The 142,710-nt window shown below is 47.0% G+C and overlaps 5 protein-coding genes across 9 annotated transcripts; 2 read left to right on the top strand and 3 right to left on the bottom strand.

The window, feature by feature from the left end:
• Positions 1-22,747: 22,747 nt before the first annotated feature.
• On the top strand, positions 22,748-43,107 carry TNMD (tenomodulin). Of its 2 annotated transcripts, XM_063141736.1 has the most exons (7): positions 22,749-22,912; positions 23,084-23,218; positions 31,797-31,937; positions 33,104-33,205; positions 36,318-36,471; positions 39,533-39,711; positions 42,739-43,107. In XM_063141736.1, exons 1-7 carry the CDS (start codon positions 22,865-22,867, stop codon positions 42,946-42,948), a joined length of 969 nt encoding a protein of 322 aa, XP_062997806.1. In that variant the 5' UTR covers positions 22,749-22,864; the 3' UTR covers positions 42,949-43,107. The 2 variants fall into 2 exon arrangements, with proteins under 2 accessions (XP_062997807.1, XP_062997806.1); XM_063141737.1 differs by lacking the exon at positions 31,797-31,937 and having other exon boundaries at positions 22,748-22,912.
• Positions 43,108-47,151: 4,044 nt separating this feature from the next.
• TSPAN6 (tetraspanin 6) lies at positions 47,152-68,632 on the bottom strand. 2 transcript variants are annotated; one of them, XM_063141728.1, is made up of 8 exons: positions 68,486-68,632; positions 66,323-66,511; positions 61,255-61,329; positions 59,123-59,221; positions 57,190-57,345; positions 55,681-55,764; positions 52,085-52,187; positions 47,152-48,984 (listed from the first exon to the last, which is right to left on the bottom strand). In XM_063141728.1, exons 1-7 carry the CDS (start codon positions 68,585-68,587, stop codon positions 52,119-52,121), a joined length of 774 nt encoding a protein of 257 aa, XP_062997798.1. In that variant the 5' UTR covers positions 68,588-68,632; the 3' UTR covers positions 47,152-48,984; positions 52,085-52,118. The 2 variants fall into 2 exon arrangements, with proteins under 2 accessions (XP_062997798.1, XP_062997797.1); XM_063141727.1 differs by lacking the exon at positions 47,152-48,984 and adding an exon at positions 49,497-49,535.
• Positions 68,633-74,197: 5,565 nt separating this feature from the next.
• On the top strand, positions 74,198-105,288 carry SRPX2 (sushi repeat containing protein X-linked 2). The gene is made up of 11 exons (XM_063142021.1): positions 74,198-74,277; positions 78,774-78,909; positions 94,583-94,666; positions 95,531-95,722; positions 98,503-98,679; positions 100,738-100,864; positions 101,037-101,158; positions 102,573-102,752; positions 104,499-104,632; positions 104,723-104,844; positions 105,069-105,288. The coding sequence occupies exons 2-11, from the start codon at positions 78,840-78,842 to the stop codon at positions 105,247-105,249; spliced, it is 1,389 nt and encodes a 462-aa protein (XP_062998091.1). The 5' UTR covers positions 74,198-74,277; positions 78,774-78,839; the 3' UTR covers positions 105,250-105,288.
• A 2,245-nt stretch (positions 105,289-107,533) lies between these two features.
• SYTL4 (synaptotagmin like 4) lies at positions 107,534-141,898 on the bottom strand. 3 transcript variants are annotated; one of them, XM_063142017.1, is made up of 17 exons: positions 141,816-141,898; positions 127,647-127,797; positions 126,489-126,704; positions 125,175-125,284; positions 123,216-123,330; positions 122,484-122,606; positions 120,172-120,277; positions 119,171-119,261; positions 118,018-118,121; positions 116,516-116,605; positions 115,508-115,686; positions 113,321-113,423; positions 112,741-112,902; positions 110,112-110,217; positions 109,748-109,847; positions 108,973-109,181; positions 107,534-108,131 (listed from the first exon to the last, which is right to left on the bottom strand). In XM_063142017.1, the coding sequence occupies exons 1-17, from the start codon at positions 141,820-141,822 to the stop codon at positions 107,989-107,991; spliced, it is 2,115 nt and encodes a 704-aa protein (XP_062998087.1). In that variant the 5' UTR covers positions 141,823-141,898; the 3' UTR covers positions 107,534-107,988. The 3 variants fall into 3 exon arrangements, with proteins under 3 accessions (XP_062998087.1, XP_062998088.1, XP_062998089.1); XM_063142018.1 differs by lacking the exon at positions 141,816-141,898 and adding an exon at positions 141,227-141,248; XM_063142019.1 differs by lacking the exon at positions 141,816-141,898 and adding an exon at positions 134,389-134,502.
• LOC134409318 (small integral membrane protein 7-A-like) lies at positions 121,094-121,492 on the bottom strand. Its single transcript, XM_063142020.1, has one exon. It carries the CDS (start codon positions 121,451-121,453, stop codon positions 121,226-121,228), a length of 228 nt encoding a protein of 75 aa, XP_062998090.1. The 5' UTR covers positions 121,454-121,492; the 3' UTR covers positions 121,094-121,225.
• Positions 141,899-142,710: the final 812 nt, after the last annotated feature.

Here is a 142,710-nt window from a genome sequence, read left to right as displayed (position 1 = left end):
GACACCCCTCCAGCTACTACAGGTCCCTTCCAGCAGCAAACCTTCTCTGAGAATTAGCCTTGCTTGTACACAGCACTTTCTCAGTCTGTGTCGAGACTCTTGGAAATATTGCAACCTTGTCTACAAGTTACAGGAAGGGGGCAGTTTGGCAGTTAGCTAGTTAATGCCTGGGAATTTGGGGCATAGCTACCCTTAGGATCTCTATGGCCTGCTGTGGCTTCCTGCTCCTCCCCCTTCCTCTCCTCTTCCCCACCCCCACCCCCACCCCTCTCTCTCTCTCTCTCTCTCTCTCTCTCTCTCTCTCTCTGCTTTCCTCCATTGCTGGGAGCACATGCTTGTGCTCTCTCCTGCCAGTGTTATAGAACACAAAGAAATGGTCTGAACAAACTCTGTTTTGAAACCCTACACAGGTTGCCCGCATGTTACGTGCAAGAATACTTGTGAGCAAAGTGGCTTTCTTTCTTCACTAAAAGAAAAATGCAGTCTCTTCTTTAGCCTTTTGTTTGCCTGTGGGACTGATAAACACTCAATCTGCTTTGCCTTTTGCTTTAACTCTGCTAACTGCCTTTTTAACAAGAGGCAGCAATACCATATAAAGCCATCAGAGACTCTGAATTGGGAGGGTTCCAGGAAATCAATACAATGTCCCCTTTCTGTGCCAGGGCTTGATCCACATGGTGGTTGGCACCCCCGGGCCATATGGGCCATTTTAGAACGCATACACCCCGATGTAGTGGGAAAAACATTTGATTCATCTCTTCCTCACCAAAAGCAACTCCAGGACAAGCAACTCCACCCAACTAAACCAAAAAGGTGTTCAAACCTTTTAAAAGGCCATTTTATTTTAAAACGAGAGTACCCCAGAGGAAGGAGGAAGAGGAGGAACATATGAAACGTGTTCAAGGTTCAGTAAGGGCCATTTGCCTCACAGTAAGAGAATTCAACACCAGTGGAATAAAACAGTGGCAAATATTGTGAACAAATGACTTGAAGGAAAGCAAACCTGCCTCACCCCGTAGATCCAATCATGTCCAGCAATATGTGAGTTTGCGTGTGTGTTTAGCAGCCAGTGAAAATGAATAGTCCTTCAAACCACACTTGCATCCTACTATGAAGATGCAATCGTGTTTAGACACTGCTGGCTGGGGAATGCTAGGAGTTGTAGGGCAGGATTGCCCCCTTAATCATTTATTTATTTATTTATTACATTTCTATACTGCCCAATAGCCGAAGCTCTCTGGGCGGTTCACAAAAATTAAAACCATAGTAAGACAACCAACAGGTTAAAAGCACAAATACAAAATACAATATAAAAAGCACAACCAGAATAAAAACCACGCAGCAAAATTGATATAAAATTAAAATACAGAGTTAAAACAGTAAAATTTAAATTTAAGTTAAAATTAAGTGTTAAAATACTGAGAGAATAAAAAGGTCTTCAACTGGCGACGAAAGGAGTACAGTGTAGGCACCAGGCGGACTTCTCTGGGGAGCTCATTCCACAACCGGGGTGCCGCAGTGGAGAAAGCCCTCCTCCTAGTAGCCACCTGCCTCACTTCCTTTGGCAGGGGCTCACGGAGAAGGGTCCCTTTAGATGAACTTAAGGTCCAGGCAAGTACATATGGGAGGAGGCGTTCCTTCAAATAACCTGGCCCCAAACGTTTCGGGGCTTTAAATGTCAATACCAGCATTTTGAATCGGGCCCGGACCTGGACTGGCAGCCAATGAAGTTGTGAAAGGACTGGCGTAATGTGATCTCGCCGGCCAGTCCCTGTTAGTAAACGGGCTGCCCTGTTTTGTACCAGCTGAAGCTTCCGGACCGTTTTCAAAGGCAGCCCCATGTATAACGCATTGCAGTAATCCAAACGAGAGGTTATCAGAGCATGGATAACTGTAGCTAGGCTATCTCTGTCCAGATAAGGGCGTAGTTGGTATATTGTTTATTTTAATCCCTTAATCGTTTATTTTAATCCCTCCCTCTCTCAGTGATTCAACCCTCTCACTAACTGCTATTGTTCCGCATCCTTTTTCTCATCATTGCTACCACTTTCTCTTTCCTCCCAGCCTTCTCCCTCAACAGCCCACGAATGCTCTTTGAAGACTAACCACCTGGAACGGCTTTAAGCCAGCAGACCGTTGGTCCACCTCCAGTGTCAGCTTCAAGTTTTGGAGCATCCTTGGGCAAGACATGCTCCAATGGGAACCCTCCATCAGCAAGTCCACCTTCTCACTGTCATTGTCACCTGCTATGGCTTCTCCTCCTGTTCCTCATCACTCCTACTACTGGCGTGGTTGGCAGGCAAAGAGCCACAGGGCAGGAAATCAGTTGCATCTACTTCTCCTCCTCACCACCATCATGGCCTAGGTCAGAGGAAGAAGCAGGTGAAGAAGCCGGTTGCAATGGTGAAGAGGAGGAGTGCGACGGCACGGACCTCACACAGAGGGCCTTGCCTAGGGCACCTTTCTCAAGCCAAGCGCCACCTCTTGAAAAGCCTGAGGAAAGGGTAAAAACAACACAACTTTTCCCCTATATGTGAGGGAACAAGATAAAGGGTTTTGGAAAATAGGTTCTCTTGTTGAGGTACTGAGCTGCTGGTGTATTGTTAGATGTTTTTACAATGTGTAATATAGCAGGTAATAAATCCCAGCTGACACGTGGTTTGTGGTAACAGAACACAAAGCAAAGTTTATTGAAATTTAATAGATCTTTTGTGCTTCAACTTGGATCAAACCTGCTTATTTTTATACTTAAAACAACAATCCCAAGTCCCTTAAAATCCTATCTCTTCTCACTCCTCACACCAAACACTCTCACAAAGCACAAGCCAGACTAAAACTCCCAGACTAAAACCAAAACCAAACTAACAATCCCCTCAGCCAACCCCTCAGCCAACCTATAAAGGACTTGCTATCCTTTCGGCGCCAGGTTAAGACTTTCCTCTTTGCCCAAGCATATGGCGGCACATCCTAATTACCCACATGTTTAGTTTTTAATCGGTTTTTAATGCTTTATGTGTGTATGTTCTGTGTTTTAGAGTTTTAAATTTTGTATACTTGTTTTTACCTCAATTTTAGAATTTCTGTAAACCACCCAGAGAGCCCTGGCTATGGGAGCGGTATATAAGTTTAATAAATAAATAAATAAATAAATAAATATTTATACTCCTCCCTCCCCCTCTCTCACCACATCACTAGCCACTCCCACTCAGTCAAACATTCCACACTCGCTAGACATACAAACGCAGACATACCTAAGGGACAGAAAGGTGGGTATCACCACAAGGAGCAACTCCAGGGGGTTCTTGTCAGTAGGCCTTTTGCTGGGATGTGGGCCTACAGTAGCTGCCCAACCATGGATGGATGAACAGACATTGACTTGTTTTAAAACTAGTGCTATCTGCCCCACGTCTTTGGGTTGACAGTGGTAATAAATCTCAGTAGAATGTCCCATTGCTTGCTAGTTTGAGACCTAAAGAATTGTCAACAGTAGGGTTGCCAGGCTATGGAGTGAGCCCAGCACTACATTTTAGGCCTGCCATTTCCAGGAGATATTTATTGCTCTTTCCAAATAGCGAGGCACTTAAAATTCAACTGTTCTCGACCGGAATTAGAGAGCAAAGATTTACCTCTGGCCATACATTAAGCCTCAAAAGAAAAGTATCATAGGGACACGGGAACAACTTCACATAACTCCTGTTAGTATCTCCCCACCCTACTCCTCGTAATGAGCCTTCGCACATCACACAGCCAAACCAAAAAAAAAAAAAAAACAGGGGAAAGGGGGAATTCTCCTCTTGCTAGCAAAAAGAGCATGCACTTATGCACAACTATGCCAGAGGGAGAAAACCGTGCAATCTGCAACCTTCAAATTATTCTAGTTAGGCTGGAGAGACTCAGATGGTAGAAAGTGTTTGAGCGAGGAGGGAGGAGGAAAAGAGCTCCCAGCTTTCTGAAGAGTGGCACGGCGTCCAAATGATCCGGCGTCCACAAAGAGAATCAAGAATGACGCTGTGTTTCGCTCCCTCGACAACTCCGTAGCCGTCGGCCAACACAATGCGACAGTCCGGCGTCTGATGTAAGGAACGCGAACGTCTGCAAAGGAACGTACCTCCTTCATCAACATCTCACTAAACTTCCCAGGGATTTTGTGAAAGGTTTGACAGCAATAGCAACTGGTTGTAGCAGTGTTATGGGGGGTGGGTGCGAAAGGGTGGTGTAATGCCAGGACTGCTTTTCATGCATTCCCGACAGAAGCATGAGGATGAATCAAGCAGTTCATCCAGTCGTTTGGGCAGCTTTGGGGACCTCGGGCTGACAGCAATGAGGTTGAATGTGGAGGTGCTCAATCACATCCTTGGATTCATCTCCTGAAAATATATCTCTTTAATACTGCAGAAGTAACAAAGGAGCAGGTATTTAACACAAGGCTAATGGAGTCATGCTGACTCCGGCAACAGAACTCACCAAGGACACAGGGAGTTGCCTTGCACCAGCTCAGGGTATTTGCCCATCTAGCTCACTGTTGTCAACTCCAGGGATGAGCAGAAAGTAGATCCCCAGATGTTTTGGACATCAACGCCCAGAAGACCCTGCCAGCATGGCCTATGGTGAGGAATCCTGGGAGTTGAACTCCCAAATGTCTGAAGATCTACTTCCTGACCAACCCTGCAGTAGAACATTTATTTGTTTATTTATTTATTTATTATTTATTTATTACAATTTTATACTGCCCATCAGCTGAAGCTCTCTGGGCAGTGCACAATTAAAGACCATAAAATATAACAAGTATAGATAAATTTCAAACATTAAACTTTTTTTAAAAAAAGACCCAGCTACGTTAAAATCCAGGGAAAGCCTGTGTGAAAAAGTGTGTTTTCAGGAGGTGATTAAAAGATGTTGTTTTCTGCCTCCTGAACTGCAGAAGGGGGGTTTTCCAGAGTGTGGGTGCCGCTACGGAGAAGGCCCTGCCTCCAAGGTTCTTCATGGCAGCATTCCATTAGGACCATAATGAAGTATTGGGCAATATGTTTCTGTTTGCCAGCGGCCAGGTCCCTGTCATGTTCTCTGGCTTTGATCTCCTCACCACCATCATCACCACCATCCAGAAGAGGATGCAGAGGCTTCATACAATAGCACATCATTTACCACTCTGGGACCTTCCAGGCAAGAGGACACAGCTTTACGAGAGTCCTCAGACTCACAGGGCTCCCTTTCAATGTAATCCTCACTGCGTCCACACCATAGTAGTCAGTGGCCCCTTAAGAAGTAAACAGGGGTAACAGTAGGTCCATATCTGCCTGCCTTCAGAAGGCTTCTGTATATTGCTCAGACAACTGCTCTTTGTGGATGTGTTTCTGCCAGTGATCTGTCCAGGGTCCTGACAGGCCTGGTGGGAACCTACATTGTGTTATCCCTAGCCTGTGGGCTGCTGTCTTTTAACTCCAGTAACCCCTATCTGAACAAAAGCTAGATCAATAATATTAGAACAAATAGTAGATCAATCATTGATCTACATTATTGGGGGAGCAGGGATGATAAGGAACAGCAGGAGAACGTGATCTGAGCTCACAAAAGGCAATGTATATGCTGCCCATTTAATTGGCATGTTCCTGACAAAAAAAATCTGATTCTGGCCAACCTTCAAGCCAGCATCTATCAAATTACCCCCCAAAAAAGTGTGTGAAAGAGAAAAAGGCCTGGAGGATGAAAAGAGAACAAATGTACAGTTGTATAAGTTAGGGAAACACTGGGGGAGGTTCCTGTGTGGGAAGTATTTAACCCCCCACCTTATATTACTGGCTGCCAGTTGTGTGAATATATCCCATCCGTGTGTCTCTGAACAAGCAGTGGGCTTTGTTTGCCCTCTCTGTTGTAAAGGTGCTCACAGTACTATAGCAACTGAGCGTTTCACACACACACACTTCACTGCCCACCTTCCCAACCAGATGGAATGTTCAGATGGGAACTTGTGTGTGTGTATCTATTTGTGCAATGTTCTGGTCACCCCCGCTATGTTTGACCCCATGGAGCATGTGTGATTCAGTAAGTTTCAATGCAGCATTTCTTCAAAGTGAGAGGAGAAAGCAAACAAGGACAGTGTTACATCAAAAAAAGCTCAATGGGGGGAGAGAGAGAGAGAGAGAGAGAGAGAGGGAGAGATCCACCTGACAAGAGTGTCCTTCAGCTGCAACTGTTGAGTAGAGACGGGTGAAAAATTCATCAGGTTCATATTTTAATTCACATCTCCCAGAACCAAACACGGATCTGAACGCAATTTGCAGTTGGAAAGCTGGGCGTTCCCAACGAAGCGATGCATTTAACAAAACAAAAATGTACGCATCCGACAAGACGTGTACATTTGAAAAATGAACAAGGGGAAATCCCTCCGTTGCTACAACGTGCATGCACCCATTTCATTCAACGGGGTGCTCACGTGCTAAAATGTGCACATTTGGGGGGAAATGTGCAGAAAAATACTTAGGAATTTCTGTACCTTGGGGTGAGGTGGGAGAAATCTGCACAGAACTGGGAGGAAAGAAGCCTAGTGGCGGAAAACTTAGAATCGGAATGAGATCACGCTTGACAGACGCATCCATCCTGAGCTGTCAGGAACTCTACCTCAGTGGTAAGAACATAGAAAAAGCCCTGCTGGATCAGGCTAAATGCTCCATCTCGATTGGCATCCTCTTGGCCGCACAAGAGGAGACTGAGGGGAGACATGATAACACTCTTCAAGTACTTGAAAGGCTGTCACACAGAGGAGGGCCAGGATCTTCACAACAACCCTGTGAGGTGTAGCACATGGAACAAGGGGCTCAAGTTACAGGAAGCCAGACTCCGGCTGGACATCAAGAAAAATGTCCTGACTGTTAGAGCAGTACAACAATGGAACCAATGACCTAGGTAGGTTGTGGTCTCTCCCACACTAGAGGCATTTGAGATGCAGCTGGACAGCCATCTGTCAGGGATACTTTAAGGTGGATTCCTGCATTGAGCAGGGGGTTGGACTAGATGGCCTTCTTGGCCCCTTCCAACTCTACTATTCTCCTCTGCCAACACACACACACTCTGCCCCCATCCAGCAACTGGTATTCAGAGATAAACTGCTCCTGAACATGGAGGTTTCATGTAGCAAACAGCCATTGATAGACTTATCTTCCATTAATTTTTGTAACCCCTCTTACAAAGTCATCTAAGGCAACTCGCTCTGGCCTCATCTTATGGCAGCAAATTCCATCAATTGCCTACATGGACCCTTCCAATTGCTATGATTCTATCTCACACAGAGAAGGCTCGTGATTAACCAGAAGTATTTCTTGCCTTGGAGAGTTGCAGTTAGCTGGAGTAAATAGACCAACCCCCCTGTTTAGGATGAAGCCGCTACCTGCATTCAGATTCCAACACTTCTCAGAACCTAGTCGGAGACATATCCCTTTGGCCCAGAAGCATCATTTCAGCAGGTCTTGTGCATGATGCAATCCCTGTGGACTCTCCCCCACCCCCTAAAAGAGCATCCTAGCAGCTCTCTCGGGAGCCCTACAGGGAGCTGGGATGCTTCGCCATGTGGTAAACATGATGTTTGAAAACACCTTCAGATCCACTGGGCCTAATTACTCTGTTTATTGTGTTCCGTTTGTCTTTCCACTCCATCCTTGCAAATCCAAGGAAACTATCTTCGTTTAGATGAGCTCAACACAATAACATAATAATAATTATAATAATAATAATAATAATAATAATAATAATAATAATAATAATAATTTTAAAAAAATATTTATTACCCGCCTCTCTCTCTGGATCGAGGTGGGGAACAAGCCTAAATAAAATATAATACATAAAATTAGTTAAAAGAGAATATAAAATCAATATAATATTAAAATAACAATCACAGCATCTTAAAATTCTTAGGTTTAAAATTCATCTAGGTAGGCCTGCCGGAAGAGACTAGTCTTTATGGCTGTCTTAAACTCAGAGAGAGGATTAAGCCAATCAATCGCCTCCGGCAGGCCATTCCACAGTCTGGAGGCGGCAGAAGAAAAGGTCCTCTGGGTAATAGTTGTCAGCCTTGTTTTTGTTGGCTGGAGTAAATTCTTCCCAGAGGACCTGAGTGTGTGGGGCGGATTGTATGGGAGAAGGCGATCCCACTGGTAACCTGGACCCAAACCATGTAGGGCTTTAAAGGCAATAACCAACACTTTATACTTTGCTCAGAAACTAATTGGCAGCCAGTGAAGAGATTTTAAAACTGGTGTAATGTGGTCACCCCTAGGTGTACCGATGACCAACCCAGCTGCCATATTTTGAACTAGTTGAAGGACCATGGCCCTGATCCTAAGCCCATCTACTGCCAAATCTTAAGCATGTTTCCTCATAGATCCCTGTACTATGAATGTTTACTCAGCCCGGTTTTTCAATAGGGCTCACACACATGGCAGTGGAGTCTGGTGGTTGCTAATCACATCTCTTGCAGGGTTTTAAAAATGCATACGTAGAATCAAGGTAGAACCAAAACAATTGGAGATAGGAAACCAGTGGCCATCCAGATGTTGTTGGACTCCAGTTCCCATCAGCCACTTATCATAGCCAGTGCTCAGGGATCATGCAGTCCCACGACACCTGGTGGGACCGCCAGTTCCCCTCCCCACTTAAAACAATCCCTGTGTGGCTAGCTTTCTCTTCTCATCCTTTCCATCCCTGCGACATCAGGAAACGGCGATGTGTCCAGCCACCTGTGGCTCCTATGTCAGTGGGGTAGATACCCAGAGACACCAGCCTCCACTTATACACAACCCATTGTGTGTGCCTAGATTACAGCTTTCAACAGATGTCCCATTGAATTCAGTGAAACCTACTTCCTGGTCAGCGAACACAGAACTGCATCTTTGTGCTGCACCCCTAACCAGCATGGGTGGGCAACACATGGCCCACATGTGCCCCCATAGGTATTTTTGTGACACCCACACAGTATCCCACCACCCAATTTGCAGCTGTAGTTTCGCAAGGAAACAAGGCGCACGGGAGAGTGTGCTTTGCTGGGAAGCAAAATTCTGCTCCTGAAAGCGCCGTTGTGCTTGTAAACAAGATGTGTGCACCCTTTCCCCTTCCAAAATCGCTGGAAGTTAGCACAACACCAAATTCAGCAGCAATTTTGCCACCAGTAGGGGAGCGGTATGACACACACACCCCATGGATTCAAGGGGGCAATGTGACCCTCTGACCCCGAGAAATTTGTCCACCCCTGCGATATAGAGTTATCCAAGCATCCCTTTGAACGTAATGGGATTCGCTTCCAAGTAAACATGCATGCGACCGGGCTGTAGGATGGTACAGATATGAAGGTACAGATAGGACAGCAGAGTTGGGAAGGACTATGGAGACAAAGAGTGTTGAGAAATATGTCAGTGAGAATAAAAGAGAATTATTATAAAATTATATGGAGGTGGTACCTAACCCCGGTTAGATTAAATAAGATAAATAACCAGCATTCAGCAAATTGTTGGAGAGGTTGTGGGGGAACAGGAACGTATTTACATATGTGGTGGGAATGTAAATATGTGCAAAAGTTGTGGAAGATGGTGTTTTCTGAGAGTGAAGAAATTGTTGGAATGAAGATAGAAGAAACACCAAGAGTTGCATTACTCTCACTACATGAAGATTTAAAATGCAGTAAAGAAATTAAGGAATTGATAACGAATTTGCTGACTGCAGCAAGGTTGATTGTAGCCAGGAACTGGAAGATTCAAGGTGATTATTGTATTGAAGAGTGGTATAAAGAAGTATGGGAGATTGCTATTAATGATAAATTAACATGTAACATAAAAGTGAGAAGAGGTATAGCAAAAACGAACGATTTCGAGGGAATTTGGAAGCAGTTCCTAATATTTGTGTTTTCTAAGGGAAGTGGGAAACCACCAGCAGAAGAGATGTTAAGATTTTGGAAACAGGAATGTTGCTATTGCTGTCAAACAGGGAAGGGGGAGCACTTGTTATTATGTTGAATTATGTTGGATTATGTTATGATAAAACATTATATGTTAACAATTATATATTCAAGCAATTTGTTAGGTATTAGTATATTAATTGTTATGTTGGTTTGTATTTTATGTATTAAAATAAAATAAAAAATTTAAAAAAATTGATGGCAATCTGAGTTGCTGCCGGCCAGAGTAGTCAACACTGGCTTACATGAACAAATAGCCTGGACTTGACTGCTGATGGAGACAGAATGAACCCGACTGCGGTAATGTAAAAAAATATCTAGAAGGTTTTAAATTTGTAATTACTTCAAAAAGTAATTTATTTCATTGTACAGCCCCTGACGAAGGATCTCCGGATCCGAAACATTGAGCGTTGTACAACTTGGGTTGAAAGTTTTTTTGAACGTTTTTTAATTTTTATATTTCGGATAAAAATAAAGAAATCTCTTTTGACATTTCTTAGCACCAGAGCTTGTAGCCTCTTTTTCTTATTACATGAACAAATGGCCTGGACTTGTATAAGGCAATTTCCTGTGTTTCTAGAACCTGTTTTTTGTTTGTTTGTTTTAAGAAAAACAAATAAACCCCTCCAATTTCTCTTTCTTTGTTTCTTGCCCCCTTTTCTTCCTCTTTCCTTCCTCCTCTTCTTTCTACAGCCTCCATATAAGCAATTGAAGACCTATCAAAGCGGCCCCCATTCATGGCCACGGAATTTATTTGCCAGCTTCAAAACAAAAGAGACAGCTATGGTGCTCTGTCCTCCCTACAAAAGTGGCTTTTGCTTTATCGCCGTGAGTTCGACCATCATTTGAGATTCTTTTCCTTTCCTTTCTTCTTCTTTTTTTTTAAACAAAGCCTCCTGTGCTTTCGTCAGGCACTAAAGAGAAGCAGGCGGTGCCAGTGATGGACCATCAGCATCCGGAATCACTTTCAATAATTACAGCTCCACTCCCTTGCAAAGTAAATACGTTGCTAATACCACCAAATAAATCACCCCCGCCCCCAGCCCTTCCTAACAGAAATGCACAGTCTTGGCTCCAAATCCTTTCAAGAACAGCATCCATTTGCCAGCAAGCAATCTCTCACCTTAAAAGGTTCACTTCATAAAAAATCATGCAGCAGCTACTACTAGATAGGCGTCCAAGAGCTGTTGAGAGCCAGCGTCTTGCAGCGACTTCAGGATACGCAGGGGGGCTGATTCACGCTTTCAACGCCAGCTTGCGCTTTCCGAAAGGTAGGCCGGAAGACGAAAGGGATGAAAGAAGAACGAGGCACAGGTTTTGCCCAACGATCGTTTTGCGGAATTGAATTTTTGTCAGTGCAACGAGACGTGTTGGGAGCAGTGCCGGGCAAAGGTGGTAACAGGCCCGGGCCAGATGGGAAATGTGGGCCCCATTTCAAACTGCTCATTAAGTATTTTTTAATCAGTTCTAAATACATATGAACTAGAATGATTTATATTAAAAAAAGGTAATGGCAAGCACTTCTATCCAAGATGTATATAAGACATCACTTCTTCACATTCAGAAATGCTTTACGTGCTCTTCTTTGGGCAAATTCATCAACAACAACCGAAAAACCAAGCAACTTTGCCCAGGGGGACTCGGAGTAGGCCCCCTCAAAATCATAGGCCCATGCCAACTGGCCCCACTGCCCCCCACCCCGCCAGCCCTGGTTGGGAGGAGAAGGTGTAATGGGGGGTGGTTCTGGTAGGGCGTCTGTATTTGTCACAGCTGCCCGACATGCAGGATTGTAGCAGTGTAAGCTTCCCCCATCCCTCCGTTTCTATACTAGGGAAAAGGTAGGGTGACCATATGAAAAGGAGGACAGGGCTCCTGTATCTTTAACAGTTGTACTGAAAAAGGAATTTCAGCAGGCATCATTTGTATATATGGGGAATCTGGGGAGATTTCCTCTTCATCGCAACAGTTAAAGCTGCAGGAGCCCTGCCCTCTTTTAAATCTGGTCACTCTAGTATAGCTCCTGCAGCTTTCACTTTTGTGATGAAGGGGGAATTTCACCAGGTTCTCCATATATGCAAATGACACCTGCTGAAATTCCTTTTTCAACACAGCTGTTAAAGATACAGGAGCCCTGTCCTCCTTTTCATATGGTCACCCTAGAAAAGGTGTCACCTACTCAACGTACACAGGTCAGGGTGCCCTAACTACAGGGTGAGCAAGCTGCGGCCCTCAGCCTAAGGGAGGTAAGTCGGTGGCAGAAAAGGAGTGGGGGAGAAAAGTGGGGCTGGCAGAAAGGGGGAGCAGGGGAGAAAGGGGGTTAGCAGAGAGAGAGAGAGAGAGAGAAGGGTTGATCCTCCCCAGTTTGGGTTCTGGCCCCAAACGCCACCAGCATGTAGCCCCTGACAGATTACCCCCAAGGGGACGCAGCCCTCGACAGGAAAAGGGTTCCCCACCCAGGCTTATAGGAACAGGAGCAGGAATTAAAGATGGCAGGCTTAGCTAGGCTAACAAGCAGGAATTCTCCCCGTAGAAGGATGGCATCTTTAAAAACCAAATAGCTCCCACATACGAATGCATACACTGGCACCGATCTGACCCTGCAGCTTTGACCTTGGCAATTCCACTTTGAAGCTAAACAGCTAGGCACACAGGTGTCCCAGCCACAGTCTTCCACACTTTGGTGATATATATAACCATTAATGTGTGATAATTATGTCTAAATTTGCATCTGTCCATATGAATTAGCATGTGCTGGTGTTATGTCAATCACCGTCTTCTTTTGGGGGGATGCAATTCCTCTGTTTCAGCAGTCCATGCAGCCACCGTAGCACTGCTGGGGGCCAGTGCCTGCACTGCCAAGTGGCCCAAGTGGTGGTGGACAACAGCAGCAGCAAGAGGTCAGTGCTAGCGAGCCCTTTCTGGGCTGCAGGGGCCCCAGCAACTGCCCAAGTATGCCAAATACAAACCCTGGGCCTTCATGAGCCTTAACCAGCCCATTCCTACCAATTCTTCTGAGTATTCCATTGTTGATGGGTGTCTCTCTTCTAGTGTGACCATATGAAAAGGAGGACAGGGTTCCTGTATCTTTAAGAGTTGTATAGAAAAGGGAATTTCAGCAGGTGTCATTTGTATGCCTGCAGCACCTGGTGAAATTCCGTCTTCACCAGAACAGTTTGTTTGTTTGTTTGTTTGTTTGTTTATTTATTTATTACATTTCTATACCGCCCAATAGCCGAAGCTCTCCCCTGCCCTCTTTTGTATCTGGTCACTCTAGTATAGCTCCTGCAGCTTTAACTGTGGTGATGAAGAGAGAATTTCACCAGGTGCTGCACACATACAAATGACACCTGCTGAAATACCCTTTTCCATGTAACTCTTAAAGATACAGGAGCCCTGTCCTCCTTTCCATATGGTCACCCTACTCTCTTCCCTGTCCGAAATGCCATTAAACCCTCTTGGGATCAATTTTATTATTTTAAACAAAGCCCTGGGGGTTAACTCACCTCTCAAGGTTTTTTCTTCTTCTGACCTAACAAAGAATCTCTTGCTATAATCCTATCATAACTTTTACACTAATTGATTCCCAACTTTTCAAAAGACGTCCTCCTTTCCTGGTGGACTGTTTTCCACTATGACATCCTTTAAGCCAATTTACAGTGCAGTCCTAGCCGTGCCTACTCAGAAGTAAGCTCCATTGAATACAATGGGACTTACTCCTGAGTGTGCATAGGATTGCAACCGTAGCCTCCTAATCTTTAGCTGCTTTTTTTTCCCCCTTTGGTTTTTTTTAGTACTTGCCTTGTCTTTCCCCATCATTTCAAACACTATTTTTCTGAAAGAAGCTGATATTAATTGCCGGATTTGAGGAAGTCACTCTGCATTTTTTTCTTCTTCAAGAAGATGTCTTTGACATCCACTCTGCTTCCTGCTCAGGGTTGACCTGGTTCTCAGCTTTTAATGATGGGACCCACAGAAGTCTTTGACCACGGCCAACCTTCACAGCATTTCTCTGTAATAGTATTTTTGTCATTATCTTTGCTGATGTTAACAAGCTTATCTATTCAGTTACGCTAGCTTACATCAGCTTTATGTCATTTGGATCACCGGTTTTTATTACTATTACTATTACACTCAGCTTCCAAAGATGAGTTTGGAAACTGCTCATATAAGCACTGAGATTCCAGTTCAGATTTCGTCAATATTTTTCTTTGGAGGCTTCTTCTTTTTTTCACGATGCACTATAGAGCATTGTGTACATTGGTGGAATTTATTTATTTTATTTATTACATTTTTATACCGCCCAATAGCCAAAGATCTCTGGGCGGTTCACAAAAATTAAAACCATAATAAAACAACCAACAGGTTAAGAGCACAAATACAAAATACAGTATAAAAAGCACAACCAGGATAAAACCACGCAGCAAAATTGATATAAGATTAAAATACAGAGTTAGAACAGTAACATTTAAATTTAAGTTAAAATTAAGTGTTAAAATACTGAGAGAATAAAAAGGTCTTCAGCTGGCGACGAAAAGAGTACAGTGTAGGCGCCAGGCGGACCTCTCTGGGGAGCTCATTCCACAGCCAGGGTGCCACAGCAGAGAAAGCCCTCCTCCTAGTAGCCACCTGCCTCACTTCCTTTGTCAGGCATTCACGGAGAAGGGCACTTTATATACAGCTAGTGCCAACCTTAGCGGGGTGATTTGGGGGGTTGATTCTGCTGCATTATGCAGCATTTTCTAGAGTACCACGGCACTGAACAAAAGGCAGCAAATTGAAAGTGACATGAAGTCCAAGCCCATGCATGTTCATATGTGTGCACAAGGGGTGTCCCAGGTGCGCCCAGGCACACCCTAATGTCTCAAGCAATAAGCGCCAAACAGAGGGGGGCACTGAGTCGAGATCCAGAGGGGGGTCCAGATGTAGCAGGAATGGCCTTGCGGCTGTTCTGCTGCCATGCCAAATAACCACTGCTTCTGAGAGAGCACCATTGCTGCTGGCAGTGGGAATTAAAAGGAATTGCTCTGCTGGGAGCCACTCAGTCCAGAGCAGGGAATCAGTGCCTACAGTGTTTAATAAATAAATGAATAAAAATCATTGTCATGTCTAACCCTACTGCCCCTGTTTTGGGAGAAGATGTTTTAGGTAATCAATCAGAATCAGATTCAGAACTAGAAGACGCAGCACCAGACACCAGCCAGCCTGGACCAGTGGGGAAAGAAGCTCTCACAGGCAATTCCCCAGCTGGGAGTCAGCCCTCTCCAGAGCTTATCTCCTCAAGGCCAAATCCTACACACTCAGTGGGAAGTGAGGTTTCCTTCAGAGGTGAGCATCCCGACAAGCTAGCTGATCCTAGGGTTTGCCGGAAGCTCAAACACACGGGACGGAAGGAAGGTGTGAGAAAGTCAGTTAGATTACGCCAGAACCTGCCTCCGCACCAGGCTTTCTGAAGTTACTGGCGTTTGAGAAGTGGCTTCCTATTCTTCTTGAGCAGACAATTGTCTTGCTTAGTTTGCATAGTTTTGCCTAGGGGAACGTTTCCAAGAGGTTAGCCTCTATTCAGGTGGAAGAGATGTTTGTTGCTTAATAAAAGCTTTGTGGATACTTAGCAAGCCTCATCATTTGCCTCCCATTGAAAGCAGGAGTTTTCTGAGAAACACGACAATCATGTCCTTTATGACTGAGTATTCAATAAATGTTTGCCTTTAAAAATAATAATCCCTGGGTACACACCGTAATGAAATGTGCTGTGCACACCTCTGTGCATGTTTACTCAGAAGTAAATCCCGCTCTGTTCAATTGCGCTTGCTCCCTATTCGTGTATGAGCAACAAAGCATATTCCCTTCCTTCCTTTGCATACCAGCACTCATGTTTCCTCTCTTTAGTTCTGCGCTGACCTGTTGTTGTTGATGCTGGCTGGTAGCAATTGGTCCCTGCGGACCATTTAACTGCAAACGCTGATGGGGCAGAAAACAGCTTCTTGACACCATTACAAGAGGCGTTAATGATCTCCGCACTGAAAAATCTCCTGCAGTTCTTTAAGCGGAAAAGTTAACGCAGGACTCCTCTGCCCTGTGCCTTCAGCCACAGAATATCGGCCCGAAAGCATCTGGACCCAATTACACACCATATCCATTGCGCGAAGCACAATCACAGGGAAGACGTCTGAGAACCAGGTGAATAATAGACTCACTAAAGAGCTGTTCTCCACTTTCAACTCCTTCTACATGGAAGACATGATGATATACATCTGTTTCCACTACATTTTAGGGTGAAATGTATGCTCCTCAGGCAGGGACCTGTCTTCTTGCTCATCCATAAAGAAGCATGGAGATGGGAGGAGAGGATAGTTTAGTTTAGTTTAACGGGTTGGATCATGGCTAACTTGAGTCCCATTAATTTCAATGGATCTACCTGAAGAAAAAGGCAAATGCAATTTTGGGCTGCATTAATAGAAGTATAGCTTCCAAATCACGTGAGGTACTGGTTCCTCTCTATTCGGCCCTGGTTAGGCCTCATCTTGAGTATTGCGTCCAGTTCTGGGCACCACACTTCAAGAAGGATGCAGACAAGCTGGAGTGTGTTCAGAGGAGGGCAACCAGGATGATCAGGGGTCTGGAAACAAAGCCCTATGAAGAGAGACTGAAAGAACTGGGCATGTTTAGCCTGGAGAAGAGAAGATTGAGGGGAGACATGATAGCATTCTTCAAATACTTGAAAGGTTGTCACACAGAGGAGGGCCAGGATCTCTTCTCGATCCTCCCAGAGTGCAGGACACGGAATAACGGGCTCAAGTTAAAGGAAGCCAGATTCCGGCTGGACATCAGGAAAAACTTCCTGACTGTTAGAGCAGTGCGACGGTGGAATCAGTTGCCTGGTGAGGTTGTGGGCTCTCCCACACTAGAGGCCTTCAAGAGGCAGCTGGACAGCCATCTGTCAGGGATGCTTTAAGGTGGATTCCTGCATTGATCAGGGGTGCACTCAATGGCCTCATAGGCCCCTTCCAACACTACTGTTCTATGATTCAATGGAAGAACACCCGTTCAATCCTTGGCAGCTGCCATTCAGAAAGGATCGGGTAGCAGGAATGACCTTTCGCTGCCCGTGACTCTGAAACATCACTGCCAGTCAGACAGACCAGTGATGGGAAAAGTATGGCCCTCCAGACGTTCTTGGACTGCAACTCCCATCAGCCATAGCATTTATTAAAGAAGACTGGTGGTACATATTCTTGCACTGAGCGCATCTCAACACAGCAGTGTGGGGTTAAAGATATACTAGCGCTCACAGTGTATAGACACAGTCAAAGGCAGATTTAACAGTCTTGCGCATTGCAGGGTAACACCACAGCTCCCCACTGGATGCGTGTCGCAAACCTGCTAACATGGGAAGCAGACATGACTGAGGGGACGAGAGAACAGGGCAGTGCTAGTGCTAGTCTTACTGAGGGCGGCGGCCAGTTCATGAGACAGATGTGCGGCACCAGCAGCGGGTATCAGATTGTCAGTTAATTCATTTCTATTTATTTAGGAAGCGATCGAATTTTCCACTTCGGGCAACAAAACGAATCGGACAACCCCTGAAGTCTGAAGTGCGTAGCAAAAATCGCTGGAGCCGTTCCTGTTTCACAGGGATACAAAAGAGCCAATTTCTCTCTTTCTTCCCCTTTTTTTGGCCATTACGCGGGCGTAATGTCCTCCCCGCTGCCAGCTCTGAGCTCAGCAGGCTCGCTGCAAAATTCATTATCCGATATTGCAATCACAGCCACCTTTACTGTGTGCTGCATTTACAATAATTAGACCTATAAACACTGATTTATAAAAATGACAAAACAAGAGCTCCCGGTAAGGAAGAAAAATGGGTTCTTTTTATTGCGCCGCTCTTCACAGAGGCAAACACACAAAACAACCACACACACCCGAATAGGCAGAGAGCAGTCATTTTATTTTACGGCAAAATTAAAGAATCCCTCCTCCTGGGAACTTTCATTCGGCTTCCATCAACCACTCAGAAAAAGAGACCAGGCATCCTGGAAAGTAGGAAGTTTTAATTCAGTTTTGCAGCTTAATTATTCCCTCCACCCCCCACCTCCCTCTCTCTCTCTCTCTCTCTCTCTCTCTCTCTCTCAATCTCTCTCTCTCTCTCTCTCTCTCTCTCTCATATAAACAGGAGTAGATGGCAAAAGATTAAGAGAAACCTAGCATTTTATCAGTACTCAAAACAGATTCCGGTAATCTACCAAGACTTTGCAACTGGTAGCCTTTGGCCTGATGTCAAAAGCCCTCTGTGAGCGATCAGTTCAGACCTCTGGGCAAGTGTGACATGTCCCTTCCCCAATAGCCCACTGGAAGGGCAGTGGAGGCTGGTAGCTCCGAGGTCAGTGGGGTGGTGAATCCGCTCCGGGTTTCAATCCAAACTTGAAAAGAGCTCTCCAAGGTGCTACCAGCCTCCATTGTGCAAGGGGGAGGAACAGGGGAGGGGGGGAGGGAGAGACAGAAAAGGGCTGATCCCACCCACTTCAAGCTCTATCCCCACCCACCTCTGCCTGCAGCTCCGCCCACAATTGCCACGGAGCTCCTGACATATTATCTCCCAGCAGGGCAGTGGGTGCTCATTGGGACTGTTGGGGCGGAGGGCAGATGCTCCATATTCTACTAAGATTGTCAGAAGAGGGCAGGAGAACAACATTTGTGGCAGTCGGCAGCTGCATGCCGTACACTGGAGCAAATGTACCTCATGGGGGCGGGATTTCTCAGCCATAAGTGGGTGGGAGAGAGGGAGAGGCTCCCCGCCCTATTCGCTCCATATATAGAGCTGCCTCTGCCCCCAAGGGAATGCACCCTTTGACAGAAAACAGGCTCCCTAGCCCATCTTGCACAGCCTGGGTCTCAACTCACTCCAGGAGCCCATTCTCCTGTACAGCCACGTTGGCTCGGAAGGATTGGAGGTGCAGCCCAAACCATCAGGAGGGTACCAGGTTGGGGACGACTGTTCAAGGGTTAATCCCACCTTGGAACCCATACAGCATCTTCCCACATTCTGCTTCTCAGCATGAATCACCAACAGATCCAGCCAATGTCAACCCTGAACATTCCTAAAGAAACAGTAAAACTGGGCAAGCATTTTCATCTGCACACACCATTTCATTCGCCGTTTCATTCACCCACATTTCATTTTATTCACACACACATTTCATTCGTGCACACATTTCATTTGCAGACAGCATGTCATTCGCACACATTTCATTTCATCTGCACACGCCATTTCATTCACACACATTTCATTTCATCTGCACACACCATTTCATTCACACACACATTTCATTTGCACACAGCATGTCATTCGCACACATTTCATTTCATCTGCACACACCATTTCATTCGCCATTTCATTCACACACATTTCATTTTATTCAGATACATATTTCATTCGTGCACACATTTCATTTGCACACGGCATGTCATTCGCACACCTTTCATTTCATTTGCACACAGCATGTCATTCGCACACATTTCATTTCATTTCATCTGCACACACCATTTAATTCGCCATTTCATTCACACACATTTCATTTTATTCACACACATTTCATTTGTGCACACATTTCATTTGCACACGGCATGTCATTCACACACCATTTCATTCACACACATTTCATTTTATTCACACACACATTTCATTTCATTCGCACACATTTCATTTCATCTGCACACACCATTTCATTCACCATTTCATTCACACTCATTTCATTTTATTCACACACACATTTCATTTGTGCACACATTTCATTTGCACACGGTATGTCGTTCACACACATTTCATTTCATTTCCACACACCATTTCATTTGCACACATTTCATTCACACACATTTCATTTTATTCACACACACATTTCATTTGTGCACACATTTCATTTGCACACATTTCATTCACACACATTTCATTTGTGCACACATTTCATTTGCACATGCCATTTCATTTGCACACATTTCATTTCATCTGCACACACCATTTCATTCACCATTTCATTCACACTCATTTCATTTTATTCACACACGCATTTCATTTGTACACACATTTCATTTGCACACAGCATGTCATTTGCACACACTTTATTTCATTTGCACACATTGCATTTCCTTTGCACACATTGCATTTATCGTGCGCACATTTCGTTCACACACGCCATTTCATTCATTCCATTTCATTTGCACACCTTTGTGCCATTTCATTCTCATATCAACCTCCCATTCACTGGAAGGGCAACCCCTTGCTTGTTGTTCCACTGGAGAACACAAGATGTCAGTAGCATTGCACCTGTCTGAGTTCTTGCTTTGTTCCAACATTTTTCAAGTTTCAAAAGAAACAACAACAACAACTCCCCTTTTTCCCCCTTTACTTTTTTGTTAAGTCTCAGCCTTGGCTAGCCTCTAAACGCCTGAAGGGATGCCAAGAACACACCATTTATTAATCTTCCTTGCAATGTTAAAGGAAAAGTAAGGTAATTTAATACACAGACTTCTTCTCACTCGTTATTAAGACGAAAGGCAATTTTGAATATTTGTGCCTGTTGCCTTAGAGCAAGACTTCAGTCTTGCCAAGTCTACTTTTTTCATTTTTTACGTGAAGCTCAAAATCTACCTGCCGGAGCCAGGTGCAAAAAATATACACTTAGAACAGAGTGACCTCCAAGCACATTCCGAGCCAAGGACTTGACTTCAGTACTAGAACTGAACTGAGCTCGCCGTCCTTTGGTACAAAAGTCCAAACTTGGTTATCCCCAAACGTTCTTCATTCCAGCGATACCATTTAGGTTGGGAGGGGGGTGACTTTGTTGCCCCTGTTGTTCAACAAGCTGGAGTCAGGCACCCTTGGAAATCGACTGCAAATCACCCGGCGGTCGACCCATAGATCCTGATTTACTTTCTGTCCGACCGTGTCGTAGAGTAGTACACCAAAACTGAACAAGTCACAAAAATAAACAAAGGAGGCCCGCTCTGATTAATCTACTAAAGTTTCATGTGATTACTCTGTGCTGATCAAGCTAATTAGAGCAACCGCTCTAGTGGAATTCCTGAAGATGTAATTGGAGACATCACATTCGGAGTTTGCACATACATGCCTGCCTGCTGCCTTCAGCAGTTAATTTTATGCAATTTTACATTTTGGACTTACTGCTGATAAGGGGATGGGTGCTCTGCCAGCATCAAAGGTAAGCGTGATGGGGCACATCCTCATGGCCCATAGCCCAGCGGGGAGCCACTGACAGCTCCCTGGAGTTGCTCCTTCTATTGGTCCACTAGCCATCAAGGAAGCAAGCGATCGCCATGATGAGAGAAAGGAGGAGCAATAGGAGCTTGTGACAATGAGCTTCTCTACATTCAGCAAAAATCCATAGCTTTTTCCTCCGGAGTCTTCACGGGTTTAATGGTCGGCAAAATACACGTGCTTCCTCCTACCTTGTTTTTGCAAGTCCCTTCCCATCTGTTTCAATTCTACCGCCAGCAGATGGCAGAGTTTTATAGCGCGTTTTCCATTTAGCATTGCATTTTCACTATTTTATAAAATAATGAATTCCTGATTGAAAATGGTGGAAGAGGCATTGGAGGTTGACGACGTCATGAAAAGGACCTGAAAACTTCCATGACTGACTAATCATGGGGGTGCAATAAATGGTGTGTGTGGAGAAGCTCAATGACAGTGAGAAGGTAGATTCACTGAGGGAGGAGCCCATTGAGGGTGTCTTGCCCAAGGCCCTGCAACATTTAGAATTGGCACTGCTGTGCATTACTTCACTTACCTGAAGTCAGCCATGCAGTGTTTTGGGGCCCTCCAGTTTGTTCTGTTCAGCAGAGCCCTGGACATCTACCCCAGAATCTTTTCCTGACAGCAGCAGTACCCTTTAGTCATAACTAATTAGGGTCCAGCTATAGAATCTGCCTTCAGAGCAACATCTCCAACTTAGTGCATAATGTTGGATAGTCTGGTGTGATTTACAGCAGAGTTGCTTTATACAGAGGAAGCGTGGCAACACTGCATTTAGAAAGAGGAGGGAGCAGGAAAAAGGAACTGATCAGATAACAAAGTGGGGAGAAGAAGACAAGCAGCTGTTGATGCACGATATTCTCTTTCGCCCCCTAGTGTCTCGAAACATGCAGAGTTGTTCCTATTAACCAACGCATATGAAGCAATAAGGTGCATTTGAGGATGGACAGCATGCCTTTTCAACATCACTAAATAACGACTACCAGGCCCCACCCCCCAACACACCTAGGATAAGGGAAGAAAGGACTTGTGACTCAAAAGGCGCGGCTTTCAGGAAGGCTTAGTTGAGCCCCCATCACCCTTTTAAAGAAATCTCAGTCAATTCATCTGAGTTTTTGTTAAATAAACCCATCACGTCTGCGTACATTTGAACTGATCATTCAAACCGATCAATTAATGTCACAGCCTTTCCTTTTGTTCAATGCCAATTGCTGCTTGTGTAAATCAGAGCATTCATTTTTCCCCCACCCTGCCCCGCCCCTAGCAGCAGCAGCCGAGTCAGCATTCGAAAGAAACTGGCGGACCCCAAGGGAGGAGCAAAATGTTCTCAGTTTTCTGCAGGTGTCTGAAAGCGTGGCCAGTCCAGAGCAAACGCTCACACGTGGCCCCGTGGCCTCCGTTCTGCCAGACACGCAACACAGCCCAGGATCCACACAGAGACAACCTGATTTCATGGATTCGCCCCGTGGAATCCCACACGACTCGATAGCAAAGCAGCGTTTTGCACGGCCCTCCTGAGCCAGGGAAAGAGGGAGTTTTCCCTCACTTATTCTCTCCCAAGCCAAAACTTTGTGACTCCACCTCAGCCCCAGTGGTCCCGCCATCCCTCTCTGCACACAGAAGGAAATTCTGGACGCGCAGAAGGAGGAAAGAACATCATGGCCAGGGATCCCCAGGAGAGCAACCAGGAATTCAACCTGCAAGATGTAAGTGGCTTCACTTTCTTCTTCTTTGCAGGGTGAGTTTGTTTGGGTGCGTGCCCCCAGATGGCCTGCAGATCAGTCGTTCCATATTGCAATATTTCAGCATGCATCTGCCCTGCACACAGCAGCCTTTTCTGACCATAGATCCCCCCTTTGCCCTTTTCTAACTATTAGGCACACGCGTCTAAAGCCAGGAAGGACCGCCACAAAAGATACAAGATCTGTGGGGTGCTGCTTAGTACCCTGTTGCTCTCCCTCATCCTGACCATTTTGGGCGCCTACTATTTTTGGAAGCCGTACCCCAAAAAAGTAAGTTATATTCATTGCATAGAATTTAAGTGAAACTTTTTTTAAAAAAAATAAACTGGCTAATGTTTTCAAACATCATCCCCCCTTTTTTCATTTTTAAGGCACAGAGCATTCAAGGTGGTTTTATGGGAAAGTTTAGAGCCTGCTGTATTGTATTTTATTCTTTAATGATGGGATCTTTGCCACGAAAGCGCTCTGTCTCCTTCATAGCGCTGGCCGCACAATTAATTGTGAGAAAGCGCTTTCCATTTTGTTTCAATTAGCTTGCCAGAAACTGGTGGGAAAGCCATTATGCCCCCACATTAAGGGAGAAGGAACCAGTTCTTGAGAATGATTGATCGTCACTGGCTGCATTTTGGACTTTAATATGCCTGCAGCATAAAGGGGGTGAGATGCAGGCTTGCTCTTAAAGGGAGAAACTCCAGCATTGCAGTCACTTATTTGATTAGCCAAATTGGGGGGTCGCTTCGTGCAATTACGTTTCTAAAAATGCATACAGTTTTTAAAACACGCACGGAGTGTGTTCGCTGCACAATGTTTGCTGCTGTACTTTTCAAAGCCCAATTCTCAAGATTTTTGCATGGGATTGTGGGTTTAAATCTTGCCCCCCTCAGTGTCCTCATTTGACTTCCTTCTGCAGCCCCAGATGCTGTGATTTAAGACCTGGAATCGTTTTATAAGGTTTGTGACTTTGGGGGAGGGGGTTGTGGGTTCAAATCCTGACGTCCTCTTGGCTGAAGAAAGCAGGGGCTTATATGTTGGGGGGATGGGGAATTGTAAAAGGAAACGATAAATCCATAAAAGAGCAATAGATTTTAGCCATAATAGCTAGACGGTATCTCCATGGGCAAAAGAAATAATCTCTGAATAGCAAATACTTCAAGTAAACAACAGCCCATACGCTTTCCAAATATATAGATGCAGGACTCCCCTCCCACGCAACACACACACACACACACACACACACACACACACACACCCTCCTGCAGTGCCCCAATTTCAAGCTAAATCTGGCCTTTCTAAGGCACTGCAGCAGTGTGACACCAAATTTCAGCAATGAACCCCTGGGAGGTTTTTTTGCTGCTGCTGTCCAGTTCACTAGCACAACAGCAGCACCAGAAGAGCAGCCTGTGGGGTGGGGAAGGGATGGAAAGTGGGACTCAGACACCCCAGAAGCTGCCCACTTCTCTGTGCCAGGGGTTGTCAACATATGGGGGTCAGAGGCAGCATTGCCCCCACCCCCGTTGGCAACCACACTTCTACCTGATGCCACACCTCTAAATTGGCTGCCCAGGTGCCATGGCTATCACAGCAGCAAAAAAGCAACATTATTGTTAGATGGGCATTTGGGGGCATTTTTGCCCATCTAGCTAGGGCTCTGTGGAGGGGAAGGGAAGGAGGCTGGGGGGGTTGGGGACAGTTTGAAACCCTGCTTCTTCAGTCCCCTCCCCAAACACAGTACCACCCCCTTTCCCTCCTCTCTGAGGTTGCCTTTGTGGCCCCCGGAGAGGCATGCCAGCTTCAAGGGGGGAAGGGCTCAGACTTCTGGATCCAAGGTCAGAGCACTGCCTCCAACCTCGGATCCAGGAATCCAAATTATTCTATGCCCCCCCTACAGACGCTTTCAAGGGTCGTAGGATGTCTCTCTTAAGAAGACAGTGAGAGGAGATTCTTTGAGATCCAACATCTCCCAGGCAGCCCAACCATGAGGCTGTCGGCGGAGGCAGCAAGAAACCTTTGCCAGCCAGGAGCTGTCTGGATATAAATCCCGCTTTTGCTGTCTTCATTGTTTGATCTGACGGCAACATCTGTTTGCAATAAACCGCCCACTATTCAGAAGCTAGGTCTGCAGAAGACATTTTCATTCCAGACACATCAAAAAAAACACCGTCCCCAAAAAAGCCTTTTGCCACGCAGCGAATATGTAGGAGAACTTAGGCTAAGAGTCCCATTATTAGGTTATACTGCAGCTTCCCCAGCCTTGACACCCTCCTGAAGTGTTGGAATACAGCTCCCATTATCCCCAGCCAGCACGGCCAAGGATGTCACATTTTAATTAGTCCTTGGCTGCAACTAGTCAAATAGATGGTCCTCAACTGAGGGGTCCAATCCCCAATGACCATCATGGAATTGATGGGAGTTGTAGTCCAACACTTCCAGAAGACGCCACGTTGGGTCATGGCTGGTGTACTGCAAGTTGATCGTGGAGCTGCATTGCTTAAGACCTGTTCTGCTTAGGAACGGCGCCAGAAAATCTCAAACACATCTTCCATGACCTGGATATCGGGAAATTAGTTTGCATACAAATCCTGACGCATGAGCTACAAATGAGCCTCATTTCCCCTCTCAAGATATAGAACTGATTTGTATCCTGCCTTTCTACCCCAAAAACGGTGGCTTACAGGCACAACTGGAATTGATTAAAACAATAAAATACTTTGAAATACAAATAAAAACATAGCAATTACAGAATGAAAAGAGAAAATAAAAACGCCCATCCCAAGAGACCCACTTCCTGGCAAATGGCCTTCTTGAATAAAGCAGCCTTTGCTTGTTGGCCAGGCTGAGGCCACCTGGATCTCCAGCCCCAGATAAAGCATCTCCTGCAATTACACAGACCAGGCTACAAGACTTCCACCCAATGGTCCACCCAGCATCACCTCCCGTCCACGCGCACTCACTAGACGATGCCATCTTGGAAAGAAGGCAGCAGTGGCACTTAGCAGACTGAACCCCATATGGAATTGCATCCGTGCCAGACTGCTTTCAGTCCTAGGCCATATTCCATTTCAGAGCAGCTCTTGGAGGAGCTGCATTCTGGTGGTGGGCGGGGCCAAAGGGGGTGGGGCCACAAGACTCTCCAAAACCAGCATTTTCTTGAGACAAAGGCTCTCACTGCTAGTAACTAAGCCTTAGGAGAGGCAAGTCAATCTTTTAGAATAGGGAGGGGGAAAGCCAAGAAGCAACCAAACTATTGGTGGTTGAGGCAAAGGGGGCGGGGGCTGGGCGGGGGCAAGGGAAGGGGGTGTGGTCATCCAAGGAACTCCAGGGGCCTGGAGTGCGACCCCTGGTGGATTGAATCTGGCCCGTGTACTGGAGGTTCAGCTTACCTGGTATAGAGGCACGATTCTGACTTTGGGTAAGAGGGACCCCAGATTCAATTCCTAGACAAGCTTATGTCTCAGCAGAAAGACGGGCTGGCATCTTTAGAAATTCTGGAGGATGGTACTTTGCTCAATTGTAGAGCGTGTGCTTTGTACGCAGGAGGATCCAGGTTCAATCCTTGATACTTCCAGTAAAAACAAACAAATCCAAGGGAGCTACACCTGAGAAACATCTCTGCAAACGCCCCAGATATGGCTACAGTAAAAGAGGTGATCCAGGACTAGGTGGGCCAGTTGTATAAAGCACTGTGTGTGTGTGTGTGTGTGTGTGTGTGTGTGTGTGTGTGTGTACACATGGCAACATGCATACAATGTCACCCGCAATCACATCTCTTGCAGGGTTTTGAAAATGCATACGTAGAATCAAGGTTGAACCAAAACAACTGGAGATAGGGAACCAGTGGCCATCCAGATGTTGTTGGACTCCAGTTCCCATCAGCCAGTTAGCATAGACAGTGCTCAGGGATCATGCAGTCCCACGACACCTGGAGGGGCCGCCAGTTCCCCTCCCCACTTAAAACAATCCCTATGCGGCTAGCTCTCTCTTCTCGGCCCTTCCATCCCTGCAACATCAGGAAACGGCGGTTTGTCCAGCCACCCGTGGCACCTTCCAGGAAAAACAAACGGCAGCGGGTGTTTGATTTCGAAGGGAACGCCAATTTGAGCAAACCCAAATAAAAAAAGAGGAGCAAAGCATCTCGAAAAGAAAACAGCTTTCATCCTCGTTTCAATAAATAAGAAGGCCCCATGCTTTCTCCTGGAGCCAGGCCCTCCGTATTTCTCATCGGCCAGTTGGCCAAAGTCCCAGCATGACTCGAGAGGTGGAACCCACAGAACTTCAGCCTAGAGGACTCCTGTTTACTTTCAAGTTCATTCCATGGAGCTTAGTTCCTCTTCTGCCGGGCCGGCCTAACCATGAGGCAGAGTGAAGCAACTGCCCCCAGGCTGCAGATGCTGGGAGAGGCAGTTCCTCGGACGTTCCTCCTTAGCCGTCTGGGCTTCCCCCCTCTTTTGAAGGACAGAATTGTGTGTGCCACACTGCTTGTCTTACACCCCCTGAACCAGGTGTAAGCAACGGTGGGAATTCTCGGGGACATTCCACCACCACCACCCCAAAACCCAACCCTTTGCAGGCTGCAATCCTGAAAAAGAACAATTTAAAATTAAAAATTAAAAAGAACAATTAAAAATACTGGTGGTTGCAGCTGCTATTTGTCAAACTGCTCCATAGCGTTCCAGTAGCAAACAAGCTAAATTTGATCTTCATAGCATTCTATACAGGCACCAATTCCTTTTGTTACACTTTTTTCCCCACCACCACCGAATTTGGCATTGCAGCTGGGGCCGTGTGTTGCCCACCCCTGCCCTAAACGAAGCTTCTGCCCTCACCTGCACTGGAGGATGCAGCTGCATTGTCAGTCCTGAAATACGATCCAACCTCCAATCCAGGCAAGCTTCTGTATGTGTGTTTTGGACCAGTCCTGCTCCTCTGTAATGTTTGCAGTGGGAGGAGGGGGGAATCAAACGCAGCCGTTCGCAGGTGAAAAATACTGTCCTGAACTGCCCTGTTCGGAAATGCGCAGCGGCTTTCCCTGGAGGCTTGGAGGAGTTCGGACAGTGGGGCTTGGCCCTTCTGAGTCCCAGGAATAAGTGTCACAATGCCCATGTGCCAGACTAAGAATTGGAACCAGGTTTCCTCAGAGACTGTGTGCAGGGGAAGCCAGTAATCAACAGTTTGAGGGGGTTGGGGAGACAGGGGAAGACTAAGGGGCCAGGCTGCACTGCACACGGGCTTTTCCAGTTAGCGAAATCCTGCACACAGTGAAGCCAAGTCATCTGAATCTCCTTTGCGCCTCTGATGGAAACACAAAGGGGACCTGGCTGATTCTGCTTTGCCAAGCCCACCTCGTTCCCCAACATTTCAGGAAAGAAGCAGGGCAGACGAAGCAGAGCCGGCTGAATCGCCTTCATGCTTCCATCAGAGGAGCAAAAGGAGCTCGGCCCCAGCTTTGCGGCACATGGGCTTTCCCATTCAGGGAAGCCCTGTGCACAGCAGCGCAAGGGAATCCTCAAGTTTATCTCCAACCCGTGATTGGAGATAACGGTGGGGATTCTTCTCCCTGCATCCTCCAGAGGGCTTGTGGAGCGGGCAGGGCTCAGTGAGGGAGGCCTGCGGAGGGGGCACAAGCCTCCGGAGGCCAAATGGGTCCGCTTAGGCCCACAGGCTGGCGGTTCTGCCTCCGTGTTAGGACAATAACATTTCATGACCAGCCAATATCTGAAGAGATGCCTCTTCCTCCACCTTCTCTGCCCACCCCATCCTTCAAGGAATGTGCTACCTGCAAAAATGTAGGCAATTTTGGAGAGTTGCAGCAAGGGGCAGGCTCAGGCTGTCGTGATTCCGAGCCCTCCTGCCAAGACGCGAGGCAATAAAGAGGTCTGCTGTGCAATCCACAAAAGCTTTATTCAGTAAATGGGCATCTCTTCACCCCCAAAGAAAGTGAGAAAACTAGGAGCTACCCTCTAAGCTTAATTCGCCTAACAAAGCAAGGGAATTGCCTATCAGCTATGGCTTCCTGCTTTTACTGGAGCCCTCCTTCAGGGAGGGTCTTCAAGCTGTAACCTCTGCTGTGTGGCTAGTCTGGCATCTCCCATCACCTCTCAACTCCGCCCGCTTGACCCTGCAGCAGTCTCAGGGATCCGTCAATTCCGATGCTCACACACACACCGACAAAGACTGAGTTCCCAAGGAGTGGGAGGCAGGGATGATCTCCCAGCCTGGGCCTCCTGTTTGATAAGCTCCTGGGAAGATTCCTCCTTGACTCCTGGAGAGTCTCGGAGAATTTCCTCCCCCGCTTCCTATCTCGGCTCGTCTTCTTCTTCAGCCTCCGAGTCCGATTCAGAATCCACATCAGGGAGGCTGGGCCTCGTCCTGACACAGACAATACCAGGCTGAGAGAGCTTAGCTGAAGCTCTGGAGGTATCTTTATAGTGCCAGCCTCCACCCCAGAAGCCTAAAGGGGGAGTGGTACCTATTGGAATATTAATCCTTTGTATCCCTATCTAAACTCAACCTGTAGATATAATAAACTATACATCAACAAAACATCATACACCTCCATTGCCTTATTTAAAATAAACTGAGCCTTGGATAAACACTCAAATCCCAGGAGTTCTTGCCACTTATAGAAGTGAAGTCTGAGCATGCAACAATATAACTATCTCAGTCTTTCTGCACCTGGATAAAAATGAGATTCTTATTAAACACCGAGGAAAAGATATTCTGAGCAATTTTGCAGTGTCTGTTCGCCATTTCTCAAAGATAGCTGATACTCCACTTTAACATTGCACAAACTCTTAAAAAAAACAAAAAACAAGAATGCTTAAAATGCGACACTCAGCCAAAGTCATAAGAAAAAAATCATTCCTCGAATAAAGACTGGAATTTCAAGATCCTTTTTCCAATACGTCTTCAGATGCCACTACAGGCCAAAACAGACATGACTTTAAATGTGCGTCTAGCAGCTACGTCTTAAGAAAATAAACACGCTAGAGTAGGCACAGAGCCCTGATTCAGATTGATATCCAAGCGTGGGATGGGGAGGGCAGCTTTTAAGTTCTGGATCAGGGCCCTTTTTACTCCAGATTAAAAAGAAAGAAAGTCTGTAGCTACTGGACACAGGTTTAAAGTCTGATCCTTGGCCCTAGGACTGCTCAGAAGCACAGCTTGTTCTTGGAGAAAGTCTGGTGAGGCCGTGCGCCCTTCCTTTCCAAGACTTCACCTTAAATTTTCCATACTGTAAAATCCATTGGTGTGCATTTTCCAGAGTTAGCTCTCGGATCACCATGAATGGGCCTATTGCTACGGTTTTGCCTAGAACGACTCCGATTTGTCACAAGAGAAACCTAAGCCCTATAATAGCTCTGGATGCTTCCTCTGAATGGGCAACTTCCTCACCCGAAGGGGTGATGTCCCAGGAAATCCCAGGAAATAGCAGCGGCCAGCTTTGAAGGCACACAGGTCAAACATGATGGTTTAAGCTAGGGCATTGAACCTTTCTCAGTCTGAGGGCATTTTTTTGCATTTTTGGTCCCCCCGATTTTGTCTTTGTCTCTGCCCTCCACTCCCAACCCTACCCTAGAGCTTCTTTGGATCTGAATTTGGCTCTTGGGCTGAAAAGGGTTCCACCACCCCTGCAGTAAAGACACAACACAGATCCTACAAACCTGAAGTCTGTTCATCTCCGTTCCAAATGACATCATTATGTTTAGCCTTAAGAAGAGAAGACTGAGGGGAGACATGATAGCACTCTTTAAGTACATGAAAGGTCATCACATCGAGGAGGACCAGGATCTCTTCTCAATCATCCCAGAGGGCAGAACACGTAATAATGGGCTCAAGTGACAGGAAGCCAGATTCTGGCTGGACATTTTTTATTAATGAACTTGGACAAGGAGGTACATGGAATGCTTATCAAATTTGCAGATAACACAAATTGGGTGGGATAGAAAATACTCTGGAAGACAGAAAGAAGGTTCAAAATGATCTTGATAGGCTGGAGTGCTGGGCTGAAAACAACAGAATGAAATTCAATAGGGGTAAATGCCAAGTTCTACACCTAGGAAAAAGAAATCAAATGCACAGTTACAAGATGGGGAATATTTGGCTCAGCAATACTGCAAATGAAAAGGAGCTTGGAATTGCTGCTGTTCACAAGCTGAATATGAGCCAACAGTGTGATGTGGCTGCAAAAAAAAAAAAAGGAAAAAGCAATTTGGGTCTGCATTAATAGAAGTATAGCTTCCAAATATCACGAGGTACTGGTTCCCATCTATTCGGCCCTGGTTAGGCCTCATCTTGAGTGCTGCATCAAGTTCTGGGCTCCACACTTCAAGAAGGATGCAGACAAGCTGGAGGGAGTTCAGAGGAAGCAATGAGGATGATCAGGGGTCTGGAAATAAAGTCCTGTGATGAGAGACTAAAAGAACTGGGCATGTTTAGCCCGGATAAGAGAAGATTGAGGGGAGACATGATAGCATTCTTCAAATACTTGAAAGGTTGTCACACAGAGGAGGGTCAGGATCTCTTCTCAATCATCCCAGAGGGCAGAACACATAATAATGGGCTCAAGTTACAGGAAGCCAGATTCTGGCTGGACATCAGGAAAAACTTCCTAATAGAGCAGTATGACAATGGAACCAATGACCTAGGAAGGTTGTGGGCTCTCCCACACTAGAGGCCTTCAAGAGGCAGCTGGACAGCCATCTGTCAGGGATGCTTTAAGGTGGAGTCTTGAATTGAACAGGGGGTTGGACTCGATGGCCTTATGGAACCCTTCCAACTCTACTATTCTATGATACGTTCAGCCATTGCCACCATGCATTCCTCCCTCTCAACCAATCTATCATTACAGATCTATGACATGGAGCACACATTTTTCAGCAACGGCGAGAAGCAGAAGATCTTAATGAAGATCGACTCACTCACCAGGACAGAGATCTTCCAAACTGGAAAGGGCAGCGAGGAAGTCCTGGAAATACATGATTTTAAGAACGTATGTACAGCCATTTCATCTGGGGTCACTCTTTAGGAGATGGGAAGGCGGGTAACCCTCGTTCAGTCCACATGCCATTATTCCCAATGAGCAAGACCTGTATTTCCCTGGCAAACACAACTGGTTGTTCTACAGACTGAAGGACAATTGTTATGAACAGTCCAGTCAAACTTCACAATTATGGTTTTTACTGAGAGCCAACTCAGTTGGTTGAGTGCCAACAAGTTTGGAAGTGAAATGGGTCCACTCAAAAAAAAAGTAGAGGTGTCTAACAAGCTCAGGGAATCCCGAGATAGGCGAAGGGATTACTAGGGTGCAAAGTAAAACAGGGAGAATTTAAATAACAACCAGAAAAGGGCCTGTGAGCTTCCAGCACTTATAGGATGTTCAAGTGTCAAGATAGAGGAGAGAGTGAAGAAAATTGGAGAGATGTGGGGGAGAGAAAATGGATCAGGCCTGTTCAAGGCCATAACAGCTTATAGAAAGCAATTAACCATGATGTTTAAAATAAACATGAGGACACACGGTTGCCTACCCCTGATAGTACAATATGTGGTCTGGGAAAGATTTATTTATTTATTGCATTTCTATACCACCCAATACAAAAGTACAACCAGAATAAAACCAAGCAATGCAGAGATTTAAAATACAAATTTAAAATGCAGATTTAAAACAGCAAAGTTAAAAGATTAACCTGATAAAATGTTACAATACTGGGAAAATAAAAAGGTCTTCACCTGGCGTTGAAAAGAGTTTAATGTAGGTGCCAGGCGAACCTCTCTAAGGAGCTCATTCCACAGCAGAGAATCATGGGAATTGTTCTCCAATTCCCTTATGAATGGGAATCTGAATGGTACCCTGTTGGGGAAGGTGGCCTTTAAATACTTCTGAGCATTTTGTCCCCACTGGTAAAATCCTCCTCACTTTAGTGAAATCTAAAATTAGGGGTGAAATCCAACCTAAGGCCTACGTAAAGTAAACCCATTGAAATGAACGGGACTTAAATTAGTCATTACTAACTTAAATCCTGTTCATTTCGATGGTTCTACTTGAATTAGGACTTTGCATTTCATCTGGAACTAGGCTATATAATAACTGTACGATTGTGGAGCTGTGCTCATTTCATTCCTCTGCCTCTTTCACGTGGCTGTTGTCTCTTCCATCAGGGAATAACCGGCATCTTTTTTGTGGGGGATCCAAAGTGCTTCATCAGAAACCAGATTCAAGGGATACCTGAAATATCTGAAGTGGAAATGGAAGAGCCTGAGGTATGCAGAAATAAGTGCCTTGCTGGATTAAATAAGATCCAGGACTGCCAGAGATTTATAACTGTATGGAAAGTACAGAGCGAGAATAATCCTATTAGCTTTCAAATTGCTCACAGGCCAGGCAGATCCACTCAGCGTAAGTTCAATGCCAAACCAAGACCTGACTCTTGTAGTCCAGATGGAATCAGTTTAAAGCCTGAAACTGACCCAGCTAAGCCAGTGACAGAAGCAAGAGTAAGTGACATTCCACACTGTTTCCATTCATGATTTCTCAATGTACGCACACACAGAGAGGAATGCTCTAATTCTTCTGCCAGTGGACACTGGTGGCTCCAATGTCAGTGGGGCAGTGAATCCGCCCCGGGTTTCAATCAGACGTCTAAAGGAGCTAGCCAAGGTGCAAAAGCGCCTTGGGGAGCTCCTTTAGAGTTCTGGCTGGTTCTGACCCAAACCCAGAGCGGATTCATTGCCCCACTGACATTGCTATGGAATGAGAGCCAGTGTGGTGTAGTGGCTAGAGTGTCAGACTGGGAGTTGGGAGATCCGGGTTCTAGTCCCCACTTGGCCATGGAAACCCACTGGGTGACTTTGGGCCAGGCACAAGACTCTCAGCCCAGCCTACCTCACAGGGTTGTTGTTGTGAGGATAAAATGGAGAGGAGGAGGATTATGTATGCCACCTTGGTTTCCTTGGAGGAAAAAAGGCGGTGTATAAACACCATAAAAGCAATCCTATCGCCTCTCAATCATCTCTTCTCCAGGCTAAACATACCCAACTCCTTCAACTTTCCTCATAGGGCTTGGACATGCATTGCCAAATTAAGCCTCTGCATGGTAGGCAGGCACTGCTCGGGCGCTCTGTGCAGTGTTGATCATTCGCCCTCTCTATTATTATTTATTTATTTATTTATTTATTTATTTATTTATTTATTTATATAGCACCAACAATGTACTAGGTGCTGTACAAAATATACAAGTAAAACAGCAATACCCTGCCTAGAGGCTTACAGTCTAAAGTACATTGATGGTGCTATATAAATAAATAATAATAAAAATAATAATAATAATAACATATGAAGGGGGGAAGGGGTTACACAAAACAGAAATAAGGGAACAATCATAGCAATAAGAACAGTAAATCAAGCTAAAATACCAAAAGCTATGGAAAACAAATGAGTTTACAAACGCGTTTTAAAATCTAAGATGGAACTCGTAGTTCGTAGATGCTCTGGGAGAGCATTCCAAGCAAATGGGGCAGCCAAAGAGAACGGGCGAAGCCGGGCAAGAGAGATAGAAACTCTTGGGGGAGGGGGGAGAGCAACATAACATTTGAAGAACGGAGGGTACGAGGGGGATGGTAGAGTGAAATGAGAGAGGAGAGATAAGAAGGTGCAAGACCATGGCATGCTTTAAATGTCAGCAAAAGAAGTTTATATTGAATTCTATAAGGAATTGGAATTGCCACTATAACACAGAGATTGTCCCAGATTCAGGACCCTGGAGGGCAAAGTTAATTGGGGGGGGTCTTCACGGAGCCGGGTTGGCACAGCATCTCTTGAACCCCCGCAGTTTCCCACCTCTGGGGTGATGGCAGGTAATCCAAACGCTAAGTAGAGAGAGCGGGGTTTCTGGGTGGCCATCAAGGGACCGGAGGTGCCCCACCCCCACCCTCTCCCTGGTGGAAGGCGACCAATTTACAGGTCACCTTCCACCAAGCACTGCCCGGCCCGGCCACACTTCCACTGCGACTCTGGAGCGAGTCTTTGGGGCTGTCTTGACATCATCTTGCACGTCCTTGCCTCCCTCCAGAGAAAAAAGCCGGGGTAAGTCTCCGACTTTGTTTTCTCCGCAGCTGTGGGTGTGCAATTGCAGCTGTGTCGCATAGAATAGTAGAGTTGGAAGGAGCCTATGAGGCCATCGAGTCCAACCCCTGGCCCAATGCAGGAATCCACCCTAAAGCATACCTAACAGATGGTTGTCCAGTTGCCTCTTGAAGGCTTCTAGTGTGGGAGAGCCCACAACCTCCCTTGGTAACTGGTTGTACTGCTCTAACAGTCAGGAAGTTTTTCCTGAAGTCCATCTGGAATCTGGCTTCCTGTAACTTGAGCCCATTACTCCGTGTCCTGCACCCTAGGGTGATTGAGAAGAGATCCTGCCCATCCTCTGTGTGACAACCATTCAAATATTTGAAGAGTGCTATCATGTCTCCCCTCAATCTTCTCTTCTCCAGGCTAAACATGCCCAGTTCTTTCAGTCTCTCTTCATAGGGCTTTGTTTCCAGACCCCTGATCATCCTGGTTGCCCTCCTCTGAACTCCCTCCAGCTTGTCTGCGTCCCTCTTGAAGTGTGGAGCCCAGAACTGGATGCAATACTCTAGATGAGGCCTAACCAAGTCCAAATAGAGAGGAACCAGTACCTCATGCGATTTGGAAGCTACACTTCTATTAACGCAGCCCAAAATAGCATTTGCCTTTCTTGCAGCCATATCGCATAATCAGCGCCGTGCCGCCGCCGCACACCCACCCAGGGGCTTACCGAGTGTTTAGGCAGTCCCTTGGTTTACCCTGCAGCTGCTGGGAAGATTCCTGCCCATTTTTTAAATGGAGATTCCCCCCTTAAAGGCACCATTGTTGCCAGAAACTCATTTGTCCAGCACGCATGAAAAGGCTTTCCATAATGTCGGTCCCAGACTGTCGAATGTGCTCCCCCAAGAACTATGATTGCTTCCCACTCTCTTGGTTTTTAAAAAGAGTGCAAAGACACATCTTTTTTAATTTACCCTTTTAAATTATGTAGTTTTAATACTTCCACGCTTTCCTGTTTTTAATGCTCTTAGTGTGTTTTTTAATGGTTTTAAGGTCTGATTGTTTTAAATTGTTGTACACTACCTTGATAGCTTTTTAGCAAATAAGGCAGTCTATAAATGTTAATAAAAATAAAAACAATAAAAATATACATGAACATCTTTTTGCCTAGAGCAAGGGGACCCTGCAGTTTTAATCTATATATAAAAGAACTTGCTTCAAAAACAAGAACTTGGGGAAATACTCTTCTGTGAAACTGCTTCTCTGGGTTAAACAAATGAAAAAGCAGGGCTAATTCATTTCTTGCAGGGTGAGGAAATTACAGCCACCTATTTCGAACAATCCGTGATCTGGGTTCCAGGGGAGAAGCCAATTGAAAATAAAGATTTCCTGAAGAACTCCAAAATCTTCGACCTCTGCAAAAATGTGACTGTTTACTGGATCCATCCAACTTTGCTAAGAGGTAAAACAGCTTCTTCTCTCTGCTTCCACGACCATCACGTTGCTTGTCTGTTGCAGCCCAGTCTTACATCACCAGAGGGTGTTTTACAACCTGTGAAATTATCACGCAATCCGGATGTAGATAAAACTAGATTCAAGCACAAGCTACCTAATCTGGTCAGTCGGGCCTTCACCCCGGTATTCTCGATTTCCTTATCAGCTTTCATGCAATAAAGGGTTGTGTTAAGGTAGGGTGACCCTATGAAAAGGACAGGGCTCCTGTATCTTTAACAGTTGCATAGAAAAGGGAATTTCAGCAGGTTTTATTTGTATATGTGAAGAACCTGGTGAAATTCCCTCTTCATCACAACAATTAAAGGTTCAGGAGCTATACTAGAGTGACCAGATTTAAAAGAGGGCAGGGCACCTGCAGCTTTAACTGGTGTGATGAAGAGGGAATTCCACTAGGTTCCCCATATATACAAATGACACCTGCTGAAATTTCCTTTTCAATTCAACTGTTAAAGATACAGGAGCCCTGTCCTCCTTTTCATAGGGTCACCCTAGTTAAGGGGTGAAAACAAGGAATCTTTTGCAATGTGAAAAAGGTGTGTCTGGATTCACGAAAGCAGTTTGCCTTTCGCGGCTTCCACACTAGAGCCCTTTAGCAGTGCTGAAGCAGTGCTTCTCCATAGTCCACTGGAACTGGCATTGAAACGGTGCTTCCAGGTGGCACAATGTAGTGCTGTGACATCTGTCACCCCATTGATCCACCAACGTCCAGCCCCATAGCCAAGATTCTCCTATAATGTTTGCCCCCAAATCAATCCATTTCAGTAAAGCTCCTTGGCAGCATTACTTAGTAGCTTCCTTCTTGTAGGAAACAATAGAATGGGCAAAAGCTGAAAGGAGGAAGCTTCTAATTAATGGCACAGTGGCCCCAAAAGCCTCCAAGAGTGCTTTGACTTTCAACTATGCCAGACAGCCTGATGCTGCAATGGCATTTTCTAAAAACAAATTAAAGCATCACAAGTCAGGTCTCAAGAAAGACAGAAGGATAACACAGACAATAATAGAATGTTAAGATCATCTGGATTACTTCAAAAGAGTAAGTGAGCAAAGGGTGGCCATTCCAGAAGATAGGTCTGTTAGTTGTGATAGCTAAAAGGACCTTCTCTGTACAGTGGTACTATGTTTCTGAATGCCGGATACTGAGAACAGGAGATTGTCATCATCTTTGTAGCCCTTCTGTTTCCCAGAAGTGTGATTGTCTGCAGGTGGAATCAGAAAACTTGGCTAAGTGGATGATGCCTGTTCTAGCAAGGCAATTCTCACATTCCCCCCCACCCCATTCTCTCTAAACTTCACGCATGTGAGCTTCCCCAAGCAGCGGTGTATTGAAAGGGGAACGCAGCTCCTGGGCTTTATTTTTCAGAGCAGAAGGGATGACATCATTGGCAGCATACCAGGATAATTGATGCCCCCCCCCCCTCTCCTTGCTCTGGCAAGTGAAGGAAGTAATAATGAGGCTTTCAAGTTTTGCTGCTGTCATTGATAGATTAGCATATAGACCTTGGTTTACTTTCCACTTCCTCCTTCCTGTGCGTAGTCTTTCTAACACAGTGCTCTATACCAGTGGTTCCCAATTGGTGGTCCTGGGACCCCAGGGGGTCCGTGTAACCCATCCAGGGGGTCGTGGCACCATTCACATATTAGCTCTGCAAGGTCCGCATTTTAATAAAAGAAAATACGCCATCTCCCCACTCCGTTTGCTTCGACGGTGACCTCATGCACGAAAGCACCTGCGTGATATAGGCTAGCTTCAGAGCTAACTTCCCTGCACCTAATCCTGAAAACTCATGGAGAAGGAATCCTTTTGAATGTGGTGATGTACAACTAACAACTCTATCTGTGGAAGAGCGAGATGCACTTGCTGACGTGACTTGTGGTGGCTCATTGAAATCATTTTTCAAAGAATATAGACTGGACCAATTCTGGGTGAAGGTTTTTCCTGATTATAAGAAGTAAGGTGAAAAAGCTTTGAAACATCTAGTGCCCTTTTGTTCCATATATCTTTGTGAACAAACATTTTTGACATTTTGTTATATGAAGAACAAGCACAGAAATCGTCTCGATGTTGATTCAGATTTGAGATTAAAAGTAGGAAATACTGAACCGGATGTGGAAGGGATTGTTCGGGACAAAAAGAGGCATGATTTCTCCCAATCACATTTAGGTTTAGTAGCTGCTAGACAAGTCATAATTTGTTCAATTGTAAACTAGATGTTAGTAAAATTAAATTCGTCTTTATATTCCTAACTAAATCATTGTCATTTTTGTGGGGTAATATCACAAATTTTATGGTCTGTTTTTTTTTAGTATACCTAAAATCCTTTGCTTATTAGGGGCTACCCCTTATTTTCTCCAAAAAAAATTGCTTCGCACAGGTAACTACCATAGAGATAACAAAATTTTCAAAAGTAGGGGGTCCATGGCTTGGCATTTGAAAAACAAGGGGTCCACAGTACATAGCTAATTGGGAACCACTGCTCTATACCCTAAATGACAACAGGCTTTTTAGGATCTCAAATGAAAGAGGCCAGGTTTGCACCAACAGAATGAATAAGTCACTGGGGTTTGCAGGCACTCGTGGGTGCCCATTTGATAAACCAGCTCATGGGCTGCTTTAGGGATCTGGGTGTCTTATTAACCATGCCAACAAGCCACCTTCACCTGACTCAGATGATACAATAAGCCATGCGACTGCCCACCATGGCTCAAATATTCAAAATGGCCACCACCACACAACACAACCCACCGTGGCTTAAATAAGCTGCTGTGATCATGCGAACAGGGTCACAGAAGAGAGATTTCCCATCACCACTCACCCTTTAAATGACTGTGCCAGGAACAGGACCTGGAACCGCATGCGTGGAAACTGAAAACCTACTCCTTTCCTGTTTCCCGAACTCCGCTTGTTTATTGCATTGAAAGCCATGCCCAGCGTTGCCTTCCGTATGGAAATTAGCCCATTACTCAGCTGGAAAAGTTGTTCATGACGGCCATTTGCCTCTCACTCTTAGAGCCGGAACTCCTCGACTTTGGAAATGGAGGGAAGGAGGAGGATCGGGTCCCTACAAGCAAGCAAGAATGGGCCGAAGAGCAGGAGGGAAAGGGAGAGCACTCGGCCAAGGAAAAGGTGCCAGGCACCAGGCGACAGGCGCGGCAGCTCACGGAAGAAGACCTCCCGGTAAACGACTACGTAAGTCTTTGCGATCAAATCCTGCATCAGCTATTGGCCCTGAGCTCTGGGATGAGCTTCAAAACGGGGCATTGTCGACAAAGCTTTTCCATACAGCCTTCTCCCCGCCATGCTCTATAGCCCTGCCTGCCTAATCCACCCAGCCACCCATAGAAAGTATTCTGAAAATCCAAGCATTGCAAAATTAGAACAGGCCGCAGGGCATGGGGACAAAAAATGGTGACCAAGGAGAAAAAGGTGGTAGTGGAGGAGAGGATGGGAATGGAGAGCAAAGCCGAAGCGTAGTGAGGGAGGAGGAAAGGCATGGAGGGCCTCTGCCCACCCTTCAAGTACTATTACAGGCCCTTCTCTGGGTTATCTATTTCCATCCAAGGAACAGTTCAGTCGCCAGGCATTTTACTTGCGGAGATCGAAGGTGGAAGCGTAGTTTCCTACCCAACTGATCGCTAAGAAACAGTACAATTAAGGTTTATTTATTTATTTATTTATTTATTTAGAGTATTTTTATCCCGCACCTCAGCCAAAAGGCTCTAGGAGCGGCTTACAATGTATCAATAAAGAAGACAGGCCCTACCCTCAGGCTTACATTCTAAAAAAAGACATGACACACAAGGAAAAGTGGATGGGGAGGGAAGAGGGAGAAGGCTGGTGGGAAGGCCCTGCTCCGTCCTCTCATCTCCCAGTGGAGGGGCAGAGCAACAGCTCCTTCTTCCCCACAAGGTGAAGATAGCAGTTAGCCCTGGGGGGGGGGGGTTTCCAACTGAAGCAGGCTCTGATGGTGCCTACCTGCTCCAGTCTCCAAGTTTGCAATCCTGAACCCACTTTCCTGGGAGTAAGTCCCATTGAGATCAGTGGGGCTTACATCTGAGTATACTCTTCAGTTCCCATGGACCTCTTCTGCCCCCGATACATATATAGGATTGTGTGTCTTTAAGCACATTAGATGCTTGTATTTACATTCCGGCTGTCCTGCAATAATTCCATGTCTCTTTAAACCAGGGATGGGGAAGGTTGTTGGACTGCAGTTCCCATCATCTCTCACTATTGACTATGATGGCTAGGGCTGCTGGGAGTTGGAGTCCAACAACATAGGGGGGGCACATGTTCCCTCTCCCTGCCATAAGGCCTCTCGCCCCAATGTTTCTGGCTATGGAGCGGAAGGAAGACAACCTTCCATTCAAGCAGTAAGAAGCTGATGGTAAGCGAGGAACTGGCATGGAGCCATCACAGAGAGGTCACAGCAACGGAAGACAGGATCAGAGCAAGGAAAGAACAAACTGAGAACCTACCTTCTAGGCAGGCTATGTAAAGGGATGTGGGCTTTTCACGGAGGTAGTATTGTAGAACAGTCAGTCTCCCCTGTGCAAGTGCAGATTTATTTATTCTTTGTATCTAGACACAGGCTCCGATCAAATGCGTTTTGTTGATTCTTTTATATTAACACTCCCAGGAAAATCCAAACTAGCTCCCCCAAAACTGCTGTTGCAATAGACAGGGGCTTTTCCTTCTGTGGTGACACTGACTAGCATAGAACCTGCTGGCCATCCAATCAAGCCAATTTTACCTTTCCAGCGATTTCTATAGGATGGTGGTGCAGAGCTTTGGGCTCAGGGTGCAAATCCACCGAACCTGCCTGGGGTTCCCAAGATGGCCTTTCCCCTGGCCCTCACACACTTCCCACCTGCCCCAGCCTCTAGTGTCCGGGCTTTTGTGGAGTTTTCTTCCCCGTTCTAAAAGGCTGAAAGGCCTCTCTTACAGTTTCGTTACCAGCAGCAAGAGCTTTCACCTAAAATATGCTAGGGTTTTTGGCCCCACACACCACTGGAATGGTGCAATTTGGAAGGAGTTTCAACACCCCTGCAATAAGATAAAGGGAAGTAGCTGCAATGAAGACAGAGAAAACAAATCCCTCTTCCTCTTCCTCCTGAGCCATACTGGAGATTTCCCTCTCTATTACACTTACAGTGGAAGTCTTTCACTTGCTCAGCCTCCCCCTTGCACAATGATTAAGCAGTCTGTACAGGGGTTAGGTCTAAGAGCAGTAAAAGGAAAGTTTTCAAGGAACAGTAACCTTGACTGAAGCCCACCTGCCTTGTTTCCTGCCTGACTTCTCTTTCTATCCCACGCTGCTCACCAATTTTGCCTCACGTCTGACCCAGCCATGGGCTCTGCTTTCCCAGAACACAACAGCTTTTTCTTTATGATTGAACCGTCAGGCTTCTCCATCTGGAGCATTTATCCTGCAACTGAGATTGCTTACTTGCAGAAGTTTGCGGGTCCTTTACACGACATCATCAACCTCCAGTGCTTCTCCTGTGTTTTCCGAGCATTTCCGTGGCTTAATTTGAATGCAGAAATAAGGAGCTAACAAAAATTTCTGCTGTCGATTACTCTACTTGTTAATGAAACCTATAGATCTTACAGATGAATGGGAGGAAAGATGGGGCGTGAAGGAAAGCTAGTAAAGGGCTGGTCAGACCTTGCAAAGAATCCGGAAGAAGCTCTGCTAATATTGTAGGACAAAAAGCCTCAGTGTGGAGCAGCTCTTGGCCCTCTGCCAGATATAACTATCTGACACCCAGTGCAGTAGTGGAACCAGGGCTCACAGGAACACAACACCAGCACTTTTTTTTTAATGACTCAGGGATGCTGATGTCATCTGCCACCCCACTCAGACTTCTCTGTCCTTTCTGAGCTTCGCTGCAGCGCTCACCATCACTGGCTGGAAATGAATAATCCCAGCAATGATGTGTGTTTTTTCCTTGTTGTAACGCAAACATTTTCTGGTTGCTTGGTCTGGAATGGGCAAAGTAGACCCATTGGCTTCATCAAATACCTGCTCCTGGCAGAGGTGACAACTGCTAGAACTGGTTTGTTGCTGTGGATCAAGACCCCGACCTGCATTTTTGGACTCTCTCTGGACGGTCATGATGACTGCCTGAGCTTCAAAGTTTACCACTACCAACACCCGTAAGCTAAATCAGGAACTTCTGCCTCATTTCTCCTCTTCATTCCTCCCCCCTCTAGACGGAGAACGGACTCGAGTTTCACCCCCTCTGGGACGAGAGAGGATACTGCTGCGCCCGCTGCCGTCGCGCCCATCGATACTGCCGGCGAGTGTGCGAGCCTCTCCTGGGATATTACCCCTACCCTTACTGTTACCAAGGCGGGCGGGTGATCTGCCGCGTGATCATGCCATGCAACTGGTGGATAGCACGGATGTTGGGGCGGGTGTAAGCACGCCCGGCCCCCCAAAAAGAAAGTCCAATATAACGCAGCAGGTAAAACCCACTCAGGCCGTCCCCTACGGGCACCCTTGTGCTCCCAATACCCTCCTTGCCATTACCACAATCCAATGGGAACATGTGGAAGACCCACCCTTAAACCCATGGACATGGCCCAGGTGGCCACCACCCAAAAGTCCCTACCTTCTTTATCCATCCTCAAAGAGCAGCCTGGATAACTAGCCAGCAGGCAGGTTGGGAAACCTATTTATTGAAGCGCTTTTGAAAGCTATTTCTGCCCAATACCTCGCAAGCTGTAGTACAGTGGGGCTATAGTACAGAGGTAGAGTGCTTGCTTTGCATGCAGAAGGCCCCTGGTTCAATCCCTGCCAGATCCATTTTTGTATTTTTTTTTCCTTTTAAGGATCAGGTAGTAGGTTATGAGGAAGGCCCCTTGCCTGAGACTCTACAGCAGGAGTGGGAAATTTGTGGCCTTCCAGATGTTTCGGCCTACAACTCACATCAGCCCTACCCATCATAGCCAATGGTGAAGGATAAGAGGAGCCAGTGGAGGCTGGTGGCTCTGATTTCAGTGAGGCTGCGAATACATACTGGGTTTTACTCAGAACCAGCCAGAACTCTTAAGGAACTGTTCAAGGTGCTGAACCTATTTTCGGAATATGGATCAGCATCATGGCTAGCTTCTTTAAAGTTCTGGCTGGTCCTGTATAAAACCCAGAATGGATTTATAGCCCCACCAAATTCGGAGCCACCAGCCTCCACTGGTGGAAGCTGCAGGTCAAAACACCTGGATGGCCATGGGGTGTCAAGCCCTGCTTTACGGAGCCGCTGCCGGTTAGAATAAGCTGGACGGGCCAATAATTGGGACTTGGTTTAAGCAGGTTTCTCTTTTCAGACGAAACAGTTGTTTCATATCCCTTGCAGGGAGAAAGCATCTCATGCAAGAGACATTAAGGGCTGTATGCAATGTTAGTTCCAGAGCAGACTCATTGAAATGAATGGAACTGAGGTTAGATTTAACATTGGACACAACCCTAAATTATTATCGCCTCTGTTGAAGAGGGGTGAAATACACATTTTCTTGAGTGCTTCAATACAAAGGGTTCTTGCTCTCCTTTGCCTAAAAAACTGCTGGGTTAGGGAGCTGCTCTCCTTGATTTAGTAGCTGTGTGCCAGGCAATTGTCCTCTTTCTACCACCACTATGCCCTCCCCTACAAAAAAACCTATACCAATAACTCCATCATGATGTCCAAAGGCTGCGTGTGCGTTCATATGCCTGCATGCAGGTTGTGCAATACGGTCTCCACAATTTCCCTGCGCAGGTTCGCGGTCAGATGCCATCTGCTCGACAACGCGACTGCGCACCTGGCTAACGCCCAGTCGAATTCACCTTAAGGTACCACGGATTTGTGCGTTACCTGCTTGCTGCCCCCAAGCCCTAAAGGACTCGTTGGGTCCAGCCACGAGACTGAAAAGAAAAAGATGAGTACCAAAAAAAAAAAATACTCTGCAAAGTCACGGAAATCTCCCAACCCCTCACTGAAGTTAGGATCAAATGCTGTACCTCCACAGCTAAGGGGAAAAACCCATTTCCAATTCTAGCAGCATTCTACTCAACAGCCACACGAGGGCAATCCTTACCAAGGAATTCCCTGTCCGTGGCTAAATTGCAGGAGACGGACGGGGTGGGGGGGTCTATATGATGCTGTGTTGGAAGTCCTTTAGCTCAAAAGCCTGCAGCATCGCTGCTGCGAAGCAAAATCGAAAAAGCTAGACGGGGAAGGAACCGGCGCAATTCTCTTAGCCAAGCCTTCCCCCTGCCCTGCGTTTCCACACTTACAGAGCTACGCTTGCCGGATAACCCAAACCGAAGCCGCAGGGGGGCAGCGACGTTGACGCGCTCTGAAACAATGTGGTGACCTCAGAGCAAAGGTAAAAGTCGAGGTCAACTGGCACTGTGAAAACATGCAGTTTTGGGGTGGGGGGAGCTCGAAGTGGCTGCAACTGGTATCATATAAACAATACAGCACCGCTGTGCGGCCACTACGGGTTCGAGAGCATAAAGGCAGCCCCAGGGGTCTGCCCCGACCATCCACATTACATCCTTTACACGACCCTCTTGCAAGTGTCTCATACGTTTGGGACATCGTCGGGTAGGGATGCCTTACGGCACGCTAGTTTTGACACTGTGCATCCCTCTAGAAAAGGGTGGGAGTGACAGGTAGGCCATCCAGCAGTGGAGAGGGATGGGTGCACGCACTTTTTCCTTTTCCTAACCCAGCCTTTCCAAAAGCTGGTGCCTTCCGGATGTTTTAAGACTACGATTTCCTATCATCTCCAGCTAGCTTGGCCAATGGCAGCTGTAGCGCAGCACATCTGGAGGGTGCCATTTTGGGAGAGGGTGCAGTTTAGGACAAAGGTGCAGAACACCAGATCTGGGGAAGAGACGTGGTCCTCCGGCATTCCCCAGAGGGCTCACCGCCCCACTCACTTGGTGGTTTATTGGCTTTTGGGCATCCCCCCCTTCTAAAAGGTTGAAACACCCTTCCTAAGCCTTAACTAACTGGCAGTAAGAGCCGCAAGCTAAAATATGCTGGTATTTCGGGCCCACCCACCAACGGAATGCGGTCCCCCGAGAGTTTCTCTGAAATTGACTTGGGCCCTGAGATACAACACCCCTGCTCTAGTGTGCTTTGTCAATTTCACCATTGTTTGAAAAGGCTGGGGTAAGGAGACAGTGAAACCGAGACCGGGCTGTCTATCTCGACTTCAACAAGCCCAGCTGAACATTAGACGTTCTTTTGATGGCATCCTTCTGGAGGTGGCCCTCGAGTTGGATTCAACAAGGGCTTCTCCGGACTTGGCTCAGAAACTTTACCATCCAGAGTTTAGCTGGATTCCCTGCAGAGACCAAGGCCAAGAAGGGACGTGGTTGATTTCCCTCTGCGGGGGCAAGAGTCTCTGTACAAAGTCTTGACAGCACCTCATCAGCTTCACTTTGAGTTCAGTGAAGAAGCCCTTCCAAATCACTTAATTTTTTGTCTATTCTTTTAAACAAAGGGGTCATAAGGTGTAGAGAGATAGAGAGGGAGCTGCATTCCTAGACCTCCTTCACCTCAGAGGTGCGCTCAGGACAGCTGTACAGCTACATTCCATAGACTGCATTACCACTGGTTTTGGTAATCATTTTCCCGACGGCAACACATCGGTATTTTGAATGTTTAGGGGGGAAATGCAGCATCCCCCGTAACAGAAACACGAGTTTTAAGGGCTCCCTTACAAGGAGTGTGTGACAATCAAATATCTGGGTTTTTTTGGGGGGGGGGGCAGGGAAAAGTCTGGAGAGGTCCCGGAGAGTGTTGCTGTAGCACCCCATAAAGTCTACTTTATTCCACAATGAAATAAGCCTTCAAGGGGCTACAAACCAGTAGATTTTTGGAGCTATACAAGCTGCTCAGGTTTAGCAAAGCTGCATCGCTCACACTTACAGAGTTCCACAGCTCCCAAATTAAGCCTCGCTTTGATATTCTCCTCCGTGCTGGCTCTCATCTACTGTTTAGCCTTAAAGCTTGTCTGTACGAAGCATCTTATGTTTTTGCTTGCTTTTATCCGACATTTAAGAACACGACCTGTGTGAACGCAAATATTAAAATATCTACCCTGGCTTCGTCTCTTTCGTTCTTTCTTTCTTTAAAGTATTTAAATGCCTTTTAGGTCATAAGCCTCCAAGGTAGTGTACGAGAGATCGAATTGGGATGTGTCTGACCGGTCAAACAACATAGGAATGCAGTATCAGAAGGAAGCAACCAGCCTCAGAATTTGCAGCATAGAAAACATCGTTCGGGAAAGGCCGACTGGCACAAAGGAGTCTTCAAGGCACGCACTGGAGGGTCCTTCCATAGTTCCGTAGGAAAGGAGCTGCACAATGGCGGGGCCAACACTGAGAAGGCTCTATCTCAATCCTTATGGGAGGACGTCTTCCAAAATCAGTGGCAGGAACCTCTCCGTTCCGGAATCTCCGAAGTCTGCATGCATGCATTTCACCACCACCCGACCCTTTCTGTTTCCCCTGATGAACAAAACAGATCCCCCAAAAACACAATACACGGGCAGCAGTTCAACACCAGAGAAGCAAAGCACTTCCTGAGCGGAACCTGTTTTCAGGAAGTCACCAGAAGCCAAGCTGTGAACTGAAAGAGTAAAAAGTAGGCAAGTGTTTATTTTGTTTTCAAGACAAGGAGAGGATACTCTATGCAATACCCACCCACCCACCCCAAAATGTATTAAAGCATCCTGTAATACTGATTATCAAAGTCAGGCCCAACCCAGCGGGGCAATGACTGTTAAGGTTAAATGCCCTCCCACAGAGCCTCAGAATACATACATACACGCAAAAGTTCACCGCAGCCCGATCGAAGAGGCTTTATCGAAATAGGACATTTCCCCCCAAAGTTGTATAAAAGCAGCAGTCAGGAAAGGAGAGATGACGGGGGAAAGCCAACGCTCTGAAGAGGGCCGGCTTCCTTCAACAGGCACAAAAGGAACAATCCCGTGTTTTTCTCCCTCCCAATTTCAGGGAGGGGGGCTGCTATGGAAAATGACAGGGAGGTGCTACCTTTCCAAGGCCTATCAGGCTAGGAAGTTGGTTTCGGGGGAAAAGAAAGAAATTTTGAGCTCCCCCTATGTAAAACCACACCAAGTAGAATCAGTTACTGGGAGGGCCAATAAAACTCTAAGAAGAGCCCTGATGCTGGATCAGACCAAAAGTCCATCTAGTCCAGCACTCTGTTCACACAGTGGCCCACCAGCCATCGGCCAGGGATGAACAAGCAGGACATGGTGCAACAGCACCCTCCCACCCATGTTCCCCAGCAACTGCGGCACACAGGCTTACTGCCTCGAATACTGGAGATAGCACCCAACCATCAGGGCTAGTAGCCGTTGACAGCCTTCGCCTCCAGGAATTTATCCAACCCCCTTTTAAAGCTGGGTTATTCAGCAGGGGAGCGGTTGGCAAGGCAGCTTGGAAAAGAAGCAGGGCAACGCCTTCTCTGGCAACGTGCAGACAGCTCCAGGGTAAAGCTGCGTCCTTCTTTTCCAAGATGCACTTCTCGCTTTCACACCTGGAGAGCATAGCAAGGCAGGGTTTAAACGCACATTTAGGCCGCAATCCTAGGCACATTTACTCAAAACCCGAGTCCCGCCGAGTTCAGTGGGACTCCCTCTCCAGCAAGGGAGCTTAAGACTGCAGCCTTAAGAGTTCACGATGCTGAAACAGCCTGTGCACCTGCAGCCTTAGTGTTAATGTCAGCTGCCATCCTTCAACATGGCCTACGAAACCCAGCAGGTGGGGGAATGCTGGCTTATTGCTGTGAGTCAACACGCAGATTTTAATTCACGTGTTCATTATTTACTAGATGTAAAGCTCAACATATCAGATTAGTTAAGAGTGATCCTGCCCTGACTCTGCCCATCAAAAGTCAGGGGTAGTGAAAGGGTGGTTTTAGGTGGGAGGGGGAGAAATCTCAAATCCTTATTGGAAGTCACACAGGCTCTGGCTTTGGCAAGTCCCCAGAGGAAGAGCATTCAAATGTTGACAGCTACCACGGATGCCTCGCCGTGCTCACCGGCGCCAATGTGATTTGGTGCATAATGAACCTGAGAGCATTCCCATCTGTTCTCAAAAGTCACGGCAAAACACAGGGATAGGTGACAGGATTTGGTGCAAACTAGGGTCAAAGTATTACATACGTTCATCAGTGCTCTGTACTAAGCTCAGAAGGCAACAGAGCAACACCGAAGCGTGGGTTAATAATCCGCCCCTGATGGCAAACCTCCTTCAAATAGCAGGCCTCGGTATTTTGCGCCAGCAGAAGCCTCGGAACAGCCATCAAGGACAAGCCTACCTAAACACACATTGCAGTAGTCTAGCCTGAGAGTTCAAATGGCTTAATTGGTGGGGATGGGGGCGAAGGGAACGCTTTTATTTTTTTGCGTTGCTGAGGCTACTTTGGTTCTGGTATGCTTCTGTAACGGAAAAAGAAATATGTGAAAGGAAAGGGTGGCAGCGGTTTATTGCATTCTAGGCTACCATACTCACATCTATAGCTCAAAGAGGCTATTTAAGGTTTTAAATAATATGTGGTTTTAAATAAATTGCAGATAAAGAACCAAGCGACTAAACAGCCATGCTAGAAGTTCTTCCATTTTCCCCTTTTTTATAGTTGTAAAGTTAGTGTTCAAGAATTTGCTAGCTGCAGAGGAAGCTACATTCCACAATCCACAGCAAAGCTGGCGGCCGCACAACAAAACGCTATGCCTGCCTGGAGGAGCTGTGCTAACTATCTGCCCTGCACTAACCGTCCCATTCAGCCTTCCTTCGGAACAGGCATCACGACGACGTCCCAAAGTAGAATACATCTGCTGTTGAGCACTTTCCGAAGAAAAAAGCAGGTCCGGAAGAGAGCAGACTAATCAAACTGGACTCCAGCGGCTTGGATCTGCTAGGGAAGTGGTTCCCAAAAGAGGGATTTTTGGAGGGGGGGGGGGTTAATATATAAAGGAAGTGTCCCAAAATTCTGAAAGCAAAAGAATGGAGAACAACGAATTAGAGATGGCAGGGAAATTCCAAAGGGTGAACTGCATTCGTCTGTTGCAAGGGAAACACAGAACAGTCCTGATCAAATTGAATCCATCACGCAGTGGGGAACATATGAAGAGCCTTGTTGGAGCAGAGCAGAAGCCTTTTGAGCCCAGTTTCCAATTTCCTGCAGTAGCCAGCCAGGATTCCCAGAAGCAAGGCAGGAAGGCAAGAAGCATCTCCAACAGTGCCTCCCCATTATCTGTGGCACAATACCTCCAAAGACTAGACCGATTTTTATTTATTTATTACATTTCTATACCACCCTAAAGCCAAAGCTCTCAGAGCGGTTCCCAAAACAAAGCTTAAAACCATGAAATACAACCTTGAACTGAACACAGAATAAGCCCAGAGTAAATGCCGGCTGCTGCGCAAAGCTCCAAGAATGCACCAAAGGTGCAATCCAATGCCTGTTTAGACAGAAATTAAAAAAGGCCTACAACTCCCAGCATGCCTCAGTTCTAGCTGGGGCATGCTGGGAGTTGTAGGCCTTTTTCCCTGTCTAATCAGGCAAAGGATTAGTGGTGCAATTATAGCGAGCAGGTGTAATAATAATAATAATAACAATAATTTATTTCTTACCCGCCTCTCCAACTGGATCGAGGCGGGGAACAACAGCAATCATAAAATACATAAAATACTGATTAAAACATAGCATACACTGTTAAAAATATCCTAAAAACATTCTAAAAATATCCTAAAATTCTACTGGATAGGCCTGCTGGAAGAGAACAGTCTTGATAGCTTTCTTGAATGCTAAAAGACTGTTAAGTTGACGAGTCTCCTCTGGCAGGCCATTCCACAGTCTGGGAGCAGCAGAAGAGAAGGTCCTCTGGGTAATGGTTGTCAGCCTAGTCTTTGCTGACTGAAGTAGATTCTTCCCAGAGGACCTGAGTGTGTGTGGCGGTTTGTACGGGAGAAGGCGATCCCGCAGGTAGCCTGGACCCAACCATGTAGGGCTTTAAAGGTGATAACCAACACTTTATACTTCGCCCGGAAACTAATTGGCAGCCAGTGAAGAGATTTTAAAACTGCTGTAATGTGGTCACCCCTAGATGTACCATTGACCAACCTGGCTGCCATATTTTGAACTAGTTGAAGTTTCCAGACTAGGCACAAAGGCAGCCCTATGCAGGAGTCCTGTAAAGTCTTATCTCGCTCAGCAATTCATTGCCAAATACATGAACCTGGTTTTGTAACTTTGCTATGCATATCTGCACACTGATGCTAGTTATATGATAGGTCTTAATCTTGTTAGAATTCCTTTCGTACTTACGTATTGTATCAGTCCTTTTACCCCATTGTCTTGGCTGTTATTTTGTGAAGTTTTGTGTGGTGTAGAAGTTCCACACTGCCCATCACGGCGAAGAGCCGGCCTGTCTCAAAGCTTCACAATACTGCTAACTGGGGACATGAGCCGGAGGGTGTTGTTGCCCACTCATGTGCTGCTCATGGGTTTCCCACTGGCAGCTGGTTGACCACTGTGGGAACAGAACTGTGGACCAGATACGCCTTCGGTCTGAACCAACAGGGCTCTTCTTATTTTCTCATCCTCCTTACATTTGTCTTAGCCACTTTTTAAAGCCATCAAAACCAACTGCCCTCTTTTCTCAGGGCAGCAAATCCCACAAAGCCAATTACGGGGCAGGTGACAGAGGACTAAGTTTTGGCTGGTCCTGAGTCACCTGCTCATCAGTGTCATCGATTGCCCCCAGTTCTAGTATTATGAGAGAGGGAGATCAAACCATGCATCATTTTATAAACCTGAATCACATTCTCCCACAGTCACCTTTTTTTTCTAAAGTTAAAAGCCACTCAAAATGTAACTGCCCTGGCAGAGAAGGAACTCCAACCTGTTGGACATTTAGGGAGCCCTTTGCTGCATTTCCACCACACCCACCCCCAGATTTATATTCTTTCTGAGATGAAGTGGCCAGAAATATACTCCAAATATGGCTGCACCATGGATTTGTAGAAGAGCAGTATAAATGTGCAGCTTCAGCTTCCCGGAAAAGACAGAATGACGAATCCAAAATGGATCTCTGTTGCGATTCGAAGCGAACGAAACTCTGGGCAAAACTGAGCCTGGCCAGCTTGCTTAATCTGATACTTCTGATTTGGGGGAGCAGAAAGGTGCTCTATAAGGCACCAAAACCATGCTCCTCCCAGAATGGAAACCTTATTAAGCCTACTCACCCCAGGGCCAGATTCAATTTCCCTAGGCATGCACCTGCACGCCACCTCCTTAAGGACTAGAAACTTGCTTTATTAAAAGAAAGAAAGAAATGAAGACTAAAGTTCTTGAGATCCTCAATTCCGGGTTCAGCACCCAAAAAAATATACACTGAAATCATGGCATGCACATAGTGCTGCATGTACCATAAGGCCTTCAGGGGAGCTTCTCCTCAAAAGGCAGGCAGACATTCAATTCAGTGTGCAATGCTACAATATGTGCATAGTTAGGTGTCATAGCAAAGAAACCCATACCTTCTAGTAAGTTGCAAACTTGTAGAACTTCACATTACACCATTTCATACTGGTTATTTGTGATGGATCTCGCGAGGCAACAGGCAAGGAAGATCCCAACCAACTGAAAACCAGAGGGAAGAAGGAGCGTTAACTGGACAGTTACAAAGTAAACGCTGGATATTTCAGAGGTGAGCAATTCTGCCCCCCAAAACACACCGGGGGGGGGGCTTAAAAGCATGAGGGATGTATCACAGTGCTCAGAGGAGCATCAAGGTTTGCAGATCTACAGACAGAAACAAAAAATTCAGGGGGGAAATCCCTAAAGGGGGGGGGAAATCAAAGCTTCTCACATCTGAAAATATTTGGGTGTCACGGAGGTATCGTCTGCAGAGCGATGTAGTTATCATTTTGCACTCAGTTTGCATCAAAGGGGCAAAAATCCCCCACAAACTACTTCCAACCTCTGGAAAGCAAAGATGAGAAACGCAGGACTGGGTTGATGTGATGGCATGATCGGAGCTCAGGCTTCCCCAAGCTGGTATCCTCCAGATGCATTGGACCAAATCTCCCAGCATGGCTGGCTGGGGGATGCTGGGAGGTGGAGTCCAACACATCTGGAATGCAACAGGTTGGGGAAAACAGTCACAGATTAATACCCATACATTCCCCCCATGGATTCTGTGATCACATTTCCTAATACTCTCCCTTGTTGTGCCAGCATAGTTAGTACCTAGCAAAGGGAATCACATTCAGACAGGGACGGGAAGAGTATCCAGTCCTGAAGCTAAGCAGGTGTGGAATGGGTCACTGTTTGAATAGGAGGCCACTGGGAGCCCTGTCTAGACTAGCCCAAGCTTTCCAAAAGAAGAGCGGGACAGATGGAACATAATAAAATCCATGAAAGATGCACCACAAGAGCAGATGAGACACTGCCTCGCACCATCAAGCGAGAGCTGTATTTTCTAGTAAATTGAGTGTTAGACAGCGATTAATGGCTAGAGATCGCCAGGAACTACAAGAAGCTGCCTGTGGCTCATGCTCTCCCTACTCACTAGGCTTAACTAGTCACCTTGATAAAAGCGGCCCTCTATACTTACATTGGTTGACTGTCCCCAAGTATAGGAGGGCATTTACCCTGACTAGATTTAATGCTCTCCCCTCCAAGTTGATGGAAGGTAGATATAAAAAAAATCCCTTTATGTCTATTATTATTATTATTATTATTATTATTATTATTATTATTATTATTATTTATATAGCACCATCAATGTACATGGTGCTGTACAGAGTAAAACAGTAAATAGCAAGACTCTGCCGCATAGGCTTACAATCTAATAAAATCATAGTAAAACAATAAGGAGGGGAAGAGAATGCCAACAGGTACAGGGAAGGGTAAGCAGGCACAGGGTAGGGAAAAACTAACAGTAGAAAGTAACAGTAGAAGTCTGCACAACATCAAGTTTTAAAAGCTTTAGGAAAAAGAAAAGTTTTTAGTTGAGCTTTAAAAGCTGCGGTTGAACTTGTAGTTCTCAAATGTTCTGGAAGAGCGTTCCAGGCATAAGGGGCAGCAGACGAAAATGGACGAAGCCGAGCAAGGGAAGTAGAGGCCCTTGGGCAGGCGAGAAGCATGGCATCAGAGGAGCGAAGAGCACGAGCGGGGCAATAGTGTGAGATGAGAGAGGAAACATAGGAAGGAGCTAGACCGTGAAAAGCTTTGAAGGTTAACAGGAGAAGTTTATATTGGATTCTGAAGTGAATTGGAAGCCAATGAAGAGATTTCAGAAGCGGAGTAACATGGTCAGAGCGGCGAGCCAAGAAGATGATCTTTGCGGCAGAGTGGTGAACAGAAACCAACGGACAGATGTGAGAAGAAGGAAGGCCAGAGAGAAGAAGGTTGCAGTAGTCCAACCGTGAAATAACCAGTGCATGAACAAGCGTCTTGGCAGAAGAGACAGACAAAAATGATCGAATCCTGGCAATATTATACAGGAAAAATCGACAAGATTTAGCTACTGCCTCAATATGAGGAATAAAGGAGAGCGAGGAGTCGAATATAAAGCCAAGGCTACGAGCTTCCTTGACCGGAGTAAGCGTAACATCATTGACAGTAAGAGAGAATGAGAGATGAGGAGAAGGTTTAGGAGGAAAAACAAGCAATTCAGTCTTTGCCATGTTAAGTTTCAAGCGACGATGAAGCAGCCAAGCTGAGATATCTGAAAGACATGCCGAGATACGATCGTGAACATCAGGAGAAAGTTCCGGAGATGACAGAGATGTCCTGCTCTTTTGCAATTTTTATGATGACATTAGAAAGGAGTTGATACGTCCTATCACACAGTCTCTGCCCGGCTGATCCCCGGAGACCCTGACGATTAGTCTCCTCCAGGGTCAAAATAAAACAATTACCATACAGGTCGCCAAGTTTTTGAACCTGGCCATCCTTACCAGACCACGCATGGTTGTATAACTGTTTGAATATATTCAGCTCAAGGCCTAATGCTAATTTATGTATCCTTCTCCTGATACTGCTCCCTTCCACTCTTGATCCCTATGCACTATTTCCATATATGTTTGAATGATATGTTTTCTGCGATTAATTCAATGTATTGATTTCCCTGTTGAAACGATTCGTATTCTTCTCTTTCTGGTCATTTGACTGCAAATAAAGATGATGATGATGATGATGATGATGATGGTGATGAGAGCTGTATTTATTTCCTGTCCCTTAAACCCTGGCTCAGAGGGGCTAGAAACAGTTGCGTGAGCTCTGAAATGTGAGCTCCCAGAACGGCTCCCTTTAGCATTGCTGTTCTGCTACTGCCAAAATAGCAGACAGGCACACGCCACCTACGGCTTCACACGGAGGGCGGCAAGCTGGCCGCACGCAACGTGTCATGGGCTGGGAGTCAGGCGCCCGCGTTGCGAGCCTCAGGGGAAACAGAAGCTGTGATCAGCAGAGCAGCCGGCCACCGCCAGATCCACAGAATGCCTCCACATATCCGAAGTGCGCCGTGCCCTTTCAAATGGGGGCGTTGGACCTTTCAGCCCGAGGGCCGAATTTACTTTTGCAGAAGCTGGTGGGGGGCCGCATTCCAGTGGCCAAAGGGGAAAGGCTGAAGGCAAAAAGGTGGGGCCAAGATAAGAAATCTACCAGCGAATTTCAGCTCAAAGCTAAGCCTTCGGAGAGCCATTCCAACTTTGCAGAATGGGGGGGGGGGATGGGACGGCAAAAGCCAGGACACCACCAAATGAATGGTGGTCAAGGGGACGGTAGGGGAGCCATTTGGGTAACCACAGAGAGCCAGTTTGGGCCTGTTCAGGCAACACGCTTAGCCATGGTTAGGCCACTAACCCTTTTGCAGGAAGCGGTTCGTGAGCATGTTTACACCATGGTTATGTAGCCGCCATGGTTAGCAATGGTTCGCACGATACACAAAATCACGTTTAGCTCAAAATGCTTAACCACCCTGGCTCAGTGTGTGGTCTGAACAGGGTCATTGGGACCTCACGCAGGCCGGCTTTGGCCCTCGAGCCTGAAGTTCAGCACCCCTGCTTTAGACAGTTATAAGGATCAAACCCATCAGCACAAAAGACTAGACAGAAGCGCCCTTTACCTGGAAGCACGCTGTGCCGAAAGAGATCCCGGCTACAATGCTCATTTTGGAGTCCATCGTTTCTATCACCAGATTGTAACAACCCTATTGGGGGTGGGGGATGGGGAAGAAAACAACATCCTCATGTGAGCTTCTAGGTAACGTCCACCCATGAGAAGCAACAGGCCTCCACAGCCCGTAAACCTGCACGAGCGATCCAGGCGTCTTTCGCCAGCTACGGGTTTCACAGCAGATACCCTTTACTCTGACCCAGAATTTGCAGCTGAGCTCCAGAGCAGCCAACGTCAGTAATAAGTCTTGGATCTCAAGTTCGCTGCTTTATTAAAGGGTACGGTGAAACCGACTGGTTCCAGTGCACCGCAAAGGAGCTCCCTCCTTTTCAGCTCCACCAAAATGGTGGAGCTTCATCGGAGCAGAGATCCGAAACAAGAGTCTCAGCAGTCTTAAAATTGGGCTGGGCACCTTCGATGAGAAGGAGCGCCGCTACGGCTCTCCCAGAACCCACCTCGGGCCGCTACACCCCTCCCCTCTGCTGCAGGTAGCCGCGAAGCCAAATTCCCAGCAATTCTGCCGGGGATCTAGCCTTATGGCTGCAGCAGACGGGGATTCAGTGGGAGCCCCCACCTGCACATTGCCCCCCGCTGTCTTAAAACAATCTCAGCCACTGCTCCCTACTGACCTGCTTCTTGTCAGCCCATTGGCACTCCATAGAGCACTGATATTAGTCCCCAATTTCCACTTAAGGGATGAGGCAAGTGCAACGTTAAATACAAGAATTGGCAAGTATCTTGTTTCTCCCAACACAGAGAAATTGGAGCTGCAGGCCATCGGTTCCTTGTTCTTTGCCCCCCACCCCACCCTCCATGCTGTCTTGAGATGAGTCTCGCCTTCCCCTGGGGACTAAAGTCATAGAATAGTAGAGCTGGAAGGGGCCTACAAGGCCATCAAGTCCAACCCCCTGCTCAATGCAGGAATCCACCTTAAAGCCCATCTGGCAGATGGCTGTCCAGCTGCCTCTTGAAGGCCTCTAGTGTGGGAGAGCCCACAACCTCCTCCCTTGGTCATGGGTTCCATTGTCATACCGCTCTAACAGGACGTTTTTCCTGATGTCCAGCCAGAATCGGGCTTCCTGTTAACTTGAGCCCATTATTCCACGTCCTGCACTCTGGGAGGATCGAGAAGAGATCCTGGCCTTCCTCTGTGTGACAACCTTTCAAGTATTTGAAGAGTACTATCATAGAATAGTAGAGTTGGAAGGGGCCTACAAGGCCATCGAGTCCAACCCCCTGCTCAATGCTGCAATCCACCCTAAAGCATCCCTGACAGTTCAGCTGCCTCTTGGAGGCCTCTAGTGTGGGAGAGCCCACCACTTCCCTGGGTAATTGGTTCCATTGTCATACCGCTCTAACAGTCAGGAAGACTACATCTCGTTCTTACAGTGGAAGCCGTTCACTTGCTCAGCCTCCCCCTAGAAGCCCCATGGAAGGATGCGGCTTCGAGATGGTTTACCGTGTCATACACCTTCCCCTTGGCCTTCGACAGATCCTTCAGATCATCCGTCTTACAGTCATCCTGGGACTTGCAGCAGCTCGGGGGAATTCCGTTCAGGTTGAAGTAGCGGCTCGTCTCCCAGTCGGTGAAGTTGGCGACACCACAGCAATGCAACTGCACAGGACAAAGAAGGGTGGGTGGGAGATGAACACAGCTTGGCTAGCCCATCCCAACCCTGCATTCCTGCTTAAAATAAACCCCAAAACCTTTTAATATCCTTTAACCCCAATCCGCAGGGCTGCACGCACATGGCTTCTCCCAATGCTAATCCATACCAGGAGCAGCGTTGACCATTCTGAAGAACTCTGATCCCAATGAGATTGTGCCTCTTTCAGTAGCCTACGTTTCCCTCCCTCTCATTACTAGCCCTCCTCTCTCACACTGGCCCCACACCACACACCTGGTTCATTCTCCTGGCAGAGATAAACCATAGAAGCCTTCTTCCTCTGTTGAACTGTCAGCATCCAGCTTATACAAAGGTGCACTCAAGGTACAAAACAGTACTGAGCAAAACGGGCAGGGTGGGCGAGAGAATTAATAATCGCAAAGTAACATAGGGTGGAACATAAGCAGCGCCATGCTGGATCAGACCAAGGGTACATCTAGTCCAGCACTCTGCTCACACAGCGGCCAAGCAGCCATCGGCCAGGGATGAACAAGCAGGACATGGTGCAACAGCACCCTCCCACCCATGTTCCCCAGCAACTGGTGCACACAGGCTTATTGCCTCGAATACTGGAGATAGCACACAACCATCGGGGCTAGTAGCCACTGATAGCCTTTGCCTCCAGGAATTTATCCAACCCCCTTTTGAAGCCATCCAGATTGATGGCCATCGCCACATCCTGTGGTAGTGAGTTCCATCATTTAACTATGCGCTGAAGTCCTTCCTTTTATTCATCCTGGATCTCCCACCAATCAGTTTCATGGGATGACCCCCTTGGGTTCTAGTATTTTGAGAGAGGGAGCAAAATGTCTCCCTATCCACATTTTCCATACCATTCATCATTTTGTACAGCTCTGTCATGTCTCCCCTTAGCCTCCTTTGTCTAAGCTAAACAATCCCAGTTGATGTAACCTTCCCTCATAGAGGAGATGCTCCAGCCCCTTAATCGTTTCAGTTGCCCTTTTCTGCACTTTTTCCAGCTCTATAACATCCTCTTTAGGTGTGGTGACCAGAACTGTACACAGTCTTCTAAGTGTGGTCGCACCATAGATTTGTATAAGGGCAGTACGATACTGGCCGTTTTATTCTCAGTTCCTTTCCTTATAATGCCTAACATGGAGTTTGCCTTCCTTACAGCGGCCGCACACTGGGTGGACATTTCCATCGAGCTGTCCACCACAATCCCAAGATCTCTTTCTTGTTCAGTCACCGCCAGCTCAGATCCCATTAGGTTATACTTGAAGTTGTTTTTTTTTGCCCCAACGTGCATCATCTTACACTTGCTTACATTGAACCGCATCTGCCGTTTGGACGCCCACTCTCCCAACGTGGGATGAAAGAGGAGGACAACAAAAACCCAGCAGGTTTTTCAGCTAAAATATACTGGCACTTTTGACCCCGCCCCTTTTCCCTTCGGTCCCGCCCACCACTGGAACGTGGGTCGCTAGAGTTTCCCCAAGATGGAATTTGACCCTCGGGCTGAATGAGGTTCAAGACTCCTGACCTATACAAAATAAGACACACACCCAAAATCTTTCCTGCAATGCAGTGTCCATCTTGTAGCAGGCTGAAATGCAGGAATTTTTGTTTAGTGCCCCCCCTCCCACAAAGACCAGCCCCCACCCCGTCTTTAATTGCTGGCACCTCCACAAACTGAAGAGCATACACAAGACATTGAAAGAGAGGTGCAGACCAACTAGCCCTGCCATACGTGGGGGCGCTCACCGCCACTTGGATGTCGTCGACTGCCTTACTGCGCTCATCTGTGGTCCTGTTGTACTTCTCCACAGCCACTTTGTAGTTTTTCTTAAAGCTGTCCTTAATCTGCAGCGAAAGACGAGAAGGTTCATCATTTGCACACAGGGCTCTGCCGTCTGTTTAAAAGAAAACGGAGCCCACGGCATGGGAATAGAACAGTCAGGCTGCGAACTTGGAAAGCCCACCTTTTGCCCACGAATGTGTATCAGCAGGTAAGAAGGGAGGAAGAAGGCCTGTAAGATGGTACATGTCCTAATGAGATGGATGCGCCTGTTTATTTCCAGTCTGTGTCAATTTCACATGTCTTCATTCAGAAGTCCGTTCTGTGCAGCTTTCACATTAATCAGCGTTTTTTAAAAACAAGACTACATGAAATTCCATATGCCTTTCAGACCCATTTCACAGTATAATGTGCATTTTTTATATATACACAGTGCATGGCAAAAGGTGTGTCTTTATATGCAATTTAAGTGCATTTGTTAAGCCAAATGCGGAATATCAACATTTGGGAAAGCACAGAATCAGAAGTATAAATGTGTTCCAATCCACAGCCTAGTTCGGGAGGTGCAAATCAGATCAATTCATTTCCAAATGCAGACTGAATAAAATCCTAGAACACCCCCAATCCCAAAACGTGTGCTCTGGCGTTTAGGGAATAACCTCTAAGTGCTCAGACCCAAGCACGTTCTGAAAGATTATTTTTACTATTATTACTATTATTATTGTTGTTGTATTTCTATATCCGTCTGCTATCAAAGTGTTTAATGCCAAGTCTGCAGCCCAGCTTTTATATGCCTCCAACATCTGGATAGGGGGGTTAACATCTGAGATAGATAGGCTACAGACAAGGTTTTTGAGGACCCTTCTTCAACTTCCAAAGTGTGTCCCTAATTCCGTACTTTTGTTGGAAACCGGGGAAAGCTCTCTTTCGCTTAGGGCTTGGTGGTCTGCCTTAAAATTTTGGATGGAAGTTAGTCTTTTTGGGAGGGGCTCAGGTCTGCTTTCATGTTTGGCTCAGGACAACTATGTGAACAGTTGGTCCAAGCTTCTTGCCAGGAAGGCAGCTTCAATCGGTCTCTCCTCTTCCCTCCTCCTTAATCTGGGCTTGAATTTTGCTTTTAAATCTGTCAAAGAAAGATTGTGGGATATAGCCTTCTGTGACTTATGCACTCGCTCTTATCGTTCTTGCTCTCCCAGTGCACTGCATGTTCATTACGTTGGGCCTCTTCAGCTGGCTGACTATCTAAAGAACCTGTCGGTGGCTAAATATTGTATTGTCTTCTCCAAGGCCAGATGCAATGGTTATTCTATTGAATTACTTCAGGGCAGATATGCTGGTGTCCCCTATCAGGAACGACGGTGCCCCTGTAGGAATATGGAAGTGGAGACGATGGAGCATATCCTTCTGTCCTGTAGCTTTTATAATCAGGCCCGCCATCTTATGATCACCCCATTGTTGAGTAAACCATCCAGAAGTCCAGACAAATTTTATGTTAAGTTTCTGTTGGAAGACAAGTCCTCAAGAGTAACTTTGGCTGTTGCTAAATTTCTTACAGTGGCGGCCAGGATTAGAGCTCTCTGTGTATTAGATGAAAGTTGATAATGGCTCTAACTGTATGATTTCATGTTTGATTCTTGTTTTCTCATGGATCTATAGATCGCAATAAAGTGGTATGGTATGATATTTCTATACCATCCGACAGCTGAAGCTCTCTATCCAGTTCACATAAGTTGACCCTTGCTTAGCCAGGTTTTTTTTTAAGTTCTTCTGCTATATTAATACTTTCAAAGTAGGTCTCGTGTTCTATGCCTGAATGTTTTTCATACTTTCCATGTCAAATGTCAATCCTTAAGCCTACAACAGCGTTCCCCAACCAGGCGCTCTCTAGGTGTGTGAGACTACAACTCACAATATCCAGCGAGGTCACTGGTCTAGAATGGTGGTACATTGACCTTAATGGTAAAGGCCCTATTTTCAGAGAAAGCAGGATGTGGCCTTGGTGCATGCACCCAGAAGGAAGAAAAGCAGCTCGGAACGATCAAAGCACAGGAGACAAAATTCCCAACTCAGTTAAAACCCGCACAGAGACAAAACTCACCTCGTGCCTGAAGATGAAGCCAATGATGGCTGCAACCAGCACAATAAGGAAGACAAGGGTTAAGAGCATCGCATACTGTGGACGGAAAGGAGGAATCAGAGCCACTATTACCATACAATATTATTATTATTATTTACTATTATTACCATCATTAACAATAGTTTTGAGGTGTGTCAACCGGTTCTGGATGGGGTTACACTCCCCCTGAAAGACTGTGTCCGAAGCTTGGGGGTGCTTCTGGATCCAGATAGCCCAGATAGATGCGACGGCCAGGAGTGCCTACTATCAGCTTCGGCTGATTCGCCAGCTGCGCCCCTTCCTAGAGTCGGAAGACCTGAAGATGGTCGTGCATGCGCTGGTAACTTCGAGGCTCGACTTCTGCAATGCGCTCTACATAGGGCTACCTTTGGGCCTAGTCCAAAAACTTCAACTATTTCAAAATATGGCAGCCAGGCTGGTCACCGGAACACCTAGGGGTGACCACATTACACCAGTTTTAAAATCTCTTCACTGGCTGCCGATTAGTTTCCAGGCGAAGTATAAAGTGTTGGTTATCACCTTGAAAGCCCTACATGGTTTGGGTCCAGGCTACCTGTGGGATTGTCTTCTCCCATACAATCCACCCCACACACTCAGGTCCTCTGGGAAGAATCTACTTCAGTCAGCAAAAACTGCTTTTAAAACTCAGCTAAAAACTTTTCTTTTCCCTATAGCCTTCAAATATTGAGTTTGTTCTGACTCTATACTGTTAGCTTCACCCTACCCGGTGCCTGTTTACACTTCCCTGTGCCTGTTTGCATTCTCCTTCCCTCTTTATTGTTTACTACAACTTATTAGATTGTAAGCCTATGCGGCAGGGTCTTGCTATTTACTGTGTTATCTGTACAGCACCATGTACATTGATGGTGCTATATAAATAATAATAATAATAATAATAATAATAACTGTTACCCAGAGGACTTTCTCTTCTGCTGCTCCCTGACTGTGGAATGGCCTGCCGGAGGAGACACGTCAACTTAACAGTCTACTAGCATTCAAGAAAGCTATAAAGACTGATCTCTTCTGGCAGGCCTATCCAGTGGAATTTTAAGATGTTTAAAAATGTTTTTAGGATGTGTTTTTTTAGGATGTTTTTAACAATGTATATTATGTTTTAATTGAGTATTATGTATTTTACCATTCATGGTTGTTCCCCGCCTCGATCAAAATGGAGAAGCAGGTAAGAAATAATTTTATTACTATTATTATTATTATTATTATTAATAATAATAATAATATACCACCTTATTTGCTAAAAAAAAAAGACATCAAGCCAGCAATGCAAGAATTTAAACCAATAAAACTGAAACACAATTTTAAAAAAAACCTGAGAATAGTAAAACCAGTCAAACGTTAAAATAACTACGTTGTTCAAAAGGCTCAATTAAAACGATGCATCTTCACAGTCTTTCGAAAAGCCAAGAGAGTAGGGGCCATTTTGTTGCTCATGGGGGGAGCCCACAATTTGGGACGAACACAGGAGAAAGCCCAACAAATCATTGTTGCTGTTGTTGATTCCATTTCTATACCGCCCCATTGCCGAAGCTCTCTGAGAGGTTTACGTAAGATTAAAAACAATATACAACATTTAAAACCACAGAAACATGCAATATCACAGAAACAGATATCTAAAAACAGATCCAGGATTGATGAAGCTTCTCACATATTGCGAAATGCCTGGGATTTAAACAGGCCTCTCCGGCAGGTATTAACTGGACAAATTCATAACAAGACAGGCAGTCCCGCAGAGAGCCAGGTCCTAAGCAGTTGAGGGCTTCAAAGGTTAAAATCAACACCTCAAATTGAGCCCAGGAAGCAACTGGTTCGGAAGCTGCAGCTCGTGCAAAATGGAGTGGCCAGATTGATTTCGGGAACCAGAAGGTTCGACCGTATAACACCTGCTCTAGTCCGCTTGCACTGGCTGCCTGCATGTTTCCGAGCCCAATCCAAGGTGCTGGTTTTGACCTATAAAGCCTTACACGTCTTGGGGCCACAATACCTGACGGAACGCCTCTCCCGACATGAATATACCCGGTCACTACGTTCAACATCTAAAGTCCTCCTCCGGGTGCCTACTCCGAGAGAGGCTCGCAGTGTGGCAACGAGGGACAGGGCCTTTTCGGTGGTGGCCCCCAGACTGTGGAATGATCTCCCTGATGAGGCTCGCCTGGCACCAACGCTGCTATCTTTCCGGCGCCAGGTTAAGACTTTCCTCTTTGCCCAGGCATATGGCGGCACATCTTAATCACCCACATGTTTAGGTTTTTTTAACGGTTTTTAATGCTTTATGTATGTTCTGTGTTTTAGAATTTTAAATTTTGTATACTTGTTTTTATCTTAATTTTTGAATTTCTGTAAACCGCCCAGAGAGCCCTGGCTATGGGAGCGGTATATAAGTGCAATAAATAAATAAATAAATAAATAAATAAACTGGCAACCAGTTCAAGTCTTTCGAAACAAGTATAATATGGCCCTATACCTATGCACTGGCTATGAGCCTAGCTGCTGTATTTTACACCAATTGAAGCTTCTACGCAGGGGTCACCCCTTGTAGAGCATGTGATCAGGACATGGTGCATCCTAAATCCAGGACATTCTGCAACTCCATCCTTGCAAGAAGAGCCATAACATGAGCAGAGTTTGATTGCCTTCCCCTTCCCCTCGGTTTAACTCTTTGAATAAAGGCAGAACTTGGGTTTTCCCTCAGGTATGCATAAAGTTGGGTGAAGCTGCAGAAGCTACCAATATACTGATATTCCAACAAAACCTATTTAGAACAGCCTGTCTCAAGAGGCTGTGAGAAGGGGATTGACCAAAGGAGACGGCAAGTTCAGCAGATTTTAAGAATACCAAAAATTGATGTCAGGCATGGGAAATCATTCAGACGGCCTGTTCTAAACAGCGATAGAACCTTAAGATAAGGCATGCCTTAGATCTCAATTATAGCAAAGGAGGCAGTGGTGGTGAAAATGTAAACAAAAGGAACCCCAAAGGCGACCACCATAGAAACAAAATAAACCCAATGAATTAAATCGTCATTCAAAAATTATACACACTTATTTATACTAGAGTAACTATTTACAATCCAATACCAAGACAAGTCTACAACAATCAACTATCACATCAGTGTAGCATTTCATTACATATCAGTACAGCATTTAATCGTACTTAACAATCATTCCAAACCAGATCTAAACAATTGCATGAAAATCTGACCCATAGACATCAAACACTACCATCTAATCACATAAACAGTATATTAAGACCAAATTTAGTCAACAAGGTTCATGTTATTCCTTGTTTCGAAGTATCTTCTTCAGAAACGTCGGTCTTAGTACTCGCCAACAGGCAGTGGAAAGCTCACGCAATCTCTCTTTATTAAGTTTTTCAAGGTGAGACCATCTTCCAGTATTATATCTACGCAGCTAATTAGCTTTTTTCTATGTTTTTCTATTGTTTCTATGATGGCCGCCTTTGGGGTTCCTTTTGTTTAGATCTCAACTAACTAGCCTTCTGAAAGAAAAGCCTTTGCAGATTACCTTTTCAAACACGAGCGTTAATTCTTGATGGCCCGCACACTGGAGTATTGAGGATTCTGTGTTATATACTATGCCAAACTAAAAATAAGAGGATTCTTGTTCAGGCGAGAACATGAGAAGAGCCATGGTGGATGAGACCAAATGCTTTAGTCCAGCATTCTCTTCTCACAGTGGCCAACTAGACGCCTAAGGGAAGCCTGAATATGAATGCAATTGCATCCTTCTAGCTAGGGTTCCCCAGCAACTGGCATGTTTCATTAGAGGCAAAAAGTAGATCTCCCAGATGTAGATCCCCGATCATTCCTGACCATAGGCCATTCTGGCAGAGGCATCTGGGAACTGAGGTCCAAAGCACCCGGGAATCTACCTTCTGCCCGCTTCACTGTACAAAGTCCCCAGCAATCCCTGCCTATCGGGCCCCACCCGTAGCTTTGGACAACTCACAGAGATTTAAGATTGGTTATCTCCTAGCCAATAAAGGAGCCTTTTGTCACCCGCAGGACTGCCTTATTTGCTGTGAAGGCTGAAAAGAATCAGGAAGACACAACTGCAGAGCGTTGCAATATTCTGCAGTGGAGTCTACGCACTCTACGAATTCTTGACGATGTCTGTAAGATTTTACTTCCGGCTAGTTTTTTGGGAAAAGTTTATGGCATTTCTTCTATAGTTCCCTTATTTTCTTTTAAGCCTGGGTTGGGGCTTTCTTGGGATGAACGTACGGTCAAAACAAATACATCAATAGCCTGGTGTTTAGCTGTTTGGTTGAACTTTAACATGGCTCCTTATCAAGTGGCAGCGTCAAATCCACGCCTCTAGCACTGAACCAGTAGACTTTGGCACCACCTATGAATTATAGGAGTCTACCCAGGCTGGAAGAAGCACTGATCTCCCGTAGGTGATTCATGAGAGCATCTGAAGTTTCAAGAAACCACTTCGCACCAGAAGTCTATTTGCAGAAGGCCATTTTACACAAACCTTTAAGTCAGAGGAACATACAATACAAATGGGTACATGAGGAAACTGGTGGTCATTTTTCTTTGCGCACCTAGGGCACAATTAAGTGCAACCTGAATCATCTCGTTGGCCATTGTGGGAACACAATACTACAGGCTTTGGGCCTGATCCAGCCAGGCCCTTCTTATATTCTTTCTGCTACTGAAATGAGAGCATCCATCAGAGACTACCAGATTCATCCGAGCACACATCAGGTGCTCTTCGTGCACAGACAGCTATGGATGCATTTTTTGTGCACGTGTTTGAGGCACACACTTTTGAGGGGGGAGGGCAGAAGTCACAACGCTGGGGGTAAATCAGGAGCCGGGGAAATTAGGGATTTGATGACATACGATGCAGATGGAAGTACTGATGATCAGTACAGCCCACAAAAGGTCCAGGGAGAAAGAGGGAGAGGGAGCGCAAGGCAGATCGCAGCTGGTGTTCCGGGAACGCCAAGGCACGTACAGGGGTTTCTGGACCCCCTGAAGACTTACCAATTTTAGCATCCATGTGTTTCCACGGCAAGTAGCAAAACAGCCAAAGGTGCCTAGGAGGATGATAACTGTTCCTGTGCCAATCAGGACATAGGGAACGTTGGTGGCCTTCTCGTTTAACAGGGAGAAATACACCTCCAGGCTCAGCTTACCCCAGATGCCCACGGCAAGGAGGATAATGCCAGAGAACTGAAGAAAGGAGAGAGAAGAAAGAACCCTATCAGCCAAAGTAAGCCATCTGAAAAAGAAGAGTGTGAGGCCAGGACATTTCGGTGGAAATATTACTTCTTAACAGTCAAGTCAATCAAGTAAAGTTGTACAAATACATGTACAAAATGCACAATTTCATCCCGTGGGCATGGCCTGGATACTCCCACAGTGCCTATAAAAGAATCCCCATTCTGCCTCCAAGCATGCACTGAAGGACATGGAGTGGGTGGGCAAAAAGATTCTCCATCCCTGCTTTTCACACTCACAGCCTTACCATGACCCAATTTGCACCCAACCCAGAACCCACAGTAAACAAACGGCGGGTTTTTCAGGAGCAGGCAGGCTGCCTTCAGCCCCGGATGTGTCCACTGGCCCAAAAAGGTTGAAGAGCTCTGGTTAATTCTGGCTGATAGTGGCTCCCAGGGGTCTCAGAGAGATGTCTTTCACATCACCTGCAACCCAGCCCTTTTAACTGGAGGTGCCTGCATTTTTGAACCTGGGATTCTTCTGCATGTGAGCTAAGTGGAAATTGCAGTGGGGGGGGAGTGGGGGCGTACAGAGCTAGGAGTCTAACAAAGCACCTGGTTCCTCTCTAGTCTTCCAGCTGCCATAGCATGGTATAAACATGGATCGGAATCCCAAAAATAGAGCATGTTTGCTTCCTCGCTTCTTCAAAAGCATGCAAATGAGGACTGTTCCTCAGCATCCTCCCCCTACACACACACACACACAAATACTCTCTTCCGTCTCATATGCTCCCAGAAGAAGAGAAGGTACAGCACCTCAGGGAGAAGAACCACTGCTTCTCCATGGGAAAGCCGCACTCACCTGATTCCAAAGCCTGAAGCAGCAGCGATGAAAGGAAAGGAGAAGATTATTGAGTGCATTCCAGATATTATTTGTTATTCTCCGAAGAGGATCAACGAAGCAAAAAAGGCAATTTAAAAAGAAAAACAGAAGGGAGAGAAAACCAGTTGCCACAGGGGGATCTTTGGCATGAAGGGGACACATATTCTGCTAAGCCTACGTCCCGAGGGTGTGTTATCTTGGATTTAACGGCGCTGGGGGAAGGAGATACCCGATTATTTTCTAAAGCTCCGAGGAGCCCTGTGACATTTTGAACATTGAGAGAAGAGCTTTAGGGGTAGACATGGTAGTGCCCTCCAAATGTTTTGGACTACAGTTCCCATAATCCCTGGCCCTGCTGGCTGGGTTTTTACGGGGATTGTAGTCCAAAAGATCTAGACTGCCTACCCCTAAGGAACGGCACACTCCCCTTTCAGTTTTTTAGGGGTGGGCAACTGGTGCCCTCCAGATGTTTTGGACTACAGTTCCCATAATCCCTGGCCCTGCTGGCTGGGTTTTTATGGGGATTGTAGTCCAAAAGATCTAGACTGCCTACCCCTAAGGAACGGCACGCTCCCCTTCTTTCAGTTTTTTAGGGGTGGGCAACTGGTGCCCTCCAGATGTTTTGGACTACAGTTCCCATAATCCCTGGCCCTGCTGGCTGGGTTTTTACGGGGATTGTAGTCCAAAAGATCTAGACTGCCTACCCCTAAGGAACGGCACGCTCCCCTTCTTTCAGTTTTTTAGGGGTGGGCAACTAGTGCCGTCCACAGCTTTTGGACTACAACTCCCAGCACAGCTGTGCTGACTGGGGGTGATGGGAGTTGCAGTCCAAGAGACATGGATGGTGCCAGTTTTGGGGGAGGCGCTGTCCCTTTCGGGGTGGCTGGGGATGATGGGGGTTGCAATCCAACACGAATGGAGGATTGTCTCTCTCACACACCGGCTCAGACACACCCATTGTGTTCTTCACGCAAGAGGGTTATGGGGAACGCCTGCCCCCACGTCGCTAGCGGAAAATGGGGCTGAAGGGGGCCGAGGGAAGGGCGGGGGCTCAGCCCCATCCCCTGCCCCATTGTTCTCCGGGGCAGCCCAGCCGCGGCTCACCCAGAAGACGAAGCTGTAGATGAGGAGGACGCTCTTGAGGCAGGTGATGACCGGCTTCGTCTGCAGCCTCCGCGACGGGGACGCCATGCCCGACGCAAACATGCACACGGCGACACCACGACGCCCCACCGCTCCGCTCCGCTCCGGGTCGCAGCTGGACTCCGACACCCGCAGCCGCTTGCCTGGCCGGAACAAGCCGAGCCTATCCGGAAATTGCCGAAGGGGGGGGCGAGCCGAGGCTAGTCTCCGCCTCTCCGTCGACAAGCTCGGCCGGAACGAGCCGAGTCGAGAGAGGCAAGAGGAAGCATGTCTCCGCCAATCCAACGAACCCTGCCGGAAAAAGCCGAGTCTCTCCGGAAGTTGCCGAAAGGAATCCAGGCGCTTTCTCTGCCCCGCCTGTTCATAATAGACGCCACGTGCACCAGCGCCACAGCTGCCGTAGAGCCTTAAGCCCCGCCCTCTTTTCCTGACTCCACCCCCCTTACACGAGCATTTCCGAGAAAAGCCGAACACTCCCGAAACCTCAGCAACCCCTTTCATTGGCCCCTGAGGCTAATTTTAGGAGGAGAAGCAGCCCGGATTTTTTGCCACTAGGTGGCGGTAGCCGGACAGGCGGAAATGAATTTAGTATTTCGTGGCTTGAATAGTTAAAGATATAAAGGAGTAGATGAAAGTTCAGGGATGAAATTGGGTTTCTCCCCCAAACCTTTCCCCCCCTTCTTTCCTGGCAGGGCTTCTTGGCATTCAGCAGCTACACCGCAGGCTGAAATTAACCATGGCTAGAGTCAGCCGTTGCTGAGGATTTACCTATTGAATTTCTGCCTGCATTGGACAAACCCAGAGGACACCTTGGAGGCTAAAATGGCATTGGGTTTGCCATTTGGCCCACTGAAAGCCCTAATCTGAGTTTATTCACCCTGGAGAGAGGGTGGCGATAGCAGAAAGCAGCGGGTTCAAATCCCTCTGCATCCACAAAGCTTCCTGGCTAAGCTTAAGAGAGCTCCGGCTATTGGGCGGTATAGAAATTAAATAAATAAATAAATAAATAAGCCAGTTACTGTCTCTTAGCTGGGGGGGGGGGCGGTGCAGGGGGTCTCCAGCTTTTGGGGGATGTGGAAGCTTGTGGGTGCCATCACAAAATGGTTGCCATAAGGGGCGGTCGCATCCCGATAATGGCTGCCATGCTACACAAATAGACTCGGGTGAAAGGTAGGGCAATCCACCCCGCACACTCAGGTCCTCTGGGAAGAATCTACTTCAGTCAGCAAAGACTTGGCTGACAACTGTTACCCAGAGGACCTTCTCTTCTGCGGCTCCCAGACTGTGGAATAGCCTGCCGTCAGCTTGACAGTCTATTAGCATTCAAGAAAGCTATCAAGACTGATCTCTTCCGGCAGGCCTATCCAGTAGAATTTTAGGATGCTTTTAGGATGTTTGTAACAATGTATACTATGTTTTTAATCAGTATGTTATGCTTGCTGTTGTTCCCCGCCTCGATCCAATCGGAGAGGCGGGTAAGAAATAAATTACTATTATTATTATTATTATTAATCTCCAAATGAGAAAAAGAAGAAAATGCACCCATACACTGCAATTTAATTTCTGTAAACCGCCCAGAGAGCCCTGGCTGTGAGAGCGGTATATAAGTGCAATAAATAAATAATAAACAAATTCCCGTTTCCTTTGTCCCCTGACCCCATACCATTTTATGACTTTTTAGAGCACAATCCTATGCACGTGTACACAGGAACTACAGCTCCCAGCATTCCCCAGCCGACCAAGGAGTTGCAGGACGTTTTCCTGTCTAAACATTCATAGGATTGTGCCTTTAAAACATTTTTAATAGGGTGCTTTCCCTCACCGTCCTTCTGCTTTCTGCTCAGGTGCTGATCTCAGCCTGAAGAACTACATGGAGTGGAGAGAGGACGTTTTTCTCACTACTTCTCTCACCTCAATGCACTTCTCGAGGTTGAAATCGCTGCCTTCCCATTGTCAGAGGAAGGAGAGGCAGTCAGGTAAGGGATGGTGTAGAGCAGTGGTTCCCAAAGTGGGCGGTACCACCCCCTTGGGGGCAGTGGGATTGCATAGGGGGGCGCTAACAGGCAAAGGGGCGGCAGGAGGACGCTCGAGGTGGTCTCTCCAGAAGGTCCTAAAACCTAAAACCCAGGGACCGAACAGGAAAGAGTGGCAAATTCAGCTGCTCTCCCCACACCGCTCCTGCTCAGGAAGGACTTTCTCACTCACGCAGCCGCTCTCTCCTCCTATCTTAAGCCCACAGTGGCCCCACCAGAAGTAGGGGGTGGAGGAAGCGCCCACAGGAGGCAGCAGAGCAGGAAACAGCAGCTAATTCAGCTGCTCTGCCCACTCTTCTCCTGCCTAGGAGAGCCCAGGGCTTCTTTCCTGCTGGAGCCACCGCCGCCCGCTCCCTCCCTTGGCCAGAGTTGCTCCCTCCTACAAGCTGCCCCGGCAGACTTCTCACGATAGTTGCTGCACAAGGAGAGAGCAGCAGCCCTGCAGCGGAGAGGAAGGAGCACGTGGAGGATGGTGGGTGGCAGAGCAGGTGCAAAGAGCAGCAGCCCTCTGGCTGGGTGGGAAGCAGGACTGCTTGTGCTGCTGCAAGGTATCACCAGGCTCCCTTCCCCTGTCAGGAGTTGCAGATTGGGGCCATCTCCCCTCTGAGCTGCTGCCCTCCTGTCCTAATCAGCCCGGTAGCTATTGTGAGGCTTGGGGGGGAGTGGGGTTGGAGAGAGAGAGAGAGAGAGAGAGAGAGAGAGAGAGAGATGCTGTGTGTCTCTGTGTGTGCTCCCACCCCCAAAAAAACCTGGACTACAACAGGATTGGGAGAGAAAAGAAAAGGGGGAGGGAGAGAGAATTGCAATTCCCCAGGTCCTGCCTGGCTAAAGAAGATTCAGCAGCAACTTTTCCCAGAATGCCTGCTGAAACCATTCCTATCTGCCCTTGCTTATTTCAGGGTGTCCAACCCCCTTTTTTCAAGCTTTTTTTGGTAAACATGGTATGTGTGTATCTTGTGTCACCATAAAAACAGAGCTGCAGCACAATCCTAAGTATGTCTACTCAGAAGTAAGCCCCACTGAGATCAATAGAACTTACTCTGAGGTAAATGTGCATAGGATTCAGCCTGAAATTGAAGAGAGGATGAAGAAAAGACAGGAGAAAATGAATTGTAGAAATAGAATAGCAAGGTAACTGTGGGATATTTAACCATATTTAAAGACAGTAAGTACAGTAAAATTAGTGCCCCTCTACTTCAGTCCCAGCCAGGTTTTCCATAGGAAAACTCTGTACCAGGTGGCAGATAATTATTTTTACATTTTAATTAAAATACATTATCTTTTCCTATAACAAAATGGTGCTTACTCCTAAGTAAATGTGTTCCACTGAAGAAGGAAATCCTATTTGATTCCTATATTCATGCTAGTGTGACATGATAAGTTAAAGGCACAATTTTATGCATGATCAGACAGAAAAAAGTCCTTCAACTCCTAGAATCCCCTCTAAATGGGAAGCACCCGCCCCAGGCTTGCCGAGGGAGGGAGGGAGGGAAAAGAGAGTGAATGCCTCTGTTTGCAGCCAGCATGGCGGGGCACACCAATTGGATTTTGAATAAAGTATTCAATTAATTGTTACTGTTTTGAAATTTATTATTATCTTCCTTAGTGGGTCGTTGAAAACTGCTATTCTGAATAATGATTTTTATAGTGTAGGGTAGGGGGCGCTGGGCATGAGTTTGTGGAACCAAGGGGGCAGTGACCTGAAAAAGTTTGGGAACCACTGGTGTAGAGGCTTCATGGGTACTTAAGGGAGGTCTTCATGGGCGCCGTTGTTCCTGTGGGCACTGTAGAGGGGACACTTACCTCACAGGGTAGCTTTTAGGGCACAAGAGTGGGCAACTTGTGGCCCTCCAGATGTTTTGGCCTACAACTCCCATCATTCCACACTTACCAAGCGCTATCCACACTTACCACACTTGTCATTCCACACTTACCACACTTATCTAGCGCTAATGGGAGTTGTGGGCCAAAATATCTGGAAGGCCAAAGTTGCCCATCTCAGGATGACGATAAATTGGGGGGGGGGGAGCTATGCCTGTTGTCTTGAGGAAAGCTAGGAATTTTTTTAAAAAAATACTATCCCTGTCTATTAATTCATAAATAATTCATACTAATTCATAAATTAATTCATAAATAATTCATAAATTAATTCATAAACCAAATATTGTTTGCTTGCATTTGAATTAATCAGCCTACACAAATTACAGACTTTTACATTCTATTACATCCTTCCTCCACCGAGCTCAGGGTGGTGTACATGGTCTCTCCATGGTGTACATGGCTGACTCAGGACTTGAACCAGAGTCATAAGAACATAAAAAGAGCCATAGGATACCTGAGAGAGCGCCTTCTCCCTTACCAACCTGCCTGGTCACTGAGGTCATCCGAGAGCCTGCTGCTGGTGGTTCCACATAGATCCATCCTCCGATTGGAGTTCACCAGGGGCAGAGCCTTCAGCGTGGTGGCCCCCCTCCTGTGGAATTCCCTGCTTCTGGAGGTCAGGCAGGCGCCAACCTTGTACTCCTTTCAGCGCCTCCTGAAAACATCTTTATTCCAAGAAGCCTTTCTTTAACATGCAGCCTTGGATTACTGTTATTGCTTCTTTTAAATTTTGATTTAACTGTTTTTATTCCGTTTTTATTTTCATTTTACCTTGGACACCGCTCCGAAATTTTTCAATGGGAAGCGGTATATAAATATTCTAAATAAATATTCTAAATAAATAATAAATGCTGGATCAGACCAAAGGCCCATCTAATCCAGCATTCTGTTCATATAGTAGCCAACCAGCTGCCCATAGGAAACCCACAAACAGGGCCTGAATACAACAGCATCCTCCCACCCATGTTCCCCAGCAACTGGTGTAAACAGGCACACTGCCTCTGACAATGGAGGTTGCATTCAGCCATCAGGTCTTATGGCTATGGATAGCTTTGTCCTCCAGAAATTTGTCCAATCCTGTTTTAATGTCATCCAAAATGGTGGCCGTCGTTACATCTTGTGGAACTGAATTCCACAATTTAATTATACACTGTGTGAAAAAGTTTCACTGCTCTCAATCCAACACTCTAACCACTACACCACACTGATTTAGGAGGGGGGGTTGCTTTATAATTATAGAGCGCCTACAATACACCCAGGCCAGGCCGATCCCACAAGCAGCCCATGCGGTCACTTGGGGTGGCATCTTTTAAAGCTGGCATGTTCTAATACGAGGCGGGTGAGAGAAGACAGATTTGGCAAGGAACCAAATTGTGTAGTTTCTTTCCTGTGTTTATCCACCCTCCTTAAAAGTCTGCAAAAAAAAATCATGCTATCTGGTTTACTCATTCTGCCTTTAGACCCTGAATTTCATGACTCACGAAATCTTCAGTATTTTACATTTGGGAAGACTCAGTAGAACTGGTTATGTTGTCGTAACTCAGCTAGGGCTGTTACATGTTCTTTACAGCGTGAGTTGTCTAGTAAGATTTCTCCCTCTCTCTTCTTGAGGGCCCCCTTCCCCCCCCCCAATCCCATGCTCTTTTCTCCTCCTCTCTAGAGAGACAGTACAGCTTTAAATAAACATCTGGCAACCGCCAGATGGGCAGTGTTAACTGAGTCTGGGATTCCTGTAAGAACAAGCCGTTTGTTTTCAGAAACTTACAGAGATGTTTCCCTGTATGGACTGAGACAGAAGAGCAAGTGTGGATAGTTCTGTGCAGGTCTTCAGCCAGACAGGTAAGAAAGAACCTGCTTTCACCAATTCTTTGTCTGCAATGGCCAAAAGAGACCTGGGAGACAGACATTTTTATTTATTTTTAGTTTATTTCTGGAATGTATTAACTTATCCTTGGCCAAAGTTCTTGGAGCACCTTTAAAAATTTAAATAACAAGATTCCAGTCCTCTACACACTTACCTGGGCTGAAGAACCTATTGAGTTCAATGGAACTTAATTCTGGTGGATATGTATAGGATTGCATTGTAAAGTATTATTTATGGATGGACATAAGATTTCACCCATCAGGCATGTGCTAGTTGTTGGGGGGGGGTGCTGGATAAATACATATCACCTTAGGAAGCTGCCTTTAAACTCCGTCAGACTCTCCGTCCCACGATTTCTTTCTTTCTTTATTGGAAGAATAAATTTAGAAATGTGTATCTCACTTTTTCCAAACCAGTTTCACAAAGTGCTTACCTTACAATAAAAAAAAAAAGTAAAACACAACGACAGCAATAAAATCCATTAAAACTCAAAAGAAGACAATAAGGACACACAGCAGCATTAAAAACCATCAGAGCTCTGTAAAGATGGCAGAAATCAATCATAAAATGCCTTTGGGAGTTTTAAATAAAACTCAAGTGCAGCCTGAAAGCAGACTTTTTAACTCCGTGCTGGTCGGTAACAGCTCTCAAGGGGTTCAGACGGAGCGGTGGTGCCATCAGATGATTTTTTAAACCCTGGACTTAATAGCAGTGGCAGCTGGTGACTCCGATGTCAGTGGGGCAGTAAGTCTGCTCCGGGTTTCAGTGAGAGCCAGCAAAGGATCTTGGATAAAGTTCCTTTAGCGTTCTGACTGAAAAACAGAGTGGATTCCCCACCCCACTAATGTCGGAGCCACTAGCCTGCACTGCCTAATGGTCCTACAGGAGACCCCTTTTTTAGATAATAATGTCACTTACTTCAAAAGCCAGCCCTGCTATGTTTGCAGGCCCTCCTGCTCATTCTGCGGAGAGGGGTCCCGTACCTCTTCCCCAAATTCCTGCCCTGATGACACCGTTGTGATGGAGGTCTTTCTGGGATCCTTTAACAGGTGCTCCAGGGATTGCAACGCATGTGCTCTACCACTCTTCCCCAACCTGATGCCCTCCAGACAGACTACAAATTCTCACCTTACAAGTGGTGGCCAGGGATGGTGGTAGTCCAAGTCCTCTGGAGAGAACCAGCTTGGAGAAGGTTGCTTTAACTACTTTTGTCTTCCCGTTATTTTTACTTTCCCTTCCTTTCTGGCAGGGGCTCTATATGTTTAACAGCTGTGGGACAGGCAGAAGGTCAACAGGGAAAGCTGCACATGTTGCATTTCTTTTTGGCAGAAGTTATTGTATTTAAGTCTGCTCCATCCCTGCCCGGGGTGGAGATTGTTGATCACCCTATTATAATATACAGAGTGAACGAGGTTAGCGGTGGAGACAGGTGTTCCTGTGAGTCTTATAGCAAGATTGCATAGTACTTTCTTTCACTGGAAGCAGAGAAGGAAACAGTGACTTGGTTCCAGGAGCCCAAATCCCCACTTAGATCACTGGGTGATTCTGTGCACAAGCCAGCCTTTCGTAACTTAACTTGCAAATTGTCTAACCGAATCATTGTTCAGCCTTGAGATAGGATGGGAAAAGGTGGCATATATGTGGTGGGACTTTGTTTTCTTAGTAAGGAGAGCCACTCTGCTTCGCTGGGTAGAGAGCAAGGTTCAAAACCTACATCTTCTACGATGGAGGATAAAGCTATCAATGGTTCCTAGTCCTGGTGGTTCTATGCTACCTCCAATATCAGAGGCAATATGCCTAGGTACACCAATAGGTGGGGAACATGGGTGGGAGGGTGCTGTTGCACCTACGTCCTGCTTGTGGGTTCCTGGTTGACAGCTGGTTGGCCCCTGTGTGAATAGAATGCTGAACTAGATGGACCCTTGGTCTGATCCAGCAGGGCTCTTCTGATGTTCTTACAGACTTATGGGACTATCCTTGGGCAAGTTACTGTCTCTCACTTAACTAGTCAGTTTCAGAAGGATATTGACACCCTGGGACCTTTCTAGTGGAGGACGCCAAAGATGGAGAGACACCAAGTTCTACAGGGAAAGGCTGAAGGAGATGGATACGTTTAGCCTGGAGAAGAGATGGTTAAGAGGAGACATGATCACCATCATCAATTTTTTTAAGAGATATCTCATAGAACCACACCCCTCCCCCGATCGCTTTAGAGGGTAGGAGCTAACCAAAGGGTTCAAATGACAAGAAAAGGGATTTGGTCTAAGTGTTAGGAAGACCTTCCTGAATGTACGAGCTCTCTGTCAGTAGGACAGTTTGGATCAGAAGGTGGTGGGCTACCCTTCGCGGAGATTTGAGCCGAGGCTGGAGGGCTAACAGGAATGCTGTAGAAGTGGGTTTCCTAAACCTGCAGGGGGTTGGGGTAGATGACCTGGGAGGTCCTTTCCAAATCTGATTCCACACCCATGGGTGTTGGAGATGCAAAGTAGTTGATACAGCAACTTTGCACATCGCAATGCAATTAATAGCATATTCTCCTATATACATGGGCAGGAATTAAACAGATACTTAGGAAGAGGCCATAGCAGAGTGGTAGAGGGCCTGCCTTACAGGCAGAAGGTTCCAGATTCAATTCCTGGCATCTTGAGTCCAAAGGATCTCCGACGCTGAGACAGGCTGCCCTCCCTTATGTCCTCAAGAGCTGCTGCCAGCCAGAATAAAGAACTGTGGGCTGGTGGCTGAGAAAATAATGGAAAGGTCAGGCTGGTTATTTTTTTTAATTCAGGAAGGACATTCATTAGTAAATAATAACAAAAAGCTGCAGGAGCTGCTAGTTCATGCGGGTTTATTATTTTGTCTCATTAAATGCAAAACAGAAATCTAGTAGAAGGAAGCAGCTGAACTCTCTAGATGGTTTTGATTTTTGTTCCCAGTGGACTCTCTGGTGTGTTTTGATTACTTTACTGCTCAGCCCATTTATGTTCAGTAGTGAGCCTGCTTCTGTGTATTTGTCTGATTTCTTACCCATTGTTTATTTGCTAAGATTTCATGCTATCCAGCTTTTTTCATTAATTCTTCCTCCCTCCCTTCTCTCTCTCTCTCTCTCTCTCTCACTCACACACACACACACACACACACTTTTCATTCTTTCTTTTCTCTCTCTCTTTCTTTTTCTCTCTCACACACTTTTCATTCTTCTCTTTTTTCTTTTTTCTCTCCCCCTCTCTCTCTCACACACACACTTTTCATTCCTGTCTCTCTCTTTTTTTTTCCTTCCTCTCCCTCTCTCTCACACACACACTTTTTATTCTTTCTTTTCTCTCTTTTTCTTTCTCTCTCTCTCTCTTTGGCCTTAGCTAGACCTAAGGTTTATCCCAGGATTGTCCCGGGGTCATCCCTGTTCATGTAAATGACACACAGGATATCCTGGGAACAGGCAAGGATGACCCCGGGATGATCCCGGGATAAACCTTATGTCTAGCTAAGGCCTCCTTCTCCCTCTCTCTCACACACACTTTTCATTCTTTCTTTTCTCTATCTGTCTCTTTTTTCTTTTCCTTCTTTCCGCCCTTCTTTCCTCTTTCTTTCTCTCTTTCTCTTCTTCCCTCCCTCCCTCCTCTTTCCCATTTCCATTCCTCCCCCTTCATTCTTCTCTGTTTTCCAGTTCACTGACCCAAATCCATAGTAAACTTGAACGCAGGGTTCCACAAGCCACTCCACTGGGGGTTTTGTAGTCCCAAAAATCTGGAGGGCACATGTTGCCGCCTACCCCTGCCTTGCAGTAAGCATCTATTTTGTCACCAGATGTAGTCTGGTGACAAATTGAGCATAACCAGTGCTGGGACATTATGAAGGGGGAGAGGGCTGAGTAAATTGCGTAAGACCAGCAGAGCTTTCCCCAGACAAGTACCCTGCAGAAGTTTAGGACTGCAACTCTCAGCATTTCTGACCATGCTGGCTGGGGCTGATAGGGGTTGAAGTCCAAACATCTGGAGGGCACCAGGTCGGGGAAGTCTGTGCTAGCATGCTGCACTTTTTCCAGCTCTGCAATATCTTGGGGGGATCTACACTACTGCTTTAAAGCACTTTATAACAGTTTTGACAACTGTTGAGGCCCAGGACACACTGCATATACAGTTTTCAAAACGTTTTCAAAGTGCTTTAAAGCGCTTTAAAAGCAGTCATGTAGATCCCCCCTTCCTTGTTTCAGGTGCGGTGACCAGAACTGTGCAGAGTATTCTAAGTATGATCGCAGCATAGATTCGTATAAGGGCAGTATAGTGTTGGCAGTTTTATTTTCAGCTCCTTTCCTATTGATGCCTAACATGGAATTTCCCCTTTTCACATATAAATAGATCTGAAGTCTAGATTAAACTGCCTACTTCTTTTCAACATCCAAGTGTTGGCAGGGGATGGGGTTGTCCGTACTGCTCTTTACTGTTCACTTCATGCCTCTTATCCTTGGTCTCAGCTTGAATTGTGGGCTGGAACAGGCTCTTATTACCCTGCCAACTGGAATCTTCCTTCTCACGCTAAGATGCCGCAAGAAGCATCCTTCATCCTCCTGCTTCTCGGGGCCAACGTTGTGTCCTCCACGTGGTACGAAGGTAAGCTCATCCATGACTCAACACAGGGGAGGAAACCAAGAATAGCCTTAGCAACATGATAACATAAGACGATCCCTGCTGGTAAGGTGTCCGTGTGTCCTCTATTTGAAAGATTGCCAGGAGACCGTCCTCTGTTTGAGGGGGTCTTTTATTTCAAAGGCTGTCCCGTCCCCATTCCAGTTTAAAGATAATGGCCTGGTTCAGACAACACGCTAAACCATGCTGCTTAACCCCAAAAGGGTTAAGGGAATGCATTAACCTTAATGCATTCCCTGAACCAAGCAGCATGGTTTAGCGTGTTGTCTGAACCAGGCCAATGTGCCATTGGGACCATTCTTCTTGTTTCAATTTGCAGTTAGAACAAAACAAATGAGGAGGAAGTACAGCTACAGACAATAGGCAGAATTATAGGAGCTGTATAATTATAAAGCAACCACCCCAAAGTCAGTGTGGTGTAGCGGTTAGAGTGCTGGATCAAGACTGGTGCATAATGAAACTATGGAATGCTCTACCACAAGATGTAGTGATGGCCACCAATTTGAATGGCTTTAAAAGGGAAGTGGATACATTCCTGGAGAAGGCTATCCTTGGTTACTGGTCCTGATAGCTATGTGCTACCTCCAGTATCCGAGGCAGTAAGCCTGTATATACCAGTTGCTGGGGAACATGGGTGGGAGGGTGCTATTGCACCTTCGTCCTGCTTATGGGCTCCTAGTCGACAGCTAGTTGGCCACAGTGTGAACAGTGCGCTGGACTACATGTACCTTGGGGCTGATCCAGCATGGCTCTTCTTAAGTTCTTAATAGCAACACTGATAGGAAGGACGTAAGAAAAACAAGACTAAAAGCGTATCCAATCACAATAACTGTTTGCAACACCATTGATTTTTTTTTAAAAAAGTTTTGACACTTGTTTCAAATTGACATGTTGATATAAGCAGACTGTTTGCCTAAATAACTATCCAGACGAAATTAACCGTCGTCAGTTTCATCTGGATACTTACTTAGACATGCGGCCTGCTTTTATTAACAGGTATCAAGAGCAGTGAGATCTTCAGGCCACTGAATAATAAGGGCTGAAATAGGGAAAGAGAAAGAAGAATAGCCTTAAAACAACATCAAAATAGAAGACGAGTCCTGTCGACAGGTGCCCAGGTGTCCTTTTTTACAAGGGCTAGTCCTCAATTTGAAAGGCTGCCAGAAGACAGGTGTTTGAGGGTGCCTTCCTTTTAAAGAGCTTTCCGGTTTAAAGATAACTGTATGGACTATTCATAGCAAGACATCTTTCCACCCACCACCCACAGCATGGAAAACAGTGAACAAATGAACTCCGTGCTAGATGCTGTTGATGGTCAACTTTAGCTTTAAACCGGAATTGGGCAGGTCCACCATTCAAACAAAGGATAGTCCTCTGTAAAAGTGGGTACATGGCCTGTGAAAGCTTGGAGAGTTACAGCCAGCCCGTGAGGACCACAGTGAGCTACATGGACTAAAGCTTTTATTCGGCATTTGGCTCCAATGTTTATATATGCTTCGTAACTAGCTGTTGTCTCCTTCTTCGGCCATGAGCTGCCGCCCAAACAAGACCACAGTCTGCCCGTAGAACACCAGAGTCGGGTTTCTCTTCTGAAGCGGCCAACCTTGTCAGAGAAACCGGAGGAGGTCAGCCGCAGCAAGCAGGGAAGCATCACAGCTTCCCCACACCCTCGAAGGATTTCACCACAAAACAGCACTAACTAAAGAGCCGTCCTTGGGCTAAAAATGGCGTCCGTCTTGCTGGGGGGTAAAGGAGCAGAGGCAGGCCAGAAACTTTGAGGTTAGCACCATCTCCAGAGATGAGTAACTATAACTCTCCGCCGCAGCTACCACTTTCACAGCTGCAGTAGCAGAAGCTAAATTTTTCCACACTCTTCCCCCCCCACTCACCCCACTCCCGTCTCTGGCTGGTGAGGAGAACATTTGGCAAGCGATGGTTTGCCTGGAGCAGTTCCAGACAGTAAAACAGAGAGAGGAGGGAAACCATCTTTCCTTCCTTAGTGCAGCTGCCTGGGTTTCTTCGAGTCCTTGGCTCGCCTGGACTATTAAAAAACCCATCCTTGCCTGGACGCCGCGAGGCAAGCAAATATTTCCAGGAGACACGGTCCTTCTTTGTGCAGTCTTTTGCAAGCCTCCGGGAAACTTTGCGACAGATGTGCTTGGCCAGATGTGCGTGAGGCTTGGCGGGGAAGGGGGGGGGAGAAAGGCCCTGCCTGTATAAGATTGGCACGTTTATCCCCAGCCAGGCTGCTGTGATTTTCATAGCGGCAGGACAGAAAAGAGTTTCAATGAATGACGTGCCTCCTATCCTCTTCCGAACACTGGGGTTGTGTTGTCCTTCTCTGATGAATTAGGGGCTGATCGAAAGGTTTTGAACTGACTCATTTTACGGATGAATCAACTGTGTTGAAGATCCAGTCCCTGAGCGGCTGTAGGAGCGACGGGGAACGCAGGCCCCTCCAGAGGTTGTCGGACTGGAAGCGTCATCCCACATACCTGCTTCCCTAGGATTATCCCCGTAGCGCTAAGCTATCACGGTTGTTGTTTTTGCTACCGGGCAACAGCGATCCTTTGCATACCAGGAAGTGAGTTTAAGGGGGGAAATGTAAAAAATCATTAAAAAAATCAACAGATGACCCAATTCAATTCAAATTTGGTATGCTTAAAGCTCTCCCTAATATCTATTACTGTGGCAATTTTGGTGTCTTTATCTTTAAAGCTTACGCAAATGTAAGCATTTCTTTAAAATTCTGCTCCTGTGCCCCAGTGGCGGCTCGGAAGATACGCTCAAAAAGTAGGGGCTAAATATGGCGAAACTTTTGGCTTTATTGCACAATTAAGGCAGGATGTACTTCACAATCAAAGCAGATTATAAGGTGGAAAACTTCTGAGTCCTTTGCACGCAATTCACAGTGATTGCACAGTATAACGCTGGTGTGATAAAGCTCTGGAACTCCCTTCATCACTCACCATTGGCTCTGCTGGGGATGATGGGAGCTGCAGTCCAACTACACCTGGAGAGCTGCACTTTTCCCTCTCCCTGGGCTATAGGATTCAGTAGAAGCCCCCACTAAGTTGGCGAAATACCAAATGCCCTGGCACCACAGAAAAATACAAATGCAACAAAAAGGTGATAGCCTTAACCTTAGACAATACAAATGAAAGCAAGGAAGTTAAGGAAACAGGTTTAAAAAATGCAATTTTATAAACTAAATTATAATGTTAAAAGTAACGTACACAGAGCATTTCACATGTACAACAATACAACAAAACAATCAAACTGCTCTAGACAAAAAATCCTCAGGTGACTAAAACAATTTGGACAATTGCTTTAGTCTACTGAGCATTTTTTGTCTAGCAGTTTGATAGTTTTGTTGTACTGTTGTACATGTGAAATGCTCTGTGTACGTTACTTTTAACATTTTAGTTTATAAAATAGCATTTTTTTTAACCTGTTTCCTTAATTTCATACCACAGAAAAATACATCAGCGGCATACCACACTGCCCAGAGATACTCCGCTGGTGTAATGGGTGAAATGTGACAGATTTGTGGATGGTGGTGATGCAAAAGAGACAAGCTCAGGAAATTGTATATTATTATTATTATTATTATTATTATTATTATTATTTAAAAATTATTTTTTATCCAGAAGTGCTCAACGTTTTGGACTAGACGTCCTTCGTCAGGAGCTATAATAATTTTAAAATAAACAAGTTGGAATAGAGAAAGTAGAGAAGAGGAACATCACCCACAGTTTGAGTTACATTCTTTTGAAAAAAAACACTGTTTTATGCATCATACAGATTTGTGGAAGGGGCATGTATAATAATAATAAAATAATAATAAATTTATTTATTTCTTACCCACCTCTCCCTCTGGATTGAGGCAGAACGACATTAAATACAATAATACAATATAAATCAAATGCATAAAACTGATTAAAAGAGCATATAAAACCAATACAATATTAAAATAACAATTGATTTTGTTATCAATAACAAAATCAATAACTTGATTTTGTTCTGACTTTAGTTTTACCCTACCCAGTGCCTGTTTACCCTACCCTGTGCCTGTTTGCTTTCTCTTCCCCTCCTTATTGTTTTATCATGGTTTTTTTAGAATGTAAGCCTATGCGGCAGGGTCTCGCTATTTACTATTTTACTATGTACAGCACCATGTACATTGATGGTGCTATATAAATAAATAATAATAATAATAATTAGAACACCTTAAAATTCTTAGGTTTAAAATTCATCTCAGAAGGCCTGCTGAAAGAGATTAGTCTTTACGGCTGTCTTAAACTCAGAGAGAGTGTTAAGCTGACAAACTTCCTCCAGCAGGCCATTCCACAGACTGCGGGCGACAGAAGAGAAGGTCCTCTGGGTGACAGTTGTCGGCCTAGTTTTGGCTGGCTGGAGAAAATTCTCCCCAGAGGACCTGTGTGTGCGGGACGGATTGTATGGGGGAAGGTGATCCTAAGTCCTCTCAGATCTGGTGCAAGAGACATGGGGGGGGGGATTTAAAAATAGCTGTCCCTGTGATGGTGAGTATCCCACTCACACCATCATGACAAGAGTAGAGGATATGGTAGAACCTGGCATTCAATCACAGCACACCATCCCCAGCATATAAGCCCCACACAGGGAGACTGTGATTCTCTGCCGCAGTCTCTGCTTGGTGGACCCTGGCACCATTTCCACGGATGCTGGGTCCAGGTCTCCTATTTCCCTGCCATGTTTGTATTTTCTGTCTGTGTGTCTTTACCCTCCCAAGCTGAGGATGCTTTTGATACGGTGGACATTCCTCTGGCATAGTGGCATATCTCCAGTTTATTAGGGCTGCTCTGTCCACTTGGAGCCCTAATAAATTATTATTATTATTATTATTATTATTATTATTATTATTATTATTATTATTAATTTATTTATTTATATAGCACCATCAATGTACATGGTGCTGTACAGAGTAAAACAGTAAATAGCAAGACCCTGCCGCATAGGCTTACAATCTAATAAAATCATAGTAATACAATAAGGAGGGGAAGAGAATGCCAACAGGTACAGGGTAGGGTAAGCAGGCACAGGGTAGGGTAAAACTAACAGTAGAAAGTAACAGTAGAAGTCTGCACAACATCAAGTTTTAAAAGCTTTAGGAAAAAGAAAAGTTTTTAGTTGAGCTTTAAAAGATCCTGGGCTTGGTTTAGACTAGAATGGCCACTAATGAATAGGGATGTCCATCGCTGAGAAATCTTGTTGTTGTTGTTGTTATTGTTTTTACTCAATTTGCATTTGCAAGCTGAGCTGCAGGCTTTTCCCTGAACTCTGGGAACTTTTGCACGTTTCTTTTGCAGGTTCTGCAATTTGTGTACATTTCTGAGTAAGTTGCGCAAAGCTCTGAGCAACTTGCGCAAATTTCTAGGCAAGTTGCGCAAATTTCTAAGCAATTTGTGCAAATTGCGCAACCTATGTGGGGGGAAATGCCTGGAAAATCTGCAAACTGTCTCAACCCACTGCAGAAGGAGGCAGGATCTACACTACTGCTTTATAATGGAGTATAACAGTAATGACAACTGTTTAGGCCCAGGACACACGCCATATACAGTTTTCAAACCATTTTCAAAGTGTTATATCAAAGTGTTATTTCAAAGTGTTATATTCCAGGGGCCACAGCAGGAACCAGATCAGTCAGAGGAGGATGGGGCAAGCCTAGAATAACCCACCCCAGGAAAGGATATCTCCAACATCCCTACTTATGAATCACCAAAAAAGATGACAAACGAGATCAGTGATTTGTATATTTCATACGCTAATTATATAAACTGGAATTTAATGGACCAACTCTTCAAATAGGGGACACCTTCAAATAGGTGATTGCCTCTGGTAAAAGAGGACAACCTGGCTGCCCTATCTCAGGCCTTCCAACGATGAACTGTGCGTGAATGAGATGGTTTCCATATCTGCATTCCGTCTTTGAGAGTGGGTGGTGTGTAACAATCATATTCATGGGCCCTGGAGCTGCAACCAATGTGACCCAAGGAGGCTGATTCAGCCTTTTTCCCTTTAGGAGATGGCAAGACAGGCATTAAACTTTCCCTTGAGGCCGGTGGCATGAGAACCTGGCGCTGGAGGCAGACGATAATATTTAAGTGAGTGAGAAAGTGGTACGCTGCAAGAAATGGTTGTTGTGCTGTGTATCCAAACTCCCCATGGGGTGATGATGATCTCTGCAGTGCCTGTAGCGTCTAGACTAGGACTCTTTCTGTCTTTGGCCTGGCTGCTTCACTTAGCATGACAATGAAAAGCCAGAGAGACGTCCAGCATAGAAAAAGTCCTATGGTAAGAATCCAAAATCAACAGCAAGGCAATGTCTCTTTACGATCAATCAAACTGCCACAAAGTAGCGAGCCGGCCATTGAGTTCTCCAGAATTCTCCAGAATTCATCATCAGAATCCGAGGAGGAGGAGGAGGAAGATTTAGAGGCCCCAACAGAGGACAGTGCCCAGGGCCTGCACTGCGACTGGGACCTGAGTCTTTGGAGGAGGCTGCTGAGGTCCCAGCCACTCAGGAAGAGGGGTACTCTGCCTCAAAGGAGGAGGCTAAGAATGCCCCCACCCCACAAGTCCCATGGAGCGACAGTGCCAGAAAAGGCAGGCCCAACTCAAGGAATGTTGATGACGTGCCAGTTGTAGCAGAGGTCTACTTGGTAGGAAAGGGGCTTCATATCAGTAGGGTTCTGACCAGAGAGCTCTAATGTCTTGCAGCTGAGCCCTGGGTGGGGCTCAGCAGGCTCTGCTGTTAAAAGCCTAGCCAGCGTTGGAAACAACACCATTCCGACAGCTCCAGTGCCTTGTACCTTACCTCCCAGACCTTGCCCTGTGATTGCTGCTCCATGATACTGACCCTTGGACTCCTTCTTGGCTCTGCTTCTAGACCGTGTAATGTATCTGACTGCCTCGCTGTGTTTTGACTTCTGCCTGCTCTTTTGACCGCTGCTGCCTTCGCCTGCCCCATGTGTCTGACTGCTTGCCTGCGTCTGAGCATTTATTGCCCGCTCCATTATTTACATCCTTGTATTGCTTATCAAAGAGCCAGGACATGGTTTCGAGTGGGACACGGAGTGACATTCTGCCCAGGGCAAGCGTCAGCAGTGAATTCAACCAGAGAACTGGATCCCTGGTAGCCCAGTCGTGGCTCTGGGTTCCAGTCCTCACCGGGGCAAGGTAAGAGGGAGGCTATTGCACTTTCTCCTCGCCTATCGCTTCACAGCGCTTCTGGCTCACCTGGAGAGGTCAGGTGAACAGGCAGCAACATCAAGGAGGAGAAATAGAAGGATAGGACACACTATGGATTAGCAGTGGGTCCCTGTGATGGTGGGGGTCTTGGCAGATGCCTGACAAGGCTGACCCCCTGACTCCAGCCCCGAATGCTAAGCTCTCTCCTGAAACACACAAACCAAAGCAGGCAGGCAGGCCAAAGGCATTCTGCTACCTGAGGAGAAACAGAAAATGGTGCACACATGCACACCCCAGTCAAGGGGCAGAATACCCAAACGTACCCACATTATTTTGGCACCTAAGGCCGAAAATCCCGTGAGCACCTTTCCCTGCTAGTAAAGATACAATTAAGTAACTGTTTGCTGTCCTTTTATGACACCCTAAATCAGCTCCCTGAGGCGGTCACCTCACTCCACTGCAGGGTAGCCTCTGAGCATGTGCGGCTTGCTTTTCTATCACCAGGCAGCACACCGCTCTTTTGGGGGTGGGGCGCCAGAGTGGAAGCAGCACTTCTAGGCCAGACATTATAGCATCTAGCCCGCCTTGGGTTTTGGCACCTCACCTCTTAGGAGCAAAATGACGCCAAAACATCTGGCATTTTGCTTAGCAGGGATGTGGTTTGGGGGCAAAAGCGGGGAGGACGGGCAGGGATTATGCCTCATTTCAGGGATGAGTAACTGAAATTAGGGAGACAGAGAGACGGATCAGTTCACGAGTTGACCTGCATTGATTCAGAGATGTGCCTGGGCGGCTGAGAAAGATGAACAGTGCCCTCTGGAATGAGAGGGAACCCAGTAGAAAGATGACCTCATGGAACTGGAATGCTGCCCTGCCAGCTCTCGTTTTTCATTCATTCGGGATGCAAATCCCTTCTGCGCCATTCACCGCAGAAGATATTTTTGTCTCCACGCACGTCCCCGGCTCCGTTCTGCACAGCTTTGCGGAAACGGCAAAGACATCAGGATTGTTTTGTCTAAAGAATCTAAGACCAAAAGAAAAGAGGGAGGGAGGGAGGGAGGGAGGGAGGGCATTGCAATCTCACCTTCTGGCATATTTCGGAGGCCCGCTTCAAAGGGATCCAGTGCAGGAAAGGGGCGGCAAGGGCATCCTCCTTTTTCCAGGGTTTCTCCTCCCCTTCAAGTGGGATCCCAGATCCTCTTTAGCGACGGCTCTGGAAAACTGACGCAGACGCCTCGTTCCGAGGCGAGTTTTCCACATGTCTGATACCCAAAGGATCGCTCTAGGAAGACGTCCTAGAAGTGCCAAACATGACATCATAGTGCACATACAGTACGAAGTGCCTTCTACCGAGCATTGAGCAGTTGAGGACGGCAGTTCCAATGTCAGTGAATCCGCTCCGGGTTTCAGTCAGAACCCTAAAGGGGGGATTCTACACGTAGTACTGAGGGTGCTTCCATGCGCCCCCAGTGCGGCCCCAAAGCGATCGTGTAACTTGCCTGGAGAAGAGACGAGGAAGAGGCGTCCTTGCCGCCGCCACCCACCTACTTCCTCGCCGGCCGGGACGGAGAGCTTGGCGGAAGAAGGCGGGGTCGCTCTCCACCCCGCCTTCTTCCGCCGAGCTCTCCGACCCGGCCGGGTCGGAGGTAGGTGGGTGGCAGCGGCAGCGGCAGGAAGAAACTCTTCCTCGTTTCTTCTCCAGGCAAGTTACACGATCACTTTGGGGCCGCACTGGGGGCGCATGGAAGCACCCTCAGTACTACGTGTGGAATCCCCCAAGGAGCTATTCAAAGTGTGGAAGCAGACAACTGGAGAGAAAGAGGACAGAGATTTGCATAACATCTGCCTTAGAAGGAGAAAGGGAAGAACATTTTTGTATATAAAACATAAACCTTACACCTACCTAGTCTTGTATGCACATAAGAATTTTATCAAATGGGGTGTGTATACCGATGATTTTACTTGAGAAGGACATAAAGCAGTCAGCCCCATTTGATAAAATTCTTCTGTACAGACAAGCCTAGGTAGGTGTAAGGATTATTTATTTTATATACAACCCCCCCTTCCCTTTCTCCTTCTAAGACACTAATGAATACTGTCTGTATTTCCATGTCTTTACATGGAAGAAGTCTTTGGCCACTGAAGAAGACTTTCTGGTCGAAACATGTTTGGCCAACTGAATGAAAGCACGAGTTTAATAATTCATTGGATGCAAATTTCGGAACCAAAAGTTAGGTGGCTACCAGGAGGAGGGCCTTCTTTGCTGTGGCACCCTGGCTGTGGAATGAGCTCCCTAAGGAGGTTCGCTTGGCACCTACATTATATGCTTTTAGACGCCAGGAGAAGACCTTTTTATTCTCCCAGCATTTTAACAGTCTATAAATAAATTTTAACTTGGTGTTTTAAATTCGTAATTTTGCATTGCTGCTGTTTTTATCTGGTTGAGCTTTCATATTGTATTTTATATGATGGTTTTATACTGTTGTTTTATACTTTGAATGTTTTTAATTTTTGTGAACTGCCCAGAGAGCTCCGGCTATTGGGCGGTATAGAAATGTAATAAATAAATAAAATAAATAATAAATAAATAAATAAAAGTGCTCCTATGTAAAAATGTTATTTTTAATTAATATTATTTATTTATTATTTATTGCATTTTTATACCGCCCAATTGCCGAAGCTCCCTGGGTGGTTCACAATTGCTTTGTATTAAATTTTGTACATATCTTTGCCCTTAACTTCTTCTCTTTTTTTATCATCAGCTTGTATTCCGTTAGGGCTAAAATCCTTTTGTGTGTGCAATTGCACAAGCGACAGAAGAGGTGGCTCAGATGATAGCATATTATTATTGATGATGGTGATAGTATGTTGTTGTTACTTTCTGTAATTTTCTTTTTCTGGAATGGAAGTATTTTTAGGGTCTCCCGTGAAGCAGTTCATAGTCCTGAAAGCTGTGCTGCAGGATCCTTTGCGACGGGTATGTGGAACGTCCTCCTGCCCGTGGTCCAAATATGGCCTGCCAGAATTGCCGATAAGGCCTGCCAGTTTCTTCCCCAACTCCGCTCCTGGCAGTAAAGTTTATGACATTGCCACCCATGTGGGGCGCATCACTCAGGTTGTGCTGAGCAGTTGGCTTAGAGTAGCATAAGAACATCAGAAGAGCCCCGCTGGATCAGACCAAGGGTCATAGAATCATAGAATCATAGAATAGCAGAGTTGGAAGGGACCTACAAGGCCATCAAGTCCAACCCCCTGCTCAATGCAGGAATCCACCCTAATGCATCCCTGACAGATGGTTGCCCAGCTGCCTCTTGAAGGCCTCTAGTGTGGGAGAGCCCACAACCTCACCAGGCAACTGATTCCATTGTCGTACTGCTCTAACAGTCAGGAAGTTTTTCCGGATATCCAGCTGGAATCTGGCTTCCTGTAACTTGAGCCCGTTATTCCGTGTCCTGCACTCTGGGAGGATCAAGAAGAGATCCTGGGCCTCCTCTGTGTGACAACCTTTCAAGTATTTGAAGAGTGCTCTCATGTCTCCCCTCAATCTTCTCTTCTCCAGGCTAAACATGCCCAGTTCTTTCAGTCTCTCTTCATAGGGCTTTGTTTCCAGACCCCTGATCGTCCATCTAGTCCAGCACTCTGTTCACACAGTGGCCAACCAGCAAACAAACATAGCTGGATTTTCCTATCCAAAAGAAGCAGCTCCCCTAAATGGAGACAGATTTGATTCCATCTTATGAAATATATGTTGGGAAGTCTTTCCCTGGAGTAACCAGTAGTCTGCCTGCAATCCTTGGTTCCTGAATAAACTCAAGTTGTGCTCTGGCCACTTTGCTCCCATGGCACTTCCTGTGCTTAATAGGGCTGGCATGCGAAACTGTTTAGTCTGGTGGTGTGTGCTGCAGCTGCTGGGGAAATATTTGTGCAACAGCTGAGGATATGTGCTCCAATAATCATAGCTTTCTTTTGAGATTAGGGAGCCAATTTACACACGTGCTGCATGGTGACCCTAACATAAAACTATAGCTTTGAGCCCCTCTGCTTCCCTGAGTGGTAGAAAACTTTAGATCAACTTTACAGGACTAGTTTACATGTGTGTGTTTGTAGGATCTGGTACAACAGAGGTGGTATGGACTGGGCCAGGAGGGAGAGGCAAGCAAGTGCACCCTGGCAACAGTATCAAGGAAAGGAGATGCATGTCCTCAGAAGAGGGGCCTTCGGAGAGCACTTTGCCCCCGCCCCCTAAAAACCTGGCAACTTATAATGTCTTTGTTCTAATCGTTTGTTGATGAATATTCAAGCACAGCATAGTGGAAGCAAGTAGGTTCCTTCTACAGCAGGCAGCACAACTGAAAAATCCTGGAGTGCATCCATTCTCAGCCCCATTTTTAGCTATTCCAGCTCAAAACTCTTAACTCTCCAGTGTGGTATGGTGGCTAAAGTGTCGGACTGGGAGTCGGGAGATCTGGGTTCTAGTCCCCACTCGGCCATGGAAACCCACTGGGTGACTTTGGGCCAGGCACAGACTCTCAGCCCACCTCACAGGGTTGTTGTTGTGAGGATAAAATGGGGAGGAGGAGGATTATGTACATCACATTGGGTTCCTTGGAGGAAAAATGCAATATGGGTATAAATGCAATAATAAATAAAAACCTCTCCGCCTCTCTCCAAAGTCAAAATTGCAACTACCTTGTTTTTTGCCACACCCGCCCAAGGGCAAACACTGGTCTCAGATCCTACCTTGCAAGTAGATGGAGAAAGAAAACATTCCTCCAAATCCCTCTCTCCCGCTGATGAAAGGCTAGCTTTCCATCCCTGTTAGTGAGTGATGATTAACATCGTGGTACCATGCTTCAAATCAACCTCGCCATGTATAGCCTGTGAAACAGCAGCAGGCCAGACTTTTACATTATGCCTTTTAGGCATGCATGTACAACAGAGCAGGGGTGGGCAGAAAGTAGATCACCAGATGGTTTGGGCTTCCAACACCCGGCATGCCTGACCCATTGGCCGTTCTGGCAGTTTGAAGCCCCACAGTTCTGGAAGTCTACCATCTGCCCACCTCTGCAACGGAGTCAAGACAAATGCAACCTGCGTCTAAATCTTACTATGCAGAATGCTCCGGCGAATTCGTGCCATTCCAGTGGAGGCTGTGGTGGCTCCGATTTCACTAGGACTGCTAACCCATTCAATCAGAACCAGCCAGACCTTTGAAAGAGCTTTCCAAGGTGCTGAACCCTAGCCCCAAAATAAGTTCAGCTCCTTTAGAGTTCTGACTGAAACCCGGAGCGGATTCACAGGTCCACTGACTTTGGAGCCTCCACAGTTCCATTCCCCCTCCTCAATGGGTTTCTGTGATGTTTCCCCACCCACCTTCTTCCCCCAGTTAGCATTCGATGGCCACTGAACATGCACAGTTCTCATCGGGCTGCTTTGGGGAGGGAGAGTGTTGTCCCTTAAGTGGCTTTTCTTCTAAATCTGTTTTGTACTTCTGCAATCTTCAGGGTTTCTTTATTTATTTATTTATTTAAGGATTTTTATGCCGCCATTCAGCCAAAAAAGGGTCTCATGGCGGCTTACAAAGGTATTTCTTGACAGTCCCTGCCCACAGGCTTACAATCTAAAAGGGTTCCCTCAAACCTGCTGATAGGTCTCCTCTTGTGCACCAGGGGCGACATTGGGGCTACATAAGTAACGGCACTCCAGTCCAAACATTGGAAATAGAGGGAGAGAGCCCTCTGCCACGACACAGGCTCTGAACACCAGACCCGGCCGAGGCTACTCCCTGCTCAAGCCAAGCACCACCGCTTGATACGCCTGAGGCAAGGGATAAAAACCACCTTCCTCCAAACTATGCGGAGGAAGGGGTTTAAATGGAGAAGGATTTCAAGATATAAAATAAAACACTGTGAGTTATATGTGCTGAGGTGAATTATTGACAGAGTGGGTGTTAAATGAGTAAACTTCAGATGATACATGCCAAACAGACACGTGGGATTTTTGTGGTAGTTAAAAACAAAATAATTAAAATTTATTTTTAAAAGTTCACAAGTTTTGTTTCACATAAAACATTTAAAAACATTTTTGAAACCTTTCATCCAATCCTTCCACTCATTCACATATGCGCTTTCCTTTCTCTCACACAATCACTCTTGAGCTTTCTTTATTATCAGTATTGTTTAGTATACATCGACTATGTGCACACCACACTCCAAAGTCACCACTCTCTACCCTGAACCTCAAATTTTCCAGAACTTAAGTACTCTAAACACAGAGAGCACTAAAGACTCTAAGAGTACCTAAAAAGTCCCCCCAATCCCCTCAGTCCTTCCCTTATATATCACTCCTCCCCCTGCCAAGACATTCTAACTCCGCCCACTCAGGCCAACATTCTAAACTCACCACAGACTTACATACTGCAGACATACATTTGGGAACTGACTTGTGGGGTGTAACGCCACACCCTCCTCCACCCATACTCCAGCGTTTTACTTCTAGAGACTCAAGAGACAGAGTTGCATGTGAAGAATTCTCAAGGAGTTAAACTGGAGTGTATGCTGGGGACAAACCCAAATAACTGACCGCTTTTTATAGGGAGAGCATCTATCACTTCTTCACCCCCAACATATTTGGTTGCAACTTGCGATCTTGGTCTAAGTTAAGGCTGCAAAGTAGGGCTGTGCTCCGCTCCGATTCGGATCACAAATCCGGAGCGGAGCGACCAGATCTGCCTCTACCAAAGGCGGATCTGAATCGGGTTGGGGGAGCTGCGGATCGAGGCGAAGTGGTTCGCCTCCATTTGGAGCTCCGAACGCAGGTAAGTGGGGCCGCCGGCACCAGTGGCGGAGCCAAGTAAGGGGGCAGGGGGGAAGGGGCTTACCTGTGTCTGTCACGGTTGAAGTCTGTGCCAGACCACGATGGAGGCAGGTAAGTGGGGAGGAGGGGGGCTTACCTGGCTCTGCCGCTGCTGCAGTCCATGTGGTGATGGTGGCAGGAGCAGGGGGAGGGGGGCTTATTTGGCCCCCATTTTGCCCCCCTTCCCCACTTACCTGCCTCCGCCGTCTGCGGCAGAGGCAAGTAAGGAAGGAAGGGGGGGAATCTCGATCCACTCCTCCGGATCTCACTCCGCAGAACAGAGCGGGGGAGGGTTGGATCGACCCGAAGAGGTTCGGGCCTGATCTGAAAGTTCCGGATCGGGCCACGAAGCGGTTCGGGGGGTCCGTGCACAGCCCTACTGCAAAGCTTCTCGTCCGTTCCATCTTAAGACTTTTAGAAAAGATTGGGGCTTTTTCATCACTCCTCCCAGCATATTCCCACCCCCTTTTCTTTGTTTTGCTTAACATCCAGCTTGAAAAAGAGTTGGGAGGGGGCTTTCTACATGAGGCATTTATCGTACACTCATCATTCCCCACTCATGGTTGTTTACGGGTTCTTTAGACAATGTCTTGACTCTCCAGTTTTGCTTCTTTGGCGAACTTTTTTAGAGCAGGGGGAAAAGCACATTTAATTGTGAAAGCAGAAAGAAGCATGATTTATTATGGTATATTTTTACTAATACCACAGTGCCACCTAGAGGTTATGCAGCAGAAAAGCTGGAAGGGAAACGCTCATCGGATCTCAGTTCTGCAACTATTGCCCCACTCGTGCTCTTCACTGCTCTGATGCCATGTTTCTCACCTGCCCAAGGGTCTCTACTTCCCTTGCTCGGCTTCGTCCATTTTCTTCCGCTGCCCGTTACGCCTGGAACGCTCTTCCAGAACATTTGCGAACTACAAGTTCAATCGCAGCTTTTAAAGCTCCGCTAAAAACTTTTCTTTTTCCTAAAGCTTTTAAAACTTGATTTTGATCTGACTTTTATACTGTTAGTTTTACTCTACCCTGTGCCTGTTTGGTGCATTCTCTTCCCCTTCTTATTGTTTTATTATGATTTTATTAGAATGTAAGCCTATGCGGCAGGGTTTTGCTATTTTATTGTTTTACTCTGTACAGCACCATGTACATTGATGGCGCTATATAAATAAATAAATAATAATAATAATGATGTAGAAAAGCTCTTGAAGAGCTCAAAGGCTTGCTCGTGCTCGTGACATTTCTTATAGTTTTATTCAAGGTGTTTACATGAGCTTTTGGATTTTTTGTTCTAACAGACCAACAGAGCTACTACCTGCTACAATTTTTGTCTAGTGCATTTGTGTCCATGGCAACATAAGATTCTTAAAAGGCAGATTAAAGGCAGTGATGCATATTAGGGACAGGACCACAAACAAAACTAAACTCATTGGCACAAATCCAGGCCCGTTTCAGCATGACCCACATGGCCCTCTGCTGAGCTGAGATAGAAAGAAGGATGTGGATCAATCTGGAGATCAGCGTCATCACTTTTCTGTTTCTTCCTTCCTTCCAGGATCTGGATACTCTGCTGCAGAAAGGCAAACTAATGAGCTACACATTGAAGAAACTGTGCAGGTTCTTGCCCCGGAATATCGAGGTATGAGGTTTTAGACTGATGAAATTAAATTCACCTTAGAACAGGGGTGCAGAACCCAAGGCCTGGGGTCCCAATCCAGCCCTCTGGCATTCCCCAGAAGGCCCCGCCCACTTTCTCCTTGCCCCGCCCCTTTCCCTCCCACTGATTGTTTGGCTTTTGTACAGTCCCCCCCTCTAAAATGTTGAAATGCCTCCCCTAAGGCTTAGTGACTGACAAGAAGAGCTTTAACTCAAAACATGTTGACATTTTGGCCCTGTCCTTTTGGCCCCACCCCTTCCACTTTTGGCCATGCCTATCCCTGAAATGCGGCCTGCGAAAGCTTTTCTAAAATGGAATTTTGCCCTTGGGCTGAAAGAGGTTTTGCAACCCTTTGTCGGATCTGTTCTGTCTGCACTTTGCAGATTTTCAGAGGACTTTTATTCCGTCATTCCACTCATTTACCGAAATTGATTTTTTTAATTTTTTTTAATTTTTTTGGCAATTTCCCAAATTTGTGCAAATTCGCACAGGTGGAAAACAGCCAAATCCCAAAATAGGCACCCACTTAATGCATCGTCAAAATAACTTGAGTGCTGCTCACCTTGACTTAAGTGTGGCCACCATTTGCTGCTCTACCTCAAGCAAAACAAAGAGCAGTAATCTCGTAACTGCCAAAATATCAACGATTTTATTGGGGCTGAAAGGTTAGCAATATGGGACCTAAATATGGCTGGGCGTAAAAGGATCAAACAATCTGGGTACCAAGACCTTGTCTTTGGAGAAGGTCTTGTGGGGGTGAGGAAAGGTGGTTCCTCCAGACCACAACAGATTTTGCTCTTGATAGGCAGGACCTATAGGTGTCTCTGTCTTTATTCTTCTCTCAAGTCGCCCAGTGGTGTCACCTGTTAAATGTTTACCACGGGGAGGCGACCTGCTATTCTCCCCGTGGAGGGAATTACCGCAGCAGCATGGGGACACGCTGCGAGCTCTCCTGCGACCGGGGATACCGCTTGATCGGCCAGAGATCTGTGCAGTGCTTGCTAAACCGTCGCTGGTCTGGGATTGCCTATTGCAGACGTAAGTGTTCACTTCCTGTGGCTGGTCACAGCCACGTCTATCTTCTGGAAACCCATTAAAGTTATGCCATGGTACACACACACAGAGACAGACAGAGAGAGAGAATAAACTGCCTGGAAATGTGTCTAATGTCAGTGTGTGTCACTGGTGGGGTATACATACACACAATTTATCTTCTGTATGTAAAAGCAGGGTGACCATATGGAAAGGAGGACAGGGCTGCTATATCTTTAACAGTTGCATAACAAAAGGGAATTTCAGCAGGTTCCCTTTGTATGCAGGCAGCACCTGGCAAAGTTCCCTCTTCATCACCTCAGTTAAAGCTGCAGGAGCTCTTTTGTAGTTGGTCACTCTACAAAAGAGGGCAGCTTTAACTGTTGTGATGAAGAGAGAATTTCACCGGGTAATGCCTGCATACAAATGACACCTGCTGAAATTCCCTTTTCTATACAACTGTTAAAGATACAGCAGCCCTGTCCTCCTTTCCATGTGGTCACCCTAGTAAAGGGGGTTCATAAGAGGATGTTAAGTGAGGGAGATATGCACAGAGGCTGGTGGCAGAAGGACCCACATACCTGACTGCCTGCCAAAAAAGGCTCTCACGGCGGCTTACAAAAGTATTTCTTGACAGTCCCTGCCCACAGGCTTACAATCTAAAAGACACGACACAAAAGGAAAGGGGATTGGGAGGAGTGGGGAAAGGAAAGCAAATTCAGGCACTACAATCTTAGTTGCAAAGTTCAGCAGTTACAGTTGGCAGCAGGAGGGAGGGGGCTTTCAGATAGAGCTGGACCCAGGCATGATGGAGAGGTGCCTGGCTGCTGCTTCCTCCCTCACTGGTGGCCTCTGCTGAGACAGTTGGTAGCAGGAGGGAGGGGTCTCTCAGCTGGAGCTGGACTCAGGCACGATGGAGAGGTGCCTGGCTGCTGCTTCCTCCCTCACTGGTGGCCTCTGCTGAGACAGTTGGTAGCAGGAGGGAGGGGTCTCTCAGCTGGAGCTGGACCCAGGCACGATGGAGAGGTGCCTGGCTGCTGCTTCCTCCCTCACTGGTGGCCTCTGCAGAGACAGTTGGTAGCAGGAGGGAGGGGGCTCTCAGCTGGAGCTGGACCCAGGCACGGTGGAGAGGTGCCTGGCTGCTGCTTCCTCCCTCACTGGTGGCCTCTGCAGAGACAGATCAGTTGACCTAAGGATCTGATAAGGGCCTAGCTGGCCCTATATAGCTGTTGTTCTGGTCTTACTTCCCCAGTCTGAGCAACATGTCTATGAGAGGAGGTGATAAGCAGACTCTGGCCCTTTGAACCATGGCAGGCACTGCTGGAATGGAGCGTTGAACTTACCCGGAGCAGGATTGAAATCCTCTCCTCAGTGTGCCTCCTTGGACATGTCATTTTTTCCTGACTTTAACCTGCCCCACAGAGTTGCGAGGATGAAATGCATTAAAACCATATGTCCTGGGGAGGCAGAGTCATAAATGTGATCACCTATTCATTTTTTATTTCAAGACTTTTAGGGGGCGACGACCCTTTTTAAAACATGCCTTTCCGTACAACTTCCATTTTCACATTTAGATCTCCCAGACTGGTACATTGTTTATCACACCGTTATGTTTACCGCTTTTATTTTGGCGAGCTTTTATGCTTTTAACAGCTGAGTGATAGGCTGAAGTTTAACAAAGGCACAAATTCAACAGATGCAATGAAGTTGAAAGCTTCACTGTGGGCTGTTAAGACTGTGGGAACACTCTGTCAGGAAGAGGTTGCCATCACATATATATATATATATATATATATATATATATATATATATATATATACACACACACATATATATACATACATACACGCACACACCCTAAGTTCACATGCTACGTCATATATACACACACACACCCTAAGCTCACATGCTACGTCTCTCTAACCAAACACCAAATTGTTCAGAATTTGAGTTCATCTAGTAAACCAGTAACAAAATTGTGAGATTCTGTTTCCAAAATGGGCACCAGGATGGTGAGGCGTCTGAAAAGCCCCCCTCCCCCTTTACCTGGCTCCGCCGGCGGCAGACGATGGAGTCAGGTAAGTGGGGGAGGGGCTTACCTGGCTCCGCCTCCACCTCACTTATTCGCCCCCCATTTTATCCCCTTCTTCCACACTTACCTGCCTCCGCTGTCTGCCACGGAGGCAAGTAAGTGGGGAAGGGGGGGCAAAATGGGGGCCGAATATTGATCTGAACCTCCGGATCTGGTTCTGGAGCAGATCGGGGGAGGTCCGGATCGACCCAGATCAGAATCCAAAGCGGTTCAGGGAGGGCGTGCACAGCCCTAATTTCAGCTGCCATTATATATCTGCAGGCTTCTCATACAGAAGATTGAACAGATCTGTTTTCTCTGTTTCTTCCAAGGACAGGGCCTAGAACGTATACTTGGAAATTTCAGGGAAGCAGATTTCAGCTAAACATTAGGAGAAACTTCCTAATGGTGAGGCCAGTCTGCCTCAGGAAGTGTTGTGCTGTCCTTCACTGGGGGTATTTAAGCAGAGGTTGGCCATTTGTCCGGGATGCTGCAGCTGCAAGATTCCTGCACTGGACTAAATGACCTCTAGAGTGGCTTCCAGCTCTAGAATTCTATGGTTCCTATAAAGCAGCCTATGCCTTTCAAGCTACCTCTTCGCTCCATGGGTTGGATCCATTTGAAGCGGGTTTTAAGTGTAGAGGCTTCCCTCTAAGGCATCTTGGGGACCATAGCTCCGTGGAGATGTTAAACGATGAATGCTTTGTGCCTGCAGAGCTGCGGTGCCACACATTGCCAGCAGTTCACCACGGTTCATATCAATGTTCGAAAGGGGTCAATGTAGACTCGCACTGCGATTACACCTGCCGGCCCGGATACCACCTGGAAGGCGACCGCAGCCGCGTGTGCATGGAAGACGGCCGCTGGAGCGGCGGCGAGCCAATTTGTGTAGGTAAATCCTCCCCCTTTCCGGGGCCACACTTAGTCCTGATTTCAAAAAGAGAAGCCACCCCTCCCTCCTCTGTTAGCCCTCCCCTTCCCCTGATCGACTTCCTCTTCTCGTAGGTATGACAGAGAAACACCCCCAAAATAATGCCGGGAAACTGTGCTGCTCCAAAGCTCATAGGTGCTTAAACAACGTTGCTATTGCAAATGAGACCCGCAACAAAATGTTGCACTATGAAATGTTCCTGGTCAGGGTGCTAGCCAGCCATGCCCTTTTTGGGATACTCCATTTCATTCTGCCTGTCCTGTCCCCGTATGTCAGCAAGCATTGTGTGATTACTACTCACGGAGATGTTTTTGATCGTTCCCCCCTCCCCTGCAAAAAAAATATATATTTCTGCAAACCTTGGCGTCCCCAAACCTGCTGATACCTCCCTCTTGTGCTTGGATAGGGCTATTTTGTCTACATAAGGACCAATACTTGGAGAATGAATTCTCTATTAGTATAAAGCAGTTTGGCTGCTATATACTAACAGAAGGTTGGTCTGTAGGATTATGTGCAGTGGAAATAAAGGTAAATACATGATACGTTTAAATTAGTTTGGACCAGTTGAAGTGTTACATGCCCTCCCTCCTGCCCCCAAACACTGTGGGATGCATAATTTTGGGAAGGCATTAAGAATTTTTTGTAAGGAAATATATAGACCGTATATCTTCCCTCCTGCAACCATGACACTACAGTTCCCAAGGATTCCTGGGAAGAGGGATTGACTGTTAAACTAGGGTGACCATCTGAAAAGGAGGACCGGGCTCCTGTATCTTTAACAGCTGTATTGAAAAGGGAATTTCAGCAGGTGTCATTTGTATTTATGGAGAACCTGGTGAAATTTCCTCTTCATCACACCAGTTAAAGCTGCAGGTGCCCTGCCCTCTTTTAAATCTGGCAACTCTAGTATTGCTCCTGCAGCTTTAACTGTTGTGATGAAGAGGGAATTTCACCAGGTGCTGCATGCATACAAATAACACCTGCTGAAATTCCCTTTTCTATGCAACTGTTAAAGATACAGGAGCCCGGTCCTCCTTTTCAGATGGTCACCCTAGTTTAACAGTCATTCCCTCTTTCCAGGAATCCTTGGGAACTGTAGTGTCATGGTTGCGGGAGGGAAGATATTCATATGGTCACCCTAGTTAAACCAGGTGGGATATGACTCTTGATAGCTACTCCTTGTCCTCAATTGCCTCAACCAGAAGATAAGTTGAAAAATACAATAGCAAGTAGAAGACCAGCTGGGCCCCCAATTAGTTAATGCTCATTAGTGCTAATTTGCATTGGCTAATGTGCCATAGCGCTAATCTGTGTTTGCACTAATGCACATTCGTGCAAATTCCCCCCCCCAAAAAAAGTGCAAAACCAGTCCACTGCAGAATCCACAGATCAGAATTAGAGAAATCTGAATTCATTTGCATCCATTGCAGATTTATTCGACATAACCCATACACACACACACACATCATAGGCCAGAGAAGAAGCATCTGGGGCAGGGGATCTTGCCTCCCATCTCCCTGACCAAAAGGGAAAAGTGACCCCTCATCAGCTCTGCCCTCTCAAGCTGGAGGAGTTAACCCTCTGCTGACCGAGAACCCACTGCTCCAATTGCCAGTTGCCGTCTGGGACTGCAGAGCTGAAAGGGTGCACAGCATCAGTTAGCGGCTAGCTAGAAGACCAAGGGTTGCATTGGACACTGCACTGTTTCCCGCTTTTCCTTTATTTTGGCCTCCCCTGCTTTTAATAACACTTTGCCTGATGAAGAGCTCTGGAGAGCCCGAAAGCTTGCACATTTCGGGGGAATGACCTTTTGGTTGGCCTGTTTTGTGATCTTTGGTTGGGATAATAAAGGTATTAAGAGTAACATGGATTTCGATAGTTTAGATGTTGCTCAAGCTAGTGACTAGGGCCACATAGCACAGGAGGAAGTGGTGAGCAGAAGCCGGGGAAAGAGTTGCTTGACAATCTGGCCTGAGACAGCCACTTCCATGGAGTTCCTTTCTGATTCTACCCAAACAGACATAGAACCTCCCAAAATCCGATGTCCCGACTCACGAGAGCGAATCGCAGAGCCCGGCAAGCTGACAGTTACCGTATACTGGGACCCACCCCGGGCAAAGGATTCCGCCGACGGCGTCATCAAACAGTGAGCTTGGGGAAATGGACTCCCGGAACTTCTACAACCAGAATGGCTCCATTTGGGTTTTGACGCTATCTTTAAGATGCTTCGGAGTATGGGGTGGGGTGGGGAGTTTGAGACTCAACCCCCACCCTTTGGGCAACCCATCCTGACACAGCTCTCTGTCGTTTGAGTCCAGAATTAAGCTCCGGGGCCCAGAACCAGGATCCGAGTTTTCCGAAGGGGAACACATTATCCGCTACACCGTCTACGACCAGGCGTACAATCGAGCCAGCTGCAAGTTTTCTTTGCGGGTCCAAGGTAAGGTAGAAGACACCAGCTTCTGCCCATATCTCAGGGCGAAATGACACCTTACCTTATATCAGGTACAGAACTGTAGGACCTAAATGGCCACACCCTCGTCCCCTGATTTCCACCCCCTGACCACTGACAGCTGGTGATTTACCATTTTTGTGCAGTTTTTTTCTCTTTCATTCTTTTTTTTAGTTTTTTAACATACATATATGAATTTGTATATATCCATAACAATGAACACATATGGAAAGCATTTATATGAAAATACAAAATTCTAGCAATTATATATAGGCTTTGAGAAAAGCAGACCAGATATCCAAATAAGTATCCATTTGAAGGTGGTGTCTATATGCCACCCAATCAAATGTTGAAAGCATTGTCAGGTCCTCTATCCATTGCATAATAGGAGGTGAGTGTTTATCCTTCCAATCTTGCAACATCAGCCTTTTAGCTGTAAAAAGGACAGGGGGGAATCCATTTAAGCTGACCGTCTGTTAATTTCCACGAAGCAGGTAAATAATCTAAAAGAGCATACACATCAGTGAATATGAAAGACTGTTCCAATACCAAATTCATCCATATGATCAGCGAATATTAAAGACTGTTCCAATACCAAATTTATCCATATGATCAGTGACTATTAAAGACTGTTCCAATACCAAATTTATCCATATGATAAGTTGTTATCAAAAAGAAACAACTACTGGACTTTGCCAAAACATATGTTTAGAAGAAGCAGTAACTGCACCACCAGCAATTAGCTGAATTAGACAATCCCTTATTAAAGAGACTTTGTGATGTCCAATAGATACGAAACAAACATTTTTGCTGACTGAGATGCATTCTAAGACCCAGAGGCGCGACAAGTACAGATGCCAAAGCAGCGATCCACTGATGAGGCAGAATGGGACAATCCAATTCCCTATTCCATTCCTGCTTGATTCCCTGTATATCATATCTCTTAAGGTTTAGTTGATGTCAGTAAGAGTTTTAAACTCAAAAAGGCTTGTATTTGTTATCTCTGCCCCTAGTGGAGGCTGGTGGCTCCGCTTTCGATGGGGCTGTGAGACCATCAGAACCAGCCAGAACTCTAAAGGAACTAGTCAAGGTGCTGAACGACATACTCAAAATGGATTCAGCTCCTTTCGCGGTCTGGCTGGTTCCGTCTGAAACCCAGGACGGATTCTCAGCCCCACCAAAAGCAGAGTCACCAGCCTCCATGGTTTGCCTCCACCTTTGACTGGAATGAGACCCATGAGAGTTTCTCCGAAATGAAAGAGGTTCTGCGCCCCCGGCCTACTGCATCAGGGCCTTTTCACAGGCCTACCCTAACCTCAGCGCTTCTCTCTGTTCTGCTACCACGGTCTCTCTCTCACACACACACACACCCCTTATTCTTGACTAACCTTCCCTTCTGCAGTGATCCGCTGTCCCGTTCTGAAGGCGCCGGAGCACGGTTACCTCAGCTGTACCTCGGCAGGCAACAACTACGGTTCCACCTGCGAATACCGCTGTGACGGAGGCTACGAACGCCAGGGGCCCCCCTTGAGGGTCTGCCAGTCCAACCGCCAGTGGTCGGGCTCTCAGCCCACGTGCATGCGTAAGTGTGGTTCTGGGCAGGAGGGAGGGATCACAGCCACGTTCACACCACGATACAGAATGGCCTTCCCCAACCTGGTGCCCTCCAGATGTGTCAGACTGCAACTGCCATAATTCCCAACCAATGTTCACCCTGTACGAAGCCAGTGTGGTTTAGCGGCTAAGTTGTTGGACTGGGAGCTGGGAGATCTGGGTTCTAGTCCCCACTCGGCCATGGAAACCCATTGGGTGACTTTGGGCCAGTCACAAACTCTCAGCCCAACCTATCACACAGGGTTCATTGGAGGGAAAAAAGGGGAGATATAAATGCAGTAATAATAATAACATAAGGCCCACAGTGGCCAACTAGATGCCTATGGGAAGCCCACAATCAGAGCACCCTCCCGCCCATGTTCCCCAGCAACTGGCATACAGAGGCATCACGCCTCCAATACTGGAAGCAATATATTGCCATGATGACTCGTAACTATTTCTAGCCTTAACCTCCGTGAACTTCTCTAACATTTTTAAAGCCGTTCAAGTGGGCAGCCGTCTCTACTTCTTGTGGAAGAAGTCTTTCCTTTTATCCGTCCCGAATCTCACACCATGCAGCTTCGTTGGATGACCCCGGCCAGGGTTCTAGTACTAGGAGAAAGGGTGGTTTCATCTGACCTACAAAAATAGGAAGTTATAGCTATTTGTTGCTTTCCAGCAATAGCAATATCCAATGATAGCTTCAGTCTAGCGGCCATCATGACATCATGGGACAGGGAATCCCATCAATCAATTCCACATTATACACTCCAGGAAGAAGTACGGTGTCATAACGTTAATTCCTTTTTTTAAAATCACACACACTTCTCTTCATAACAACACTACAAGCACTGGCCCAAGCTCTGAGCTTTCTCACGGAGTGGGGGTTTGAACCTGAATTGCTGCTACACCACACTGACCTGGTTCAGACAACACGACCACCCACCATTTGGTTGATAAATATAAGCCTCATATAAGCCCCAACCCCTCATAGAGGGACACGCTTCTTCACCAGCCTAACTGTTATGGCGCCTGGCTCTGCTCACCCTTGAAAAGATGCTGGCGGTGAAGGCAAAAAGGAGTAACTGGTAGACAGGTGGTTTTCAGAGTCCAACTCCCCATCAACCAGGCATCCCTGCTGCTGTTCTCCATTCTTCCCTATTGCTGCCTACGTAGCATTCAGCAGCAACCATAATATATCCAACAACAACAATTTTATTGCCGTCAATAGACCATTCCAGCAAAAGTTACATACAAAAGGACTGAGCGTACACATAAAAGGACAAATAATCACAGAGGATCCAATAGAAATGACCAAGTTCAAAAACTTGCTCACTTGCTCGGTGATTGACTTGTCTTGAGCTCTGAAGTAATAGGGACATTAGGAATTCAGTTGGGTGACCAGGAAAAGATTGTAAAATGGGGTTCAGACGGATCATCCCTAGCCCCTTGATAAAATCTACAGAACAGTAACACATGTGATGCGGTTTCCACCTCGGTGTTTTTACAGGGACAGCATCTGTTGAGTAGTGAGTGGGATTTGAAGGGAAGGACGTGAAGTCTAGCTAGTGAGAATGCTCTCCTGTATTTGGGAATTGTTAAGCAGCGCAGGTAGGGCATCCCGTCTTTGCAAAAGGAAACTGGTAACCCTAAGGACTGGGGGAAACATGGACCCAGAGCAGCACTCTGAAGGTCTTGCATATCTATATCCCGTATTCTCGTCTCCGTCCTTCAGCCATGCAGATTAACGTGGATGTCAACTCTGCCGCCGGCCTCCTGGACCAGTTCTACGAAAAGCGCCGTCTGCTCATCGTCTCCGCCCCCGATCCCTCCGACCGCTACTATAAGATGCAGAATGCCATGTTGCAGGTGGGATTCTTCCTAATTCTCCATCCTAGGTCTTCCAACCTCCCCTTCCCATCCCAGGCCCCTGACCAGTTGCTTTTCTCTCCGTTGCAGCAAGCCACCTGCGGACTGGACTTGCGTCACATCACTGTGATTGAGCTGGTGGGGATGCCACCCCATGAGGTGGGGCGGATCCGCGAGCACCGGCTTTCAGACGGCATCATTGAACAGCTCAGGTTAGTGACAGCAGGGTGGGGTGAGGTGGGGGGGTATCAGAAAGACATTGGAAGGGTTTGCCCATCGTGCAAGGTTTTTATTTTTCATTTTCGATACTGTCGTTTTTATATTACATTTTACCACGTTGTATTTTAGGGTTGTGAACTGCCCAGAGGGGTTCGGCTATTGAGCAATATAGAAATGTAATAAATAAATACAAATGTTTTTTCCCCCATTTCCGCAGGCAGTTCCTGCACATCACTCGTTCCCGCTTCAATATAGTGTTCGTTGACAAAGACGGTGTGGACCGCGACCGCTACATCCAACCAGTGACGCCGGACGAGCTCTTTTCCTTCGTGGACACCTACCTGCTGAGTAGCCAGGAAGAGCTCCAGAGGGAGCAGAACAGGGATACCTGTGAGTGACAACAGACTGCTCTGTCCCTAGGAGCAAACGGTGGACACCTTTTGGCCTCTAAATCCCCTGCCTTCTAGGAGACGACCAGAGACTCCCTTTTGGCATTGCCTGTTGCTAGAGGATGAAACAGAAGAGGAATTGCAGGATTTGATCCTTCAGGGATGCCATCTCTGGCCCTATAAGAGGGAGAGCTGTAGTGCTACAGCTGCCTTCAATGCTTAAAGACAAACAATACTAAGTGTTCCGGTAGGGATTACTCAAGACGGCGTGCCTTAACGTATGTACCTACTTCTCTTCCCTTTGAAGAGGATCACAAGGGGAGAAAAGCCAAGTCCCTGTTTTCAAGATTGCAAGCTTTCCTCAGCCTGCAGAGGAGGGCTAGGAAACCTAAGGCCCTCCAGGTGAGGTTGGGTTCAAATTCCCATCTGCCCCAGCCAGCATGGCCAGGGATGATGGGAGTTGCAATCCAATATCTGGAGGTCCGCCGGTTCCCCACCCTAACTGTAGAGGAAGCCTGCTCTGTTCAAGTTCACATTAAGCTAAGGGTTGTGAAGTAAGGACAGCCGCTTTAAAGACGAATATTTGTTTCTGTTCACTCCTCCTTTCACGCCCCAAGAATTAAACTGACGTGTGTGAAAGAGTGTGGCCTAGAATTTTCTCCATCATATTGAACTGTGTGCCTATTTTATGAACCCTTCGGCTCTACCGTTGGGTAACGGAAGATGAACCAAAACCTTCCAACCAAGGGACTTCCAAATTCACAAAATAAAGGAGGAGAGCAGCGGTTTGCAACTCCTGTGGCCGGAGTTAGGGCAATGCTTAGGAAAACTCCCCACACACTAAAAATTCCTGCAAAAAGAAAGCTAGCACATCAGGATGAAGTTCTATCCCTGCTGAGCTAGTTTTCCACTTAGGAGGAGATTACTATATGGGGAGGAGAAAGCGTTCAAAAATCTCATCTCTGCATGCAGTCTATTCCACTACCTCACGACTTCACGGGAAGCAGTATAGATCTTAGCCTAATTCCCACAGAGGTGGTAAGTTCTGGGTCTGGCTGCACCACTTCAGACTTCGGGTGAGGATTGAATCACAGGATTGAATGCTCCTGTGTCACAAACAAAAAATACCCCCCAAACAAAAGAGCGCATACATATCGCACGAAAAGCCGCATTGATCACGCCAGTCCCTACCAAGAGTTGGTAGTACTTCTGCCCAGATGTCGATGGATCACCTCTGCGTTAGGTTCTAGTGACACATTACACTCTGTATTTCATCAAGTCCCATCCCCCCCCCCCCCCCACCAGCACAACACGGAGAAAAAGCCAGGCGCACAGATCAACGGAACTGCTCAGGGCTGGATGGGCGAACACAGGAAGAGCCCAGCTGAGTGAGACCAAAGGTTTATCTATTCTAGCATCCTGTTTCTCGCAATAAGCAATCGGACGCCCATGAGCAGGATGTGAGCAAAATAGCACCTTCCTGGTCATGTTCCTCAGCAACAGGAATTAAGAAGCATACTGCCTCCGATAAAGGAAATTATATATATATCCTCCATGACTAGCAGCCACCCTTAACCTCCACAAATTTCTCTAACCCCCTTTTAAAGCCATCTAAGTCAGTGACCCTCGCTACAGCTCGCGGTAGCAAATTCCACAGTTTAACTGCGTGTTGCGTCTGGGCCGGCGTCAACATTGGGCATGGTCGGGCACCTGTCAAGGGTCCGCGCTCCAGCAGGGGCCCGCCGGAAATGCTCCTCCTCTTCACCTCTGCAACTGGCTTCTTCGCCTGCCTCTGGCTCAGGCAATAATGTCGGTGAGGAGGAGCAGATGCCCCGGCCTGCTTCCTCCCTGGCCTTCTGCCTGTCAAGGAAGTGGTAGCAAAGAGGACAAAGAGGAGGAAGCATAGCAGCTGGTGACAGTGGCAGCGAGAAGGTGACCTCACTGATGGATGAGTGCGGGGCATTGAAGGCGTCTTTCCCAAAGGCCCTCCAAAACCTGGGAGCCATCACAGCACGTTCTGAAGCAAGGCTTCCTTTTGTCCGTCCTAAATCTCACGCTATTCAGCTTCATTGGATGACCTGATGTTCTAGCATTATGCCTGTGCACTATCACGTCCCCCTCGGACTCGCCTTTCCCTGTAACCTCACCTGATAGCGGGGGTTGCTCCAGTCCCCTGACCATTTTGGGGGGTGCTGCTGCCCTATACCGTGTCCACCTCTACAATACCTTTTCTTCGGGAGAGGTGGCCAGACAGAACCACACGCAGCACTGCAAGGACGATTTCATGCTGGCAGCCTCCAGCTCATCCGTTTGAACTTTATTTCAATGACCTTTTCCCCCCCCCAACGCACGCAGAACAGAAGGCAATTTAAAACGGGAACAGGATGTAGAAATGGAGCCTGCCAAAGGCTTTTTAAGAACAAGAACAAAGACGGAAGAAAGGGAGCGGCAGGAGGAGAAAGAAGACAGAAAACAAAACAGGTTTAAAAGGCACTTTGGGACACACACATCCCAGGAAAAACATCTCCAATTCCAATAAAGTTACGAAACCAATATCCTTTGAAATAAAACCGGCTGCCAAGGATATTGCTTCCGAACGCGCCAGCTGCAAGGGCCGTTGCAAAGTTAGCTGTGTTACTACACACATGTGGAGCCTGGATGTCTCGCTCTCGTGTAAGCGCTCCGAGGCAGCTGCCTTGGCCTTCCTCCGCCCCCTGGGCTCAGTCTCAAAACCGGGCAGGAGCAAAGTTAGGGCTTTGGCCTGGCCATGGTGGCGCGGAGGGGAAGGGTGCCCTCTGCCCAGGATCCTGGGTACTTGCACATCTTCTGCCAGAGATTGATCTCCTCGCCTGTGGAATCCATCCAGTCCACCACCTGGCCGTTACACATTCCTGAAAAGGGGAGAGAGTAAGGAAGAGCCTCCAGTTGCACGTTGCATGATCAAGCTGAATGCAGGGGGTGTTAAGGGAGTGGAGAACCATGCAGGCTGGCATTAGGAGGCGGCATGTTCGGGCACCTGTCAAGGGCCCAACAACAACAGCCTTCTGGAATTACTCCTCTTCACCATTGCAATCTCTCTCTCCCTCTGGCCCAGACAACAGAGGTGGTGAGGAGGAGGAGGAGGAGGAGCAAGAGATGCCCCCGCCTACTTGCTTCCTGGCTCTCTGCCTGTCAAGCAAGCAAAATGGTGGCAATGATGAGAAAGAGGAGGAGGGACAAGAGCAGCTAGAGCCAGCAGTGGATCTTTCCAGCAGTCAAGATCAGGTCCAATTCAGCCATAATTCATGCAACTTGCCCAGAAATTCGAGCAAATTGCAGCACCTGGGGGGTGGGTGGGTGGGATGTGCAAAAACGTTTCCGGAATTTGGGGAAAAGCCCGCATCATGGCTTGCAAACACAAATCGAGCCATACACACCGCGGAATTCCGCCGAGTGAAAAAAGAACTGGAATTCCCAGCGACGGACATCCCTAATGTCTATGCATCTAAAGGTTCCAGGTTCAATTCCCCACCCAAGCTATCTAATCCAGAGAAGGAAGGACAGACAATATCTGGTCGGGGGCTCCAAAAGAACCCTGTTGCTCTGGGCGAGGCAGGACTGGAACCAGATTGGGGTCTTCCGCCACAGAAGCTTGATAGCCTGCATTGATTGCTGAGGCTGCACTTGTGCAGCAAGTGGGAGGAGGAACCTGTCTACAAGGTAATCTCCACTGAGATCTATAAGTCTCCTCACCATTCCCAACTCCAAGCCGGACTCCGCCCAAGAAGTCGTTGCTGGATAGGGGCTCCCGGTCCCAAACGGTGAGCTCCAGGCAGATGTGGGGCAGCTCCTCCGAGCTGATGTTGTTGTAGACCAAGGTGTGGTTGTAGTGGGGGTTCAAACTCTTCTTCACCACCGGCGTCTTCCTTTTGGTAGCCCTGTTCCTCAGAGGTAGCAAATATCTGTGGGCAAGGAAGGGTGGACTCTCTTTTACTGAAAGGGTTCCCTCGGATTAGGACTTTCAGAAACCGGTGTGTTGGGGAAGGGCTGTGTGGACTAGAATTCAGCATCATGAGGACCTCTGCTTGCAGCGAAACATGTTTCTAGCCCTTAAGAGACCACGAAGAGGATTCTCAGTGGTCAAAAGAGGGCAGTCTTTTCCCCCCGTGACTAGTAACAGCAAAATGAACAATCACGCAAAATCTGCAGAATTCATACGAGGTCAAGGCGTGCAGCTTTTAGTGTAAAGGACCTGGATTTTTTGGCTTCCGATACAGAAGCGTTTAGTACAGTCCTACAGATCGTTGCTTCCCAGGGCTGAACACACTCATCTAATACTTGAGCGTGCACGATGCCAAGTGAAGTACAAGAGGATCCTTATGATCCAACCGACACACACACACACACACACACACAAACACACACCACAACCCCATATCCCTATGGGGCAATGTTAGCTGAGATCCTTCAAATCTCCTATTTCCTTTCCACCTGTTGCCCAGTTCAAAAACGGCTCTGGTCTGCTCACCCCTTAACAAAGCTGTCAGATGTCCCACCGGACTTGGCGGCTGTCAAGTTCTTGGCTTCTTTGATCCACACTTGAAGTTCACCTCCTTCTTCCTTTTTGCCTAACAAGAGACTCTTGTGATGATGGTGAATAGCAGAAAGCCCAAAATGAAGGAGATTACCCCCCTCCCGCCGCCCCAGCAAAAAACGTTCATTTTTGAATCCCTTCTTTGCTAACAAAACAGAAGCCAAGTTTCTAGACCTCATGGAGGAGGAGGTTTTGTATACAAACAGGCAAAACCTAATGAGCAAGCCAGAGAACTGCCACATATGTGACTTGCGTCGCATTTAGAGAAAAGCTGCTTAAAAACAAACGGAATCCTCACCTTTTTTCCCATTTCCGGCATTGGGGTGCTTGACGGGGGGAATGAACTTCAAGGAAACCATCAACTCGCCTTTATATTGAGGAGAGGTGGCAGAGTCTGCGGCATTCTAGAGCAGAAATGGGCAGGGACAGGTATCAGGACAAGCATGGCATTTTGTGAGCTGGAGGGTACTGCAACTGCCCTGGTTCCTGCAGGACTTACTGATATGCACGGGTGTAGCGGAACCAAGGTACAGAGGGTCAAACCCCCGGGGGACTTTTATTAGCAGGGACACTGACATCGTCTGCCACCCACCCAGCCCGTCAGAATCCCCTCTGAGCTTAGCTGCAATCCTCACCATAGCTGGGGGGGGGGATGAATTTTCCCAGCATCAAAACATTGGAGGGGCTTGGTCCTTAATGGGTAATTAAGACCCGCTAGTTATTCGAAAGACCTGCACTCGGGGCAGAAGAATACTGGTTTGGTGACATGGATCAACACAGGAGCCTGCGTTTTTGGACACACCCCGTTGGGGGCGTGGCTAGGGGGACTACCATGATGAGCACCTGCACGTCAACTTTAGCACCGCGTCACTGCAGGGTCGAGGTGTGCAAATAGGGAGGAGGGGGCTGTTCTAGGACAAGTTCAATGCCGTTCTAGAGGGGTCAGGAAGCTGCCGGATTCTGAGTCAGGCCCTCAGTCCATCTAGGCCAGTACTGTTGACACTGACTGGCAGCAACATCTCTCCAGAGTTTCAAGCACAATTCTTTCCCAGCCCCACCTGTATTATTATTATTATTATTATTATTATTATTATTATTATTATTATTATTATTATTATTATTATTATTATCCCCCCGCCTTTTGCCCAATACTGGGCCTCAAGGCAGTCTTACAAAGTTTAAAACATACATTAAAAAAAACATTTAAAATACACAACAAAATTATAAGTCATAAACATAGATGGAGGGCCAGATTATTCTCCAAAGGCCTGCTGGAACAAACAAGTTTTAGCCTGCTTCCGAAAGCCCATCAAGGAGGGAGCCAGTCTAGCTTCCCCAGGAAGAGAGTTCCAGAGCACCGGAGCAGCCACTGAGAAGGCCCTCTCCCATGTTCCCACCAAGCGTGCCTGTGAAGATGGCGGGACTGAAAGAAGGGCTTCTCCAGAAGATCTCAAAGCACGGGCAGGCTCATAAGGGAGAATACGGTCTTTCAGATAACCTGGTCCTGAGCCATATAGGGCTTTATAGGTCATAACCAGCACTTTGAATTGTAGACGTGGGGATTGAACTTGGGACCTTCTGCACGCGACGCAGGGGCTATACCACACTGAGCTACAGCCTATATAAAGAATTGTGGAGTATAAATACAGGTAGACACCCCCCCACACACACACACACAAAAGGTAGGTAGAGGGGAAGAGTGATTCAGAGTGTATGTATAATGTATTTGATCCTTAAAATGTATGCCCTGCCCTTCAGCGCCAGAAACCGACGTTCCCAAAGCGGCTTACAAAAATACAAGGTACACAAAACATCTAAAGGGAGCCATAAGACGGAACACAGCTGTAGTCAGGCAAACCCCCTCCCCCCCAAAAAACTCAGAGCATTTTCAAGGAGTTAAAAGATTATAAACAGGAAAGGTTCTTCGCCGGGTGCCGAAATGATCACAAAGCAAACACCAAGCAAGTTAACTAGGTGGTTATGTTGGATCAATAGGTAGGGAAGCTGATGACCCTTTTGCAATGGGCAGCTGCTGTCCATAAAAATAAGTAAGAGAAAAAGAGGTTTCCCAACGGAAGGGTTTTGGTGGGACAAAACTCGTGCAAAGCGCCATTTTCTGCAGCGATAACCAAAGTCAAGCCTTGACTTGTATGGTGAGTTCAGCAGTTTCACATTCCTAACATTATTCGTTGCCTTGCAGATATACGTTATGGGCTTTCATATATTAAAGCTCATTGCTGCTCATATTATAGTTCCTAGTAAACTCTTTTTTTGCAGCATATATTAAAGAACCAAGAATGGGGGTGTTGATAAAAAAAAAACACTAAAAAAACCACAACGGAGCAAAAAAAATTACAAACGTCAGCCAAAACATCTACAAATCTTGCGGTGCCTCCAAAACGAACGAATTTATTATGCCAGAATCAATGTGCTTGTCTTTCGGGTGTTGTGTTTTTTGCTGCAACGGTTAACACGGAATGTCCCTCCAGAAGAAACCAGAGCCGAACCCGTCAAGAGTATAATAAATGAATCTCAAGGTTTTTCAAACTGTGTTTTTCCATGCAGTCTCTCTTTCGCTCAGCTCCATAAAAATGGTGACTACCCAGCGGATTTTCCCTAGAACGGAAAGAGCTTGTTCATCTGACCAACTTTACCATGCCTTACGGAGCTTTTCCAGGGCCGCTGACCCTTTGCCGTTCAAAGCCTACCGGGATTTTGTCATCAACCTTATTTTATAATTCTCTGCATTTCTGTTTTGTTGACCCGCACCTGCAGAGGTGATTAGAGAGAACTAGAAACTTGGGGGTGGTTTTATTTAATTAAAACGTATATGCCACTCAGTCCATAAGATATACTCCACATCCCCCTTTTAAGCTGACGTTGTGCTATGGATAAATCAGAAAAACGAGCTCTGGCCCAGGACAGACCTTGCCGTGGAGTGGGAGGCATTCTTCAAACTGGCTCTCAAAGTTCCAGGCATCCATTGGAATCTCCACCTCTCCTAGGAATGTATTCCGGCCAAAGCGATCGTGATGCCAGATGGAGAACTGCAAGGTTCTGGTTGGAAGGAGGGACTGGTTGATCTCGTACTGTGAAGATGACAAGGAAGAGAGCTCTTAACCAGATGGCTCCCAAGGGTATCATTCTAGGAACATAGGAAGTGGTCTTACACGAATCAGACCACTGCTCCATTCGCAAGCACACAGACACACGCAAAACCTTCCCTCTGTTACCAAAACCTGCAACCGATGGAACATGACAACACCATCCATCAGGTGTCACCACCAAATCCGATTTATTCTGCCTTTACTTTATTTCGCTCCACAAGCACCAGACCCAGAAATCTGACTTTTTTAATAATAATAATAAAAAAAGGACAAAAGTATTCACAGAATACCGAACTTAGCGCCAGAGTGGCATATCTGAACTTCTGCATAGGGATACAGCAACACACGGGCCTGGAAATTCCCTGCCCGCAACAACACGCAAATGCGCAAACGCACCTACCTTGAGCACCTCGTTGTACAGGGGGTTGACGGTGTTCCGCTTGATGGTGGTTTTGCGCTTCCCCTGGCGGGATTTGTCCGGGAGAAGGTACGTCTTCACATACCTGCAGGAGACAGAAAGGAGATCCGGACATTGGCGGATGGCTCCCTGCCCTTCTGCAGCCACATGCAAGAATCCACACTGTTTGTGAGATCCTTTTCCAAATGGCAATGAGAGTAGTCCGATCAGGCAGCCCAGCCTAGGATGAAGCGGTTGCATCAGTACGTGGCTGGGAGGAATGGGCCTCTCCACACATTGTGCGCCACCATCCCAAACCATGTTGAGATAGTTTGCGTTGACGTGCAAGACGGTGCTTCAAACGGCGGCCAGATGGAAGCCCTCTGCACATGTAACCCTGTGCGGTGCGGCACACCAGGACTGGGAAAACCCAAGTTCAAATCCTTTCTTAGCCATGAAGTTTGCCAGGCAACTCTGGGCCTATCTCTGAGCCTAATCTACTTCACAAGCTTGTTGTGCAATGACAGCAGGAGGTGGACCATGCATTCAATCCATTATTAAAATTAAAAATTAAAAAAATAATAAAAATATTTTTAAAAAAGGTTAAAGGATCCAGAACTCCTTCACTTGAAGCTATTTGGTTTTAGAAGGATGACGCTACAGCAAACTCCTCCAATCCGGCGTCCTCCATCAAAGTCATGGTTTGTATTGACCATCGTTTCAGAACCCAGCTCATGGATTGGGCTTCCAAACAAAGAACAGGAGAACCCATGGTTTACAGAAGCTTGTCTACTTTCATTCTCTCTTGCTCAGCTCTCTGGATGCAGAGACTTCTGGAGGCAGAGAGGAAAGAGAGAGAGAGAGAGAGAGACCTGTATGTGTGAGAAAGAGAATGAAGAGAAGAGAGATACACAAATGAATGAAAAGGAAGGAAGGAAGTTGCCATAGAGAGGGAGACATTCAATAAATACAACCACCTCCAAGTTCCTAGATCTCTGTAATCACCTCTGCAGGTTTGGGTCAACAAAACAGAAATGCCTGTTTGTGTGAGAAAGAGAATGAAGAGAAGAGAAATACACAGGGCTCATCTACACCAAGTAGGATATTCCACTATGGAAGCAGTAGATAAAAGGCAGGAGTCACACTACTGGTTTAAAGCGGTATTGAAGTGCACTGCAGGATCTACACTACTGCTTTATAGTGGTAATGAAGTGCACTGACAACTGTTGGAGCCCAAGACACATCTACACAAAGCAGGATATAACACTATGAAAGCGGTATATGGTATGTGTTAACAGTAGGCATGTGCTCCGCTCCGATTAGGAGCGGAGAAGCAGTAGCGGAGCGGGGGGCTTCGCCTGCCCTTAAGGCAGAGGCGAAGAGGATTGGGGGGCCGGCGGAGCATGGCGAAGAGGATCGAGGTGAAGGCGGATCCTTCGCCTCGATCCGGAGCTCCGCTGGAAAGGTAAGTGGGGTTTACCGGGCCCTGCCGCTGTCGCCCATGCGGCGACAGCGGCAGGGCCCGGTAAACCCTTCCTCCTCTCCCTTACCTGCCTCCGTCCGCGGGTCGCCGTCTTCAATTGAGCCCGTGGTTCCAGTAGGAAGTCTGGGCCGCACTTGCGGCCCAGACTTCCTGGTGAAACCATGGGCTCAATTGAAGACGGCGACGGACCACGGACAGAGGCAGGTAAGGCCCCCCTCCTCCTTACCGGGCTCTGCCGCCGTCGCCGCATGGGCGGCGATGGCGGCAGGGCCCGGTAACCCCCCCTATGGGGGGGACCGGAGCTCCGAGCGGAGCGGAGTGGGCACAGGCGGAGTGGGGGCCGGGTGGAGCGGGCCGATCCGAAAATGGCGGATCTTAAAGTGAAGCGGAGTGGGGGGTCCGTGCACACCCCTAGTTAACAGTTGTCAATATGCACTTCAATACCGCTATAAAGCAGTAGTGTGGCTCCTGCCTTTTATATACCGCTTCCATAGTGGAATATCCTGCTTGGTGTAGATGAGCCCACAGATGAAGGAAGGAAGGAAGAGATAGAAAGAGGCGGGATTTCCTTGCCCTCTGCTTGCTTTGGTCCTGGGCCCACCACCACACGGCCTCGCCAAGAGTTCCCCACATGGGAATGAGTCCTCTTCACCCCGAAAAGGTTGCCCGTCCCCTGCACAAGGCCACACTGCCTGAGGGGCACTCACGGGTTGGAGCGCTTCTTGGCCTCGTCGGCAAACGCCAAGTGGCGGCACTCTTTCACGTGGATGAACAGGGTCTGCGTCTTCCGCTCATAGCTCAAGGAGAAGGCAATTTCCCCCGTCACGCAGACGTTGCCGAAGTCACCCGCTTCGCTGTAGATACTAACCATGCTTCCCAAAGTGCTCTGCGGGGGGCAGGGAGAAAGGAAGAATGCGTCAATTGTCATCCCTTGGGGGATAATTCACCTTCCAGGCTGAATTTCCACCCAGGTCACCATGCGATTCTGCTATAGGTGTAAATCAGCTGTTACACTCAGGAAAGGTTTTCCCAAGAGGTTTAACCTGGCAATTAAATCCATCACTTCGCATTCCACCCTCCTCAGATAGGGACAACAGTTGTTGTTTCAGGCAGCAGCAAAGCTAAAAGCAGGTCCCTTCCCCACCACCACCAAAAAACCCCAGGTCCCCATAGATCTCTGGGTAATTTGCAGTAAACCCGAAAGAGTTTTGGTCTCCAAATTGTCTAACAATAAGAAAAAGCATTCCCCGTTTGGGGTGGGTAGGTTTAGGAGTGAAACCAGGCACGGATTTGTGTGTCAAAAGACCTGCAAGCTCCTTTTTGGTACTGGTCACAAATTCCTGGGCTCTGCATGTGCTCAGAGGCACCCTGTTCCTTAATTCTTAGCCTTAAGTTCACGTGGCTGAGCTGCTATTTTGCTCCTGGCTCCAGCTGGTGGACCTCAGGGTTCTGGTAAAAAAAATCCCACAGTAAACCCCACAAGTTTAAAGTCTGCCCATTCCTGCCCTAGATCAGGGGTGGACCGAAGGTCGGTCTCCAGATTTTTGGGGACTTCAACTCCCAGAAGCCTCTGCCAGCATGGCCAATGGTCAGGAATGCTGGAGTTGAAGTCCAAGACATCCAGAGTCCTGCTTTCTGCCCATCTCTGCCCAAGATCACCTATCCTGTGCTCCATCCACCAAACTCCATTTTCTCTACATCCAAAGAGGACCCACCGAGGACGCCCCGCTGCGCATGCTGCCTCTGGCTGCTCTTCTCCGGTGAATCTCTACCAGGTTGTCTATGTCCTCCTCTTCTTCCTCCTCCTGGGGGTGGCAAGAAACACAAATGCACATCATTATTATTATTATTATTATTATTATATTTATTTGTATCCCGCCTTTTGCCCAATACTGGACCTTAAGGTGGCCTTACAAAATTTAAAACACAGACATTTTAAAACCTATGAAAAGAAATATACAAATATATATATATATATATACACACACACACACACACACACACACACACACATATAAAACATTTAAAATACATGACAATTTTACAAGTCCTTAACATAGACGGAGGCCCAGATTATTCACTAAAGGCCTGCCAGTACAAAGACGTTTTTGCCTCCTTCCGAAAGCCCATCAATGAGGGAGCCAGTCTAACTTCCCCAGGAAGAGAGTTCCAGAGCACCGGAGCAGCCACCGAGAAGGCCCTCTCCCATGTTCCCACCAAGCGCGCCTGTGAAGATGGTGGGACTGAAAGAAGGGCTTCTCCAGAAGATCTCAAAGCACGGGCAGGCTCATAAGGGAGAATATAGTCTTTCATATGAAGAGACCTCTATAACGTCCTAAATGGCTTCAGCTCAACTTGCCCTGGGCAACTTAAAATCTGACCCTCTCACCACCACCACCACCCCTTGTGTCTTCCGCTGGCCAGAATTCCATTTTCCTTGCTAGTTCTGCTGCTGCATGTCCTTGCTAGTTCTGCCACTGCATGTACTAGGCATCTGTGCCCCAGGTGGCCAGTGGACATCCAAGGGCACTCCACCGACACGTTCCCTGGAACACAGGGGATGCCACCCCAGGTAAAGTGCTGCTAAGCTGCCTCCGTGTCCCTCCTCCAAAAGCCCAGGTGGAGGCTCTTTCACCAAGATATCCACAGCAGAGCCTGGGGCCCTTGCAATTTCAGCCCCCCAGGCTGGCCAAGGACGCATCTAGGGTTGGGCCAACTGCCCTTAAGGGACCACTTCCCCCATATGTCTCATCACGGCCAGTCAGGTCAGGAGCGTCGAATCGCTTTCATCCCAGGGGACAAATTCAGTCTCAGAGAAGCTCTGGGCGGGTGCATCCCAGCGGTGGGCGGGGCTGAAGGAAAAAGAGGCGGGCCCCAAAATGCCAGTGTTATCTTGCCTTAAAGCTCTCGCTGCCAGTAAGGAATCCTTAGGAGAAGCGTTTCATCCTTTTAGAATAGGGGAAAACTGTGCAAAAGCCAGGAAGTCACCAAATGATTGGGGGCTGGGCTGGGGAAATGGGGTAGGGTCACCTTAGGAACCCCAAGGGAGCCAGACCGTGACCCCACGGGCCTACAACATGACCACCCCATCTTCGATGGACTTTGTGAACTTCCTCAATACCCTCCGCAAGCCGAGTTGGAATATCCGAGTCCGTAGACAGCTCTTCTCAGTATCTGCCCAGTGACTCTGGATATCCCTTCTCTGTTGGAGGCTCACCATTTCAACATTGAGGCCCGGAACGGACTTGCTTCTATCGCCCAGAGGTCCGCTTCCGCCGACGGGCTCCTCCGGCCGCAGGTCGATCACTGATTTGGTGTACTCTGCGACAGATAGGATAGGAGATTCATCAGAGCCTCTCACTTTGGTAACACAAAGCGGGGAGGGAATCCTGCCACCGTTCAAATCCAACCCTTTCTCCTCTAACAGGATTATCCTGTACCCCTGTGGGATCCTTTAAAGCTCAGCTAAAAACTTTTCTTTTTTCTAAAGCTTTTAGAACTTGATTTTGATCTGACTTTTATACCGTTAGTTTTACTCTACCCTGTGCCTGTTTGGTGCATTCTCTTCCCCTTCTTATTGTTTTATTATGATGCTATTAGAATGTAAGCCTATGCGGCAGGGTTTTGCTATCTTATTGTTTTACTCTGCACAGCACCATGTACACTGATGGTGCTATATAAATAATAATAATAATAATAATAATAATAATAATAATAATAATAATCTGTTTCCCCAAAGGCACCCAAAACAGGGGCTTGTCCGCACTTCCTCTCAAGGAGACCTCCAAGGAAGGAAATCCCAGCCCAACCCCCGCCAGGTTCTTTCCAGGCTGAGCTGCCCATGTCATCAGGTTAAACTAAGAGGTGCCCAAAGGCCAAATTGAGTTTGTTGGCAAACCAGCAATTTGGTGGGTTTTTTCTTTTCTTCTCTTTTTTACTTTTGTGGGGGCCACTCTATGGACTGTGCAGCACCCTGTGGTGGGCGATCCGAGGGGAGGGGGGAGTGGCCCCTTGCACAGTTGCCCACCCCTGTCTTAAAGGATCTTATGTTAGAAGGGCTGGGGTCCAAGACATTAAAACAGCTGCTGCTAGCCAGGAAGCCGATGGAACTGTGAGCCAACCCAAAGTATTTATTTTTACGGCGCCCTCCCCCTAAAGAGCCCACTGTGGCTTAAACAGTCCCACCGCACCACCTGCTTTATCCTCACAACAGCCCTGTGAGATAGGACAACGGTGAGAGGGAGTGGCCTGCCCAGGGCCATCAAGTAAAATTCATGGCTTAGTCAGGATTTGAACCCAAATCTCTAAACACCACACCGGCCGTCATAGTACATATAGCAACACATTATTATTTTTTGAAGGTCTCTTGCCTGAAGGCCTCTGAATTCTCCTGGGATTCTTCTTGAACAAGGTGTCGTTGTCTTCAGCTGAAGCTACACCGTGGCTCCCGAAACGAGCTTCCTAGGAAAGAAGGAGCCCATTTCACAGATCAGGAGCATGAAGAGAACCCCTCCCTGCCTTTCCACACACCAGACTGTGGGCTGAAATAGTGAGCGAAGCCGGTTCCTAGAGGCACATGTCGGCAGCTCCACACGGAGGAAGCACCAAGTGCTATTTGGGTACGTTCAAGACTGGCAAGTTCAAATGCGCAGGAAGGTAGATGCTCTCCCTTATCCTACACGCTGCCGATCATTATAGGCGACAGAAGCTGTGCACACCCATGCTGAGAGTGGAGTGCCCTGGGAGAAGAGATTCCTGCCTTTCCCAGGGTACCCATGCTAAGATTTGGGATGTCCTGGGTGGGGGAAGATTCGTGCCTTTCCCCAGGGACTTATCCTGAAAGCTGGGGTGTTGGGGGGGGGTGAGATTCCGGGTTCTACCAGGGCACACCTGCTGAGGGTTGGGATGTCCTGAGAAAAAAGAGATTTCCCAGGGCACCTATCCTGAGAATTCAGGTGTTCTTGGGGGGCGGGGGAGAACCCTGCCTTTCCCAGGGCACCCATGCTGACAGTTGGGGTGTCCTGGGGAAAAATATCCTGCTTTTCCCGGTGCACTCATGCTGAGAGTCGGAGTGTCCTGGAAACAAAAAAGATGTCTGCCTTTCCCAGGGCACCTATCCTGAAAGTTCAGGTGTTCTAGGGCTGGGGGAAGAAGCTTGCCTTTCCCAGGGTACCCATGCTGAGTTGGGGTGTCCTGGGGAAAAAATATCCTGCCTTTCCCAGGGCACCCATGCTGAGAGTTGGGATATCCTGGAAACAAAAAAGATTCCTGACTGTCCCAGGGCATCCACACACTCCCAGAGGAGCACTACAGCGTCCAAGCAAGTGTGCTGTTTGGGCAGCTCATGAGAGAAGCAGAAGTGGAAACCTACAGTGTCTGAATAGGAGAAGGGAGTCTCTCTGAAGCGGACTGGAAGAGTCAGGCTGGACGCGTTGGACCCTGATGGGTCAAGAGCTTTCGTCCTCTCTTGGCGAGGGCTGCAACAAAGACAAAATGAGATTGTCAGAAGAGTCCATGTAAGTCCAGCATTCTACTTCCCCAGAGGGACCAGAGGTTTCCAGAAAGCCCGCAGGCAGAGATTGACATCAAACAGCACTACAAACAGAGCATGACATCAAACAGCAGTGCAGGGCCCCCGCTAATAAATCCCAGAAACTGGCTTCCAGTGACATCGTGCCTCTGACACAAGGCTTCACTTTTTATTTGTTCCTTTTCTGCCTTCGTCTCCCTCACCTCCAATGCAACTGGGATCCCAGGGCAGCTTATGTTAAAAACTGAAATAGACATAAACTGCATGATAAAAATATGACATTAAACACAGCAGCGAATTGCAGGTGGTAAAATAATAATAATAATAACCACAAGACATATGGTCTAGGTTACATGTCCTTTGTGACATGTCCGTGGCAGCCATTTTGTGACAGCGAATTGCCAAATGGGGCCATGGAAGTTTGCCCACCCAGGGTCTGGACACTGCAAAACGAACACCAGAGCTTCCTCCATTTAGCTAGCAAGTTGAGTAGTGGTTCACCAACCCAGCCTCCTCCATGTCTTTGCCTAGCCTCCTTTCATAGCCATCTAAGCCAGCGGCCATCAGGTTCTATGGCTGCGGACTTCATAAGTTGTTGCTGCTATTGATATGATTACATTTATATCCTGACCTTTTTTTTCCCCTCTTGCAAGGCAGCTGACATGACCCTGTGGCCAAAGAGCTGAGGCCAGCAGCTTTTTTTAGATTTTTATTTTAAAAAACAAAGACCCAAAGCCACCTGCTAAAGGAGGGCTAGGATGAAATGTTCCTTTAATACTCCCAGAAGAAAGAATAGGCCAGAGTTCAATGTACTAAAAACACAGCCAATATATTTTACTTCATAATAAAGTCATATTTCCCGCTGAATGGAGTTGCCACCTCAGTCCAAAGACGTTTAAGATCCAAATAGCGCAATCATGCAGAACATCATGAAGATATTCCAGAGGGCAATGAAGATCCGGAAGTACCTCAGGCTCAACAGAAATTCCCTGATATTATCACCTGTTGTCGGTTCTCTCACGTCTTCACCAAAGCCCTGACTCTCCTTCTTCTTCAGCCTGAAGTTGAACACCGCCCCTGCATTGACCAACAGCGTCCCAAAAAGCAGCAAATCCCCCAACATCCTGCTACTTCCGGTCTCCTGGCAAAAGCGGAAATGCCACCCTGGCCAGCAGCTTAAAGCTTGCAGGAAGCCGCAGGAGAGGAATTTCAAACTTTTAGAATAGGGGGAAACTGTGTGGAAAAGATGAGAAATACCAAATGACCAGAGGTTGGAGAGAAAAGGAGGGAAGGGAAAGGGACCCAGACTGGGAACATCAATCGACCTTTGATTCGCCACATTTAGCCTAAGTGATACAGTGCTAGGCTCTTTGTTTCAGATATGAGAGGTACGTCAGGCCTGGGGGCACAGGACCACTTCTCCCTCCAGACATACAGCATACACGTTAGGCATGGGATGGGGAAGAATCATGTTCCTAAAGGCCCTCGGTCCTCTCACCCGTTCGCTCCCTCGAACCAAACTTCCTTCCCTCAACGGACTTAACAGCCTAGAACTTAAGCGCTGTCACTCCAAGGCCGCTCCAACCCCCGGCGTTCTAAAGCAGAACTGGGGTGGGAAGGAGGTAGATCATTTGGGACTTCAACTCCCAGAAGTCCTTGCCAACATGGCCCACGGTCAGGAATGCTGGGAGTCGAAGTCCAAAATATCTGGAGATCAACTCCCTGCCCACCCTTAGAATTAAAAGGTGGAGCACTGACAATGGGCTCCTCTAAACGAGGGATTTGTTGCAAGCTTGTGGTTGGTCACTAACGGACATTTGTAGGTCCATTACAGGATGCTGTCAATGACCAGGTTGCTTCCTGCACTATCCTCTGGAAACTACGCTTTTAAAAGAACCACAGATAATGTGGTAATATCCGGGAAAAGCGAGATCTCCCAGTGTGTAAACTCGGCGTTGTGGAATAATTCCGCCACTAGATGGCGGTGTCTCATGGAAGTGAATGGAGCACGCAGAGAGAGGAAGTATTCAATACAAACCACATGGCCACCCATGTAATTGAGTCGATTGCAATCCCAGAAAGAAAGTGGAAGCAGAAAGCCTGGGTAAGGGAACAGGATTTTTTCCATTGGAATCAGAGCCAGTCTTTCTAACCTGGGACCAGCAGCTGGGGGACCGGGAGCAGAGACGGCAGGACGGGAGCCATCCAGGCTCATGTTCTCGGTGGATTCCGTGTCGCTCTTCGCATCCCGTGGCTCCGAGGGCTCCGGGATCAAGCTGGAAGGAAAGAGGCCAGTCAGATGAGCGAGGAGGACAAGGGTTCTCAGCTCAGCAGAAAGAGCACATGCCTTGAATGCAAAAGGACCCAGGCTCAATCCCACGGCAACTCCAGTTGAATGGTCAGGGACAAGCAGTGTGATCAACCCAGTGGAGGCTGGTGGCTCCAACATCAGTGGGGCAGTGAATCCGCTCCGTGTTTCAGTCAGAACTCTAAAGAAGCTATCCAACATGTGGAAGCTCCCACTTGCTTGCTTGCTTGACAGACACAAAGCCAGGGAGCAAGGAGGCCGTGGCATCTCCTGGTCCTCCTTCTCCTGCGCTATCCCCCAGAAATCCCGCTTTTAAATGAACCACAGATAATGCAGTAATATCTGGGGAAAGCGAGATCTCCCAGTGTGTGAACTTGGTGTTGCACAATAGTTCCGCCACTAGATGGCGATGCTGTTTGGGCCAGAGCAAGCGGCAGGTGGACAAGCAGATTGCGGTGGCGAAGAGGAGGAGCAAGCGCAGAAAGGTCTTGTCAGTGGGCCCCTACTGGAATGCGGGCCCTTGACCACTGCACGACCATGCCTACCCGTGGTGGCAGCCCAGCCGCCCCAGAGTCACCTGGATTCCTTGCGCTGTTGCTGAGGACTCCTTTGCGCTGCTTTGGGGCAGCCTTTGGGATCGCTGAGCTGTGCCTTCTGAAGAAGGGCTTGCCCTGCTGTCTCCCTTTTGTTAGCTGAAAAAAGGAAGGGAGGAGAAATAAACCTGTCACGGTCCACGCTGCCTGCACGCATTGAACCATGCAAAGGCACAGACGAAGTCCAGAACCTAAGCCCTGCAAAGCCAAGGTCTGTCCAGCTGTGCCCCCTCCCGTCCTTACCACAGCACCCGGCCAGATGTTTGGGGAAGCGCCCAAGCAGGGCATGAAAAACCCCTCGCTTCGCTTCTTTATGCCACTCTCTGGGTGCTCGGAAGCGCACGGGTCTCCGAATCACGGAAATACAGAGGGCGTCGGAAAGACGCCGGGGTGCACCTAATGGCACGAAAAGCGCAAACTGACCCACGGTCGCTCAAGCAAGCGAGTCAATCTAGATGAGAAAAATGGGGAGAGGAAGTGCAGAGAATGTAGAGCGGGGTGGGGGGGAGAAAGGCCTTTAGCTTGAGGGTCGGATTCCATTTCGGGGAAGCGCTCAGGGGCTGCATTCCAGGGGGGCAGGGTCACGAATACCCCAAATCCCAGCATATTTTAGTTTAAAGCTCTCGCTGCCATTCCCTTAGCCTTGGGAGAGCCATTTCAACCATTTGGGAAGGGGGAAAACTGCAGAAAACCCTGGTGGTCTGGGGAAAGGGGGTGGAGACATCTGGGGAATCTGAGTGGGACCTCAGATGAGCGGAAAACGCCCCCCTAGGAGTGAAGTTGTAGATAGCTGTTATTATTAACAAACATTATCATCATTTCTATACCGCCCCATAGCCAAAACTCTTTGAGCAGTTTACAATTCATTAAAAAAAAATAACGTTACATAACGAAAAAAACAGATTTTTTAAAAAATACAAAGTTTAAAACCATTTAAACAGCTAAAAACAATTTCAGTAATCAATTTTTAAAGAATAGCCCTGTTCAGCAGAGCTGACGTAAGTGCCCCATCCTACGTCAGTAAACGCCTGAGAGTAGAGGGCAGCCTTAACCTGGCGCCAAAAAGTTGACAGGGCCGGTGCCTGGTGGGCCTCAGTGGGGAGCTCATTCCACAGGCAGGGGGCCACCACTGAGAAGGCCCTCTCCCTTGTTGCCATTTTCTGAGCCTCCCTCGGAGGTGGCACTCGGAGGACGGTCTCAGACGTTGAGTTCGCTGATCAAGACATCAGCAGCAACTGAGAAGGTATTTGGGGGGGGGGGGGGGAAGCTTAACATTTGTAATAGGGCAGTGCTCCACTCCGATTCAGATAGAGAATCCGGAGCGGAGCGGACCGACCCGATCCGCCTCCGCCAAAGGCGGCTCCGGATCAGGTTGGGGGATCTGTGGATCGAGGCGAAGCGGTTCACCTCCATCCAGAGCTCCGAACACAAGGAAGGGGGGAGGGGGGTCACCTGGTGCCGGCGCCATCGTCACGTAGCACTGCAGTCAGTTGAAGCCAGCGCTGGACCGCGACAGAGGCAGGTAAGTGGGGGGAGGGGGGTTACCTGGCTCCACCGCCGCAGTCTGTGCGGCGACGGTGGCGGAGCCAGGTAAGGGGGCTGGGGGGCTTATTTGGCCCCCATTTTGCCCCGCCTTCCCCACTTACCTGCCTCTGCCGTCCGCCGTAGAGGCAAGTAAGTAGGGAAGGGGGGGCAAAATGTCAATCCGCCCCTCCGGATCTCGCTTCGCGGAGCGGAGCGGGGGAGGGTCGGATCGGCCCAATGTGAAAGTTGCAGATGGGGCCACAAAGCGTTTCGGGGGTCCATGCACAGCCCCCTAATTTGTAATTATTTTTCATCAAAAAATTTTAATTTGAAAATCCAAAACACAGCTCCTGCAGCGACTGTAGGCTTTTCACTTCCTTCCTCCCCCCCCCCCAAAAAGAGCGATCAATAACGCCTACCCTGCGGTTTGCGCCGAAGGGACATTCGGATGATGTCGCTGCCCAGCCTGTTAGCGAAACGATTGACTCTTTGGTCGTAGAACCAGTCGCCGGTTGCTTTCTTCAGGTCCCTGCGGGGAGGGCGAGCGGGTGCGGAGAAGGCAGCATGAGACCCCCGGTAACAATTCAACCCCTTAATGCCCGTTTTCAATAGGGTGGCACGTGTGCTTGGTCGACCACGCAAGCAGGGACTCGGTCACATAGGAGGAAATTTGGCATCTTGAGCACTGCAGCTCTCATTCCATTTTTTTTAAATAAAACTTAAGTTTCTAGCCCCCATTAATTTGTATAAAGTGTATACTTTTATTCCAAAATGGATGTTTTGAGCTTTTAACGACTTGGGGATTTTGCAGAAGCAGTCACATACTAGTGGTAGTAGGAGCTAAGTTCCACCCAGCCCAGGTATTTATCAAGGGTGTATATATTCACACAGGGCCTTCCCTTCCCTGCTTGATTCTTTAAAAGCAAACACGTCACCCTGCTTGGCCTGCTACATCCCTTACCAGCCTTGGCAAAACTAACTTAGCCCTGCTAACCACATAAAAGAATGCAAGGAGGATTCCTCTCATGTCTCACCCTACTGCCCTTGTTTCGGGAGAAGGGGTTTCAGGTAATCAATCAGAATCAGATTCAGAACCAGAAGATGCAGCGTTAAGACACCAGCCAGGCCGCACCAGTGGGGGAGAAAGCTCTCACGGGAGAGTCCTCAGCTGGAAAGCAGCCCACTCCAGAGCTTATCTCCTCAAGGCCAAATCTTTGAGGAGCTTCCGGGGGTGAGCATTCTGAAGCACTAACTGATGCTAGAATCCGCCGGAAACTCAAATGCACAGCGCATAAAGAAGCCGTGAGAAAGTCGGAGAGATTGCGCCAGAACCTACCACCACACCAGGCCCTTTGAAGTACTGGCATTTGAGAAGTAACTTCTCTCTCTCTCTCTTCTTGAACGGACAATTGTCTTGCTTAGTTTGCATAGTAATTGCTTAGGGCGTCTACAAAGAGGTAGACTCTATTCAAGTTAAAGTGAGTTTGTTGCTTAATAAAAGCTCTGTGGATTACTTAGCAAGCCTCGTCATTTGCCTCCCATTGAAAGTACAAGGGCTTGGAAGGGACACGACAATTCCCTTACTGATCAGCTCCTGAATTCTGAAGCCAACCGGCGTTGTGCATACACCTTGAGGACTAGAAACCTGCACGTCTTTCCTTTAAACAAAAAGAGCAGCGATTCTAAGCTGCGCGTCAACGTTTTAGGTTTCCCGTGGGGGTTCAGAGACTTACGCCTCCTTGGTGCAGACTTTGCAGCGCCAGGAGCTGTCGGCGCTGTAGGCGCGGCAGTCCCGGCACACCAGGTGATTACAGCCGCGGCAAGTGTGCGCCTTGGGTCTGACCCGGCCCAGGCTCTGCTGGCAGCGGGCGCACGTCCGCTCGCTGTAGCGCTGGCTGCCCCTCTTGGCTCCCTTTCTTCGGATCTCCAGCAGCTCATTCTTCAAGCGCCTGATGGGAAGAGAGAGAAGGCTGGGAATCGTAGGACATTTTCCTGCCTTAAAATATTATTTATTTATTTATTGCACTTATATACCGCTCCCATAGCCAGGGCTCTCTGGGCGGTTTACAGAAATTCTAAAATTGAGATAAAAACTAGAATACAAAATTTAAAACTCTAAAACACAGTACATACACACATAGAGCATTAAAAACCAATTAAAAACTAAACATGTGGGTAATTAGGATGTGCCGCAATATGCCCGGGCAAAAAGGAAAGTCTTAACCTGGCGCCGGAAAGATAGCAGCGTTGGTGCCAGGCGAGCCTCATCAGGGAGATCATTCCATAGTCTGGGCGCCACTACCGAAAAGGCCCTGTCCCTCGCTGCCACACTCCGAGCCTCTCTCGGAGTAGGCACCCGGAGGAGGACCTTAGATGTTGAACGTAGTGACCGGATATATTCACGTCGGGAGAGGCGTTCCGTCAGGTATTGTGGTCCCAAGCCGTATAAGGCTTTATAGGTCAAAACCAGCACCTTGAATTGGGCTCGGAAACATTAAATACCCTTCCTAGATTCAAGAAATAAAGACGTTCTTGCTCCCTAGGGAGGCCATCCCCAACCCATTCAGTCCTCTTTCCCAACGGAAATACTGAAAAAGAGTGCTCTAGCAGCCAGCCAGCCATGCTCTTTCCCAAGATATTCCATTCCGTTTCCTCCCCACAAAGAGATACTCAGCATTCTAAAGCAGGGGTAGGGGACCCGGTTCCCTCCGGATTCTTGGACTACAACTCCCATGATCTGTGACCATTGATCAGGCTGGCTGGGTATGATAGAGTTAGGGTCCAAGACAGCTCGAGGGCAACAGGTCGTCTAACCCTGCATCTAAAGTGAGATGGGCTGCCTTTTGGGCTCCCTCTTTTGACCTCCTACGAGACTGACATCACATCCTCACCTAATTCTCCTCTCTTCCGCTTTCCGCAGCTCCTCGTCTCGCTGGAGGACCTGGAGGATCAAATCCCGCTCCGCATCCGAGAGGAAGGACAGGTCAACAGCCTCCATCGTGACCTCCGGCCGCAAAGCCGCTTCTCCTTCCCAGGGTGCAGCTACTCAAAGCCAGAGGAAAAAATTAAAGAGCTTTAATAGGGCTAAGCGAGACACTGCGGGTTCATAACCCATTTTATGAATCTCGTCTGGCAGGCCGTTCCACAATCCAGGGGCGACAGAAGAAAAGGTCCTCCTGGAAACTGATGTCAGCCTAGTTTTAGCTGACTGAAGTAAGTTCTCCCCAGAGGACCTGAGAGTGCGGGGCGGACTGTGTGGGAGAAGGCGATCCCGCAGGTAACCTGGACCCAAACTATTTAGGGCTTTAAAGGTAATGACCAACACTTTGTACTTTGCCCGGAAACTAATTGGCAGCCAGTGGAGTGATTTTAATGTTGGGATAATATGCTCACCCGTAGAAGTAATTTAGTATTGATGCCTCCTGTTAGAAAGGCACTTAGCAGAGGAAAAACAAAAGGCAGAACAGAATGAGTGTTTACCAGTCTTACGTGCACACAAGGCTAAAAGGGAGACCATGCGCTTCTTCAGTGGAGGAAAGCTAAAGTAGTTTACTCACAATATTCTTGCAGTTGTTTTTAAAATGGATACTGTCTGTTTTTGTATGTATTTTATGCTTTTATGGTTTTAAATTTTGTATATTTCTTTTTTAATGTTCACTGTTTTTAACTTTTGTAAACTATCCAGAGAGCTTCGGCTATGGGGTAGTATATAAATAATAATAATAATAATAATAATAATAATAATAATAATAATAATAATAATAATATCAAATGCAGGTACAGCATACAATTTCAAAGAATAGTATGACCAGTCCATTGGTGCTCCATAGGAGCGAGACAGCAAACACACATGCTCCCAGCAAGGGAAGAGGTCAGAGAGAAAGAGGGCAGGGCAGGAAGGGGACTCATACTTATACTTTGCAAATGGAACAAATGAAAAACACAGTCAGAAGAAGTATTGGGAGCTGCAACAAAAAGTTGCCATGCGAAGGGCTCCAGTTCAGCATTCTAGCCAGCCATGCCCTTTTTTAAGGGACTCCATTCCATTCCCTCCCTCCCTCCAGACTCGCAATGTTCTACGGCCACTAAGCATGCTCTGTCACCATTGGGTTGTATAGGTGGGCTGGGGATTGAGGGGGTTTTCCCCTCAAAATATTTTTCCTACTTCTGCAACGTTAAGGTTCTCTGGAACCTGCCGCTACTTCCCTCGTGTTTCTCAGCAGCTCGTTTTGGCTGCATCACAAGCCAGCATTTGAGTTTGTTGTTGATATGACGAAAGAGGAGGAGGAAAAAGGAAAATGCCATCCGAAGAAGAATCAAACACGGGAATGGCTGCTATATTTGCTGAAGAGATTAGATGCAGGTGAAGAGCAATTGACAGAAAAGCTGAAGATTAAAAACACAGGATCATATTCCACAGAGAAAATATCTGAACATTTTGCAACACTTGGAACAAAAACCCAGAGTCCTTTAACATTTTAATGCCTGGGCTTTGGATTAACAGCCAGGAAGCAACTTTCGATTTCATGAGTATCACTCACATAGAATCAGATCCTAGGTCATGCTTAGTCAACACTTGCTTTTTTATTGATTTGTTGAAATTTACAATAGAAATTGATTTAAAAAACTACTTAGTCATCCTTAGACTAGACCCATTGAAATCGACGGGACAAGTCAGTCACACCTAAGTTATGCCTCCTTTCTCGCAGACCAAACCTAGCCTGCAGCGCCAATAAATAATAATAATAATAATAATAATAATAATAATAATAATAATAATAATAGTCTATTACATTTTTATACCACCCCATAGCCGAAGCTCTCTGGGCAGTTTATAAAGAATTTTAAAAAATAAAATACACAAAAATTTAAAAAAGGATTTTAAAAAACACGCAACAGACAGTATACACAGAGACAACATACATCTAAAAACAACTTTGAGAAATCAGCCAAATCGTAAAACAAATCCGGGATCGATTAAAAGTCATCACATGCTGCCAAACGCCTGGGAAAAGAGAACTGTATTGATCTGGCACCGAAGGGTTGTTCGTGGGTTCATTTAGAGATGGGGGGTCGGCTGCCAGCCAGCTCCATTGCTGAAGAATCCACCCCCACTGTTATCATAGAATCATAGAGTTGGAAGGGGCCTATAAGGCCATCGAGTCCAACCCCCTGCTCAATGCAGGAATCCACCCTAAAGCATCCCTGACAGATGGTTGTCCAGCTGCCTCTTGAAGGCCTCTAGTGTGGGAGAGCCCACAGCCATCCTAGGTCATGAGTTCCATTGTCGTACTGCTCTAACAATCAGGAAGTTTTTCCTGATGTCCAGCTGGAATCTGGCTTCCTGTAACTTGAGCCCATTACTCCGTGTCCTGCACTCTGGGAGGATCAAGAAGAGATCCTGGCCCTCCTCTGTGTGACAACCTTTCAAGTATTTGAAGAGTGCTATCAAGTCGCCCCTCAATCTTCTCTTCTCCAGGCTAAACATGCCTAGTTGTTTCAGTCTCTCCTCATAGGGCTTTGTTTCCAGACCCCTGATCATCCTCATTGTCCTCCTCAGAACACGCTCCAGCTTGTCTGCATCCTTCTTGAATTGTGGAGCCCAGAACTGGATGAAATACTCAAGATGAGGCCTAACCAGGGCCGAATAGAGGGGAACCAGTACCACATGAGATTTGGAAGCTATGCTAGTAGCAAAGAGCTCTGTCAGTTGGTTGAGACTCATTCTTCAGCTGCCTGGCAGCTTGGGTGTAAGGCAGGCCCATACTTTCCATGGGCTGTATTGCTCTGCAAACTGCTCAGACTGGTCGGGGGCCTTGTCTCTGTGCTCTCTCCATCATCATACCTGAGCTACATAGCAATCATTCTCTCCTCAGAGCCTTGGGGCCATTCTCTGAGGCCCGTTCTGTTCACAACGAGCAGCTTGGCCTGGGTCAAGCATGGTGCTGGGCCGAAAGCAAGAAGGTGCTGTTGGTAGTTTTGATGTTGCAAAGAGCTTAGAGCAGAGATCGCCCTGCGACAGTTATTCACGCTCTGGGAACCTACCATTTTTGGATTATTGCAACCTGTGGTATGCAGAGCTACCTTGGAAAATGGTCCAGAAAATTCAGTTGGTTCAAAACAGGATGGTTAGATTGTCAACTGGGCTTGGCCGACGGGATCGCGTTATTCCTAGTACTTCTCCCAGTCCATTTCCAGTCTATGTCTGGGCCGGATTCAAAGTGCTGGTATTAACACTCAAAGGCCTAAATGGCTTGGGTTCAGGTTATCTTAAGGCACGCCTCCTCCCCTATGTACCTGCCTGGACCCTAAGGTCATCCTCAGGGGTCCTTCTCTGCGAGCCCCTGCCAAAGGAAGTGAGGCAGGTGGCTACCAGGAGGAGGGCCTTTTCTGCTGTGGCACCCTTGCTGTGGAATGAGCTCTCTAGCAAGGTTCACCTGGCACCTACACATTGCATTATTTCCAGCGCCAGGTGTAGACCCTTTTATTTTCTCAGTATTTTAATAGTTTGTCATCTTAGCTTTTTAACTTTGCTGTTTTAAATCTGTATTTTAAATCTGTATTTTAAATCTCTGCATTGCTGCTGGGTTTTATTTTGATTGTACTTTTTTATATTGTGGTTTTAAACTTCCCTATTACATATTTCACACTATACCTTATAGTTTGAATTGTTGTGAACTGCCCAGAGATCTTCGACTATTGGCCGGTATAGAAATAACATAAACAAACTTTTAAAGCCCTAAATGGTTTGGGGCCAGGTTTCCTGAAGGAACATCACCCTCCCATATTTACCTAACCAGGCACTAAAATCATCACCTGATGGCCTTCTCCAGGTGCCGCCCGCCAAATGAGATGAAATGGGTGGTTACAAATGGAGGGCCTTTTCAGTGGAGGCTACCCTTCTGTGGAATGCTCTCGCCAGAGAAGCAAGCTCGCCCGGTGTCTACTCTGTACATGTGTTTGTACCCATTTGTATGACCAAATGTAGCAATGGCCACTAACTTGGACGGCTTTCGAAGCGGATGAGCCAAATTCATAGAGGAGAAGGCTATCAGAACTATACTGAACTCACGGGAAGGCTAGGACGATGGGCTGATACCCAGGTTCCACCTAGTAGAGGCCACAGCTCAGTGGTAGAGCACATGCTTTCCATGCAGACGGCCCCTGGTTTGGTGCCCAGCTTCTCCAGGTAGGGCTAGGAAAGAATCCTACCTGATACCCTGGGAGCCGCTGCTGCCAGTCAGTGTTGACAATACTGGGTCAGATGGACCAAGGGTCTGACTCCGTTATCAGGCAGCTTCCCGTGCTATCGCGCAAAGGAACTTCCTGTCTCTTTCCAATCCAGAGCGAGCATGCAAAGTTTCTCTTCTCGCACACACACAGAAAACTCCCTGCTCAGCAGCTTTCCCACGGGAGAAGGAAGAACGTCTGAGATAGCAGCCTGCCCAGCACCATCAGAAAGACAAACACATCTTGGTAGAACAGGAAGGGAGTTTCAAGAACAGAGAATTCCACACCCTCTTGCCTACACACACACACACACACACACACACCAAAAGAGGGTGTGAACCGCCCAGAGAGCTTCGGCTATTGGGCGGTATAAAAATATAATAAATAAACAAATAAAATAAATAAAAACCCACAGTCCCCTGTTCCAAAGAGGATGGCTAAGGACCATGGTTAAATAAATAAAACCATTGGCACCTCTTCAAAATAGAATAAAGGTTCTCACACACACCCCAAAAGAGGTTAAAAGAGGGCAGCGATTTGCATAGTATTTGCATATGCTGATTTATATGTATAGGCACAAATTTAGAAATAAGAACTATAATTTTAACAGAGATAGAAATGCAGCCGCTGAGTCTGTCGTGCCGGTGTTCACTTTGAGGCCCCTGTTTACCAAGGGCAGCCCATCAAACAGAGGACACCTTCAAATGAAGGTCTGTTCTCTGCCAACTAGAGGACTGTCTTCTGTGAAGGAGGACACTTGGCCGCCCTATGTCCACAGCCGGCTGCCTAGCTTCAGAAACCATTTGGGCTACCTGAATTGGCTAGCATGAATCACTCAAAGGCAACCGGCACAGTTTAGATCCCTGCTTTTTCCAACCACTTTCTCAAGCACACGCTCACAACAATCCTTCTAGTTAATGAAACCTTGTGAAACCAGAGCCCTAACTCCCATTATTCCTGACTGTGCCAGCCGGGGCTGATGGGAGTTGTATTCCAAAACATTTGGAGGGTGCCACGTTGGAGACAATATAGCATTTGAGCACAGAAAAGCAAGACACAATCAAACTTTGCTTCCTACTCAATTTATTTGCCTGGTTAAGTCTCAGACAGGCACAGGCACACCTCACTTCCTCTATAGCATAGCTCTTGAGTAAAAATAAAATAGTCCCTGCCCCCAAGGAGCATACAGACACAGTTTGATAAAAAAAATTTAAGCAGTCCATGAACAAGGTTGTATTGCCACTGGATCAAAGCTGCTCCAAGCTTGCAATGTAATAGCCAGCACCTTTGAGCATGCACAAAGTTCCCTCAGTTTTCTAACCAAGCACATGAATTCTGCCTCTAGGGCAGGTCATCCGAACTTCCTCCCCAGAGACCCCAGGACTGTGGGTTGGCTGCAGTTGCTCAGTTGCAGCAAGGGGAAAGACATTCTGCATACGCTCAGATGCTTCTTTACTGGCAGCCTTGGGAGGGCTTTGCCTTAAGAGGCAGCATGGAACTACTTTAAATAAATAAACTAAATGTAACAATAACGAATTCGCACACACCTTCCAAACTGGTTTCAGGGGCAAGTCCTGGCTCAAAATCAAGCTCAGAGGACACCATAAGCATCTGGAGTTAATAGCAAGAGTTGGGACTTCTAAAACACCCCAGCATCTATAATTAGGTAAATGAAGCATAGCTTCGAAACTTAAATGAACCCAGGAAAATATTGAGATTGAGGAGTGAAGAACAGAGGAAAGACAGAGCAAAGCCGAGGAAGCAAAATCTCACATATCCAAACATTTTGGGGGATCCCTAATCAGGACTTACCTGGAACCCGTGCCCAAGTTCGAAGTAAGTCCAAGCTGGATTTACCTGGAACCCGTTCATCTGAACATATGCAAAATGCCTTACAGCCAACCAAAACCTGGAAAGGAACTACAGTCGAGATATAAACAGCGTTAGGCTGCCGTCATCCAGCTGTGCGCAACTGTAGCTCTCCAGCTGTGTGGGACTTCCATTCCCCTAAGCCCCGTCCAACTGGCGCCCTCCAGATGTGTGGAACTACAAAATCCATAAGCCCCATCCAATATAGCCAACAGTCAGGGACAATGGGAGTTGTGGTCCAAAACATCTCACGGGCACCAGGTCGCAGCAACCTTTAAACCAGCGTACCCCTCCTTTAAGACGTCACCTAACCCCCCTCTCAAGATGACTCGTTCCGAAAGCACTCTGCCTATGCTCAGAGGTGCGGGCTCCAGGTAAATGCTGCTTGGATTTGAGGCTTAAATCGGGCCAAAGGCAGCTTGAAGTAGCTGGGGGAGTTTTGGGACGGTGGGTGGGAATCCGTGCCGGAAAGCTGGAAGAGAAAAAGAAGCGAACCCCTCGTTCTTGGAAGGGGGTCGGGGTGGGAAGGGTTACCTGCCGGCAGCGCGCGCCCCTCCGCTTCCCCGGTTCCTTGCGCGGGCTCCGGGCGGCCACAGCTGCGGCAGGAACTGCCCGAAACTTTCGCTGACCCGGGGCGGAGCCGACGGCTTAAAGGCACCGCGCCCTTTTGCCACCAGCTCTGCGCTCCAAAGGACCAGACCGGATGAGCCTGGGAGAGGCCACGATCCTCCCCACGCCCGGCCACTACTTCCAGGAGAAACCCAGGACGTACCCCGTTGCAGCGATGTCCGCCCTTCTGCGGGGGGGGGGGGGGAGAGCGCACACCATGCTGACATCAAAAATAGCAACATTCAGGAAATTGACCTGAAATTGACCATTGTGGCACAAAGGAGTTTTAAAGGGAGGCGAAGACAGAGAAGCGGCTGAGTTAGAATTCATCGCCAAACGCCAGAATCGGGATAAAGGTTTTTTGTTTTGTTTCCCCAATTCTACTTACACGTAGGGTGACCCTACGAAAAGGAGGACAGGGCTCCTGTATCTTTTAACAGTTTATTTTATTTATTACATTTTTATACCGCCCACTAGCCGAAGCTCTCTGGGCGGTTCACAAAAATTAAAACCATAATAAAACAACCAACAGGTTAAAAGCACAAATACAAAATACAGTATAAAAAGCCCAGAAAAAGGGATATAAAAGAATAGAAAAGGGAATTTCAGCAGGTGCCATTTGTATATATGGGGAACCTGGTGAAATTCCCTCTTCATCACCACAGTTAAAGGTGCAGGAGCTATACTAGAGTGACCAGATTTAAAAGAGGGCAGGGCTCCTGCAGCTTTAACTGTTGTGAGGAAGAGGGAATTTCACCAGGTTCCCCATATATACAAATGACACCTGCTGAAATCCCCTTTTCAATACAACTGTTAAAGATACAGGATCCCGGTCCTCCTTTTCATATGGTCACCCTACTTACACGTGTTAATTGGCTTACTCAGGGGCAGGATGTTTGTGTTACCAGCAGCAACTGCCCTATAAAATGATCACTGCCAATAATGTGATTTGTCGGTTTCTGCATTTAATTTCCGTCTGACCTCCCTGCTCGCAATTCTTCCTCCCACCCCAACTGTATGTGGTGTAGATAAACCCAAAATGCTCCACAATACCCCACCATCTGAGGATGTCTGCTATAGCCACCAGAATAAATGTGTTAATTGATAAAGTGGCACAAGACTCTTTGTTGTCTTAATTGATTCCAACCTTTGGATGGATTAAAAAGCTGCCAGGGATGGATTGGGTTTTTTTAAATGGGGCTTTTACTAGCGGTTCTTTATTTATTAGTCTACTATATTCTTATTATATTTTATTGTATACAAGCTGGTTAATTTTATTTGAAGGGGGAGGGATAAAAAGTAGTAAACTTGAAACTTATTTGAAGCTGCAACCCCAACTACACTGAGAGCTCAATCTTATGCATGTTTAGACAGAATAAGGTCCTATAATTCCCAGTATTTCCCAGCCAGGCATGGCTGGCCAGTGCATGCTGAGAATTGTAGGCCTTTTCCCTCTGTCTAAACATGCATAGGATTGCGCCCTTATTCTGGCGTAGATTTTAGTGTACACTGCCCAGTTCATCAGATGCACCATCAGATTAATGCGAAGTGTAGGGTTTTTTGCACTAGGCCTCAGTTTGTGGATCTCAGGGTTCTAGTAAGAAACCAAAATAGATCTGTAAGCCTTAAATCTGCCCAGCTCTGTATCAGGGAGTAAGCATTGTTGAACCCAAGGGGCTTAAAATATGCCTAGGATTGTTCTTTTGGCTTAGTTCATGTATTATTTCGATCCATTTTTTCTATTAAACGAATAACCAAATTAACTGATGGTTAGGGTGACCATAGGAAAAGGAGGACAGGACTCCTGTATCTTTAACAGTAATATAGAAAAGGGAATTTCAGCAGGGGTCAATTGAAGAGGGTGAAATTCCCTCTTCATCACAACAGTTAAAGCTGCAGAAGCCCTGCCCTCTTTTGTATCTGGCCATTCTACTATAGCTAGTGTAGCTTTAACTGCTGTGATGAAGAGGGAATTTCACCCTCTTCAATTGACACCTGCTGAAATTCCCTTTTCCACTTTACTGTTAAAGATACAGGAGCCCTGTCCTCCTTTTCATATGGTCACCCTACTCTCTTTGTCTCTATAATCTAGGGTGACCATATGAAAAGGAGGACAGGGCTCTTGTATCTTTAACAGTTGTATTGAAAAGGAAATTTCAGCAGGTGTCATTTGTATATATGGAGAACCTGGGGAAATTCCCTCTTCATCACACCAGTTAAAGCTGCAGGTGCCCTGCCCTCTTTTAAATCTGGTCACTCTAGTATAGCTCCTGCACCTTCAACTGCTGTGATGAAGAGGGAATTTCCTCAGGTTCCTCATATATACAAATGACACCTGCTGAAATTCTCTTTTCTATGCAACTGTTAAAGATACAGGAGCCCTGTCCTCCTTTTCATATGGTCACCCTACTGATGGTCAAAAGAAGGTGCAGTGTAATGAAGAACATAAAAAGTGCCATGCTGGATCAGTCCAAGGGTCCATCTGGTCCAGCACTCTGTTCACACAGTGGCCCACCAGCCATCGGCCAGGGATGAACAAGCAGGACATGGTGCAACAACACCCTCCTGCCCATGTTCCCCAGCAACTGATGCACACAGGCTTACTGACTCAAATACTGGAGATATCACACAGCCATCAGGGCTAGTAGCCATCGATAGCCTTTACCTCCAGGAATTTATGCAACCTGCCTTTAAAGCCATCCAGATTGGTGGCCATCACTACATCTTGTGGTAGTGAGTTCCATCATTTAACTATGCGCTGCGTGAAGAAGTACTTTCTTTTATTTGTCCTGGATTTCCCACCAATCAGTTTCATGGGCTGACGATACAGTAATTAAAAGAGAGCTATGCAAGTGGGGCCCTGCCTGCAACAAAATGTTGCAGCCTGAGGGATTCCAGCCACCTCCTCCCATTCCCTTTTCTCCACGCTCTGCTCCACTGGATTTCCATTCCTCCACCACCCCAACAATCAGTAAGCCTTCTGCCACTGAGTGTACTTGCTTCTAATTAGGCTATTTGGGTCACGTAAGAAGAGCCATGCTGAATCGGAGCAAAGGTCTATCTAGTCCAGCATTCTGCTCACACAGTAGCCAACTAGTTATCCGTGGGAAGCCCACAAATAGGACAATAGCACCCTCCAGCCCATGTTCCCCAGCAATTGGTATTCAGAAGCATATTGCCTCCAGTACTGGAGGGTAGTATATAACCATCATAACTAGCAGTCATTGATGGCCTTATTCCCCTTAGCAGTTTCCCACTAAAATATTTTTGTATTTTTAAAAATCTTGGAGATGATACCTCCTTCTTATGTACAAATGGTGCCGGTTGGGCTACAAAAGTACTGGCACTCTGAAAATTGAGATTGCTATTAGTATATATGATGATCAATACTAAAAACATCAGTAAGAAAAATTAAGAGGTAGCAATACTAAAACCTTCATCAAGAGTGTCTTAAAAACAGCAGGTTAGTGATCAAAAGCTAGCTGCAATAACATATAACAATCCATCAAAGACAAGAAGAGAGACGGAGCTTGGCCAACCTTCGTTGGGTGTTCTACAGATTTGGGGTTTTCTAAAATTATTTGTAAATGCAACTACTTTATAAAACTGCAGGCAAAAAGAGGCACTTTCAAAGTCTCACATAAAGGAAGACTCTTCTACAATTTATTATTTGTTCAGTTTTGGAGATGGGACCACCGGTGGTTCTCCAGATGTTATTTATTTTATTCATTTGAGAAAATGTCTAGGCTGCTTTTCACTTATGTGTAAAAAAAAAAAAACCCAAAGTGCTTCAAAAGATAAAATCATGATAAAATACCATGAAACCAAACCATAAAACGGTAATAAAACAATAAAATATCTCATTAGAATAACTAGGGGTAGCTGGCAATGCTAACGGTAAGGGAACACCTGGGCAAACAAATCTTAAGTTGTCAGAAGAAACATTCCACGCTAGGAGCCTACCTGATGTCAATTGGGAGATCATTCCCTATAGAATGGGGAGATCATTCCCTATAGAATGGGGAGATTATTCCCTATAGAATGGGGAGATCATTCCCTATAGAATGGGGAGATCATTCCACATTGTTCCATATACAGTCAAGAATGTTGTTAGACTCCAACTCCTATCATCCCTGGCAATTGGCGATGCTGCCTGGGACTTGTGAGAGTCCAACATCTGGAAGGCCGAAGTTTTCCCACTTGTGTGTTACGGTGCCCCATGTGATCAAAATATTGGTTCTTGGCGTAGAAGGTTTAACTTTAGGCCTAAGGTGGAGACATTTGCATGGGACATCCAATTCCTTGTCCCACTATCTTGTTTGGGTCATCCAACCAGTGTGGAAGATACGTGGAAACAGCATACCAGGAAAGCACTGGAGTGCTAGTTGGGAAAACCATCACAACACTCACTCCATCACCCTTCAGCCCTCTTGGGAAGATGTTCTGACCTGCAATTCCAGTTGTGGGGAGCAGGGGGGCAATAATGGGACTGGGCTGTTACCCTGCTTGTGGGCTTTCCAGAGAGATCTGGGGGGAATCCGCACGTCGTACCGAGATCGCTTCTAAGCGCCCCCAGTGCGGCGTGAAAGCGATCATGTAACTTGCCTTTGGAAGAGCCGACGAAGAGACGTCCTTCCCCCCCGCCGCCACCTACAGACCTCCTCGCCGGCTGGAACGGAGAGCTCGGGGGAAGAAGGCGGGGTGGAGAGCTTCTTCCGCTCTCAACCCTGCCTTCTTCAGCCGAGCTCTCCTCGCCGGTCGGCGAGGAGGTCTGTGGGTGGCGGCGGCGGCGGCAAAGACGTCTCTTCGTCGGCTCTTCCAAAGGCAAGTTACATGATCGCTTTCACGCCGCACTGGGGTCGCTTAGAAGCGATCTCGGTACGACATGCGGATTCCCCCTGGGAAACAAGAACGCTGAGCTAGATGGACATTAGATCTGATCCAACAGGGAGGGAGGCATTTTGTTCGGGGAGGAGGGATCACAACTGGTCCACTCCATGGAGAAGTCTACTAGAGTGAATGGGATCAAGTTGCATCTCAGCATCAGATGATAGGGTGCCTTCAAATGATCTTGAAGAACAGGGCTGGGAAGTACCCTGGCCGGAGCCACAGGAGAGCTGCTGGCCAAACGGATAGACTATTTATTCCTTTATTACATTTATAAATCACTTTTTCACCAAAAACAATGATGCTGAAGTCCATGTACGTTGTGGGGGGGGGGGAGTTGTAAACATCATAATTGCCAGGTGTAAGTTATGCCTGGATCTGTCACTTAGATTCAAGACAGACAAAAGGAAATGGTGCACGCAGCATATAATTAAGTTATGGAACATGAGGAGAAGCAGTGGCCACTAACCAAGAAGCAACAGCAGGAGAATGCTTTATGTTCTGCTCATAGACTTCCCAGTTACATCTGTTTGGCCCCTGTGGAAAGCAAGACACTGGACTAGATGGACTTTTGCTCTAAACCAGGGAGGGCTCTTCCTCTTCCAGGCCCTGGCCTGACTCAAAGTGCTGGTATTAACATACAAAGCCCTAAACGGCTTGGGGCCAGGTTATCTGAAGGAACGCCTCCTCCCATATGTACCTGCCCAGACCCTAAGGTCATCCTCAGGGGTCCTTCTCCCTGAGCCCCTGCCAAAGGAAGTGAGGCAGGTGGCTACCAGGAGGAGGGCCTTCTCTGCTGTGGCACCCCGGCTGTGGAATGAGCTCCCTAAGGAGGTTCGCTTGGCACCTACATTATATGCTTTTAGACGCCAGGTGAAGACCTTTTTATTCTCCCAGCATTTTAACAATCTATAAATACATTTTAACTCGGTGTTTTAAATTTGCAATTTTGCATTGCTGCTGTTTTTGTCTGGTTGAGCTTTTATATTATATTTTATATTATGGTTTTATACTGTTGTTTTATACTTTGAATGGTTTTAATTTTTGTGAACCGCCCAGAGAGCTCCGGCTATTGGGTGGTATAGAAATGTAATAAATAAATAAATAAATAAATAAATAAAGTTGTTCTATAACAGCCATCCCCAACCTGGTGCCCTCCAGATGTTTCAGACTTCAATTCTCATCAACCTTAGCTAGCATGGCCAGTGGTCAGGAATGCTGGGAATTTCATCCCAAACATCTGGAGGGCACCAGTTGGGGAAAAAGCTGTTCTACGAGGTTCCAGAGCGTGATAAATGCAACTTACAGGAAGGTGTTCTTGTGGAGTTGAGGACCACCTTGGTCCCCAAAGAACACTTTGGGGGCTGTACATGCAGGTGGGGACAAAACACATCTACATATGTTATCACACATACACACTGGGGCCGTTCACACAACACCCTAACCCACATTCAGTGGTTAAAGTGTGGGTTGTTTGTTGAACGGTGGGTTGGCGCGTTGTCTGAACCCAGGACATTTTCTGCAAGGTGGCTTTGTTAACCATGCAGTTAACAACCCAACAACAAACCAAGGGTTTTCAAGGTGGCCCGCTCAAGAAAAATAAGCCACACTGCATGGTTCACAAGCCGCCCTGCAGAAAATGCCCTGGGTTCAAACAAAACACTAACCCATGGTTCAATAACAACTCACATTCAACCACTAAGTGTGGGGTAGCGTGTTAGGCCAACGCAGTCATTCTTTCACATACACAGACACACACACACATCTCTGCTGGCAGGGGCGTTGCTAGAATCTATATCCCAAGGCCTTCCCTGTGCATTGCGGGGCGGGAGGCAAAATCTCCCCTGCATATGACAATTAAGCTTAGAAAAAATACCTTCCATTGGTGCCGACAGAAAGATCAATCCCCGAATCTTTTACGTGCCTAGCTGGATCAGTGCAAAAGCCCACTTCGCCCACATTCCGCTTTGCATCGGGCCACAGAGGCGGGTGGGGGACTGCTACCGAGTAACGCAGGCCCCTTATAATAAAATTTAACACTACCCTGGCATAAAGCAGAGGTGGGCTGGGCTGCTGGCCGGTTCCAACTTGTGCGTGCACAAGATCTAGAGCTTCACAACATCACTTGCAGGGCCGGAGCTCCTCCCCAAGAACACACACAAAACCAAGTGAGAGATAGTGTGGGTGGAGTCAGACCAGACTAGTTTGCAGAGGCCCTGGGAGCGAAGCGAACCCAAGAGCAACTTTATGCTGGTGGCTGACGAAGGCTTCCGTGCCTCCTCTTCGCATGCAGCAATGAGATGCTTCCTCTTAACCTGGCTGCCTCCTATCTTCCTGATATTCCCTTTGGAAGCAAGCTGCTGCTGCTGCTGTTGTTTCTTGGCTCTGGTTTCGAGACTGACTTACAGATCCCTCTACGGCGGGGAGGCGGCTTGCAGAACAAACGGAAAGCCAACGTGACTCACCTTGCATTGACTCTGGGATCTGTCTCCAAGAGATGATAACAAAGACAGACAAGGCCACCGTTTGAACATCGGCACCGCCCGGGTCGGGAGTTCCCACAGCTCTGACTGTTATCCTGGAGGCAGATTAGATTAGATTAAAGCCAAAGGGCAAAGGCAGCATGCAATCCAGGCTGAGCCAATGCGCGGAAAGGAGTGATAACACTGATGAAACCTCACCAGCCTTGTTCCGGCTCTGTTGACTCAAAGGCAAACAGAACGTCAGCCTGTGTTCACTCAGATACATAAGACCCACTGGGTCGAATTTATTCATTTATTACGTTGATATCGCGCCTTTCCCCCCCCCTCCAAGGAACCCCAGGCGGCTCACGCAATCCTCTTCCTCGCCTGCGAAGTAGGCTAGGCTGAGAGTCAATGACTGACCCAAATTCACCCAGTGAACTTCAGGTTCCAGGCCAATACTCTAACCACTACACTCACGTTGACCAGTGGGGCTTACCCTCAAGAGAGCAAGGTTAGGATTCCAGTCTTAGGTAGGGTGACCCTATGAAAAGGAGGACAGGGCTCTTGTATCTTTAACAGTTGCATAGAAACGGGAAGTTCAGCAGGTGTCATTTGTATATATGGAGAACCTGGGGAAATTCCCTCTTCATCACACCAGTTAAAGCTGCAGGTGCCCTGCCCTCTTTTAAATCTGGTCACTCTAGTAGCTCTTGCACCTTTAACTGTTGTGATGAAGAGGGAATTTCACCAGGTTCTCCATATATACAAATGATACCTGCTGAAATTCTCTTTTCTATGCAACTGTTAAAGATACAGGAGCCCTGTCCTCCTTTTCATAGGGTCACCCTAGTCTTAGGACCCCTGTTGGGAGCTATGGAGAAGAGCTTTAGCCAGG

The sequence above is a fragment of the Elgaria multicarinata genome, chromosome 15 (assembly GCF_023053635.1).
Source record: "Elgaria multicarinata webbii isolate HBS135686 ecotype San Diego chromosome 15, rElgMul1.1.pri, whole genome shotgun sequence".
In the NCBI taxonomy this organism is placed as follows: Eukaryota; Metazoa; Chordata; class Lepidosauria; order Squamata; family Anguidae; genus Elgaria; species Elgaria multicarinata.
The sequence above is the reverse complement of the archived record's forward strand: the minus strand, read 5'-3'. Positions and strand labels throughout refer to the sequence as shown.

Coding starts and splice junctions, on each gene's coding strand:
- TNMD (XM_063141736.1), top strand. CDS start 22,865: ATGGCCAGGGATCCCCAGGAGAGCAACCAGGAATTCAACCTGCAAGAT. Junction 23,219..31,796: donor GGAAGCCGTACCCCAAAAAA/GTAAGTTATATT, acceptor CTATCATTACAG/ATCTATGACATGGAGCACAC. Junction 36,472..39,532: donor CCATCCAACTTTGCTAAGAG/GTAAAACAGCTT, acceptor TCTCACTCTTAG/AGCCGGAACTCCTCGACTTT.
- TSPAN6 (XM_063141728.1), bottom strand. CDS start 68,587: ATGTTTGCGTCGGGCATGGCGTCCCCGTCGCGGAGGCTGCAGACGAAG. Junction 61,330..66,322: donor ACACATGGATGCTAAAATTG/GTAAGTCTTCAG, acceptor TTCCGTCCACAG/TATGCGATGCTCTTAACCCT. Junction 55,765..57,189: donor AGGGGAAGGTGTATGACACG/GTAAACCATCTC, acceptor CACCCCCAATAG/GGTTGTTACAATCTGGTGAT.
- SRPX2 (XM_063142021.1), top strand. CDS start 78,840: ATGCCGCAAGAAGCATCCTTCATCCTCCTGCTTCTCGGGGCCAACGTT. Junction 95,723..98,502: donor TGGGATTGCCTATTGCAGAC/GTAAGTGTTCAC, acceptor TTGTGCCTGCAG/AGCTGCGGTGCCACACATTG. Junction 101,159..102,572: donor GTTTTCTTTGCGGGTCCAAG/GTAAGGTAGAAG, acceptor TCCCTTCTGCAG/TGATCCGCTGTCCCGTTCTG.
- LOC134409318 (XM_063142020.1), bottom strand. CDS start 121,453: ATGTTGGGGGATTTGCTGCTTTTTGGGACGCTGTTGGTCAATGCAGGG.
- SYTL4 (XM_063142017.1), bottom strand. Junction 120,278..122,483: donor CCCCCAGCTGCTGGTCCCAG/GTTAGAAAGACT, acceptor TCTTTGTTGCAG/CCCTCGCCAAGAGAGGACGA. Junction 110,218..112,740: donor GCCTCCCACTCCACGGCAAG/GTCTGTCCTGGG, acceptor TTTCTGCTCTAG/AATGCCGCAGACTCTGCCAC.